The 144179-nt window shown below is 37.5% G+C and overlaps 8 protein-coding genes and 1 long non-coding RNA gene across 24 annotated transcripts in view; 7 read left to right on the top strand and 2 right to left on the bottom strand.

Moving 5' to 3' along the window:
• The window catches only part of ythdf1 (YTH N6-methyladenosine RNA binding protein F1), an 11310-nt gene extending 9602 nt beyond the window's left edge, over positions 1 to 1708 (top strand). The window contains exon 6 of one of the 2 annotated variants that reach the window (XM_079827240.1): positions 1 to 1708. This exon is cut by the window's left edge and continues 982 nt beyond it. The gene's annotated coding sequence lies outside the window, so the exon portion shown is untranslated. The other variant, XM_079827241.1, reaches the window with a different exon arrangement.
• A 1728-nt stretch (positions 1709 to 3436) lies between these two features.
• On the top strand, positions 3437 to 5538 carry LOC307133099. Its single transcript, XR_013817365.1, has 2 exons — positions 3437 to 4675; positions 5130 to 5538. It is a non-coding gene; the product is annotated as an uncharacterized lncRNA (long non-coding RNA).
• A 12247-nt stretch (positions 5539 to 17785) lies between these two features.
• On the top strand, positions 17786 to 23543 carry gid8a (GID complex subunit 8 homolog a; the record flags this gene model as incomplete). 3 transcript variants are annotated; one of them, XM_079826848.1, is made up of 5 exons in its annotated part: positions 17786 to 17840; positions 18482 to 18609; positions 18798 to 18994; positions 21830 to 22027; positions 22180 to 23543. In XM_079826848.1, the coding sequence occupies 4 exons, from the start codon at positions 18489 to 18491 to the stop codon at positions 22351 to 22353; spliced, it is 690 nt and encodes a 229-aa protein (XP_079682974.1). In that variant the 3' UTR covers positions 22354 to 23543. The 3 variants fall into 3 exon arrangements, with proteins under 3 accessions (XP_079682974.1, XP_079682975.1, XP_079682973.1); XM_079826849.1 differs by lacking the exon at positions 17786 to 17840 and adding an exon at positions 17854 to 18314 and having other exon boundaries at positions 22180 to 23390; XM_079826847.1 differs by lacking the exon at positions 17786 to 17840 and having other exon boundaries at positions 18447 to 18609; positions 22180 to 23103.
• Positions 23311 to 33668, top strand: slc17a9a (solute carrier family 17 member 9a). The gene is made up of 13 exons (XM_079826846.1): positions 23311 to 23543; positions 26943 to 27140; positions 27223 to 27362; positions 29663 to 29762; positions 29934 to 30058; positions 30422 to 30521; positions 30828 to 30924; positions 31077 to 31164; positions 31504 to 31538; positions 32528 to 32643; positions 32747 to 32802; positions 32918 to 32947; positions 33234 to 33668. The coding sequence occupies exons 1-13, from the start codon at positions 23407 to 23409 to the stop codon at positions 33395 to 33397; spliced, it is 1386 nt and encodes a 461-aa protein (XP_079682972.1). The 5' UTR covers positions 23311 to 23406; the 3' UTR covers positions 33398 to 33668.
• Positions 33669 to 34451: 783 nt separating this feature from the next.
• On the top strand, positions 34452 to 49040 carry dnajc5aa (DnaJ (Hsp40) homolog, subfamily C, member 5aa). 2 transcript variants are annotated; one of them, XM_079827860.1, is made up of 5 exons: positions 34452 to 34614; positions 43644 to 43775; positions 44868 to 45081; positions 45503 to 45674; positions 45793 to 49040. In XM_079827860.1, the coding sequence occupies exons 2-5, from the start codon at positions 43666 to 43668 to the stop codon at positions 45903 to 45905; spliced, it is 609 nt and encodes a 202-aa protein (XP_079683986.1). In that variant the 5' UTR covers positions 34452 to 34614; positions 43644 to 43665; the 3' UTR covers positions 45906 to 49040. The 2 variants fall into 2 exon arrangements, with proteins under 2 accessions (XP_079683986.1, XP_079683987.1); XM_079827861.1 differs by having other exon boundaries at positions 34485 to 34614; positions 45503 to 45689; positions 45793 to 48939.
• Positions 49041 to 49571: 531 nt separating this feature from the next.
• Positions 49572 to 62684, top strand: tpd52l2a (tpd52 like 2a). 12 transcript variants are annotated; one of them, XR_013817325.1, is made up of 10 exons: positions 49572 to 49751; positions 50196 to 50293; positions 54674 to 54822; positions 55126 to 55185; positions 56283 to 56330; positions 58453 to 58554; positions 60230 to 60318; positions 60570 to 60614; positions 61070 to 61118; positions 61309 to 62501. XR_013817325.1 is itself a non-coding variant. In XM_079827352.1 (10 exons), exons 1-10 carry the CDS (start codon positions 49733 to 49735, stop codon positions 61375 to 61377), a joined length of 663 nt encoding a protein of 220 aa, XP_079683478.1. In that variant the 5' UTR covers positions 49572 to 49732; the 3' UTR covers positions 61378 to 62509. The 12 variants fall into 12 exon arrangements, 10 of the variants coding, with proteins under 10 accessions (XP_079683478.1, XP_079683483.1, XP_079683481.1 ...); XM_079827352.1 differs by having other exon boundaries at positions 60230 to 60253; positions 61309 to 62509; XR_013817324.1 differs by lacking the exon at positions 60570 to 60614 and having other exon boundaries at positions 61309 to 62509.
• Positions 62685 to 62879: 195 nt separating this feature from the next.
• On the top strand, positions 62880 to 65319 carry ppdpfa (pancreatic progenitor cell differentiation and proliferation factor a). The gene is made up of 5 exons (XM_079827351.1): positions 62880 to 63227; positions 64249 to 64354; positions 64502 to 64579; positions 64726 to 64822; positions 64912 to 65319. Exons 2-5 carry the CDS (start codon positions 64300 to 64302, stop codon positions 65033 to 65035), a joined length of 354 nt encoding a protein of 117 aa, XP_079683477.1. The 5' UTR covers positions 62880 to 63227; positions 64249 to 64299; the 3' UTR covers positions 65036 to 65319.
• An 8259-nt stretch (positions 65320 to 73578) lies between these two features.
• Positions 73579 to 80110, bottom strand: ptk6a (PTK6 protein tyrosine kinase 6a). Its single transcript, XM_079827251.1, has 8 exons — positions 79478 to 80110; positions 78566 to 78687; positions 78096 to 78262; positions 77166 to 77334; positions 76615 to 76773; positions 74645 to 74826; positions 74400 to 74553; positions 73579 to 74309 (listed from the first exon to the last, which is right to left on the bottom strand). The coding sequence occupies exons 1-8, from the start codon at positions 79828 to 79830 to the stop codon at positions 74092 to 74094; spliced, it is 1524 nt and encodes a 507-aa protein (XP_079683377.1). The 5' UTR covers positions 79831 to 80110; the 3' UTR covers positions 73579 to 74091.
• Positions 80111 to 87911: 7801 nt separating this feature from the next.
• On the bottom strand, positions 87912 to 129483 carry nol4la (nucleolar protein 4-like a). The gene is made up of 11 exons (XM_079827272.1): positions 128238 to 129483; positions 110942 to 111094; positions 106151 to 106262; positions 104389 to 104498; positions 98504 to 98657; positions 94841 to 95142; positions 94538 to 94729; positions 93554 to 93742; positions 92757 to 92876; positions 92424 to 92613; positions 87912 to 90118 (listed from the first exon to the last, which is right to left on the bottom strand). Exons 1-11 carry the CDS (start codon positions 128577 to 128579, stop codon positions 89898 to 89900), a joined length of 2085 nt encoding a protein of 694 aa, XP_079683398.1. The 5' UTR covers positions 128580 to 129483; the 3' UTR covers positions 87912 to 89897.
• Positions 129484 to 144179: the final 14696 nt, after the last annotated feature.

The following is a 144179-nucleotide window of genomic DNA, read 5'->3' as shown; positions in this document are numbered from 1 at the left end:
TGCTCAGACTCTGTTCCCATACATGCTTAATGTTTAAAGAGCAGAAATGTAACTACTTACTGTTCCAATCCCGCCCAGCAGAGGTCGCCGTTTCTTTAAGCCAATCTGAGAGATGTAGCAATTCACTGCTTTTTATTTGAAGTCACTTTAGATGCATCACCTCTTCTTCAATTTTTTTAAAACATTTTTTGTTCCTTGTCCTTTCTTAACAGATTTCATTTTATTGCTTTTTTTTCCTCCCCCATGTCCTCAGTATATTGCTAAGCTTTAACGTAGGATCATATAATTATAACAATAACGAAGAACGCCTCAAAACGTGTAACCTGAAAATTAATGTTACTGATTTACTGTTAAAAGTAAGAAAAAACAAAAAAAGAGTATATGGTTTCTGTGCGTGATTTTTTTAGGACCTGCTTGCTGTTTTGTGTGTTTGTGTGTGGGAGAGCGGACTTGAACCGTGTGAGGGTTTCAGATTTCTATAGTCATATAACAAAAGATTCATGAAAATATATGAAATACTAAAAATATTAAAAAAAAGAGTTACAAGACAAACATTTAAAGTCACCCCTGAAATGAATATGCATTGTATTGGAAGGTCACTATCTATCACGTTCTTAGATTTGATCATGCTCATTATTAAAATAATACTATATGGTGTAATTGGTGTTCTTTTTACTGCCTTTTGTTGGACAGACTGTCTTTTGTTACTCTACTAATTGTTTTTACACAAAGATGCACAAAACAAAGAGTTTAACCTGCTCTTACCCACCTGAAGGGATTTAACGTTAAGAAGAAATCTCCTTTGATGAACACGGGATAAACGTGTTGAACTTTAAGATGATGGACATATATTTGCTATGTGTTTATTTTTCGAATCTCAAAATAACCCAGGATATATATATTTATGTCAATGTCACTTCTGAAAAATGTAAAATAAGCTTAGAAATAGAGCTAATTATAACAAATGTAGAAATACTGTATTTCCCTCATGGTCTCAACCCAATGCTTTATAAATGTTTGTTTTGCCCAAATTTTAAAATGGTTCCTCTTTGTCATCAAAATTCTAAGGTTGTGTTACTGGTCGTTTTCAGTGCGACAAATATTTGACACACTCCAACTTTGCCTCGTCTCAGACCATGAATTGCTCAGTTGAAGGGAGCAAGCAGTGTTTATCAAGCATTGTGCTGTAAGCCTTACAGTAAAGGTTGAATGTTGTAAAATTGGTAGCCCATTTTATTCATGTGCACATCTGGTACTTGCTTAGAGTGCTGAATTCAAGTAAATAGGCTATGGGAGTATACTGTGGTCAAACTCTTGGGCATGTTTGGCACATGCATAGCTATATGATTTCCTTAAGATCATATAATGTTAAAATAGGTGTTGAATTTATCACTGAAACAGAGTAAAATGATCTCATTCCTTCAGAATCTCTCAATTGATTGGCTGCCATATTGTTCTACTCATCCAGTACTTCCATATAGTTGCAAGAAGAGGATGATTATGTGGAGTTTTGGGCCAGAAATATAAACTTGAAGCAAAATTTCTAGACAGCCGACAAATTTGCATGAAATAATGGTTTATTGACAGGCAAGCAGAAAAGCGTTGAAGGAAGTGACAGGTCTTGTTATGGAAGATGCTCTGTGAATATAAAACAGTGAACACAATTTGAAAACAATAAATCCTGTACTAAATGTTACACAATGCTTTTAAGTTGATGTTTTGCAGTTTTTTTTAATCTAATCATCCCAGTATTTCAAAGAGGCCTGTGTGTTTTTTAAAAAATTACAAATTCATGACCAAATGTGATCACGTATGATAATGCAGGTAGTAATGTCAGATTAGCCATTCCTTTTTCAGGCTAGAATATTGACCAGCATCATTGACTTCGGTTTTGCGGCATTTTCTGAGTTGCAATGGGAACCAAATGCCTGTATCTGGTCTTCTGAACATTTGTGTCCGTGGTTCCTTCGAGTAACGTCTACATCAGCAAATCCCTATCAAATTAAGCATCTGTTAATTAAACTGTCTTAAATCTATTTAATTATTATTATTTGAAAATTACCCCATAGCCTATAGACTAGTGTAGTGGTAATAGGCTTAGTGAAATTCAAAATAAAACAGTAATGTATTTTGAATAAGAATTTCACATTCCTGTCAGCTCCCAAAATTAATATTCCTATCATGCGCCTGCAACCCAAGTGGCCTCAGTTCCTGTTCGGCTCTGTGACTTTACGAGAATAACCGCGCAGTCTTCACTCCGGATCTGCGCATCACTCGTGCTGCTGCTCATTTTCTAAACGAGACAGAGTTGCCGTTTTAAGACCCCTCTCTTGGCATTCACCGCGTGCCTTAATTGTATGGATATTAAATCAAGGTCCGCCGTGAACACGCAGAGTGGCGGGCCCATGTCACCACCCTCCATGACGCGCGCACACCAGAGCAGGCTCCTCTTCAAAGAGTACCGCAAAGAGGGATGGCGTAATGCGTTTTGACAACACGCCGAAGACAAAACGTCAAAAAAATTTATCACTATACTGTTTTCTATTTCAATTTCGAGTGAAACACAGTCCAATTAGGCTATATATTGCACAGACCAGGCAAATCAGTGGCCTATATTCACTCCCTTTAAGAGCTGCTCTGGGAGTCTGTAGGTGATTCTGCAGCCTCAATTCAAGCAGCCATGGCTATTGTCCTCCTTCTTTTGAGGCTCTGGGATTTTTGTGCCTCAGTGGCAGTACGGTTAGGAATTAAAAAAAGAATGGCAATGCCCCAAATAAAGCACATAATGAATTAATCGGTGTCGCATAAACCGAGGAATTGCATTTCAGGCGACAGAATGAAAGCAATGAAGGTAGCATCCGTCCGAAGGGCGCGCATTGTTATGATTCTCACTCGTTTTGCTGACCTCTGCAGTAGTGCGTCCCTCAGACTACATCAAGTGTAAACAACACACTTTTAAAATCTCAAAATACACAATCGACTGTTTTTCAAAAAGCTGTCAACCAACCTTATTCAAAATAATACCACCGCCAAAACAAGCAAAATGACTGAAACATCACTACAGTGTCCGTAAACACGATGCTCCATTTTCTCCGTCGAGCATCTTTTGAGCTGCCGCCGTATCCCTCCTGCATCCCGCAACGAGGTCACGTCCCTCGTTCATCGCTGAAACACGCTGGTTGTATCCAGGTTTTAATCGTAATCGACTTCTGCTGCAGTGTTCAAGGGTCTCGTTTGCGTCTTAGTTGCGCTGATCCCTTCTGGAGAGATTAGTGCTTCCTCGCGTCCCCGCGCGCTCGCCCTCCTCTGCTGATAGGACTCAAGCGCGAGAGGATTACATCGGGACATGGTGACGTCATGACCCGCACAGAAGGCCCCCTCCTCTCCCGTTAACCAAATCCCCATCAGTACGATGCCCTTGAAAACCAGTGAGGCTGACATTCGGAGGACTGAGCCATTTGCGCCCTTTAAATTCAGCTGAGTTGCTGTAGTAGCTACTCCAAATTGTTCTAACCACTGCTGCTTTTAGTAGGCTAGCCTATAAAGCATTCTAAACTATTTCTGTCATAGCCAGTTCATGGTTTATCTCTTGCTTCATATAGCCTAGCTACTTTTGTCTGATTTATTTCCAGACATTACAGAGGAAGCCAGGATTAGGTATAGTATTAATTATTATTGTTCATACATAGTATTAACTGTAGGCTATATGCAACCACTGTCTCAAACCTGCAGTGCACACAAGGGCTGAGCTTTTATAGGGAAGGATGTAGGCCTATGCTTATGCTGCCTTCACATGCTATCGGAAATTTCCTACTTCCCACTTCTGAAGTCGTGATTACGAGCTCATCACATTCAAATTTTGACTTGAGAGGTCCAATTTTTAACTAAACTAGTAGGCTATTTACGATAATTCCGATAGCACGTAAAGGCAGCATTAAGCAGAATAAGTAACTAAAGTCTAAACTATGCCTACGTAAGCTAAATATTAGAATAATTTTTAAAGAAAGAAACATTTATAATGAGATTTGTGTTCAAATTTTTCAATGGTTTCAATAGACCCTTTTCAAAGACTGATGATGCGTTACTTTTAATGGTCATCAATATAAAAAAAATCCGTATATCCTGCTATTTGTTTCCCTCTTTTTGAAAGTTGTGAAATCACTATTGTGGTGTATTTCTTTTGCTATTTGAGCAAATGGGTAGGCCTACCCAAAAATATATATTTAACAGCTGTGTCCCAATTCGGGGGCTGCATCCTTCAAAGGCCGCATTTGAAGGCCGATTGCGTCACCGCAGCGCGACGAAGGCTGTCTCAATTCGAAGGAGCCTTCAAATGCAGCCTGCCGTCCCTGTTGCCAAGTCCCCGTTTTTTCAGCCGAATTAGACCACTTTTAAGTTGTTGCCGCGGGTGAAAAATTATTTCCGCGGGTTTGTTTCTACCCCATAAGTACGATTTCGCCGCTCCAACACCCCCAAACGTACAACTGCAGTGGAGAATTCGGCCGCTCGATGGAGAAAATCGCATTGGGAGTTTTGGACTACTTTTGTTGCAGAGACCTGGCAACCCTACCCACCGTCTTTCTCCCCGGCCGCGAAGGATAGAACCAACCAGAACAAGTGGATCCTTCGCAGTGTATTCCTCTGCCCATCCCGCGGCCGAGGAACACTTATACATGTAAGTAGCCTGTTGTGTTTTAATTTACTAAAATAACCAACGAAACGTTTTAAAAGCCGGTGGTCTTTATTTCTGTGTTACCACGGCACAGCTTTATTCGTTAGGTGATCTGATGTAATATTTCGTTTTGTTATGGATCAAGTTACTTTTAGCAGCTTTATTAAAATGAGGCAGCAAATTAGTATTTATTTACCAGGCCGGAAAAATCGAGAATATAGAATTTGAGTATCTATAAATATGATTTCTGGAGTATTTTGTATGTTTGTAGGCTACTGATGCATCATATTTTTAATTTTTCTTAAGATTGCACCCCTGCCTTGCAGGTAAAAAAAGTAAACTTATTACAACTTAAAAAATAAATAAAAAGTATGCAAGTTAATAGACACATCTTTTCTGAAATGTATTGTGCTGTTGTGTTTGTTGTTGACAGACATGTTTATTTTCTCTGCCTTAGGATTGAAAGTGTCCTGGGACAGGTGAGGGAGTGGGAAACTTGGCCATGGTTTGTCTTCATGATTGAGGTGTTGGGACAACCCCACTGTCCTCATTGCCTCCATCCCTGAGGACACACCAGGGCCAAGTTCAGCAGTGGATGACCAAGATGAGGAGCAACTCCAGCCAAGAGGAGACGAGACGAGAGGATGAGCTGATGGAGAGACTGAGGGAGGACAGGAAGTTTCAGCGAGAGACAGAGGACAGCAGGGAGAGAATGGACTGATTGTTTTCTCTTCTTGAGAGATTGTTGAGAACTAAAATTTTGGTTTTGTAAATTAAAATGTGTAAATGAAATATTACCGTTCTACACATTATTTTTGTTATGCAAGTTATAATTTGTTAATAAAATAAATAATTCTGTACATTTATTTTTGTCATGTCAATTAATTTGTAAATGAAAAAATAAATTGTTCTATACATTTTTATTTACAGTACTTTTTACAACTATTTACATAAGTTATGTTTAAGATTAGAAAAACTAAATACATTTTAAAATTAACTGTACATAACAGATGGAAGAAAATGTTTTTCTGTAGTCTTTTATTGAGCTGGGCTTTATTGACCCTGGTGAAGCCTCTGTCAGCGGGACATCATCTGGATCAGTGCATTTTCCACTGTCTGCCAACAGGTTTGCAGTGCTGACTTATTCGACGGCTGCCATGTCGCTAAGATGTTTTCAGAAAGAGGGAAGAATAAATTAAATTAACTCACATCCTCAAAGCAAACAACAAAATATTTTAACATGCATAACTGTTCTATGAGCTGAACTCTGCAGGACAGCGGCCCTCCAAGACCAACGGTGCCTATCCCTGATCTATAAGACATATTTCTAGTGTATTTTATTTTTAGATTCTTTTTTAAACGATAACTTATATCAAAATGTAATATCCATGTGTTAAAAGTCAGTTTTTCATAAAACCACAATATTTGCCTCTGAGATGAAGTTGAATAAAAATCTGAGGTACTTCACAATTATACTCAAATACAGAGTAAATGTATTTCGTTACATTATTTGTAATATTTAGCAACTGTTGACAGCTGACGTTGAAGAGAACTGAAATGAACATTTATACTGGACTTTAAAGTTATATTCAACTGCCTAAAAACAAAACAGCTAAAGATGTTTACCTCGGCCCATTTATGTGCATAATAAAGAGTATAAACTATATAAAATCATATGTTGGTAACATATTAGTCAACGTTTTATTTTTATCAGTAGATACATTAGATTACTGGAGTAAATTGAAACCCAATACTTGCATTTAAAAGTGTAATCTGGCAATTTCTCTTAAAAAATCTGACGTCGCGGCGCGCAATGAATTCTGGGTTAGGCAAGGCTGCGAAGCATCCATCCAACTATCCTTCATTTCATGGGAAAAGAAGGACGCATTTGCAGGCCATATTTTGAAGGAGCCTTCGAAGGACCTACGAATTGGGACGGCCTTCGTCGCGCTGCGGTGACGCAATCCGCTATACCTTCCACTGTAAACGAGTCTCGGTGCGTCCTTTGAAGGCTGCGTCGGCCGCGCACTTCAAAGGACACGGCCTTCAAAGGACGCAGCCCTTGAATTGGGACACAGCTAACGTATTCTCTCATTCACCTCTATAAAAGTCCACCCAACTGTGACGACTTCCGCCTCTGAGAAACCCGGAAATGTGAAAAGGGTCTATTCAATTGGGGCATCTCTCGCGCATCAATTTTGAGGCGCCCCTAGCGATATACCGCCAACTATCCTAAACTCTAAAGTAGCCTAAATCTATAGTAAAGTGATAAAATAAAATAAAAAACGCTTTTTGTCAACGATCTGTTCGATAGCCTGTAGGAAAGTGCGCAAGCGGTGCTGTTGAAAGCGACTTCCAAAGCATTTTTGTTTTTTTCAATTTGGCAATCTTAATTTTGTGGTTAATGTTTTAAACGCTGTAAAGAAGGTAGGCTGCCATTTAAGTCTTAATAGGAGACAAATCCCAATGTTACCCCTGGTTGCAGTCCAAATACATCTGCTCTTGAATTAGGCTAAAGCACCACACCAGATTATTTAATCGCACGAGTTTCCACAAATGATAGTAAACATTTGTGAATCGTAAACAAATTTATCGATCTAATTTCTCCAAATGAGAGCAAGTAGGAGGAAAGGAAGATTTGAATATTTAGGAAGTGTGGAACTGGAAGCCCATGACCACGTGCAATTTCATGGACCTGACAGTTGCAGTAGGCTATAATCCACCATTTTAAATTCCCCTCATTTCCAATCCGCCTCAATTCGACGTAAATGTGTAAAATCCAAGAATAGATGTTCAACCGGGAAAACGGTTATTTATTCTTAACCAGAAGCGCTATTTTGGGCCTACTTCCTTCTCCGTCGAGCAAGGGAGGAGTTTTGTCTTTGCATTACAATAACGACCGGACCATTCATCGTGTGCGTCCCTGCTCTTCAACGGCCTGTCCACCCCACGCCGCGACCGGGGCCTCTCCATCATAAGACGCCACAGCAAATGCAAGCCAGTGCTGGAGGGAGGCAAGCTTAGCGGCTTTGTCATTGACGAGGAGTCAATATAATGTCGATGAATAAGAGCTGAGAAAGCCCATTGAGTTTAAGTAACTGCCTGCACCTGCTTCTACTGTCATGTATATCTAACCCTGCTGTCGAGGTCAAAGACGCCCCATTTTCTTTAAGGGATTATTAAAAGACGTTTATATTGTTATACTCAGTGGCGGAGCCAGAGGGGTGTCCAGGGTGGCACTGGACACCCCGGGCATCTTGGTGCCACCCAAAAATTTAGATCGCTATTTCCATTTCACATCTAAGCATGTATTTTGACGTGCGGCTGCGCGGCACGTTCATGTATTAACGTTGAATATTAAGAGAATATTAACGTTAGTTGGCAAACAGATGATTAATAGCCTAATAAAAGGAGTTGTTCACAATCCTGCACCGCCATTTTTCTATTAAACGTCACTGTGTGTCTTAAAACGTTGTTAATGTTTAATGACTTTCTGTAAGAGTGTGTAGGCCTAGCTTTGAAGTAGAATTGTTCTTTCTGTGTAAAGTCTGTGTTTATGGAATTATATAGTTTGCGCTTTTTTGTTTCCGGTTGTGCAGTTTTTACAGAAAAACACACCGATGCCACTTTTTTCATTCTTGAAGTGAATTTGTTTTGCATTTGCGCCTTGAACATGAGAACGCGACGCGTCTGGTGCGCGGCATATGGCGTGAACACAGAGAGCACTGCATGCTCTCTTGCGGTTGAACGGATAAATCGCGTAAAGGTATGCCAAAAATAGCAAGTATCATAGTAAACACAGTCGGCTATGTCTTAACCGAATTAATTGACGTATAAAATCGGATGCATGTCTATATTGGATTCAACATTGTGCATCGATTGGCCATTAAAGTTAAACAAAGAACAAAATAAAATAAAAAATAACATCCTGGGCCCGTATTCATAAAGATTCTAAGAGTCCTCTCAGAAAACTCCTAATTTAGCTTAAAAACTTTTACGTAGGAGTCTTAGCTTAAGAGCTATTCGGGACCGATCTAAGAGCAACTCTGAGCAAGGAAAATACAAAAACTTTTATCTTAGTGAAGAGGTGGGGCTGACCCCGTTGCTACGTATGACCATAGACTGAAAAAAAAGACTGTGATTGGTTGGTTGTCCAAAAAGGGGAAAAAATGAGCGCATTTAAGTATAGGGTCTATTCTAAGCCTTCACTTCGAAATTACAAGCGCAAATTATCCTACTTTACCGTTCTCTCTCACTCACACACACACATTATATATATGTACACTGAAAAAAATTATTATGGCCCGATTAAATGAAGCATAATTAATTTGTGCTCGTTTAAATAATTTAAATGTAGTTTTTTTATTTTAATTTGAAAAAATTAATTAGTTTTATGGGAATTGCATGTGTTTTTGTTTAAATTGAGATCAAATATCAAAAAAAAAAATTGTAAATTCAACAAATATTTTTTTTCAGTGTATATAAATCCTTTTATTATTTTTACCATGCTGTTAATTTCCTATAAGGTATTTGATTGGCTTAGAAATATAAACATTGTTCCACTCTTTCCAATTTCACTGATTGCTGGCATGTCTATTTAATTATTTGAAAGTTGGGTTTAATGCAACAAACATGATCCCTGCACGATCTAATCTATAGCGTCTTATTAAGTCACTGTCAGTGTCATCCATCTTCTGCAACACATTTCTTCTCCCTCTACGTCTTTCTGCATTTTCTCCGCTGCTAAAGAAACTCTTAAGCCTCTTAAAAGTCCTCGTCCGTGCTCCTAACAAATTTGACCTTAAGACCTCTTTTAAGGGTTAAGATGTTTTCTGAATTACTTTTTTCTTTACTAGGATTTTTTAGTTAATTTTAAGAGTAAACGCCCACATTTCTAAGAATTTTCTTAGAATTTTGTCACTAGGAGCTACTCTTTGCATTAAGATTCTTTGTGAATACGGGCCCTGGGCCCGTATTCATAAAGATTCTAAGAGTCCTCTCAGAAAACTCCTAATTTAGCTTAAAAACTTTTACTTAGGAGTCTTAGCTTAAGAGCTATTCGGGACCGATCTGAGAGCAACTCTGAGCAAAGAAAATACAAAAACTTTTATCTTAGCGAAGAGGCGGGGCTGACCCCGTTGCTACGTATGACACTGTCTTTTGAAGACTGTGATTGGTTGGTTGTCCAAAAAGGGGAAAAAAGGAGCGCTTTTAAGTATAGGGTCTATTCTAAGCCTTCACTTTGAATTTACAAGCGCAAATTGTCCTATTTTACCGTTCTCTCTCACCCACACACACACACACACACACACACACACACACAATATATATATAAATGTACACTGAAAAATTTAATTAAGCATAATTAATTTGTGCTCGTTTAAATTATTTACATTTATTTTTTTTATTTTAATTTTAAAAAATGAATTGGTTTTATGGGAATTGCATGTGTTTTTGTTTAAATTGAGATCAAATAAATTGATTGCGACCACTTACGATAAAATTTTTTAGTAAATTCAACAAATCATTTTTTTCAGTGTATATAAATCCTTTTATTATTTACCATGCTGTTAATTTCCTATAAGGTATTTGATTGGCTTAGAATTATAATCATTGTTCCATTCTTTCCAATTACACTGATTGCTGGTCTATTTAATTGGTGGTTTGAAAGTTGGTTTTAATGCAACAAACATGATCCCTGCACGATCTAATCTATTGTGTCTTATTAAGTCAATGTTATCCATCGTCTGCAACACATTTCTTCTCCCTCTTCGTCTTTCTGCCATTTTCTCCGCTGCTAAAGAAACTCTTAAGCCTCTTAAAAGTCCTTGTCCGTGCTCCTAACAAATTTGACCTTAAGACCTCTTTTAAGGGTTAAGATGCTTTCTGAATTACTTTTTTCTTTACTATAGGATTTTTTAGTTAATTTTAAGAGTAAACGCCCACATTTCTAAGAATTTTCTTAGAATTTTGTCACTAGGAGCTACTCTTTGCATTAAGATTCTTTATGAATACGGCCCCTGATCTTTACCGAATAACTTTTAATTTTATAACTTTAGCTAGTTTTAACATTAATTTATATTTAATTCATACAGTGAAGATAATGCAATGTTATTTTATGTTTGATTATCCAATGTCTGTACCTGAATATTGTTAGACCTGAACCTTCAAGCACTTACTGTTCTCCCTTTATGGCTGACTGTTCACTTGTATTCAATAATGTTTTAAATTTATGTACTAGTTTTTGCTGCGGAATATCCGTTGGAATCAAGAATTTCTACAATTGTGGTTGCTTATTTATTAGAATACAATGTTCCATCGGTCAAAACAAAATAACAAATAAGTATTACACATGATATTCTTTCATGGTCTATGGACCCCCTAAACTACACTCTAAAAAAAAAGGTGGTTCTTCGTCGTAATCATAGAGGAACCACTTTTGGTGCCATATAGCACCATATCTTAACATGTTCTGTATATGATAGTGGTGCTATATAGCACCTTAGTGGTGCTATAGCACCTTAGCAAAAGAAGAACCACTGAAGCACCAAAATTTGTGCTATATACACTTAAAAAGGTTCCCCATATGATTACGAGCCAAGAACCAATTTTAGTGCCATATAGAACCTTTTTTTTAGAGTGTTGGCCACCCCATGTATAAAAGTCTAGTTCCGCCACTGGTTATACTGTAGGCTACTGTGTTTAATTCAATGAGTCAATTTTGGCGACAAAAACTATTTTGGCGACTATTATTGGCTTAACATGAAACTGCATAGGCCTACTAAAACAATTATTCACAAACAATTCGCAAAACAACACAAATGTAAGAGGCAACTTTCAAAATGTCAAACCATTGTTTTGGCCACATAGCAGTATAAAAATACACAATATATTTGGATAAGCATAGGTTATGTTAATTCAAAAAGGGGTGAAAAGAAAATTAAATAAATGAAACAAATATTAAAATGGATGTGCATACAACCAATTAAAGGATCCACTGGAGGAAAAAATCACTTTCTGTTCTCCATTTTCTTCTCTTTTTTACTTTTTTTCTCTCTCACTTTCTACCTTCTTTTCTGTCTTATTTTCACCCTGTTCGATCATTTTCTGCAACTTCCCTCTATTCCTGTCAATCTTCCTTTTCTGCACCCTCTTTAACTTCCACTCTCTCTCTCTCTTCCTCCTACCCTCCTTCTCTCTTCCTCCCACGTGTTTCTACATCACTCTCTTCAGTATGAGATCCACTCTGCCCTACATGTCTCAGCTGATTGGACCAGCTGCTCAACTCAAGTTCACCATAGCAACTATGATTCAGTCGCCCAGCAACGGGCTTTACTTTCACCCCACTTCCTACTCAGGGACCCCCGTCTCCCCACAGCCAACCGTCCAGTGTGTGAATCTGCGAATGAGTGATAAAGTGTGACTCTCTTACCTGGCATCTGTGGTTTCACAGGGTGGATCACAGCAGTGGGCAGGATCCATGTGAGGAAAGATGTGCTCCAGATAAGAAACTCAAATTGTTTATGGTTTTTATGATTTGTTTGTGATTTTGGAATGGTTACATTTTACATTTCGTATGACATGCATTATATTAAAGTAAACATATTGGCCCCAATTTTTTCTTGTATTAAATTACGTTTATCATAAGATGATACATTTCTCAGCACAATTCAAATTTTACTGACATATTTAATATTTAATTTGATTGAGTGTTTATTTGGAGAAAAAAAAAAAGCCTTTACATCTTTACATATATATGATCATTTCTGCCACCCCTTCCCCTCCTCCTCCATTATTTAGTCAAGATTATTTAATTCAAAATAGGAATTTGAATAAGGCAAAACAGTAGGCACTTTGAGGTTAAAGGTCAGGTTAAAGGGTGTGTTCGTGTCTGTGTGCAGACAAATGTGTGTGCTTTAATTTCCATATTACTATCAGACACTCCATTGGTGCATCTCCTTTATTGTGTCCTAAATCCCTCCTTTCCACTGGTAAAAATGATGTGTTGGATTTACTTAAAATATATATGCACCATTTTTGCATCACGCTTTTTAAGTAAACCCAACTTGGAATAATTTTACTTAAAGGGGCTATATGCAACTTTTTCCCCAAAATAAACGTAACAATAGCCTTTTTATTTTACCATTTATGACTCAAACATCTCCTGATGAGCATACTGACACCTTGTCCGCTCACAGTGGGTGCATCTATAAGCCTGTATCCTATTTTTCCTATTTTCTGGCGGGTCGTTTTTTTCCCGCGCTGTCTGCGGATGTGACGTCACCACCGCTGCGAGAGCGAGCAGAAAATAAGAGCAGTTCTGTTTTTTGGCCACAGGTGTCAGTCGCGAGTTTAAATTTCAGAAAAACGCATATAGCCCCTTTAAAATTAACAAGAAAACCTTTGTTATATGTACTTAAATATTTGAGTTCACTCAACATTCTTTACTTAAAAATATATGTAACATGCAAGTATGTGCAAGTTGTGTTAACTTAACATTACTTAGTAGATTCTATCGTGTTACATATATCTTTAAGTAAAGAATGTTGAGTGAACTCAAATATTTAAGTACATATAACAAAGGTTTTCTCGTTAATTTTAAGTCAAATTATTCCAAGTTGGGTTTACTTAAAAAGCGTGATGCAAAAATGGTGCATAAATATTTTAAGTAAATCCAACACATCATTTTTACCAGTGTGTTGTATTATGTTTGACATAGGATTAGAGTCCTTATCTATGAGGTCATGTGATATATTTCTGGTCATGTGTCATTTACAGAATTATGTGCTGATCAAATGTATTTGCAATCACTACAATAAGGAATTGGGGCTACATGAGTTCAACTTTAGTTCACCCAAAACATATAAAGGCCTTTAAAATGTATAGGCTATATATAATGTTTTTGGCATGAGTATGGTCCAGCATTGCCAATATATAATCCAAAAAAGTCCTTTCAGTTTGTCATTATTTTACAGAATCGTGTTTGCATTTAAATGATTAGAATAAACAAATTAGGCCATCAACCCTTATTAAACAGATGTGTTTCTCCTTATCACAAAATACTTGATTGCATTGCATCAACCCCCTCCACACGCACAGGATTCCTCCTGTAGGTGACTGTAAGTCTAATTTCTAATCATGCTCATTTGCATTAGTAAATGATGACTAATTAATCAGACTTGTTTGGGCATTTCTCGAGTGTAGGAGGAATATTGTTCATTATTGACTGACGTAAAAGTAGACTGTTTATACAAAATGGGGGGATTGTTCCTGAAATAAATCATGCGTTAATCCCCATTACCGTATTGTCATGATCAAAAACAGTGTTTGTGTATGGCCCAGTTTCTTTCTGACTTTTTGAGGGAGATTTTTTTTTGGAAATGTCTGCTCTTGCATGCATAGATACCCAGTAGTAATTTGGCGTGATGACCCAGTTTCTAAAAGCAAAGCCAGTATTTTCCATATCTCACAAAGTCAGTTACAGAATATCAACAATATCAAATTTTCTATTTGAAAGCTATTTGACCAGTTGGCATAACCATTTTATATAGGCTAAGAAAAGCTAAGAAACCATCAGGGCAAAATATTTTAAGCCATGTTATAGCTACCTTTAAATAGATTTGCTTTTATTCTGGCATAGCTCTTAGCCGAAATTATGCACAGTTTTGAATATGGACTATTAAAAGCAAAATGCCACATCAAGTAATATTTTGATTGTTATCATGGCTGTTTTGATGCAATAAGCCTCCTATGTGATAAAAACAGCACCTGCCTGTTTGTTTGTGTGGCGGGACGCGCAGATTTGATTGGACAGACTGTTAATCCTTCAAAAGTTTCGACAGGTCAAATAGGCGTTACTAATGCGACAAACTCTAGCGACAAAGGACGTTGGACGTGGAAGACTAGTAATAGCCTACTCATATTTGCGATCAGAATGAACATCAGGAGAATGTATCCAATGGCAGTTGGTGAACAAGACCGTGAACTGCCGTTCTACACTTCCATGAGCTGCACGCCCTACGGCCAGAGCCTCGGTGAAGGAGTTCCCACGCATCCCTCCGATGAATTAACCACGGGCCATCGCGTAATCGAAGAGACAGCATCATCGGAGACGGACAGAAAAAGTTTTCAGTGTCTGGAAAATGGGGTTCTAGGAAACTCGGTGTCGAACAGAGGGACAAACAAAAAGCAAAGACCGCGGCTACTCGTCAATGCGCGCGAACGGAAGCGCATGCACGATCTTAACGATGCGCTGGATGACCTGCGAGCTGTCATACCATACACGCCGAATCAAAACGTGAAAAAACTATCCAAGATAGCGACGCTGCTCCTGGCCAAGAACCACATCCTGATGCAAGCTCTGGCTTTGAAGGAGATGCGGAGGATATTTGAGCAGCTGAACGTGACACAGAATATTGGGACACCACATATAGGCCTAGTGTCGCATTAAGTCTTTATGCCAGCGTGTTATTTTTTTTTCCACTATATGCCTATGTAATTATGAGTAATCTGATCTACAATAATCCAAATAAAAGCATTTCATTAGGCCATATAAGAACAATAAAATCAAGTTCTTGCTTATATAGGAGGCTATTGTAACATGAACATCACTACACTTAAAAACACTGTATAAAATACTTTATAAATGGTCGTTTTTATCATTTTTCTGTCAAATTTGATACAATTTCTGTCACCTATGTTTTAGTAGCCTACTGTTGTGGAATTATGCTTTTGTAAGTCCTCAAAATAAATGGATTTTTTTGTCAAGACAAGCTTGTGATTTTTGAAAATAAAATAAAAGAGTTTTATATTTGAAAAGTAGTCCTTTTTATTGAATTAAATGATTTTGAAACGGCAAATGAAGTCACTAACATGCAAACACTGGTCAGGATAAGCATGCAGCTGGACATCATTTGGACATTTAGCAAAATTATACATGAAGCAAAATTAAAAACAGGATGTTTTTTTATTATAATAATACTAATGATAGCATAAAATACAGGTTACAACAACTATTAAAAAAATATTGTAAAGCCTAATACACTCTCAGAAAAAAAGGTACAAAAGCTGTCACTGGGGTGGTTGCTTTTTCAAAAGGTATTTTATATCTAAAGGGTGCATATTAGTAAAAAAGAACAAAAGTGTACCTTTTGAAAAGGTACAGCCCCACACCGTAAAATCTAATTATTAGACTTATACTTAAAAAAAGCATGCAAACCGATTGCTTTAAAAGTAGAAAGTGAAGGGAAAGGAATACAATTTTGTGCTAGCAAATGCTTAGTTAGTATAGTTCACTTACCCAAGAGTTCTAGTAAAAAAAGAACTGTAGAGTACTTGATCTTTTACTTTAGATTTACTCTTGACTTAGTATAGCTACCATTGTTGTTACCAGTTGTGCTGAATGTTGAAGTGTGTGACTCAAGCATGGTCCACTGCAAGATTATTGTTACAAATATATGGATTATATCAATCCAATTAAAAGTTTTACAGGTGTTAATGACGTAAGTGTTAGCAATGCAATTATAATTATATATCATTATACGACCTAAAGGTAAGTATTACATAGATTAATTTTAAAAGGTGACCTTACTGACTAAATCATTAACTAGTTAATTATTCAGTCAGAAGCTATAGGTCAACTTTTAAAAGCAACCTATTTATTACTTCTCTTCCTTTGAAACCAAATAACTGTGATTTCCTGTTGCATCGCTGCATCAATAGAGAGTTAGCCTATAATAATATGAATATTCCAAGTGCTCAACCAAAGGGAACACTGATTTTACAGTGCCGTGACAGCTTTTGTATATAGGCTACCTTTTTCTGGGAGTGCCTAAACCATTTTAAGTTTTACAAAATACTTTTTCCCCCGTTCTTTGAAAATGGTGCTAAAAAAGAACCAATTAAAGCAGTAATCTAACGTCAAGTTTTATTTTTATCTACATAGCCAACTCAAGAACTCTAAAAATATTTTTTGAAAATAAGTTCTTTGTTGAACCTTTAAGGGGACACAAATACACATTCATAAGCTTTATGTTTTTTAATGAAATACAGGGTTTAAAATGATTGTAACATAAGAATAAACTCTAAATCACTTTTGATGTTTACAGAATGCCACCGTCTTTGATTAATAATATGTTTGATTTGATTAACTAACTAAATAAAATCATACACCATAAAAATATGAAACATTTTTATTGCATCACCTGTTTTGTCTGAAAAATAACATATGTGGTTCAACCTGAGAGCACACACAGAAAAAAACAACACATTTTCATTGGCTCATTCCGTCTGGTCATCGTACGGCAGAAATTAATACCAGCTGTTATCATTTTAATGTTATGAGGAGGGAAATAAACAATAGATTATTGTATGTACAGACAACAAAAATCTCCCCCTCCTTCTCCCCCTTCTCTACACTCTTAACAGGGGGATTTCTCATCTGGACCGCATAACAAAGGTGATAGCCCCATCTAATCTCTGAGACATAATTAATTATTTTTCTGGCATTACTGTATATTTTGGTTTTGCAATAACAGTATTGTGTTAGATATTAAGAGGATTGGGCATTCAAGCTTGTTTTTTGAAAAGTTAAAGAGTACAAGGTAAACCATCAAATGTTGTTGCCATTGTTTCTCTTCATGAACAAAACAATGAAATTGCTGGTCCAGTCAATAAAGTTAGTCAATAAAAATATAGATAATTATTGCTGGGTCCAGTTATGGCAGTTTGATTAAACATTAAAAAAAAGAAACAGATTCACAGATTATTTTTTCACAGTAAGATCTATAGCCTAACGTGCATTTAAAAATAGATAATGTGAATTTTCAGTTCATGCTGTATTTAAGAAAATAATTTTAGTCAACAGACAATTTTACATTTTAAAACTCTGAAATATTAAATAGGCTAGTTCAAATAGTTATTTTTTTCTTAAATAGATTCAGAACAATATTTTTTTATCTCAGATATTATGTTCCGTAAATCAAAAATAAAACTATGTTCAGTCCATGATCACTGTTCATATGATCTGGCAACCTTACCAGCTTTGCCACAGCAACCGTGACGTCAGTATTCTGACCAATCACTGACCTCCCCTCAAGTCTCGTTAAGAGCTCTGCTCAGTTATCGCGTGATCTGCGCTGAGGCCCACCGCTATTTATAATCGTAAACAGTAAGTATTTTATGACCATTCTTCATATTTTGCGAAAAACAAGTAACATGAATGAACAATGGTTAAAATTAATATAATTTAGTATTATTTTATTTTCACGCGTAGTCACTGGCAACAGTTATTGTAAGAAAATGGCTGAACAAGCCCGTTTGCAAGTCACACGCGCTGCTGTGTTTCATGCTGTCGGGGCTTGTTTATTGTAGTTCCCAGATAAAAGCGAAAATTATTTAATATGTGACTTTCTATCCCCTAATTGCGAGTTTTTCAAAATATATATAACCTGTCAGGTGCATATCTATCACTATTACAAAATATTTTACGGCGCGTACGCTGTTTGCTGGCCAGTGAGCCGCTGGCTTCTCTGTTGTGCTGTCTAGGAGCAGAAACACCGCGAAAATATGAACATGCACAGCGCAGTTCATTCATTTACCGTCAAACTCCAACATCGTCATTTTGGAGCACTTAAAAGCGAAAGTAGGTTTCACTTTTTTGATATCATGGACAGCCAGACCCCGCGTGCACTAATCGTGAATCAAAACAACTTTTCTGACAATTACATTTAAAAGTGATGGCACGTGCACTTTTATATTGAATGTGTGCAAAATGATGTTTGTTGTTTTTGCATGTCATGTCTACCACAGCACATCCATGATGAGTTATTCAGAAAAGACTGAGGATATTACAAAGGAGGAATGGATGGATAAACTGAATAATGTACACATACAGAGGGCGGATATGAACAGGCTTATCATGAACTATCTAGTAACAGGTATGTCCGTATTATTTTATAGTATAATACGGTGCTTGATTTAAGCCAAAAACACAGATATTTGTAAATTAAAATAAATATTTTAGCTCTAACCTGTGCATTACATTATGATTTTGTATTTACTGTTTTTATTTTAATTTGAAATCAAATGCATAAACTGCCCCTCCGATCATGTTTCTATTCCACAGAGGGATTTAAAGAGGCTGCAGAGAAGTTCCGTATGGAATCCGGGATTGAGCCGAACGTGGATCTGGACTCTCTTGATGAGAGGATAAAGATCAGGGAAATGGTTCTGAAAGGCCAGATCCAGGAAGCCATTGCTCTCATTAACAGCCTCCACCCCGAGCTGCTTGACACCAATCGATACCTCTACTTTCACCTTCAGGTAAACATCTGACCTCATATGGACATGCTGGGAGGGAGATATCCAGCAGTGTTGTAGAGGAACCAAGCCAATGCAAACCGTGACAACATCCATAGACATGTTGTATTTACACAAGCAAATGTATTAAAGGCACAATATGCAAAATGTTTGTATTAAAATATCCAAAAACCACTAGAACAATGTTATATATTTTGTTGACTTGTGTACTTGCAATATACCAAATGTTTCCAAGAATGTTTAAATCCAGAGAAATAAGCAATTTTAACCAGGACACGGATCGTGTCCGTGCGTCGCCTATCAATGACTACGTTTACATGGACAGCAGTAATCTAACTATTGACCTTATTCTGAATAAGACAATATTCTGATTAAGGTGTTTACATGAGTTGCTTTTAGAATATTCCGTTCATGTTCCCGTTTTACATGTTATTGAACATCGCTCGATTATTGGCACGGCATTACGTCCCCATGCCACGCTACGCTGTCCGACGTCCAATCATAGCGCGACTTTGGCAGGTCTGTTAAAATTCAATGGACTTAGGCAACCCCTGTTACTTTACCTGCGGGTGTCACTGTTGGACAGTGTTACTTTATAAAATGAGTGATTACTTCTTAATGTATTTTTTTTTTTATATATATATATATATATATATCTCTTCAAAAAACTGAAAGAGACAATATATAATATTACAAAAATAAAACAACGTAAAATATTATATAATATTTTACGTTGTTTTATTTTTGTAATATTATATATTGTCTCTTTCAGTTTTTTGAAGAGACACTGCCCTTCTTGCCTCCTTCTTGACAGCCTACATTTTGAATAATAGCTTTGATTAATGATGAAAGGTTTCAAAATCGTGATTGTTTTTTCTGCCGTCTAGCCTTAGGCGTTCACTGAATGACCCATATGGCTTGCGAGCCTAGAGGTTCCCGACCGCTGTTGTAAGCTGACAGTTTGGTCACAATTATGAATATGGGATTACAGATACAAACTTATTGTATTTTACTTTTACAATGAACAGAATTATTACAAAATTTCAGACTGACAGATACGTAAAGGATAAACGGGAATTTTCCAACATTTGAGCGCTTTGTTACTGTGTTTCTAGTGTTGTTATATTAATTATAATTCAAATTCTGTTTTATTGTCCTGTTGGGGTAACAGCTTAGGACCCAGGACCAGTAGTGAAAAAATGAAGACCAATTAAAGAAAAATGTACTGAAGAATAGTTTGCAGCTTCAAGTCTCACAAGGAGTTTGTAGGCCGCGCTCCCTCTACCCGCCTATCGTACATACAATTTCTGAACAGTTATACTGTTTTCAAGGTCTAACCACGTCATTACTGCCATGTGGGTTATTCTGATTGGCTCAGAGAAAATGGACAGTCTTGGTAAATTTCCACACATTGTCAGTTAATCAGATTCACGTGCACAGATATCACTTGTTGGTGCTTTCACCCCAGAGTTAGGCACGTGGTGACCTTCCAGATTCTGGAGCAGGCGCCAGCGTGCCCAGAAAACACGTCCACTCATCTCTTAGGATGCCCGTAATCCACATCCAATACTGATCTTTAACACAGAATACTCGCACATACACAGATAAACAGTCTCTCCAAGGTCGGTTGGTTGAGCTCTGGTCCAAACCAGAGAAAGTTTTCCAAAACACTGATTACATGCTTTTCTCTCAGTGAGAGACAGACAGGCCTATTCTTTATTGTTTCAGTAAAAGGAAATATAAAATAAATGAAAGACAAATCCATATTTCATCTCTGGAAGCCGTCACCACTCAGAGACCAAATACAAACGTTAGAAAATATAAAGGAAGAAACTGTCATTGGTCCTCTTGATTTAAGCAAAATCATAACTGGAAAGAATCATTGAAGTCATAATAATTATATAGGAGGATAAATATTGATTGAGGCTTTGATTATAAATTTAATTAGGATAGTAATTGAAGCGGCAGTGGATCTCAGAATCCAACCTTTCAGTCCACAAAATTATTGATGATTGTTGAGAGGGGCACTTTTGATTAATTTTTAAAAAGGGCAGGGGCTTGAGTCCCCAAAGCCTTCCCCTCTGCACTTGCTTGGTGTGCATGTGTCCTCTCACATAATGCGGCGAAACTCCTACATAACGTTAATAGTTAGATTAAGGTGTCTACATGTCTGTAATGCTCTTCGATAATGCGACTAAAATAGGCATACTCCACATGTCTTAATTCGATTTGTGTTTACTTCGAGTATGACTTTAACCGGATTAAGGTCATTAGAAATCGCTGTTTGGTTGCTTCTTAATCAGAGTATTGTGTTAATCAGGTTAATATCGGAGTATTGTTGTCCATGTAAATGTACTCATTGACATCATACCCGCGTTACCCTCGATTTTTATTTTGTAGTAACCATGGAAACACAAAAGACACTTTAATATATTACGTGTTTTATTAGACAGGTGAGCAACTGTTTGGATGCATTCATCGACAGAAAACTAATCATTGTTATACAACTCAGTCTTATTGTTTAAATCTCGTTTTCATGATTTACCACGAGTACCATGCCATGCCTAATATCGATCTAGCTTATTGCTGTGTGCAACAAGTGTCTCAAAGTAGCTGCAGAGCGAACGCACAGAGTAGCATTATAACATACAGTAACTTTCAACACACTCAATTATATCTAAAATGATAAAACAGCGCTGCGTTACCCCACGTACGCATGAGCGGAAGAAGTAGAAGCGGTCATCGGTGACATAATAAAAGCTATATATTTTCTGAAAAGAAAATCCTAACTCAACCTTGACTGTAAAACTGTTATTTTTCTCTTGTAAACTCCTGTAGCAGCAGCATCTGATTGAGCTCATCCGTTTGCGGGAGACTGAGGCAGCGCTGGAGTTTGCGCAGTCACAGCTGGCCGAACAGGGAGAGGAGAGCAGAGAATGTCTGACTGAGATGGAGCGGACCCTGGCACTGCTCGCCTTTGACAACCCTGAAGAATCGCCGTTTGGAGACCTGCTCAACATGATGCAGAGGCAGAAGGTATGTGTGTTTGTTTGGTTGGACATAACCATCACAGTGGGTTAGTGCTCGTTTTAGTGAAAGTCGATTCTCCTTTTTTTATGTACACTATCTAGTGTAAATTCTGCTCTTGTTCCTCCCTCCTTAATGCTGGGTTCTGTCTCCCTCTATAGGTGTGGAGCGAGGTGAACCAGGCTGTTCTAGACTATGAGAACAGAGAATCTACTCCAAAATTAGCAAAGCTGCTGAAGCTTTTACTGTGGGCTCAGAATGAACTGGACCAGAAAAAAGTGAAATACTCAAGAATGACAGATCTTAGCAAGGGCACCATTGAGGACCCCAAGTAGAGACTGTAATTCACATGGACACATTTGAATTTTTTTGGTCCTATTTATGAACAGTCAGTGACTGGATGGCAAATATAAATCTCTCTCTCTCTCTCTCTCGCTCTCTCTCTCTCTCTATATATATATAATGCTTTTTTCTTGATGCCTCTATAAAAAGTAACTTAAGCAACAGTATACGATTTTATTTCAAACAACACTATACTGATTAAAAACAGTAAAACTAGATGTTTTATTTTAATCTACCATTTACTACGCTGGTAGCCTATTTTCTGAAGAACATGGAATATTCCTATGTTAATGTTGTTTGGTGTTATTTTTCATCAGTCTGTCATGTCATCTGTGTTGCTTTTTCCCCCGCTTCATTTTTTCTTCCCTGGTTTCACATAGAATACTGTGTCCTCATGCTTGTTTTTGGCTATTTTTGAGGGAAATAGCTCCTGGTTGGTCATCAGATTGAATTTTGGTTGCACTGCAAACCGATTATAACTACTTTTATCATGGATCCAACAACTTAATTTGTTGTTTTATTTATGAGCAGCTACAGATGGTGGTAATTTTGAGCAAGTAAATGTTTTTGACTTCCATGATATAAGCTATTTTAATTACAAAGCAACAAAAGTTTGTCTTTACAAACTTCAAGCATTTGCCTTATGTTCATGATTTTTTTTCTCTAATTTTGTCTCATTTTTGTTCACATTTTGTACTGCTTGTTTGGAAAAGTTGATTTCACAGTAAACTTGTTTTAGCTATACTTAAGTTTTTCATTATTCACATTTATAAGGTCGAATCTCCAGTTTCCACTGCGATCTTTTAGTACAGAATAACGATGCCTGATTAGATTGATGGCAGTTGTACATGAATGACCACATTCCTACAGTCTTTCCGATCCATTCAGTATCAGGATGAGTTGCTCCTCGAAACATTTGATGTAGGTGTGGCGCGTTCGTCTCCGCCTCTTATGCGTTACAGACGCGCCATAAATATGCAATTGTAAACTTTCCTGCTCGGTACAGAACCGGTGCTCAGTGGCCGGGTTTTACTCACTTGGATTTAATGGCGACTGAGCAAGAAGCGGACCGTTTCATCCCACCTGTGGACTCTGCGAAAACACCTATCAGCAATGTGTGCTACACGTCCGGGTTAAATATAACGCAAATTAACGACAAGACAACAACGACAGTATGGCCAAGGTATGATGAAGGAAACTTGTTTATGAACGGAGAATAAAAAAACTTTACCAAACAACATTATGTATTTGTGCGTTAGTGGCATATCGCATTATGTTCTCGTATGATCACTTGTCAATAGAGAATTCACATACATCGCTTCTCCTCCATCCTCCTTCCTGGTAGTTTCGCTTCCTGGCAACGGTTGCATAGAAATAGTCTATTTTGTCTCTGCGGTCCCCTGAAGAAGTTTTTGGTGGATGAGTCCTAATTGAGTCAGCTTTTTACTGTATTTTAAATATTTGTTTGATAAAATCCAAATAAGCTTTATAGGAAAGGGTTTAAACGATGTTCATGTTCATTCCATTTCTGTTCGTCAAATCAATGTCTGAAATTGTTTGAATCAGTTTGTCTCAGTTTTTGAATCTTTTAATGCTCATACAAATATTTTAACGTGCAGGCATTTGCTGCAAATAAAAGTAGTTGAAAGTAAGAGGATGTTTCTCTTTTTATTTTATTGAAAATAACAAACATAAAAACTCGGTATCAGGCGTGAAGGCTTTGAATGAGCAGGACATTCATCTTCCACTCCCTCTGGAGTATTATGAATAGGCTACATTTTACAAAACAAAAAAAGGTATTCAGAACTAAGGATCAGCATTAGTTTTTGTTTATTAGATAGGGTGAATGTTTTACAGTAGGCTATGTGTTTTGTATTGTGTGGATCATGCCAGAAATGACATAGATGACAGAAAATCGCATCTCAGCACTTTTGATGAATAGCTACACTAATTTCAATTTAGTAGCCTAATATCAACATTTGTGAGATTTAGTTAGTTGAAACAGTTTTGAGGTTAATTGATCTTTTAGTGTCTATTTGTTAATAAGAGATTTGTGGACACATCAATGTTTTTAGATTTGTGGGGTAAAAGTTATAGTTTTTATTTTGAAGAACAAAGATAAAATTAGATCATTGGGTAAGATTAGATGACACCCCAGAATTGGCACAGAAGGCCCTGGGTGGATAATATGTAGGCTACACTGAATTAACATATTTCTGCAGTCATCAAAATTCTTATAGCCTATACACTCTAAAAAAAAAATGGTGCTATATGGCACTAAAAGTGGTTCTTGGCTCGTAATCATAGGGGAACTACTTTTGGTGATTAGCACCATAATGTTAAAAGGTTCTGTATATGGTAGCGGTGCTATAGCACCTCAGTCATCCCAAAGAACTGCTGAAGAACCACTGAAGCACCAAGATTTGGTGCTATACAGCACTTCCCCTATGATTACGAGCCAAAGAACCACTTTTAGGGCTATATAGCACCCTTTTATATATATATATATATATATATATATATATATATATATATATATATATATATATATATATATATATATATATATATATATATATATATATATATATAGAGTATATATATATAATACTGAGATAACATTTATTAGTTAGTATTTATCAAATCAACATATTTCAAAATTATTACTTTATTGTAACATATATCATAACATTGTTATATTAGTGCAATCAGTATTAAAACATTAATATTGTAACCAATGTTCCCTCTAATTTCTTTTCTCGCTGAGCAAAACTTTTCTCAATTGGGCGGACATTTTGGTCACCTGAGCAAAAACATTCTTTACCTGTACAGCGATGTAAACACACACAAAAAAGTGGTTTCATCATGCAGTTATAACTTTTAGCTTTAATGTGGCATTTCTGTTTCATTTAACCATTGATGTAACAGTGATATATTAAATAAGTCACTAAATTAAGCACATTTACAGTGCTGTTAACTGTAGTCTTCTTTACCAAGAAATACTATTAAAATCTCCCCCAGGACAGTTTAATTCTTTCTAATATAATATAATATGAAAATAATTAAGGGGTTACACTGAGATGGTTCTTAATGTGTATTTGTACAGTCATTTATTGGCGACAGGCAAAAAACCATCTATATTAAATGTTTGTTTATTGCTTATGAATTTCCAAGATTTTCTATATCAGGGGTTTTCAAACATTTTAATGGCAAGGATCCCTAAACAATCCCCTTGTGAGATCCATTCTTTATTAGGCTTACACTATAATACAATTATAATAGCCTATAATATAATATAAAAACTAATGGAAGTATTTAAACTGATAGTATATTATATCAGTTTAAATGCTTCAATTTATAAAAAAAAAAAAAAAAAAAAACTACCTGAAGTAATTTAATAGATCTATGTTCAAGGGAACGTGAACTCTTTTATAGTTAGCTAAACATCACTGAAACCCAAACCACACACACATCTATTTAAGCTGATGTCTGTTACTTTGGCGTTTAGAGTTTGCATGCTACACTTGTGGTGGGTGTAACTGTAAATGTCTGTTTTGTTACCGTGCTGTGTCCATCATCTGTTATTTCCACCACTCAATCAAGCCACTCTTCTTTTAAACATGATGAGGTTTTATTCCACGTCTTTTGCGTTTCTTGTTTCCTCTCATTTTGAGCTATTTGGACCGCAAACACGACATGCAGCTTATAGGGAACATTGATTGTAACTTATTTGTAACATTAGAATTTTTAATTTAGTGCATTATTCACTGTAATTTTGTCATTGCGACATTTTAGTGCAACCTTCTCTAACAACTGCAATTGGATAGTTCATTGTATGTATACCTAAATGCACAACATGTTTGCTCATTTTATGACCACATTCAACAAAACCATGTGACACTGCTCATATTTCATTGAGCAAACCTTCTTGACGGTCCCAATTGTGACCGATGGGATTGAATTGGGTTAAATAGGGTTATTATTCAGTATTTCCATGAATTAGATGTACATTTCAGACATCTTTGCTTTCATTAAAACCTATAGGTTCGTAGAGCGAAATCACAGAATCATTTTTATCTTTCAGATGAATCTCTTTTACTGGGATTCTGCTTTCTTTGTCATTGGTTATTCAATTATTCAACTAAATTACATGTGAAATAGAATAGTTGATTTAGTATCTTATTTTTATTTGTATTATTTTTTCTCTTTTTTTCCTGTAATAACACATTGGCTGATGCATCATCGTCCTGCACATGCTAAACGTATATCTAAATATGTTACTATTTAAAAGCTTTCCTGTAGCTCAAACAGTAGAGCATGGCGCTAGCAACGCCAAGGTCATGGTCAAGCAAGAACTGACCAAATGTAAAATGTGTATCTTGAATGCAATGTAAGTCGCGTCTGCCAAATGGGGGGACATCTTCCCCCATGTTTCCCTAAGTATCCAATGCCATTAATTGAATAACTACCTAATTATTAACATTTGTAACTCTGTTTTCAGAGTGAGACACCTATGTGCTGTTATGTGGGCCACCAGATTGAGATTGAGACTGTTGTAATTGTAATGTCCCACCCTCTGCAGGCCAATGGCCCGGACGTGGACACTGATGCTGCTGTTGGTCACATGCTTTCTCTACTGGTCACGGATGGCCATGCCCATCTGTGCCGTCACCATGGCGAAAGAATTTGGATGGAGCAAGACTGAGACTGGCATGGTGCTGGGTGCTTTTTTCTGGGGTTACTGTTTTACTCAGGTACTTGGTGGTCATGCCAGTGATAGGTGAGTTTTTTGTGTGCAGCCCACAGGTCATAGATCAGTTTTGGAGAGTGGTTGATGATGACGATGTACATTGTTTTTACAGGATAGGAGGAGAGAGAGTATTGCTGCTGTCCACCTCCTCCTGGGCCGTGATGACAGCTATCACCCCACTTCTGGCCAACATTGGACCCCGACCTCTTTTTACCATGACAGTGACCAGGTTTTTATTGGGTGTAATGCAAGGTGAGAGCACTGTGAGAGAGTTAGGGAGTCAAATTGTGAAAAGAATGAGGGGAAAATAGATAATCAAAAAGGGAAAAGAAAAATCATCTACATGTTTGAACTAGACATTTCTGCCAGTATGTCTGTGAGATTGGATGCTGGGGGCATTGGCTGTGCAATTACTAGGCTGGGTCTAAGATAGTTTAATCAGAATCAGCTCACCCTGACTAATTTCAGTAGTTAATTTTGCACAACACACATTTTTTACATTCACTCATATTTCATCTGAGGCTTATGGAGACCCATTTCCGCCACTTATATATATATATATATATATATATATATATATATATATATATATATATATATATATATATATATATATGTGTGTATGTGTGTGTGTGTGTGTGTGTGTGTGTGAAATAAGTACATTGCATTATTGCATACTATATGTATATATATATACAGTGAGGAAAATAAGTATTTGAACACCCTGCTATTTTGCAAGTTCTCCCACTTAGAAATCATGGAGGGGTCTGAAATTGTCATCGTAGGTGCATGTCCACTGTGAGAGACATAATCTAAAAAAAAAAATCCAGAAATCACAATGTATGATTTTTTAACTATTTATTTGTATGATACAGCTGCAAATAAGTATTTGAACACCTGTATATTCTGACCCTCAAAGACCTGTTAGTCTGCCTTTAAAATGTCCACCTCCACTCCATTTATTATCCTAAATTAGATGCACCTGTTTGAGGTCGTTAGCTGCATAAAGACACCTGTCCACCCCATACAATCAGTAAGAATCCAACTACTAACATGGCCAAGACCAAAGAGCTGTCCAAAGACACTAGAGACAAAATTGTACACCTCCACAAGGCTGGAAAGGGCTACGGGGAAATTGCCAAGCAGCTTGGTGAAAAAAGGTCCACTGTTGGAGCAATCATTCGAAAATGGAAGAAGCTAAACATGACTGTCAATCTCCCTCGGACTGGGGCTCCATGCAAGATCTCACCTCGTGGGGTCTCAAAGATCCTAAGAAAGGTGAGAAATCAGCCCAGAACTACACGGGAGGAGCTGGTCAATGACCTGAAAAGAGCTGGGACCACCGTTTCCAAGGTTACTGTTGGTAATACACTAAGACGTCATGGTTTGAAATCATGCATGGCACGGAAGGTTCCCCTGCTTAAACCAGCACATGTCCAGGCCTGTCTTAAGTTTGCCAATGACCATTTGGATGATCCAGATGGGAGAAAGTCATGTGGTCAGATGAGACCAAAATAGAACTTTTTGGTCATAATTCCACTAAACGTGTTTGGAGGAAGAAGAATGATGAGGACCATCCCAAGAACACCATCCCTACTGTGAAGCATGGGGGTGGTAGCATCATGCTTTTGGGGTGTTTTTCTGCACATGGGACAGGGCGACTGCACTGTATTAAGGAGAGGATGACCGGGGCCATGTATTGCGAGATTTTGGGGAACAACCTCCTTCTCTCAGTTAGAGCATTGAAGATGGGTCGAGGCTGGGTCTTCCAACATGACAATGACCCGAAGCACACAGCCAGGATAACCAAGGAGTGGCTCTGTAAGAAGCATATCAAGGTTCTGGCGTCTCCAGACCTAAACCCAATAGAGAATCTTTGGAGGGAGCTCAAACTCCATGTTTCTCAGTGACAGGCCAGAAACCTGACTGATCTAGAGAAGATCTGTGTGGAGGAGTGGGCCAAAATCCCTCCTGCAGTGTGTGCAAACCTGGTGAAAAACTACAGGAAACGTTTGACCTCTGTAATTGCAAACAAAGGCTACTGTCCCAAATATAAACAGATTTTTCTCAGGTGTTCAAATACTTATTTGCAGCTGTATCATACAAATATAATATATATGTATATGTAAATTCAATGTAATTATCTAATTTTCTTTTTAATAGATTTGCACTGTTTTGCTTTGTCATTATGGTGTATGGAGTGTAGATGGATGTGGGGAAAAAGTAGGACAAAGTTAATTGACAAAAAATTATAATCATAAATGTATATTACGACATAAAATAATTATATATTATTACTTTAATATACTAATTTCAACTTTTATCTCCCAATTATTCATTATTGCATTGTGATTTATTTAATGTCATAATTATGATTTTTTTTTGTCCTATTTGTAATTTATCATGTTTTTTTTTTCTTATGTGGCAGAAATGGGCTTCCATAACCCCTTAAAAACACTTCAAGAAATTCAAAATGACCCTACCTTTTGCTGAATGTCACAGAGTAATTCTCAGTAGCACATGATTGTGAGTTATGCTATCTCTGTTTTTAGGGATTCACTACCCTTCTCTTGTCAGTGTCTGTGCTCAGCGAGTGAAAGAGGGAGAGAGAGGGTTTTTGATGAGCACTCTGGCTTGTGGGTGCTACCTTGGGTGAGAATGATACCCGGTTATTCTTGAAGCGTATATATTGAAGTGTAAAATAAGTGCTATATTTTTTCGAAGTGTAAAATGAAACTGATTCTTGATCATTACTATTTTATGCAAGCACCTCTGTAATTACATACCGTAAGTGTTCCATACTCTTGATGGTTTCCCTCTCAGGATGGTGCTCGTCGGAGGTGTGGGTTCCCTGATGCTGGACTGGTTTGGATGGGAGAGTGTGTTTTATGGAGCTGGCCTCCTTGCTTTTTTCTGGACCTTTTGTGTATGGAAATTCCTTATCCAAGGTATATGATCCTTTACATGTTTAAATTAAGTAGAATTGTTCTTGAGATTTTGTACTCTTTCTTGATTGGTGAGTGCTCTTTTATTGCTTTAAAGGTCAGAATTGGTATAATTAGGGATGTTGCAGTGGAAACAGAAACAATGAGTATTTGTGTTTGCCATAGCAACTGTGTGGATAGAGTAATTGGACCCTTTTTGCCAGTGTTATTTCACAACACCCTGTAAACTCACCATGCATGCAGCACAATGAAATTAGAGTATTCTGAAGTTCCTGCTATATCTTAATCATTTTACGCTGCTCTTCAGGAATGGTGTTTGTAACATCTTACATTTTTAAATGTGTCAGTTTGTTTTTTTTGTCACAGGTCCAGTTTTCTCCCTTGACGCGCTGTGGATCAGCAATAATTGCATGCCTGAATCCTCTAGAATCAACTGGCTGCATCTCCTCAGAGAGCCTAGTGTCTGGTGAGGTTCACAACATAAACATTTGTCCCTCATTTTACACTCTAATTTAACTCATCGTTATGTTCGTTTTTTGTGTGTCACTTTCCTGAAAAAGGTTTTTGATGGAAGTGGAGATATTAATAAATAAATAAAAACAGATGCTTAGAGTTTCCGGGGCTTCCCCTCATGATGACACATTTTTAGGGCACTCATATTGTCATTTGAGAAAATGTTAAATGTCGTTTTTTACAAACTTAAAGCAACATTTGAGTTTATATATACATACATAGATATTAACATTTGCATGTGTTTATATGTGTGTTTTAGGGCCATGATCATTTCTCATCTATGCTTTAGTAGCACCTATTACACCCTCATGTCATGGCTACCAACGTTTTTCAAAGACATGTTTCCTCATGCCAAGGTACCCCGACCATTCCACATTAGTCAGTGTGACGTTTTTTTCCCCTTCTTATTTGTATTTACACTCTCAGTTTGCTTTCCAATGCTGAGGTTTTCCTGTTTTGGTTTAATGTTGTCATTTGATAAAGCGTTCTCTATTTTGTTTTCTAACAGGATTGGGTGTTTAATGTGATCCCTTGGTTTGTGGCGTTGCCCAGTTCACTGTTTGGAGGCGCTATCTCTGATCATCTCATTAGGAAAGGTGAACAAAATCTACACTCTCTCATGACAATTTGTAACTATAAATTTTAGTGAATTGGTGCTTAATTCGTATAAATTTGTACGGTCTCCTTTGAATATTTTCTCATGATCTATTTGCGCCCCAGTGACGGTTAAGTTTAGTGATGGTCCTTCTTGCTTCCTTTTTTCTAAAATCTAATTGTCTGAATTCATATGAAATTTATACAAAATTAGGTTGCATTTTTACATGAGATCGGGTTGACAGAACATCCTGTCAGTTTCTGGTTGACCCCGATGTTTCTGTAAGTAATCATAATGAAATATCTTGGCGTAATTAGTCACTTTTATGTCTTTATGTCAGGCTGTGGGACATCAACTGTAAGGAAATTGATGCAGGTAACACAATATATACTATACTATATACTATACCATAATACGATGGGCTTTACTTTGCCATGATATACTGCACAATCACAAAAATTCCATCGCGAACTTGCATTGGTCAAAACTGGTCACATTTTCAAAACTCTTCAGACATTCAGCGAAACAGAGGTCTTATCTATATCAAACTGTGTCATTTTTTCATTGCTTTCACACAAAATGCATTTAATAACCACGTTTTCCAAAATCCATGAACCCTTTTGTCATTCATACTTCAGCATCTGCAAAACACGATATATATGCAGCACATTCATCTAAGACTTTTTAGAACATTATCCCCTAATATTCTTATAAAGTTTTTAGCAGGAAGTTTCCCAGCGGGTGATGTTATCATGAAACATTTTTAGAATGTTTTTTAGAGAATATTATCCTTCCTTTTAGGAAAACATTCTGGGAACAAAAATAAAACTTCCCGCTGAAAACATTACTAGAACAAAAAACAAAAAAAACAAATACTGCAATTTTTTTTTGACAAATAAATATAAAAAAATATAGAAAACAAACAAACAAATTACATATGCTGTAATACAGTCAGTAAAATGAAAAGATGTTATTCTAATCCTATAATAAAAATACTGATTTATGTGCCAAATCATTCAATCTTCAAATATAAAAGTTCATTATTTATGTTGGTGTTTTTTAAGTCAGTGTGTTATGAGTGACAATGTATGCTTTCTTAATGAGAATTCAGTGTTATGGTGGAACGAGTTTATGGTTTGAGACATATATGAAGTGTTTTGTAGGTCTGAGGGAGTTTTGGAGGTGAGATTAACTGCTTGGCCAAGATTCATGTAGACTGTATGAAGAGTTTTGGAAAAAGTGGCTTCGGTATTGACCGATGCTTGTTAGCAACTGAAAAAAACTGTAACATAATTCATATATTGCATCAAAATGTGTGATCTTTATTGTGTTTGTGTGTGTCTGTTTGAAACATGCTTGTGTAGTTCTGTGCTATGGGAGCAGCCAGTGTGTTCATCTTCCTTCTCTGTAAGACGAGCAGTTTTGTCCAGGCTGTTGCTTGTGTGTCTCTGGCTGTTGGCCTGTCTACCTTTAATAATAGGTTAGAATGGACTGTCATATAAAAAACCTGATCTTACAACAACAGAATTATATACAGTGTGGTATATTGTTCATGTGTGTGTGTGTGTGTGTTTTATGTGAAGTGGGGTGTCCGTGAATGTGCATGACCTGGCACCATCGTGCGCTGGAGCCCTGTTTGGTGAGTTTTATTTATTATAAAAATATATTTATTTTATTTATATATTTTAGGTCTGTTAGTTAAAACACAATGTTATGTTTTAAGTGTTTTAAATATGTTGCTCTATTTCTTACAGGCGTTATGAACACATGTGCTGCTTTTGCTGGTGGGTTACAATGCATTTATTTGTAATGAAACCAATTACATTACATGTAAACAGACTGTACAGTCCAATGGATATTAATGTGCTCATATAGGAGTATTCAAATAGTTTAAAATCTTAGTTATAAATACTGTTTGTCAGTGTACACTATCTGAATTCTATTTTGAATATTAGAAAAAATGTAAGAAAATTATGTAAATTCTCATTCACATCCTGCCTCATTTGCATTGTCAATTGCAATGCCTTCCTTTTTGCCCATATCACACGCTCTTTGTACTGTATTTCACAGGTTTGCTGATGGTGTACATGTCTGGCTACATCATTGAGATCACAGGTTCCTGGGAGACTGTGTTCTCCATCCTGGCTCTGGTGAACATCATTGGTGTCACCATTTTCATTGCGCTGGGTGCTGCAAAGAGAGTTGATCAAATGGATCAGCCTCAGATCATTTAAATATCACGTTGAAAACAAATTCAACCTCTTGAAGGCATTTTGGGGTTTCCTTATTTTTCATTTGTAGCAAATGTATTGGAAACTCTTCAACTCTAAAGACTGTACAATAACTTTCTGTCATTATTTATTAATGTATATGTATGTTAAATATTTGGCAGAGCTTGTTGGAAATTATACAGTGAAACAATGTTTTCTATAAGATATTTATCTGAAATGTAAATTTAATAAATAAAAGAAATTAGAAGAATAAAAAACACAGTGTGTAATTTTGACAATTGTCATTCCACTAAATTGGTTAGAATGATTAAACCATCGCAGCAAACTATCCTAAACTCTTAACGCACCAACACACCTACATCACACAATTTCCAAAACGGTTACATTTTCATGCTCAAAACCACACATTGTAAACTAAACTCCAACACTCATTTTCAAAATACAATAATTCACTAACACAATACACTATGTCTACCAAAACCAAAACACTTGTTCTCTTATGTTCTCTGCGTAACTTCAATCAGCTGTTTCTCAGTAACAATGAAATAAAATACAGGAGATATAGATATAACTTTAGCCTATAAGGTTAGGTTTAGAACATGGTGTTATCTCTTCTGACATACAGTGATAAAGCATTGGTAAATTTGGCAGGAAAAATCCATTGTTTTGGTCTTGGTTGAGCTTGTGTGTAAAAGAAGTTCAAGCATTTTACATTTGTGTTAACTGTATGCATTTTGTGTAAAAGCAACACGAAATGTGCTAATTGTATAGCCTACACAGACCGAGAGTTTAGGAAAATTGTTAAAAATATTGAATAACTGTAATGATTCGGTGCAAGTTCTCTCATTCACCAGAAGGTGGCGACAGAGGACAAATAAACAGCATGATTCATGAAAATCACAACAATGAAACATAAAGGGTCAGTACCAACCATTAGTTACCTGTATTCATAGGTAAACACACATGACATTATGTAATATCAGGGTTATGATATTTTGAGCCATATCCTTTCATCTAGTGAAACGGGCCTAGTTGCACAGGGGGTGATGCGCACCATGCGCACGCCGTTGTGATGATGTCACGGGTGGGCGGAGCCGAGCGAGATCTGCTGCGTCTGGTACACTACGTGATCGCGCGGTTCCCGGGGATGCAACCACACATTTAACATCGGTTTCTTTAACGCACTGAAATTAAATCACGACGCCGGGGCCGACGAAGCGGTAAGCGTTGCATGCGTTGAAGCCTCGTTACACCTTAAGAAATACCACATTCTGCCTGCTTTCTTGATTTATCAGTGGGCTTGGGTGCATTGGTCTTATGTGTTCTAACGGGAGCGCGAGCTAACAGGCCAGATAATATGGATGCTGGAGCGCAAAGCAAACCAAATCACCGGGGGCCTTTCTGGTGATGCAGAAGCGCAGCAAGTCAGAGATTAGCTGTAAATGATTTCCGTTTGTTGAAGTAATCTATTTCACGAATCTATTAACACAGTACATCGCAATCCGCATTTTGTAGAGTAGCCTATAAAAATGGTCTCATTGCCGGTTGTGGCTTAGATTCACATCAGCAAATTGCCCATCCTCAGCTTTATATTTTGAATGAATGAATCATATGTGTATTTTCTCTTGTTGACATCGTATTTGAATAGAGATTCCATGACGCGGAGAGTAGTGCGACATTTCTTTCACGCAGACCCAATAGCGCAGTTACGGTAGGGATGCGAATCGTCCTGCGTTTGTGATTTTGATTCCGGTTCCTTTTACTTTTATTTTAGTAGCTAACGTTACTTCTGAGGAAAAAAAAATAAAAAATTTGGAGTAGAAAAAAAAGAAATGCAGTTCGTATCGCATTTATTAAATGTTGTCATTGCCAAATGATAAAAATCATTTCAGATTCCCATAGAAATAACATGTGATTCCTTCAAAAAGGTATGTGCGCACATTTAAATGTTTCCCTGCACCATTATCTGTAAAGAAAAAAAATCTGGTAACAATTAATTAATTGATAAATGTACTTATTTTACAAAATACAACTTGACTACACGTTTCCATCTGAACAACCAGTTATAAGATTCAGATAAGTTTCATGAGCCTTAAGTGCACAGAACACAGTACCGGTTTTCTGATAAAGTCAGCATGAAACAGAAGTCGCTATTGTCTTTACTTCCCTATTGTGATGTATAGACTTGGTCGGCATTACTGGGAACGCCCACAAAATGTCATATCCGCCATATGCCGTGGGGGAAAACAAGCCATTAGCATGAAGACACATAGACCTTGTTAGACGCTTTATCTTTACTCTTTGTTATGATTAAGATTTATTTTTGCTTGGTGCAGTCCCGAAAAGTTGCCATGTGGCGTTCTGCACCTCTGGTTAGTTAAAAAACCCTGATCTGAAGTTTTATACTGCCAAATAAACAGACGGAGCCGTTCGTCAATTCCGAAAGCCTGTGCAATACGTCCATTACAGTTAAACATTTGCACTACACGATGCTGGTATTATTGTAAAGATTAAAAAAGGTTTCATTAATTGCAATGGCAAAACTTTGTTGAACTAAACGCCAATAAAAGTCATACTTGTCACGTACGGGACTCGTTAAAGCAGTTTTTCACGATGAGCGATCACATAGCCACATAATGCGTGAGGTTATTAATGTACAAAACATTCAAAAGTCTTCTTCATTTCATGATGGAAAGGGCTGGGCTCATGCTTGTGCTTCAGTCACATTATATGTACCACACTTGTATATTTTCTCGTCAAAATGCATGCTGCTCCCACAAATATTACACAACATAATTGCTATGTCACTTCATAAATCACCCAGTCTTTTGATGAAGACGGTTGCTATAAAAAAGTAAATAAAAAAACTTCGCTATTGTCAGTAATTCTAATAATATTGGGACACTGACAACATATTGTCAACTCTAAATATCAATTTCATAGCATAAGACACGTTTTATAATCATTTTAAAACACTAAATGTATGTAATACATACTTTTAATCCATTAAATTCAGGAACACTGAATTAACGTCTTTCATCAAAAGACTGGGTGATTTATGAAGTAGGCATGTCGTACCTATATGGGGGTCGGCGGAGCAGCATGTATTTTGATGAGAAAATGACTCCTCTTTACATTGTGGGGAATGGACTGTTTTCCCCCACATCACGCCCCCAGCTATGACACAACACAAACTAAGTCTATAGCCGAGTGAAACGGCTTCTCGAAAATGTAGGGTGCCACTTGATTTTGTCCATTGGGAATTGATGGATGGTTGTGGTTTGCTATTGCTGTGATCTAATGTGAGGCCCTGTTTACACCTGGTATTGAGATGTGTTCTGGTTGATCAGATCACAAGTAGACGAGGAAGACACATACCCGTTTCAATCTGGTGTTTTAACCCGTCTCTTTTGTCCACTATCAACCACTCTTGTCCTGATTTATTTGAGGGGAGGGTCTATGGGCAGGTAAATTTAAATGTTTTTTTTTTTTTTTTTCAGATCTTTCGATCTAAGGCCGTGTGTCCACCAAAACGTTTTTTTCACGTGGCTGGTGTATTTTTCCAATTGTTTTCAATGGAAGCGCCGCGTTTTTAGAATGGCATGAGCGTAACGAGGCGCTGAGTTTCTATTTCACTATCAAGTGCTGAGTGCTCAGTGTTTTTTACCGGTCGCCGTGAGTTGAAGAATGTTCAACTTTGAGTACAATGCAGCGCTCATCACTTGTCACTTTTTACCCAGCCGTCCAATCACAGTGGAGGAGGGGCGGGACAAATACAACACCGACCAACCTACAATTGTCAACAGATAACAAGAAGAAGCAATATAATGGAACAAAATCATTTAAAACGAGCCAGAGCAAATACTTTACATTGTATCCACATTTTTATATAGAATCAATACATAAACAAACTATTTGTGAAATGAGATACTAGTAACACTTGCACGGATATTCCGTATCATAGCAAGCTAAGTGTCTCAACCATAGACTGTAATAAGTCTCAACTGAAAAAAACGCTGCCTCTCTAGAGTGCCTATCGTTTTCAGCTGGCTAAAAACGCTTTGGTGGACACAGCCTAAAGGACAAAGTAAGCTTGCGCAATTTACATATAAACACGCTGGAGACGACTTGAAAACATTCGGAGAGCATCAGCTTTCGTTTCTTCTTTGATAGCCGCAAAACCACGGCGAACTAAGTGTGTGTTAGAAATCAGGAATGGTGAGAGAACATTGTGCTTGGTACGTTTTTCGTCATCAAACCAAACTTCCAGCCTACATTTAAATCCTGTCTGTCTAGCATGCTACCCATAAAGTGTGCGCGTTAGGTCAGTAGGCGGTCTTTTGTGGCTGTTCGACCACATGAGTGGCGTCTACACTACGAAAGCAATCTGGACAAAAACGTTTTCGACTACCTCTGGACGTGGTAGAAAGTGAAACTTTTTAGACCCTGTTTACCCCTGTATTTAGCGTCGTCCACTTGTGTTCCGATTGTCCAAAACGCATTTTAATATTAGGTGTAAACAGGGCTTGAGTGACAGGTTGTCCCGCCCTCACACCAGTAAACCCATCATCAGAGACCAGACGTGATTGCACGAGGGAGGGGAAGTTATTTTGATGAAAGATTATGAAGGCACACACAAAAAAAAGCTGTGCATGGATAAATCATTTATAATAAATACTGCATCATTCCGAAAAAACCCCCAACTAAATGTCAATTTTGCTTTCATGGTGACTTTAATTTGAAATCTGACATGATTGCTAAAATAGTGAGTCAATTTACTATCAGCTTCAACCGATTCATAATGTTTTCGGTTCATGAGAGACTTCCGTTCGGGAATCGCACTACACTAGTAGCGCTATACCCGATATATAACTCAAAAACTTGATTTACTCTCTTGAGTCTGTTCTTTTAATGAATCAGACTCATAGACTGTAAAAAAATATGGACGTAGTGTCCGTGACGTCACCCATAGGATTCTGATGAGCCGTTCTGAAGCGCAATGGTGGCCGTTGCCATCTTGGCAGCGCGTCATCGTGCGTCACTCCCGGATAACAGAAAATGGGCAAAAAGGCGGGACGTGGGCGGAGCTTAAGTGACGCGATGACTAACAGACAGCAGATAAATGGCTATCCACCAGTCACTCGAAGTGGCCACGCCCTTAATTATGCAGAATTTTAAGGCTTTATATAATGTAAACGAATGAGCTATAAAAAAATTCACCCCCCTCACAGTTGTCATTAAGGGCAAAATGAGCCGTTTAGACCAAAAGCACAATTTGTACCAGACTGTAAACATGTTTTATTCTGCTCTAAAGTTGACCATTTTAACATGGGGCTCAATGAGATTCTGCTCCCTTCTGGATCCTGTCCCTAGCGGCCAGTCGATGAATTGCAGTTTGAGGCACTTCCGTATTGGCTTCAAGAGAAACTGCGGGAGGTTGCCGCTTGATCAGACTGCACGTTTGAGAACCACAAACAAAATTCTACCCACAGCCTATTGGCTGTGTCCTAAAATCTTGTGAGCTGTCTACTTAGACACCATTGTTTAGGGATCATGGGTGGGTCTACCTGAAAATTTCACAGAACAATGCTAAATGCAGTTAGGCCCTTTCTTCAGTTCCTGAATCCTCATGATGACGCGTACCTTTTGTTTGTCACTATGTATTTTTTAGCATCATTTTATCATATATAGACGCATTTCATTAACATCTGTATCAAACACAACCTACAATAAACATTGTATGAATATAAGATACCGCTATGCCAAATGTAAAGTAGGATATATGGTAGGCCTATTCATTAGAAATCTTTGTAGTCTTTTCTCTTTGATTTCTAACTACTAATCTTACCTTCAAAAATGTGCCCAAGTCCCATTCGGGAGCCCGGAATGCTTGTCTCAATTATTGGGGTCTGGCAGTGCTGAGTAAACTATCTGAGATACTACAGTCAGCTGAGGAAAACTCAGTGTGCACAAGATTGATTGGACACAACCCAGACCTCTCCAGTCATGATGAGACCAGCAAGCACGCGGAGAGACAGATTAACACTTGCTTTATTCTCCAACTGATATGAAACAATGTCAGTCTTTGTATTTGATGCTTTAGTTCACCATAATACGACTGTACTCTACAGTCGACACATGACGGTATGAATTTGACTGATTCACAGGGCAACACTTGTGAAAATCTGTCATCACCCTGCTGGGTTGTGAATATGACATCTGCTGGAAACTGAACCCTGTGATATTCTGTGGTATCGATTTCTCTTTCTCGGGACCAATGCGAGAGAATCAGCTGACAGGAAAAGTGCGAGTCAGCTAGTGAATCATGAGTAATGCTTCTGATTGCTAGTAGAGAGGGCTAGTTATGTCAACATTACAGTAGGAAAGGTAAGGATTAGTTCAAGAGCACTGTATCTGTGTGCAATTGAGCAAGTTGTCATTAGAAACATCTTCATTGTGTTATCTGTTCTCGTGTCAATAGCCTGACCATCATGCCATGACAGATAGAGAGAAGAAGCGTAACAATTCAGACGAAAACAAGCAGTGTTTTGTTGTTTGCCCCGTTAAAACCTTTATGCCGTCTTTAAAAAATCCATCTGCTCTGTTTTTTTTTCTCTAGGTTGAAGTATTGATTTGAAATCCATTTAAACTACTAATTATCTTGAGTGGTTTTAGTGTTGAAACCTCAAACTATGATCTGGAGAATATCGGAAATGTTCTCTCTGCAGGCTGTTCATCTGATAATGCGTTTTTTGTGTCCTCTGATGTTTTAAAGGCACGGTACATATTTAGCAATTCCAAGGGTTTCTAAATGGTTGATAAAATGAGAGCAGACATCTGAATGAGATGTTTGTTGGGTGGTATTATCTAAACAACAAAACACTTGGGGATGGGGAAAAACTTGCCACATCATTGGCATATTAATATAAAACAATATATATATTCTTCTCAAATCATAGATCTGTAAAATTCACTTGTAGTCTGTCTTATGTTTACATAAATGTCTGTTATGAAAGAACTTCACTCTATGCCTGGTCTGTTTGAGAGTATTCCAACTTTGTGGCATCAAAAATCCATTTTCGTTATTTCAGTGTTTCAGCAAATCGAAATTATGCCAGTTTACATGCACACATATCAAGCAAAATAATATATACAGTTGCAATCAAAATTATTCAACCCCCCCCAGAGACTGTAATCATTTACAAATGTAAGCTTTTCTAAAGATACAGATAAAAATAATTAAAAAAGCATTATAAAAGTTTAGTGGCAAGTTAAAAGTGATGGCAATATACACTGCCAGGCCAAAAAAAAAGGTCTGGACTCAGAGGTGCCAATTCATGTGTGAAAATGATTCTTCATGTTCCCTCCCAAACATTAATTCACATTTTGAGCCTGATGAATCTTGACATTGTCATCCTGGAATATGGCCATGATGTGTCTTCCTACATGGTTGTTCAAGAAATGAAAAGTGACACACTTCAATTAGAGTAAAAAGAATTGTTGCCAAACATATAACATGGTAGAAACATACTAATCACTGAAATAATGATCCAATCAACTCTTAAGTTATTTGTCTATTTAAATCCAAACAGCTAATTTTTTTGGTTCGGCAGTGTATAATGTAATGCTTTTGAGTTGTAGGATTTTTTTTGTAATGCATCTATGCCATAATTATTCAACCCCCATTCAACACTGCTGTTTTAAAGTCTGTGCCATATTTGTAGAGTATGTTACAAAATTGTGTTAAAACACAATTGAATTTGCTTGTGCTGTTACACATACATGTACTAAGGCTGCATAGCAAATGGCCAAGTCAAGATTGTTTTTATTACATTAGAAAGTCTATGGCTACAAGAAGTTTTCCAAAACACTAAAGGTTCCTAAAAACACAGATCGGCAGCCTTATAAGTTTAAAATGTGTTGTACCAGAGATCCTTTGAGGGTGTAAAAGAAAAAGCACAATATCATTAAGGGTAATAAAATGTTTGATCAGAGCAACTGAGAAAAACCCTCAATTTACTGCCAAAGACTTGCAAGATGACCTCATGCATTTCATCAAACATTTCAATGCTGAGAGTAAAAGAAAAACAGTAGACAAGCATGGCCTTCATGTTGGGACATCTTGCCGAATGTCACTCTTGACCAAGAAGCATTTGTTTATCCCTTTGTTGACCATTTTCTTCCAGGTCAAGGGGGTTGAACTTTGCTATATATATATATTTCATTATTTCTCTATATATACATTTTATATATTATATATAATGTATAGAAAATATAATAATTCATAAAAAAAAAAAAAAAAAAAAAAATATATATATATATATATATATATATATATATATATATATATATATATATATATATATATATATATATATATATATATATATATATAATATACATATATATATACACAGTATATACATATATAATATATATATATATATGTGTATATGTATATGTATATGTATGTTAAACAAATTATCTTAAAGGGTTAGTTCAACCAAAAATGAAAATTCCGCCATTAATTACTCCCCCTCATGTCTTTCCAAATCATCTTCGGAACAGAAATTAAGATATTTTTGATGAAATCTGAGAGCTTTCTGACCCCACATAAACTGCAACGTTATTACCACTTTCAAGGCTCAGAAAGGTAGTAAAGACATTTTTAAAATAGTCCATGTGACTACAGTGGTTCAACCTTAATGTTATGAAAAAACACAAAAGTAATGACTTTATTGACAATTTCTTCTCTTCCATGTCAGTCTCCTATGCTGTTCACATCGTAAACAGTGCAGCGCATCTGTTATACATCAGAACGCCGGCTCATTATTGGCCAATTTTCATTTTTGGGTGAACTAATCCTTTAATTGCCACTGTGATATTCCAGATTAAATGTTTTCTGATGTGTTGCCTAATGTGAAAAGGCGATCTCTGTGTAGAAGAGTAGACATGTTTGTGGTTGAAGCAGCCTAATCTACTATCACTACTGTAATTTGACAACAACATCTTATTTAAAGCAGAACTGCTCTCTAATACTAGGAACAAGGGACCTTATGCAGTCCAGGGAGAGTTTTGTGCATATGCCATGCCATCTGATTTAATTTAGACCGCAGATTGACCAACTACATGAAACATATTGCATGTCGCACTGAATGGTAAATTACTCACACTAGAATATGGATTGTATAATAAATAAAGGGAACTTAAAGGGATAGTTCACCCAAAAATGAAAATCAATTTACTCACCCTCAAGTCATCCTAGGTGTATATGACATTCTTCTTTCAGATGAATAAAATCGGAGTTATATTACAAAAGTCCAGGCTAATCCAAGCATTAGAATTGGAGTAATAGTTGCTCTGTTTTTGAAGTCCATAAAAAGTGCATCTGCCAAATAACATGCTCCACACAGCTCTGGGGTGTTAATAAAGGCCTTCTGAAGCGAATCGATGCGTTTGTGTACGAAAAATATCCATATTTAAAACTTTATAAAGTAAACTTTCGGCTGACCGCCTTCCCTGTTCAATTTATGGAAAAATTGTTGAAAGTTCCTCTGCCGATCGAAAGACTAACGCGACCAGGTAGGCTCGTCATGACGTCACGTATGCATCTTGAGTTTCACTTTCAACATTCAACACTTTTCCACAGAAAGCGGTCGGCCGAAAGTTTACTTGATAAAGTTTTAAAAAAAATTTTACTTACACAAACGTGTCGATTCGCTTCAGAAGGCCTTTATTAACACCCCAGAGCTGTGTGGAGCATGTTATTTGACGGACAGATGCACTTCAAAAACAGAGCCACTATTACTCCAATTCTAATGCTTGGATTAGCCAGGACTTTTGTAATATAATTCTGATTTTATTTGTCTGAAAGAAGAATGTCGTATACACCTAGGATGACTTGAGGGTGAGTAAATTATGGGCTAATTTTCATTTTTGGGTGAACCATCCCTTTAAGTAAATTTATGGTGATTGATTAATAAAAAGCAAGAAGAGTGCAAGAAAAGATCAGTAGATGACCTAAGCAAATCATGAGGATCCATAATTATTTTTTATTTATGGTAACAATGGTTATGATGAAGGTCATTTGGAATTAGGTCAGGGTCCTCGGATGTAGATATTACATTATAAAGATCCCTGTGGTTTAAATTAAACACTTAAATATTTGTGCTTTGTATTTTTCTTAAGAATATTTTTAAGAGTTTGTAATATTAATGTTTATTTATAAATTATGTTTATGTGTGTTCAGATTGTCGAGGACCTGATTCACCATGGCTGAGCAGCAGAGGCAACGTACTCTCTCTACTTCTGGAGAATCACTCTATCATGTTCTGGGTGTGGAAAAAGTGGCCACTGTCGATGACATCAAGAAGTCATACAGGTGAGTTTGAAAAGCTCCGGCCCTTCCCCAGCATCCCTGTACAGCCTTCTGTTCTGCTTCGTTTCACTTTTACTTGCCGTGGTTTAAATCAGATGTTTAATCGGATAAATGCAGCACACAGCAATGTGGAACTGCAGCTCAATAAAACTAAGTGCATTCAGGGACCATTTCCCATGCACAGTTTTAGCCTACTCTAGGAGTATACGAAAGTAATGATCTCATTATGAAGTGTTTTTTAAAGAGACATCACAGTGTGAGATTCATTGCTATCACTCAATGATGATTCTCAATACCAATTTATAACAGAAAAAAATTATGATAAACTACTGTATATTAAAAAGTTAAATATTAACTTGAATGAAAAAATGGCATATAATTAAAAAAAAATTTACCCAGTAAACATTGCTTTACTAATAAGGGATAAATAAATGAATTAAGTTGTTCTCATTTATTTAATTTTTCTAATTTATAATTTTGTTGGACTGCATCAATATCTGAATATTGATACAAATAAAAACGTTCCAGTCTTTTTGAGAGGAGTCCAAATTTGTGATATAAAAAAAAAACTTTAATTTAAAGTCTCAGTTACACCAAAAAATAAATAAATAAATATATATATATATATACACATCTATTTACACATGTATTTATACATATTTACATGTATGTATGTATATTAGATGTTGATTTATACAATAAAACAAATTAAGTAATTCTCACTTAATTTATTTTATTTGTTTTTTAGTAATGACAGGTTTGTTGGGCAACATTTAAGTCATTTATATTGATACAAATAAAAAATATTTTGGTTACACTTTATATTAAGGCGACAGTTACATGTTACATAATTACAAGTAACTAATGCTAAACCAAACCATAACCCTAACCGTAACTCTATAGCAAGTACATGTAGTTAATTATTGTTACTCAGTACTTATTTGAGTAAGTACAGCGTAACTACGTCACCTTAAAATAAAGTGTAACAACTGATCTCTATATAGATCAGTGAGTGTGACCCATTTTTTCATTATGTCCAAGTACCAAAATCTAAATGCATGCAATATAGTTTGTGTCTTTTTTTATCTTTTAAAGAAAACTGGCGTTGAAATATCACCCTGACAAGAATCCTGATAACCCAGAGGCATCTGATAAGTTTAAAGAGATAAACAATGCCCATGCCATCCTTAACGACCCAACAAAGAGAAACATCTACGATAAGTATGGCTCTCTGGGACTTTATGTGGCTGAACAGTTTGGAGAAGAGAATGTCAACACTTACTTCGTTCTGTCCAGCTGGTGGGCCAAGGTAAGAGTGGCATTTCAATAAAAACATAATGACATCATCAGTAGTGCAGGAAAGAAACAGACATACACAACCGTTCAAAAGTTTGGGGTCAGTTAGGTTTTAAGGAGGCATTAATTTGATAAAAAATACAGTAAAACTTTTATAATGTAAAACTTTGAATACATTTTTTTATATATATTTTCAAATGTAATTTATTCCTTTGATGATGAAGCTTATTTTTTCAGCATTCTTTGATGAAGAACAGCATTTATTCAAAATAGAAATCGTTTGTAATATTATAAATGTCTTTACTGTAGCTTTTGATCAATTTAACGCATCCTTGCTGAATAAAAGTTTCAAATTCTTTCAGAAAAGAACAAATCTTTGAACGGTAGTGTAATTCACTCTAATTTGTTGTGTTGCTCTCTGTCTCCCCCTACAGGCTCTGTTTATCTTCTGCGGCCTGGCTACAGGCTGCTACTTCTGCTGTTGCCTGTGCTGTTGTTGTAACTGCTGCTGTGGGAAGTGTAAACCGCGGCCACCTGAAGGACAGGAACAGGAATTCTATGTCTCCCCTGAGGACTTGGAGGCCCAACTGCAGTCCGATGAGAGAGGTTTGATATGTTCATGTGTGTTATATGCCCACAACATGCAGCATGTAAACAGCTATTCCTGTTGTCCTCAAGAACTTTATGTTGAAACCATTTTGTCCCTATTGAAATCTTTCCACAGAGGCAGGTGGAGGTGAGCCTATTGTGATGCAGCCCTCGTCTGCCACAGAAACCACCCAGCTAACGTCCGACGGTTACCACTCTACTTACCACACTGACACCGGCTTCAACTAAAAGCCTCACCCTCGTCACCTCCACCCCGTGGCTTGTCTCTCGCCACTCTGTGCCATTTAGCCGAGGAGAAAAAAATGAATGGAAAGAATCCTTCAACTACAACTAAAAAAGCCTGTTTTTGAGAGGGAGGAAAGCCAGCTATGGAGCTGAATTCTTTTGCGTATCCTGTCCCTTATTCACGCACCACTTCCATCACCCACACCAGAGTGGCACACATCCGCCTCACCGTACCGTAACTTAAAAAGCGAGCTTAAGAAAAAAAGATAAAAAGATCCCGTCGTTTACCCTGATCTCTTTGTTGCCTTTGACCTCCGATCTTGCCTTCCACTCGTTCCCTCGCTCCTCCAACCAGAATTGCTCGTCGTCCTGTGGCATGCACTGTTCCTTGACTTTGTTAAATGAATTTTTCGCAGTTTTTGGTATATTTATTGACATGAAATGTTTGTTCCCATTTATAAGTACTTGAGTGTGGTATAAAGTTGACTCCGTGAACTTGCCATAGGTGTTCGAAGACTAGTGCGGCTGCACTGAGAAACAGCAGGAATATATTTCGCTCTTAAAATCTCGAATATTCTCTTCGCATACCTCTCCAATCCTCCTGGTTTACCCAGAGTTTGAATCTTTCGTGTCCCTCCCTGTAGGCCATTTTATCTGCTATGTGTCACGAATTTGAGTTTCATTTTGAAATGAACCACATTCTACGTTAATTGGGTTCTTTGGATTGCTTCGCTTTGTTTCATTACAGCTTTACTTTTTTGAGAGAGAGAGATACAAATGATGCAATTGATAATATGCCATTCCTTCTTAGTAGTTTGCTCATTTACATCTGGGTGTTTGTGTTTCTGTGTTGTTCTGTGGACTATTTGCAACAAGCTGAGCCAAAATTAGGACTCTTCGCTAAATGTGAAATGGATTTAACTGTCATCTCTGTGTAGTTTGTAGGTTGTTCATTGATGTGGGAACTCAGCTTTGGTCGTAGTGTTAAGCTCAATTTGGCCCAGTTGTGTCTCTTTTCTCTCGTCAAAAGGGAATCGCGAGCGCAAACTGACATAAACTCCCGTAGTGTCATATCTCGAGTGTGTACGTAAGGTGGAAACTAAAACAGATGACATTTTTTTATAGATATACAATCTACACACATAGCGTGTATGTACAATATATGTATATTTTGGGCATTTTTATATTTTAGTTGTTGGCGCATATAGTCAAGATAACTATTCTTGCCTCTTGTGGTCACTTGAGACTCTCTATGCCAAGATATACTGTATATTGTGAGAGAAATGCTTGTTTTTTGCAGTCATTAATTCCTGAGCGGTAGCCATTTAAGCTGTTTGTTTCTCGGATTATTTATTGAAGTGGTAAAGCTCTTTTTAACACTACTAGCACCTAGATACACGTTCAAAGTTATATTTTACATAAATAATATAAAGCCTGCTTTTAAGACAATTCTCTAATGTGTCCAGATTTAGAACAATGATGAAAATTATTTTGTTTAGGCATTTTTATTAAAATTAACATAAGTAATTAAAGATGGTAAAATAATAAATATTTAACTTTTTTATAATTAAAGTAATAATTTTTCACTGCAGTTAAAAGGATATAGTGAAATATACTCAATTGTCATGAAAATAATACATAAAATCTTAATTGTCTTAAAAACAGGCTTTTTTCTTTGTGCGAAATGTATTGTTTTTTGGACATGGCAAATTCTTCCACTTTCTAAGGGCAGAGTCCACAACGAAGCAAATGCAAGACGTGTTTTTTCCCCCGTGATAAATGAAGACAATATGCGTTTTAAAATCGTCTCGAAATATCAAACATGTTTGATATCCCCCGACTGCATGGAATCAAAATTTAAAGCTAGTCTGTGACCATCAAACATTACACGATTTTCTTTGAAATATGTCAACTTAAATCTGCAGACTGGCTCTGACTCTCGGCAACTAGCGTCAACATGTCCAGGATGTAAATCAGTGCAAATATCTGGGGAAAAAGTTGTGTTTAGATGAGCTGCTAAGGTTGGATACTTATAAACACTTTAGCATTTATTTGATAGATTTCCCTCTGAGCAGTCTCAGAGATGTGGCATTATCCCTCAAAAGATTAAACTATTAAACTAAACCATTAAACAATTTTTGTATCATATAGCCTGTTATGTAATAAGATCCTGAACCTTCATTGTGTTGCTCTTGGTTACGTTTACTCTATGTATTTTTAGTGAAATTGTGAATTAGATGGTGGTGTGGTGGTCACCAACAGCTGAAAGGATTTGAGACAGTATATCTGAAAGTGCTTTAATAACCTCCTTATACCAAACCTCCTATTACAAACACTAAGATGACCATCGATGCCATATAACTTTTTATTTTATTATTATTACTCAAACATGCCTGCTTACATGGGCAGGTCTGAATTGTGTTTGTCATCTGTCTGTTCTCATTTTTCCTTCTCTAACTTGAGCCTAATACAAATGTCACCAGCCATGTTTATCCACATTTTGTAGTTACTCTTCAAAGGCCAATGATTTTTCATTGAATTGTTTACATTTCGTTATTGAGTACAATGCTATCTTCGATCACTATCTGCTCTTTCTCCTCTCTCTCTTACTCTGTTTCTCATTCCCTCGTTCCAATGCTCTAGGTGGTTTTTAATGGATGTTAGCCTCTGTGGTCTTTTTCCCTGTGCATTTATCTGTATCAGAACTACAATTGTATAAACGGTATGGCTTATTCATTAAAATGTTGAATTTTAAGTTGAATGAACCGTGCTTAAAGGAGAAAAAAATAAAATATACTGGAGTAAAACTGTCAAGAAATTGTTGCATATTATGTCTTCAGAAAGAAGAGAAAATGTTTAGTGTAATTATAGTGAAATGGTAATTTGATGCATTTTTTATTTTTATTTATGATCTTATTTTGTCATGTTTATAATGAATTGTCCTTGTTTCAAATGGTATGTTAAATGAATTTGACTCTAAAACTATGCTACTCATAGTTCTATAGTGAAGGTCTCTTGTACATACACTGAATTATTAAAAATAATAATACTAGACCTTTATGTTGTAGCATGGTTATTGTATGACTAAAAAATAAAAACATTTATTTGCTGGTGTAAAATAAATGTTTATGAACATTTGATGTGGCTAAGAGTAGTCTTCTTAAAATAAAGTAAAATGACTTGAGTAAAACAAAATACTAGAAAAATGAAAATGAGTGAATAGTGAAATGAGAAAATATGATGGATAATGTGGAGTTAAGTGAGAATAACCCCATCCTTTTTATGTAGGATGTTTAGAAATAAAAGGCTGAATAAAGAACTTTTTAAATAAAAAAGAAAATAATATTTAATAAACTTTGTTTTCATTTATAAATATAAATCCTGTAAAAAACAAAAAAAAAAGCCCTTCAATTATCATTGGGGTGCGTTGCTACATTTATGAATGAAGTATTTACTAAACTTAATATGTCTAATTAGAATATGCAATAAACACGTATCTTTTACACAATATATTGTATATTCAGTTGAGAGTAACAGTGGCCGGAACCAAATCAAAATGTACAGAAAGTGCCTGAAAAGCACGTAAAAAATAATCTAAGTTAAAAGATATAAAAGTCAGGTCCTAAAAAGCGCAACGCAGGGTATGCTGACGTCATATCCGCGCTCCGCCGGAAGCTCAAGTCCGTCGCTGGTTAGACCTGCTAAAGCCTCTTGTGTATGTCGCTCAAGTCAGGGAGGGTCAACTCTCTTTTTCCATCCATCCCAAAATATACGCGGTGACATTTGTTTAGACGCTGGTAAACCTGATCGAAGATCATATTTAATCAGAAATGGACTCTTCTGAACACGGTAAGTGTCGTCTGTGTGCGAGTTTTCTGTGTTTGAGCAGGTGCACTAAAGATGCGTGTCTACTGAGTGGGTGGCGCTAATAAAAAGTGAAAAATAATACCTATTTATGAGGTTATAAAGAGAGTATTGTATAGGAAAACGCTAAATATTAATGAAAGGCTTCATTTAATATCGTGTTTTGCTGGTTTAATTGTAGGTTTTTATTGCATGCTCTAAAACTGTCGGTACATTACATGCCAGGTCTGGTCGACCTGACAGCTGGTCATGTAGTGTTGACCTAGCTAGAGATACTAAAAAGAAACTGTCTGGATAAAAACCTTCATGCCACCCCTGTTGTACACACACACACACACACACACACACACACACACACACACTGATTTTGTGGCTCTCAGTACATCAGCTCTTTTGGCTTGAATCCCTGCATTTTCATTTTGTCTGTAGGCTCTTCAGTGACATCTCCAGGTGTAGCCGTTGGAGGGACTCTACCTCCAGGCCTGACAGAAGAGGAGGCAGAAGAGATACAGGTGGAACTCACCAAGGTACCGCAGACTTTATCCACCACCCTTTATGCCAAGAGTTAACCCTCACACTTGCAGCACAATTACTGCTAAGATTATATTACATTTTGTGTCTTCTTAAAAGGAGAGTTCACCAAATTGGTTCTCTCATCACCCACTCACCCTTCTGTTGTTCCAAACCTATAAACAAGACAAACAGAAATTAAGATAATTTTTAATGAAATTTGAATGATTTCTGCCCCTCCATTGAAAGTCTCTCTATTCACCCACAATGGTTAAAAACGTTCATAAAGAAAATGAATAAATCGAAGTGTTTAATCCAAGTTTACTGATGAGACATGATCGCTTTAAATTATTTAATTTCTGCTTTTATTTTATTCAAACATTGAGCGGCGCACATGCAGAGAGCAATTAAATATGATAAACAGAAGCTCAAATGGCATGCAAGAATGAACTTCGTTAGTTCTTGCACAAAGCGAGCATACTGTTTAAACTCTGTTAACCCGATTTTAGCGCTCTAAATTAAATTTATTCATTATATAAAGTGATCATATCTTTTCAGATTAAGAAGACTTGGATTAAACCACTAGATTCACTGAAAAATGTAAATGTCATTTTTTATTTATCCTCATGTCGTTTCACACCAATATGACTTTCTTCTGTTCAACACAAGAGGTGATAATGGCCAATGGATAATGGATAATGGAATGTTCTAGGGCTGTACCAGAATATTCAAATAATCATTGGGTGGGTTAGTATTCGATTTTCAATTTTGGGATTTGAATATTCGTTTTTGTTTGTTTTTTTCACATACCTGCAATCCCCCTCGAAATGGTTCTCATTCACGTTTGAATATGTTTACAATGTAAAATTGCGAAATACAATGCTTTTTTTTTTTTTTTTTTTACAATTATCTCCTAGCCTTGCCATTTTAATAGGATTGACAGTTGAATAGAACCTCGTTATACTTAAACATATTTGCTTCTTCCTAGGCTAGTTTCCCTGCAACTGAGTATTCTCTGTCTTGATGCAGCACAAGTTCTGCATATTTGGTTGTAACTAACGACACAAAAAAAAAAATCATTGAGGTTTAATTGGTGATTTTCTGATTATGCATTTTGACAGTTTCAAGCATCTATTTTGTGCACACAACATGGATACAACAGCTAAATATGTCAACAGTTTGGATGCTAGAGTAGCAATTTGTAAAACCTATTTGGCTGAAATGTATACCTGAAGATCTTTATAAGGGTGGTTTCCCACAGTGGTTCAGAGGCTGCAGGATTGCAGAATGACTACAGAAATATTATCAGACTGTATAAAACTGTACATTTCTATTACATCTATTACCACCCACTGCTACTTATAGCAGCAACGGAAATGAGCGCAGTTATAATAACAAAATATGTGGGAGAGCATTGCTATATATAGTAGGGGTGTAATGTAATGGGGGTGTAATGAAGCGGTTTTGAAGTCACGGTTCGGTACGAGTTCGGTACAGCAGTTTTACCAAATTGATTTTAATTTATTTTTATTCAACAAAAAAATTGTGTCTGTCCTTAAATTAATTCAATTATAACTAAAAGTTTCTTAAAGGATAATGCTGTAAACTATATAGGGAGCCCTTACTTACACATTGCCATTAAAGATTAACAACAGCCCACACTATTAGCATAAATTCAGTTGCTATTTATTTTTAGCTCAAGTTTCACATAAGGCAGTTTTTGCATTAACTTATAAATCTAATTAAATTTTTTTTTCTCCAATTCGTTGTTGAAATATAATAATTTATACACAGTGGCCGTCATTTTCATGACAGATTTATTTAAACATACATTAAATAAACAAGACATCACTAACAGGCTAAGTAGAATATAATGAATATATAGGCTAATAAAGTTAATATATTTAGCGAAAGAGTTTATCTCTCTAGTGAACTAACAGCTGTGGACACTGAATGCCTGCCTGAGGTAAATGTGATGCTACGTGACATTGTTTACAAGCTGTTTTGTCTTTCCACCATTGAAACACCGATTGAGCGATTACATGACATATGATACATTTCAGTAAGTTGTAATTTATCCTCAACATACCTTAAGAGATGTTATTTTATGTCTATTCTTTAGGAAGAGATGATCGTGTTCACGGGCGCTGCCGCTTGAAGTTGAACTGACGCGTCTATACAGCGCCTATACAGTCACGTCACATTAAAGAGCGTCAAAACGGCATTTATCATTTGAATTTCATGATAAAATGGATTGAATACTTAATATGTTCGTGTGGGAACTCTGATTGAAGTGTGTTCCGCAATTAAAACAAGCCGACTGTTAAAGAATGCACTCGGAAACCGTTCGGAACAGGCGTGCACCAAACCGAAAGCCCTGTACCGAAACGGTTCAATACGAATACGTGTACCGTTACAATTATATTTTATTGCAATAGGTAGCACACTAATCTTAATACTAAATCAATTATTTAGCACATTGTAACAGTTCGTAGTTATGGGAAGGAGGCGGGACCCGGCAAACGTTCAACAAACTTTAATCAATAAATAAACTAACTGAAAGTAAAAACGGCAGCCTGCCGCACACACACACACACATAGTAAAACATAAACAAAACGGAACATAAAGTCCAGGGGCCCGTTCTTCGTACGTCGCTAACTCAGTTAGCTGGATTTGATTGTTGACGATTTGGCATGATCTTGGATTGTTTGGTTCTTCGAAGCTCATCCTGGACTTGCTGTCATAGTAACAGGTCCGTAAGCTTAAACCTGCTTGTGAGCAGGCTTATTTCATGTAAACAGGATTAGATTGCATCTTGAGGTGATACTTAAAATCTGTCCCAGCCACTGCTACTTTATTACAAGAGTGCATTACTGAACCAGGGGCAATGATAATAATTTTAAATAATAATATAAAAATGTTATATTGTATATGTATATGAGAATGTATAACGTTGTGTATAATACTATAGACACAGCCACTTGATTGAGCGATTTATTTGTGATGGAATAGTTACTTTATATAATTTTGTTTTTATTGGTTTACACACATGTTGTACAGTTACTCTGAGCCGTGCATTAAGTGATCACGGATATTATGGGAGTGGCTTGATGCAGTGCAAGAGAGGATAATTTTATCTTGACCCATAAGAAACTGTCACGTTACAAATCTGCTTCAAATTAAATTACAACATTGAAATAAAAATGTAAAGGGTGTACAAATACTGTATAAAATCGTGAATATAAATAATTTGTAATCATGTTTAAAAAAATAAAAAAAAAAACATTTATCATTTATCTATTATAACTTTTATGTTGGTTTGGTCGTTTGGCTGTTTCCTTATAAAGGTTCAGAAATTCGTGGGTTTTTTTTGTGTAATTTGTCAAGTTTTTTGCCAGGTGGCTTTTTAATTATATGATATCATTACGTTGCTGTCTTGACGCCAGCCAATCGCTGCATTGCTGATCGTGGTTTCGAGTATCGATCCATCTGCCCTCTTCAGGGAAAAAAAGAATGCTCAGTAATCTTAGATCATTTAATCCAGATATTTTAATCCAATCCGCAAATTCGTTTGAAGAACCAAATTAGCCAGAGATCAGTTATCACGATTAAAAGATCTGGGATCTGTCAAATCATCTTAGATGTATTAAGCGAGGTACGAAGAACGGGCCCCAGGCCTTGTCCTCTCTCGTCCTTCTCTGTCGTCGCTCCTCCTTTTATGCGTTCCAAGCTCGTCCGTGAGACACGAGACCGGTGTGTCACGCAGCTGGTGCTCATTATCACTCACCACCGGCCTCGCCCCGTTCTCACGACCCCTCGGCCTCGCTGCTTGCCACATACATCATTTGTAATGGAAAGGGTTTAATGATAGTTCAAGGTCAAGTTAATATTTATTGTCTCCCTTAGGAGAAATTTGTTTTAGATTAGAGAAATGCTGCAACATCAACACACAACACGTATAACATACAACATTAACAACCATTCTAATCCTATAATCCTGCATCATAAATACTATACGACTATACATACCATTTAAATAATTAATTACCTAAAAAAAAAAAAAAAAAAAAAACCCTCAGTTGCCTGTTCCAGTTATTGCAGTTATTTAACATCCTGCTGCAGTTGCCCGTCAATTAATTTAACAGACAATGGAACAAATGAGTATTTGTATCGGTTATGTATGAGATGATCCTGTGTATATGTGGTGTGTTATCTGAGAGAGGCTATAGAAAAGAAATGAGAAGAGAGAAAGAGACAGTCTAGGTGAAGAGCCCCAAGACTAGAGCTAAAGAGAGAGAAGGCCCCTAGAAAAAGAAGAGTTACAACCTTCCTTGACCATGTGACTGGAACAAAATGAGACATTCAAACTAACCAATAAACTTGAATTTGTCGATAGGTTGACGATGAGATTCAGACACTGAGACAGGTTCTCATGGCAAAGGAGAGGCACGCCGCTGAGCTGAAGCGCAGGCTTGGCATCAGTCCCCTCTCTGAAATCAAACAGAACATCACCAAAGGCTGGCATGACGTTCAGTGCTCCAATGCGTGAGTACTTTCTGTCTGTTAAACCTCTCCATTCTGTTTGAAGATCACCTTGACATCCGTCTTCTCTAATCTCATGCTATGTTTTTATGTGCTGTCTAAATCTCTTAACTGTGCCCACTGATGGGACAAAATTATCATCTGAACATATAATGTATATTAATATAAATATACATTGTATAATATCTCCCTATTTTCTTGAAGCTAATTGTTGGTGTTCTTTCACTAGCATCTCAGCTTAAACCGTTTGTAAAAATAAAAATAAATAAATAAAAAAAGTTAATGTTTCTATATTTCTGCTTCTAGTTATATGAGAACCTCTCAAACTCTTGGAGACTTGAATCGTAGAGTTGCCTCATCTAATTTGTGAGTTTTCTCTCTTTTGCCTGTAGTTTCTTGGTCTTGTGATTCTGTTTGCTAGGTGTGGACCTTTCCATTTCCGTTTCATTTGTATCCTTTGTTCCTCTTTCAAGTAAATTAATGTTTCAGTGTACCCTTTCCATAAGGGAGTCTGTCAGCTCTCTCTCTCTCAAAAAAAGAACGATTTTGTCGTAATAATTTACGACAGTATAAATCTCATCTCATAATCAAAAGAAGTACAGTAGCTTCAGTTCACATATCAAGCTATACGTTTTATTAGTTCTGATTATATTACTTGAACAATGAAGCTGGCTAGCTTCTCATGATCTGTGAAGTGAGAGACAAATATAACAAAATAAGACGCTACTAAAAAACTAAAAAAAACTACTACTACTACTAAAAAAAAAATTACGCTACTAAAAGGTTATTTTGTCCTCTTTTTTTGTAACATTGAGGAAGGTTCCTCAATGTTACAAGCCAAAAGCACAAAATAACCTTTCAGTTTTATTATATTTGTCTCTTGTTTCCTATTTAAGCCAAGCTCAACTGGCCTTTTTGTCTGGATTTAGCCTTTGTGGTTACACCTGTGCCGTTGGGTCTTTGGACATTTGAAAATGAATGAACCGAAGTTCCCTCCCACCCAGTTTTATATGCAGATATATTCTGCCCAAGACAGGATATCAGAGCTCTATTAAGGTGCATAAATCAAATAAAGATGGCAGAATATTTTGCCATTAGTGATCAGTAATGTGTAATTTATGTATACACAGAAATAGCTCCTATATAGTGTTAGGGAGTGTTTTAAGACATCTAAGCCAAAGAGAAGTCAGACCTGTTTTAGGAGTTTTTCAACATTACTGGGTGGTGACCTGCATTCAGATCCGTGTGTGTAACTTCTGTTAATGTTAATGTTTAAAGTTTAGGCTTGTGTTCTGGACTAGGTCCAGTGTCATTCACTTCTTAGCCCTTTGTCATCAGTTTGAGGGCTAATGTCAAAATCCTTTAACATCCATAAGTTTTTTTCAGTGTGCACAATTCACAGAATTTAAACAGGACTTTTGTATGTTGTTATATGTTAGTAATGTGGAACTTTGTGTTTGTAGATACCTTACGGCCTCAGCCACACTTGAGGACATTGGACGTTCTGATGCGTGAGTTTGATTAATATTATATTTAAAAATAATGTTCAAAATGTGCTTGCATTTTATGTGGGATTTTTTTTTCATCCACGTTTCAATCTGCTATATAATGTAATATGTATGTAAAATTGTTCATTAAAATGTTACATTTAAATTTAATGTTAAAGCATATAACTCTGAATAATAATGTAAACATCATAAAGTATGTTTATACATTAATATTATTTTTTATGCATTGTTATTATAGTCCTATAAAGCAGGACTCAACAATGCTTCAACCCTAAAAATAGGTTAAAATCCTTTCTCTTCAGATTGAGAGACTTTAATCTTGTAACTGCACTGATGTCACTGATGTTTAAAGGGTTACTTCAGCGATTACCATTAAGCTTTGTATCAGTAGAAACTCTGTAGTATATTCTAATTATCGTACTCCCCCCCCCCCCCCCCCTTTTCTCAGTCTAGAAGGCACCAAATTCAAAAATAACTTCACATTTCTACTGCATAAATTATCCAGTTTAAATACACATTCATCTTCCCAGCACTGAAGTACAGAAACCGAACAAAAATGTTCTCAGTGACATTAGTGCAAAGTTTCCTAAGCGTCATGTGTGACCGACTAGACCCCTCTGATGTCAAAGAGATCGGACCATCAATCAGAAAGGACTGAAGGGCATACAATCTTTACTCTGATACAAAGCATCAGGCCTTAGAATAATTTTAATAAAGCATATTCTTTACGTTGAGATCTTCCTCACAGGCACAGTGATCTCAATAAATGATGTCAAACCTTTGTCTTTTGAGTTACCAACTCAGATCTATAGCCACTACACTAACCTCCTTCTCATTCGATGATCTGCTATACTGTCTCTCAGACCTTGAGGCTGCATGTTGTGCGGTTTGAGAAGGGTGCCGTGATTGTGCTCGGGCATGTGCTGAGAAAGCTGACTTGGAGAAGACATGATGGGATTTTCCCCAAGCAAATTGGCTAAGCCTTACCTAAGGTCATTAGAGGACTGTTTGAGGGAGCCTGTGTGGCTGTGTACTTGTTTGCTTTAGAGATTACATGTGAGAGACTGAAAGAATTGTGTGAAAAAGTGGACAGATGCTGCTAATGTATATGCACGTGCGTCTGTTTGTGAATGGTGCATTTGTCTGTGCATATGAGAGTCTGCACAATTGTGTGGGGTGTGTAATCAGGATGACGATGTGTGTTTGAGCCAGGTGCAGATTCTGTGCAGGAAGATTCAGGCAGCAGCATCTGGTGCAAAAAGATGGACAGACCTAATGTACCCAAATATAAAGATTCTGTCCTTATTTATTCACCCTTATGTCATTCAAAACCATATGCTGTTATTGTTTTCTGTGGTTAAAATAAAAATAATAAAAACTAAATAATGCACTATTCCAAGTCTTTACACTACTATTACGTTTGGGGTCAGTACTTTTATTTTTATTTTTAAGAAATGAATAATTTTGTTCAGCAAGGATACAATAAATTGATCAAAAGTGACATTAAAGGCGTTTATAATGTTACAAAATAATTGTTTTTCAAATGTATGCTGTTCTTTTGAACTTTCTGTTCATCAACAAATCCTGAAAAAAATGTATCACTGTTTACAAAAAAATATCAAGCAGCACAACTGTTTTCAACATTGAATATTAGAATGATTTCTGAAGGATCATCTGACACTGAAGACTGGAGTAATGGCTGCTGAAAATTCAGCTTTGCCATCGCACGAATAGATTACATTTTAAAATGTAATCAATATATTTTTCAGTTTTGTTTTTTTTAATCAAATAAATCCAGCAATGCATGAGTAGAAGATGCTTTTTAAAAAAAAATGTGCAGACCCCAAACCTGTGTATATAGTGCACACAGACTACTTTTATGATGCTTTTTTTCATAACTCTCATTTTCAGATTTGAGGTTTACTTTAAACCTTTAGTTTCATGCCTTTATTATCCATCTAAAAATGTTGACGCGTTCTTGATGCATTCACCTCTAAAGAGATGTTTTATGTTGCTTTCTTGGTTTTAAGTTGCCTCTGTCTAAACTCTCAGCTACTGTATTTCAATGCCAACTGATGTGTTCAAAATATGTCTGGTAAAATGTTTCTCTCTCTCTTCTCTGTAGCTATAAGAGGACTCAGGAGACTCTGTCTCAGGCAGGTCAGATGACATCATCTGCGTTCTCCACAATGGGCTCCGCCATTAGAAACCGATTTGGAGAGATGAGGTGAACTCTATAGTGCATACCTTCTCTCGTCACTGTTTTTCTTCCTCCTTCTACTAATCTACCATCTCTTTTCACAAACTTTTCATCATCCTTTTCATCCTCCTCTGTGATTTTTCGTATGATGGTTGTTTTCCTATATATGTTTGAAGCTGGTCTTGTGCCTTCATCTTTCAAAAAGGTATTCTAAAGAGAATAGAGCCGAGATCCTTTTTTTCAAGTCTCGACATATGTCCCTTTTACTTTCTCCGATAAAACTTCAAGACTGCATGGGTGGAAACTTTAAAAGCATATCACCTCTAAGTCGAAGTTTGAATACTATTCTGCCGTTATGTGACATTTGAGTGAACCGGATATTCAGCTAGAAGAATTGTAGGGTGAGGCTTCAGTTGGTCAGTCTTATTAAATTGTCAAATGTGTTCTCTGTGTGACACAAGTAGCTGAAAAATTATTTATTTTAAATGACACGCACTGATGAATCAAGCACAATAAGACTATGAAAAAAGAAAATGAGGTAAGTTATGTCAATACATATTTGTCTTCATGGCAGACTTTAGACTTCTAGCCAACAGTCACTGACTGTAGCTGCAATAATATGGCATGTGTGTGATGGGAAATCTCCAGATGGCTACAGTTCTGTGATGTTTAGCATTGAACAGCTTGTTTTTAACACTGTATCAAGGAACAGAGCGTATCAAAATGTTCTGCTCTGGTTTGACAAAAATAAACCGGTTGTATATTTGCTTAGCTTCTTAAATCATGTGATTATGCTTCCTGTGTGTATACCAGGGGTGGCGAACTCCGGTCCTGGAGAGCCTCAGTCCTGCAGAGTTCAGCTCCAACCCTGATAAAACTCACCAGCCTGTAGCTTTCTAGTAACCCTTCAGACCATGATCAGCTTGTTCAGGTGTGTTTGATTAGGGTTGAAGCAAAATATGCAGGACTGTGGCTCTCCAGGACCAACGTTCGCCACCCCTGGTGTATACCCTTGTTTTTGCTTCCCTGACTAAAATCCGTTACGTATATACTCTGCCATTCAAATGTTTGGGGTCGGTAAGATTTTTGAATTTTGAGTCTCTTATGCTCAAAAAGGCTGTATTTATTTGACAAAAAATACAGTAAAAAAAAAAGAAGTAATATTGTGAAATACTATTATATTTTAAAATGTACTTTGTTATGGCCAAGCTGAATTTTCGGCATCATTACTCCACTCTTCAGTGTTACATAAGCTTCAGAAATCATTGTAAAATGCTGATTTGGTGCTCAAGATACGTTTCTTATTATCAATGTTGAAAACAGTTGCTTAATATTTTTGTGGAAACTGATAAATTTTTTTCAGCATTCTTTTATTAATTGAAAGTTCAAAAGAAAGGAATTTATTTAAAATAGAGATATTTTGTAACAAAAATGTCTTTACTGTCACTTTTGTTCAGTTTAATGCATTCTTGCTGAATAGGGTTACATAAAAATAAAAATAAATACTGATCCCAATGTCATGAATGGCAGTGTAGAACAACGTCAACTAATATCCTATTCTACATCCTGTACTTGTTTCTAGCCTTTATTTTTCTCTCTCCTGCCCTAAATATCATCAATATTATGGTCTGATAGAGTTTTGAAGTGGTTCTTTTGTTTATTGCTGTGTTTTTCTCCACAACGCTGCGTACGGGCTGCTCAGGGCTCTGCCGTACTCTAACTCTGGGTAAGAGCTATACGAGAGCCTGCAAAGGTGGCAGCCGTCTATGAAGATTTCTAGAACATTCTATGGTACCTGTGAAGCTATAGATGTATCTGAATCTATCTTTATCACTGTCCCTGAAGTCTTCGTTTCGCATATGACCTTAAATTATTAGAGCTATGATAGAGATGTTAGATATAATATTATAATGTCTAAAGTTTGTTCTGAGTTTTTCATTGTGCTATACAATCTCTCCCTTTCTCTCTGCTCTGTGCTTGGCTAACGTTGTCTGCTCGGCTAACTCTCCCTGCTCGCTCTGTCTGCAACCTGCTCTCCACAGTAGCAACTTTTCCATGCGTCACTCTTTAAGTATGCCAGCTATGAGGTAAATTACCAACACTTTTCTTGCCTATTTCCCTCTGCATATTAATAACTGTTTGAATGTTCTGTCTTTCACCATATGTACAAATCTTTTTATTCAGCTCTTTTTTTTTAATATTTTTTATTATTTGTATTATTATTATTTTTTTATTTTAAGAAATAGTCTAATACATATATAGCTCAACACTGTGAGCACACCAGTTTAAGAGTATTGCACATTTAAGATGCAGCTCTCGTTTTCTGCATGGAAAGCAAATGCTTTTTCACTTTGTGTTTATGCCCTGTCAGCACTGCTTCACCTAAATGGGTAGAAAAGGTCTCCTTTTTTTCCCCTTTGTAAGCCTTAAAGGTCTTCGTTTGTGTCCACATTTTAGGTTGCATGTAAAAAAAATATATCTTTTTTTAAAAACTCAAGCTAGTATTGATTGGTTATCATAACTTCTTTAAATATATCTTTAGGAACTCACCAAGCTTTAAATCCTTCGAGGACAAAGTGGATAACATGAAGGTTAGAGCTGTTTTTTTTTTTTTTTTTTTTCTATTAAAGGTTTTCAATTTAGTTTAGATTTTAGTTCTTGCTTAACTTAGCACAGCTTGGCCAGTTTCTGTTGCTGATAATGACTATAATGTATTTTCATATTTTGTCTATGTTGTTATTACTCTGTCTATCATGTGTTTTCCTGTTATGTCTCCTAAAGTACAAAGTAATGGGGCGCTCAAATGGGGAGAGCGACCATTCACCAACCAGCAACAACGCACCTTTCTGAGCAGGAAGCACATCCTCATGACCGAGAACTGACCTCTGTGATCCCTCTTAAACGCTGTACCCAAATACACTCCGGTTTCTCCACAGCTACATTAACTTCAAATGAATGTACAGACAGAAAATTATGCTTTATGAAACAAAGATGACAACAAGCAATTACTTGAACATCTGAAGACTGCCAGCCTCGCAATTGCATTGAAGTCAAACCAAACATCTCAAATTAGCATATTGAAAAACTGGTGAACCCTTTTTGGGGCTGTTGGGTTTTCTTCTGTTCAATTACCTTTAAATGTATCGTAATATTTTATTTTGTCAAACGACAGGGCTTCTCTGACACTTCAGCAGTAAATGGTCTTTTATGATCAGCATGAAGACTGTTTGCACAACTCACCTTTAGAATGTCCTAAAACACTGTTGCCACCGTTTATGATTGTTACATGCTTCCTACATTGAATATTGCACTGGTTATTACCCTGCTTGTTACTCAGGGCAAAAGGTGCTAAAGCTTTCCTTGCTACTAGACGCGAGCACCAGATGTGTATCATCTCTGAAGGTGTGTACTAAATTATTCACATCTATTTTCTTGTCTTGTCTGTGAGTTTTTCCCCAGTTTTCAAAATCGATACTGCAACTGTTCTAGCAAAGAGGTTACGAGATTCAATCTACACATATCTCTCCTGATTCTTGGTTGCCTGTATTTTAGATTGTGGTGTCTTGCATAGAGTTAGCCTTTCCCCTTTCTTTTTCAGAGTAGATTACTGTAACAGTGAACAAAAGCATTTGGTGTGAAGATGGGTTTTTTAATAAATTATTGAATTACTAATCAGATGTCAGTCTAATATACACAAGTAAGATAATTAAATTATTGATTATAATATTTAATCCAAATATAGTGGTGGGCAAAAGGTCAATTTCACTGTGAGGTGATGAAACCCCCATTTTTTTTTGGTCGGTTTATTATTTTTCTTTTGATTCTTTGATCATTCAGCTAGTGCTGATGGGAGGACTGTCCATGCAATGATCTGTAAAAGAATGTTACCATACTGACATAACTACTGGATACGTGTTTGATGCTTTGTGGCTGTAACTTACTACACGCATCAGGGTTTATTAAAGACAATGAAGTAAACGAGAATGTTGTGGTTTGATCCTTGAATGAGCACACTCGCATTCAGAACCTTATTTTTCATGCTGTCTCGCTTAATGGTCAATAATTATAACAGACAACAGGTGGCGACAAATGTTTTCGTCGTCCACCTTCGCCATATTTATTTGTGCTGTCTGCATTAAAATTGTATTCAAAGTTGTAACAAAACGATTGGCACGTGAGGGTGGTGTTTTTAACCGTTTTGGATGTCTTTTTTTCTTTCTGCTAGTATATGACCCTTCACAGGAGATTTGTCATGACGGATTTATATCTTTAGAAAGCTTCTTGTGCAACAAATTAAGAAGGCACGTGAACGTGATGGACGCTTATCTGCCCTTGTCTTCATATTTGGACAGGACACCCCATCCCCCGTATTCGTTTCTGTGAAAACATTATTTGACCTGTCAATCTCGTGCCAGCGACCAGGCCACGCCATTACATCATCATGACAGCGAGCAAGCCACGCTCTCGGCGTCCCTATAACTTTGAGTCAGCTGCCAAGCCACGCCCTCGTTTTATCGTCACTCGGTTGATAAATAGACCGTGCTCCCTTCGTGCTGAATAAATCGGAGCAGAGGAGCGAAAGACCTTGGAGGGTCTAACCCAAAAAAGCAAACTACAAATGGGCCCCGTCGCCTAGCGTTTACCTAACCAAGCCTTGCTTTTGGTGTATTACCAACACCAACACTCACCAAAAATCAAAGGTAAGGGAATGTTTGTGGTTGCAAATAGAATATGTATTTTTTTTCTTTTTTTTTTGGACAGGCAAAGCATTATTTATTTAATTTTTGTTTACAATTAAACTGTATTATTTCCGAGCTGATGCAAATGAATAAACGTACGAAAGCGTCCGAAATTGTTTTTTTTTTAAACAATTTAGATTATCTTGTTGCAACTGGTAAACCCTACATCTTGACATTGCCTTCTGTAAGTTAACTTAGCCTATTTTAGTGTTTTGCACTTCTTCTTTAACAGTTTATTTGTTTAGCCTTTAGTGGGCTACATGTCAGCTTTTCAAAGCACTGGTGTGACCTGTTATATGTAGCACAGAAGGGTATTAACCTGGTCACGTGGCGAATCCCTCTTCTTTTATTATTACTGTAGTGTTAAACTCTAAATCAGGAGATGCATTTATCTTGTATGCATGACTTTTAAAATAAAAATATAACCCACAAGTCCATATATTTTAGTTTTTTGATTAGTCTCCCTTTAAAATGCTAGTAGGACAACTGGGCACTTTTAATAACCAAGTCTCAAGAAATATGAGCTGTTCTGCATGCATGTTGCACAGTCATCATAGCTGTTCTGCAAAGCAAGTGGATCTCTGAATATGGAAATATGATTCTTGAAGTAACAGCTGTTAAATATCGTAGTAACACTGATAGGAGGGGATGAAGGTGTAATTTCAATGGAACATTCTCTCCTTTCAAATGTTAAAACTACTTTGAATGCACTGATTAATACGCACGTCTTACCAATACCATTAATCAGCTGGAAGAAAAATGTTGGCAACACCTTGTGTGTGTGAGAGATCCTGACAGGGTTCAAACCTCTTTAAATCTTTGAGTGTGCGGAGTTCCTGCACAGATTGTTTGAGCTTCTGCCTACCTGAGATATTTTCCTATCTGCCCTCGTATTTCAAAGTCCACATTGTTGTGGTGTCATGCAGCTGCCGTCCTCAGACACATTAGTTCTCATCTATCTGTAAATCTTTTTTTCAAACAGGTCTTCCATCTTTCCATCTTCCACGCAGTTGACACACAGCGGACGGGGAAAATGGCAGCAATTCCATCAAGCGGTTCCCTTATCGCCACCCATGATTACTACCGAAGTGAGTTTAATATTCTTTTTACATTATAATCAAGAACATTTAATGCATATAGCCTATTAGTTTAGTGTGTGTGTGTGTGTATATATATATATATATATATATATATATATATATATATTAGTGCTAATTTGTTTGTTCATGTTGAAGGGCGCATTGGATCTACATCTAGCAACAGTTCCTGTGGCAGTTCGGAGTACTCTGGGGAGGTCATTCCACACCCACCAGGTATATCACCTGAAACACATCTTAATACCCTAAAATCCTCATAAAAAATGTACATATAGTCAGTCATTATATAGTACATATATTGTATATGTAGTCAGCTTTCATTGTAAATGAATAGAAAAGCTCAATATCCAATTCCATGGCAGGTCTGGCACGACAGGACTCTGGCCACTGGTGGTCCAGTTTCTTCTTTGGGAAGCAGAATCAAATGGGGTCGCCCAATGGAGTTGAATCCCAGCAGAAGTGAGTTTAAGAACGGTTTTGTGTTTGGCTTGACTCCGCTCCTGGTCCTGGTTTTCATGCAAGGTGTTCTTTTTGATTTTGTCTGGCAGGGCTGGCACCTACACAGTGACAAATGGTCAGGTGACCTGCGTTGCCCGAGAGTTTGTGAAGAAGAGACAAATCAGTGAGAGCAGTGACTCCGGGAAGGAGACTGAATCCCCCCTCTCCCCATAAACCACCCTTGGACCCAATTCCATTCCCTTCACCCCTCACCCAGGAGTCACCGCAGGCAGAAGCAGGCGACGGAGGCTCCATTTTTTTATTTTTAGTAAAAACTGGCTGCTTTTTATGTCATTATATATAGTGCTCTTTTTTTATCTATGACCAAATAAAAGTTGTAAAAATAAATGGGGAAAAAATGCTTTCCATTTGACTTGAGTATTTAAGTGTACGTCGCTGTATCACTGGGTGCACTTTGCAATGATATTGTATTTGCTATAAATAAATGACTAACTGCAGCCCAAAGTATGGTGTGAGTATGGTGTTCCTCCTGCATTCTGTCATTACGTAGTATATTATTATAATGATCAAATCCAGTTCCATTAGCATGGATTATGGTGACTCACTATTAGGCTATCAATGTCCTTTCAAACACGGATCAGCACTAAACAGTCTCTGTTCACTGACTTTGCTATTCTATAGAGAAGGAGCTGTTAATCAACAGCCTGTGCGCAAGATGTTTGGAATTAAGCAGGATTTGGTGCGATTAAAACACACGTGCTAAGACAGGACACACTAATACAGTTTATATAACACCACACCTGCTGCCATTGGATGCATCTATTGTATATGTGGCAACAAGAAACCAAAGCTGGTTCTTCCATCTGGCAGAATAAACTAGCTTAATAAGAAACCAGCTAAGCAACACTAGGTGCAACATGGTCATCTGCACAGCATCAAAGATTTAATGGCAAATAAAAGGATGGTATTTATGCACACTTCTAATGTTAATTTCTCCCTATATCTGTTGCTAATCATAGAAATGTGGCATAGATTTAAAGATTTTTTTGTATTTTTTTATACTGTTGTCTGAGGTCAACTTGTGACGTTTGTATGGTTTTTACATTCAAAAGCATCATAATGAATAAGTAATAGGCTATTTTCTGCCCTGGTTTTGAGGCTCTCTCAAGAAACGCTCTGTTTTTATGGGCGTGTCGCACTGAAGACATGGAAGTAAATGCCCACGGCTAGGATTGGATAAGGTTTGCATATTTAATGAGCTTCAGCTCCCCCATGGTCAGTGGGAAACGGCAACCGGAATGAATCGCCCACAGGGCTCGCAAAATGTCTTTATCAAACAAACACAATGATTCATCTCACATCCAACCGTGATTGATTGGAATGGTTTTTTTTTTTTATTAACATTACTTGGCCCGCCCGATCGATGATATATAACCGCGAACCGTACATACACACACACACACACACACACAAATGTCAAGTCAAGAGAACAACGCACATCAAGAAAGGAATGTTATTTCACTATTTAATTACGTTTTGGTAGCCCGTCTGGAAAACACATAGCCCCAGGACGTTGCGTAAGGTGACCAGATTTCTGAAATGGAAACGGGGACATTTCCCATTTGAGTGGTCAAAATATCACAAAAAAATCTAATTTGTTATTATCTATTAATACATCTATTAATACAACTATTCCAGTTGTATATTGTGTATATAACTGTGTATGTGACAAATAAAACTCTTGAATCTCTTGAATCTTGACAATATATTTTTTGAATGCTTTTTTGTTGTTGTCATTGTTGTTGTGGGCTCCCTATATTATTATTAACATTTATAATTATTATGATTTAGTTTGGTCTGGTTGTAATACAATTCAACACACCCGCAAAAACAAAACAAAAAAACCAATCAAACAGTGAAAACAGTTAATACTGTAGGCTAAATCACAAGCCGTTCAAAACAATATTATAACGTGACTTAAAACACATTACAAAAATAAAACAACATGCATTTATGATGTAATACTTTGATTTTCACAAGTTTATACTGTATGAATAACTTTTTTTAAAACTTCAAATTAGGGCTGCACGATTACGACAAAAATCATAATTGTCGATTATTCCCTTGCGATTATTAATTGCGATTATTCTATAGCATTAAGCCTCAAAAGTCAAATATACATTGGTTTGGTTTCTTTAAATAAAAAAAAAGTAAAAATATGCATGGTATTATAATGTTATACTAAAAATAAAAACAATGGGGAAAGAAAGAAAAAAAATACTTTCTTTCCTGTAGAAAGAAAAAAAAAATACACATATTAAGTACAGAATAATATAAGTGGACTTTTTCTTGTAATTGCGATTAAAATTTTTTTGAACAATTACATAATTGTGGCATCCATATTTGTTTTCACGATTACAAATTTGATTAATTGTGCAGCCATACTTCAAATGTTTTTGTTTGTGCTTGAAAATAACTCTTACTTTACATCTTTAATTGGTCTTGTTATTTTGCATTTTAGGCTTATTTTAAGCACGTGTTTAAGTATATTCTGCACATGTATTTGTTGGAAGTGTAATTGTTCAGTTTTTTTTATAGTTCAGATTTGTGGTAATCAGCTTTGTGACTGCGGAACTTTTGGGGACAAAACAATCCCGCACCTGTTGAGGCTCTGTTATAAACCACATGCAAAAAGTATTACTTTAATTTAACATGATTAGTTAGTGTATTACTACCTTGAAAGCGATAACAATGTTTCTTGTGGTAATCTCGGTTACGTTCTTCATGAAGTAGCGTCACACGCGCGACCAAGTAGAGTCAGCATATCTCACAGCGCCATCTACTGGTGAAAATAATAACTACACGATTGCTTCTATTACCAGCAGCTGCTGCATGTTGGGCTTTTTTGCAATGTATATGCGGGTTGTTTTGAACGAGCTGTAAAACAGGGACATGGACAGAACACCAAAAACCGGGACTGTCCCCGGAAAACGGGGACGTCTGGTCACCCTAGCTCTTTGCGAGCACTGGCCCTTAAACATGTCCGAGTCTGATCCCGAATCGCAATGAACCAATAACACCACAAATAAAGGATTCTTCAGCCTGCAGCGTGCTAAGGTATGTTGCATATTCTAAAATCGGTTGTTTGCTGGGCCTGGTGTCAATAAAAGCTTTTCTTTGACTAACAAGGACGTTTTCAGCTCTGAAACTTACAGGATATTCTTATATTAGCCCACTATGACCTTTTATATATCAAAAGCTCAAGGGAAAGTTGATTTCTCAATTCATGACCCCTTTAAAAAGCAGATTATTAGTCGAAAACAAAACGGTTGTTTTTAGTAACCATGACCTAATTCACTATTTAAACAGTTATCTAAATAGTTTGATAGGTCAGTTCTAAATTAGAGGATCATTTACCAGCCTACTTTAGCTCACTGATTCTTGAGATAAGGGACAAATCATGTCCTAAACACAAAAGCCCTATTTATGGTAAAAAGTAAGAATATCAACAAAATATTAAACTTAAAAAGTTACATCTAAAGGAAATTTGTATACTCGGGCATTCATTGCTTATACTTTTAAATGATTACTTTAGTATTATTTTAAAAGCACACTCTATAATTGGAAACTCTTTACCCTGTCCTCAGCAAGAGGTCACAATGTAAAACTGCCAAACAAGGTGTTTAAAATAAAAAATACAGTTACATTAAAAAGCAGAAATCTTTAAGATATCAAACAATAAAAAAGTAAATCTTGATTTATATTTTCCATTTAAAAATGGCTATCAAAGTTGTGTCCTCACTTTGCGTCATCTCCATCCGGATTTTTTAATAATTCTGAATAAATCAGGCAGTGTCATACAGCTTCAAGTCTATAGACCACTTACTATTTCCTGCTCATTGTGGATCTCACAGTAGGACATAGTCCTGAAAGTTATATATTTTTTCATATTTTAAACAAACAATATTGAAGTCTCTGCGGTCACAGCTTTATCATGTCAAATGTCGCATGTCCGTCATCGCAGTGTAACAGTTTTTGTAAATAGTTGTGGGAGAAATCTTGCCATTTTTGATATGGTTTTTAAGGCAGAGACAACTGAGGAAAAACTGAGCTCCATCAGACGTTTACTCCGTCAGGTTTTATGTCTGATGGTTGACAAGTGCTCTTAAAAAGTCTGTATAATGTGATTTAATATGTTTTTGCATTTATGGAGAATTCTTCTAATGCTGTTTCATGACTCTTTTTATATATACTGTATATTTGGGCCCAGCTGGACCTTTGTTAACATCGTCAGTATTTGTCAACTCCATCAATATTTAACACCGTGAGGCGTCAGGTGAAGGTTTTTATTAATTTTGAAAGAAATATCTTATTCTTTGTTCAATTTATTGTGTAATTTTTTTTAAAACATCAATGAAACTACATGATACTGTCTTATTTACCTAAGACCATTAGTGATATATGTTTAATATTAAAAGGAGGGAGGATAATTAAGGAATTTATGAACTCCTCTGTTCATAATAGTGTGGAAAAAAACAAACAGAAAATGTGTTTTATGACTTAGCTTCTTTACTGAACACTAATATTGTATAACTGAAGACGTTACACTGTTTTTGGATAGATTAAATAAAATTAGCATGCTTTTTAGTGTGTCTGATGGAGTTGACACAAATTAAGCTATGAAGTGAATAAATATTATTTTTTAGAAAAATATTTAGAAATAAGCCTGTTACATGATTCATTATCTGATACATTTGTCCACAAAAATATAAATTTTTAATAATCCAGTAACATTAATCGTTCGTTTAAAGTTATCTGTTTAATAATATTATCCAATCGTTTGCACACGTTAGACGTTAGAGTGATTGCAAAATAATAAAACGTATTGTTCCCTTAAAGGGAAAGTTCACCCAAAAATGAAATTTTTTATGTTTATCTGCTTACCCACAGGGCATCCAAGATGTAGGTGTCTTTGTTTCTTCAGTAGAACACAAATGAAGATTTTTAACTCCAACAGTTTCAGTGTGATAGTTGTATAATGCATGTTAATGGGGATATTTTAGAGTATGAGAGCAATGAGAGTAAAAACACATAGGCATACGAATCCTTATTAAACCATGCGGCTCGTGGTGACACATTGATGTCTTAAGCCACGAAACGATCAGTTTCTGCGAGGAACCGAACAGTATTTATGTTATTTTTTCACCTCTTATCCGACGAATGTCATCTAGTATTCCCAGCGCCATAACTTCCGGCGAATAAGGTCAAATACTAGCGCGATCAAAGATATATATACATAGCTGCCTCATTCGACCGATCCGCGCAGGCACTAATGAGGAGTCTATGTATATATCTATGATTGCGGCGGTATTTTGCATGTATTTTGACCTTATTCGCCGGAAGTGATGGCGTGGGACGGCTGATGCAGAGCCATAGAAAAAAATGAAACACATTTTTAAATATGGATATTTTTCTTACACAAACGCATCAATTCGCTCCAGAGGGCCTTTATTAACACCACGGAGCCGCGTGGAGCACGTTATTTGACGGACAGATGCATTTTTTATGGACTTCAAAAACAGAGCAACTATTACTGTAGTTAAAACCAATATTTTTTTTTGTTACACATTTAACATTATGGCCTTTGGTCTGTAATATTTTAGGGCCGTAGACTTTCCTCACTGATGCCACAGTTGTTTCTAAAAAGAGACAAGAGCTAAAAACAGCACACAGTCTCACGATCTCCCTGCGAGCTTCACGAGCGAGTCAAGGTTACACTGTACAAAGGTGAACATGTGCACACAGACACGTTTGTGAACAGACAAGTTCTTGGAAGTGTTTCAAGCTGTTCGCTATTCCCAGAGTGTTTGAAAAGGAACAGAGTTTCCAGTTAGCATGCATGCAGCATTCCCAATCCCAAATGTAATTCTGTTTATTATTTCAGCCTTTCTTTTTTTTTTTATTATTATTAACAGTTTATTGCTAATACAAGTGTTTATTCTGATAACAGGATATGACGTTTGTCCTCTATTATTTTATACTCGTTTGCTTACTGCCCTTGTTTTTACCTTCATGAATAAAAGCACGTCTCATGTGGGCAAAATATCACCAAGTCCCTAAACATAACCAGAATATTTGCATTGCAAATATTTTTTGGCTATTTGTGATTAAAATCTGACAAAATATAATTGTGTATCAACTGATATTCATATTTTCCCCACCTTTTTATGGGCAGTATTGTTGTCTAATTTTTTTTAAACTCCAGTATCTCTAACTTTATTCTGCATTTCTGGTTTTCAAAAATCTTCTGACATTACTGTGGCTGCAGTTTTTGTGGAGAAAAGGACTTCTGTGGTGCTTATTTTTGCCACTCGTATTGAACTTAACTTAACAAACATGTTACAATAAATGGCACAATACTCGCCTATTGTTTGACAAAAAGATGTCTTGGGCTTGATGCAAGTTCCACAGGCAGTGACAGGCAACCAAACAGTGCTTCCTGTTGTGACACTGCTTTGTGAAACAGGGCTGCAGTGGTGTTTCAACACTCACTCAAAGCCGAGATGAAAAAAAATGAAAAGCAGGTGAATTACTTAAAAGAATAAATACAGAAGTAGATTGTGAAAGCATATAAGGCCTAGGACATAAGGCTCTTTAACACATAGGTCTCTTTTCTGATTTGTAGCCCTGCCACTGAAATCTGAATTATTGGGTGTCTGCTTGCAGAGTACAAGAAGTGTCCAAAATCCTGCAGTCATTATGCTTACGTGACCTTCCTGAACATCCTGTAATTTTTCCGATTAGACTTGCCAGGCAAGTCCAGGGTGTCCTCAATTCTATTTCTGCTCACCATGCACCCACAACATGAACACGTTGTGGCAACATTCATGTTACTGAGTTTGAATGATTCATTAATCAACTATGCCCTAGTTTTGTCCGGTTATATTTAATTAATGAAAACTACTCATGAACAGGCAACACTGTGCCAACTAAACCTGCAGTGGAAAGTTTTCAGAGGTTGTGAAATGACCTGCGTCCACAGGAACTGGACAGACTCGTTCTGTTCTGGATGTTGTGATTATATCTATACAAGAGCTTGTCTTCAGCGGAGAGATTTAAATGGGTCATATTATGAGAAATCAAATCTTCATTGTACCATGAAAACATCCTGTAACTTTCAAAACTAAAAAACTCTCACCCTGTCACCAGTGTTGGGGAAAGTTACTTTTAAAAGTAATGCGCTACTCCCAAAAAAAAAAACGTCCCTTTTTTTCTGGGAAGTAATGTGTTAGGTTGCTTTTGCATTACATTTTTTCACCTTGGCTGGGCCAGTAAAAAAGTTTGGTCAGTTTATTTTAGGGTCCAATTCTCACTATTAAAGGGTTAGTTCACCCAAAAATGAAAATAATGTCATTTATTACTCACCCTCATGCTGTTCCACACCCGTAAGACCTCCGTTCATCTTCGGAACACAAATTAAGACATTTTTGTTGAAATCCGAAGGCTCAGTGAGGCCTCCATAGGGAGCAAAGCAATTTACACTCTCAAGATCCATTATGTACTAAAAACATATTTAAATCAGTCCATGTGAGTACAGTGGTTCAATATTAATATTTTAAAGTGACGCAGACGATAATATTTTTGGTGCGCCAAAAAAAAAGAAATAACGACTTATATAGTTATAACGGATTTCAAAACACTGCTGCATGAAGCTTCGGAGCGCATCGAATCAGCAAGTCGATTTAGTGGTAAGTCACGTGATTTCCGCAGTTTGACACGCGATCCGAATCATGATTCGACTCGCTAATTCATAAGGGTTCGAATCTTCATAAATCAGTGTTTTGAAATCGGTTATCACTATATAAGTCGTTGTTTAGTTTTTTTTTGGCGCACCAAAAATATTATCGTCGCTTTATAATATTAATATTGAACCAGGCCTCACTGAGCCTTCAGATTTCAACAAAAATATCTTCAGTTGTGTTCCGAAGATGAACGGAGGTCGGAACGGGTGTGGAACGGCATGAGGGTGAGGAATAAATTACATTATTTTCATTTTTGGGTGAACTAACCCTTTAACTATGACTTTTGCCTCAATAAACTCCTAATTACTGCTTATTAAAGGGATAGTTCACCCAAAAATGAAAATTCTGTCATCTTTTACTCACCCTCATGATGTTCCAAACCTGTATGAGTTTCTTTGTTCTGCTGAACACAAAAGAAGGTATTTTGAAGAATGTTTGTAACCAAGCAGATAGAGCAACCATTGACTACCATTGTAGGGAAAAAAATACTATGGTAGTCAATGGTTGCTCTATCTGCTTGGTTACAAACATTCTTCAAAAATGTTTCTTTTGTGTTCAGCAGAACAAAGAAACTCATACAGGTTTGGAACAACTTGAGGGTGAGTAGATGATAGAATTTTCATTTTTGGGTGAACTATCCCTTTAATTGGGTAGGATTACGGGATGTAGAATATGGTCATGCAGAATAAGGCATTAATATGTGCTTTATAAGTACTAATAAACAGCCAATATCCTATTAATATGCATGCTAATAAGCAACTAGTTAATAGTGAGAACTAAAGTGTTACTACAAGTTCTTTTTTTGACAAATGTAAAGGCCCTTTCACACCTAAAGTGAAACGAATAAGCCTAAGGCTGTACAGTAGAAGGCACAGCTCAAACCTTTAAACTTTTCTGCCATTCTGGATTGCAGAAGAATAGGATGCAGGAGAAGAAAGTTCAACACTCATACGTGATGTTTATCTAAAGTCATTTTTACTAATGTCATTTTTACATTGGTTAAAAAAAAGTGTGATTAAATACGTAAGGCATATTTGTGTTATTTACCTGTATAATTACTGCAGGTTTGCTGTTTTTATTCATTTTGAGGAATACTGAAGCTGTTTTTGTTCAAGTAAGGTGATTAAATGCATGCTCACATAGAACTACAATAAGGATCACACAACGCCTCTGCACTTACTCGTGATTTCTCTCAACATGAGGACAGGAGCGGTGTCAGTCAATACATGAAAAAGTTATACTTATTTGAAAAAGTATTGCGGTTATGTAGACATCTATGTCGATTTGAGGAAAGGCTTGATTAAATTAAATGAGAATAATTCCTCATGAAATTAGAAAATAAGTTAAAGTGCATGAATACTGTAAAAAGAAGCAAAGCAATGGGTGAAAGAGTGTTTAGAAATCTGGAGTGATGCAGGAAAATGAATTGCCGGCACAGTCCCACTCATTTGCCTTTGGATGGCACTGTTAACTGATGCCTCCTGCTGGATCTGATGTGTCATAGCTGCTGTCCGTGTTACTCAAGTTCTCCAGGAGCTTTTTAAGTTCATTGAAATCCGGTCTTTCGTCAGGTGAGTCTCTCCAACACCTCATCATTATGTCGTAGATGTGCAATGGGCACTTATTGGGCGCAGGCATTCTGTACCCCGTGGAGAGCATATTGTATACCTCTTGATTTGAGAAAGCTGTAAAAATATACAGAGAAAAAAAAAAGGTGAACTCTCAACCTGGCTCAGATCTACAAGAAAGAGAAGATACATAAGTGGTGTACATACCTGGATATGGGACTCCACCATGGGTGAACATTTCATATAGGAGGACTCCAAATGACCAAACATCAGATTTGTTGGAGAACCTTCCATGGCTGATGGCTTCAGGAGCAGACCACTTATATGGTATCTTTTGATCTATAGATGAGTAAATTGGCTCCTGTGAAACAAAAGCCAAACATATTTTAAAAGCAAATTTTAAGAAGAAATATTTAACTGATGTTTTTGATGAACTAGAAGGTAATCCTCGCCTTTACGATTCGAGCTAGGCCAAAGTCGGCCACTTTACAGATGTAGTTGGCTCCCACTAGAACATTTCGGGCTGCCAGGTCCCTGTGTATGCTCTTCTGCTCCTCAAGGTACGCCATCCCATCAGCCACCTGGCTCGCCATTTCTGTTAGTGCCTGAGCTTCTAGGTCCCGCCCCTCCTCACCTATAAAAGGGAAAATTGAAGGAATCAAGTCTGTCTGCTTTAAGACTGTTGGCAAGACTTTGTGCAGTGTTGGGGAAAGTTTACTTTTGAAAAAAAAATAATGCATTACAATATTTTGTTACTCCCCCAAAAAGTAACTAATTGCGTTACGTTTTATGGAAAGTAATGCTTTATGTTACTTTTTCATTACTTTTTCTTTTTTAATAACAAACAAAACTAATGTGGATCACAGAAGAATAGGACACAGGAGAAGAAAGTTTAACACTCTTACTTCAGCAATAAAAACAAAAAATGAAATTTTTGCTTATTAGTATGGTTGAGTTGGATCATCGAAGGCCAGCAGCAAAGACATTGGTTAATAAAGTGAGATTAAATACATAAAGTATATTTATGCAATTTAACTTATTTAATTATTGCAGGTTTGCATAATCTGAGTTTGCATTTGACTTATTTTTTAATTTTTATTCATGTTGAGGAATATTGAATCTGTCTTTGTGCAAGTGAGATGAGTAAATTCGAGCACACATTTAGTATCATGTTCACACAGCGCACACAACGCTTCTGCGCTTATGCTGCCTTTACGTGCTATCGGAATTATCGTAAATACGAGTTTCCTAGGGAAAAACTGCACATGAACGCCCTCTGATGTCGTGTTTACCACTGGGAAGTTCGGAAACAATTCTGATACCCAAATTCCGAGATGGGCGTGCCATAAAATTTAAACACAGAACTACTGCTGTGACAGGTATGATTTATTAGTCCCCCCCCCCAAAACAGCTAGATCGTCTCGTCATTAATTTGTGCATATTTACATATAGGAGTAATCATTTGATGCGTATTGTATCTTTATACACAGCGAAAACAGCCTGCATTTGACCGAAATGATACAGAATCAGCAGAGAGCGACTATCTTGATAGCATCGTAAATGTTTATGGTTGTCAGTGCATGTGACACTACATATAATTTTGGTTTTAATAAGATTTTCCCAATAAATAGGCAAGAATAAACCTGGTGTCCTGCACGATTCCTGTTCATTCCGACAACAAAGCACTCAAGCTCGTAATCACGACTTCTGAAATGGGAAGTAGGACATTTTCGATAGCACGTGAAGGCAGCATTACTCACGATTTCTCTCAACATGGGGACAGGAGAGCAGCCAGTCAATACGTGGGAAAAGAAAGTAATTTTGAGTTACTTGTTAAAAAACCCCCCAGCAAATTTAATTTGTATTTGTTTGCTCCAAGAGCATCTACTACATTCAGAAGAGGGATAGAGATATTGATTTCAGCAGTCAGAGAAAAGATGTCAAATTTGTCATCATTCCCTCAGCCAATGTATTTGAAACACCCTTGTTAATTGATTCACATTTTGTCATTTACTGCCAAGGTAATATTGCACAAAGCTGATAACACAGTTGATAACTGTGAAAACATGTAATCAGTCTGTGAAAACGCGGCATTATAAGCAAAAACGAAATATAATCATTTGGATTTATAGTCTTTTATGTTATTTTTCAGTAAACTTAATCTCAGCTTTAAAATGACTTTAGACAATTTTTTGGAATAGCCAATCATCTCTTCCTCTTTATGAACGGGTTATCATTTTTGGTTTTTGGTTACTTTTTCATTCAATTCATGAACCTTAAAATGTGTTTTTAGTCGAAGCGACTCAAAATGATGGAGCAGGTCATCAACATTATTGAGAGAGTACAGTAAAAATGGAAAGTTGATGTCTAAAAACGTTCAGATTAACTGAGCTGACATATGAGAGTAAAAGAGGTTTTTAACCTCGGAGGAAACTGAGCAGGTTGCCTTTTTCCATAAGCTCGGTTATGATGTAGAAAGGGGTGGAGCTTGTGCAGACGGCAAAGAGTGTGATGAGATGTCTGTGCCTGAGCTTTTTTAATATCTGAGTCTCCATCAGGAAATCCCTGTGGTTGAGAGACCCTAGAGGAGAAGGAGAAACAGAAAACCACATCAGATGTAAAGATCAGCAGGGGAGGGAGCGCTATATACATCTGTCAAAATGTGGAATTTACTCCCTCAGGGGAATTTTTTCCTTATAGAAAGACAAGCCTCAACAGAGTTTTAGAACTGTTCTTCGAGCATTCATGGTGTGCTGCTAACTCTACTGGCTAAAGTTTATCAGGGCAGTAGCCTGTTCTTATATTCCTACAGCTCTCACAGTCAGAGAGAACAAGAACCACTACATTTCTCGAATTCACACATCTCACATATCAGGAACAGGAAAAAACCACACAAATAGGTAAAGAGGAAGTAGTACATTCCAGTTAAATATCCTCTAGATTTAGCATTTACTGTACATGCGCCAACCCTACCATTGTTTTTGAGGATTTTGACGGCCACGTTGACCATGCCTTTCCATTTTCCACGGTAAACATCAGCAAAGTATCCTTTACCGAGCTCCTCTTCCAGAGTAAACTCTTCCTTAGGTAACTCCCAATCATCTACTGTTTGATGGGAAAGATCCTGTGGTTTTGGTTCTGGCTGTTAGCAAAACAGAGAGAAACTCTGTGAGGAAAAGTACACAGTAATACAGACTTTGTTACATTTACATATTGTATATTCGGCGTGTGGTAATCTGCTATAAATCTGAAATACAGGAATCACTGTATATAGGCAGTGTGTGAAGTATCAGGGCTGCAAGGACTCGTTATTTCATCTTATGTTATTAAATGAGCGGGCAAAAGCTTTTTTATTTTTAAAGGACAATTTGCCTTAAATTAGTATTTGTTAATTGACAGAAATCATGCTTTCACACAGACCATGTAACAGATGTTTTCTTGTGGTAGATCTCTTTCTATCTTAGTTCCTCTTAAATAGCATGTATTAAATGTTGCAATGAAAAGTACGAATCAGACACGCCCACTATTCACTTGCTTAAAGAAACCCCAAAATTATTTTACACACCCTCATGCCATTCCAAATCTGGGAACTGGAGCCTTCCAAGTTTCAAAAATGTATACAAAAAGCATTGTACTGAGAAAGAATCATTGAATGACCAAAATATCCTCACAAAAAGACTAAAGAAGACTGCACAAGTTGTGTGGCTCACTTCTGTTTGTACTTTTTTTCTCATTTTGAAACTTAGAAGCCACAGCCAAAGTGTGGCCAGTTATTATTCAAAATGTCACCTTTTGGAGAATACTGAAGGAAGAAAGTCATACAGATTTGAAATGGCATGAGTAAATAACGACAGAGTAATTACATGAATGACTTTCTGCATTGTACTTTTCTTTTTTCCTCACCCGTGCGCAGGGACGTGTGAGGCGCGTACCAGACCTCAGGGAATTGCTCCTGTAGTGCTCCACCAGCGTCTCCAGGTTCTGAAACATTTGACTCTGATCCAAATAGAAACTTCCATTCTGATTCTGATGGACCTTAATGTGTTTCACTTCCCCGTCACTGATTACCACTGGCAGAAAGATGCAGACAGTAGAGCAGAACTGTTTAGATATTTTCTGATTTTCACCTGGCATGAATGAAGCAAATAGGTGCGAAGAACACACAGAGAAATTCTTGCACTTTCAGCAAGTCTATATATGCCTGGATTGACTACATTTCTACTGTAACAAAAACAAATGCCTCTGAGATTAATTTACTACACTATAACAATGACATGTTACTTGTATAGACTAATATCATAGGCAGAACCTGATGTAAAATGCAGTTGAGTTTCAAATCAAGTTTAATACACATAACAATCACTTTGACGTACCTGATAATACACACCCTATGTGATCTTTTTCACTTTGTCGCAACAGGAAAGCACCAACTCCATTGCCTGGAGCCATAAGCAAATTCTGGGTCTCAAAACGGTTCAGTGTCCCAAAATACCAACTAAAAAAGAGCACAGTGTTTCAAATCATATGCATATGCACCAGAGTTTGGACAGGACTGGATTTGTCTTGGATGCATGATACATATGGCAATAATAATTTGACTATTTTCATTCAGTTTCCTATGGGAGCTTTTTTGCCACGCAATAAAAAATTTATGACTTTTTATCTAATAATTTTTTTTTTTTTTTATCTCACAATTGAGTTTTTTATCCCCTCAAAATTGCACGTTTAAATCTCACATGTCAGATTTTTTTTTTAAACTCACAAATCTGACTTTTTTTAAAAACACAATTCAGTTTAGATAGGCCTATCAACTTTGCGAGATGTGCGAGAAATAAACTTCCATACTTTCCTCTCAACAGTGAGAAAGAGTAGCTGAAGAAATAGGAGTTGAGCTCGAACTGAGAGATTACAGAACAAGCCCTGTTGCTTCCGTTCCTCTCGAAGACGTTACCTCAGACCGCAGTATCGTGCGTTACTTGGTGTGTTGCTTCATTTTCAGTGGCTCGAATTTGGTTAGTTTTCGTTAGAAATAAAAATCACTTAATTTTTCAAATTTATAATTGATGTAGCCCTGCAGATATATTCTATAATTAGGCCTACCCAATTATTCACACATCCAACGTGATTTTTTTCACTATAATAATAAGTATTATTTAATATTGATCATATTATTATTAGGCATACTTTTTTAATATTGTCATTCGTTTTCACAGTTCTTGTCCACGCTCAGAGTTCTTGGACTCACGATTTTCTGTTTACAAAACATTGTAAGTTAGTCTACTTACGGTTGCTCTTTTACAGTTTGTCTTCTCGCCAGGTAATTTTGAGGAACGACGCCCTCGGCTGTCACCGTTCCGTTTCCGTCCAGTTTAACGGCTGTCCACCAGTCACCCTCGCGCTTGCAAATTCGGAACTGCTCTCCCTCCTGGAAGGACAGTTCCTCGTCCGCACGAGCCTTAAAGGGCCACAGCGCCGTGTATATCTCACCGTCGGGCACAGACGCGGATGAACGGGGCGGATTTTGTGTCTTAAATTGGCCGGTATTTGGAGGTTCTTCAACTTCAGTCTTAGACGACTTGAAAAGTCTCTCGCAGAGCGCCCCCAAACCGGGGCACGAACAGCACCCGTTCTGGAACATTTCATTTGAATGTGAAAGAGGTTCCGGACTGAAGAGACGTGGAAGCTGGATCCTCCACCGGCAAGTGTCTAAACTCGAGTGAGAGAGCTGGGAGGAGCACACAGGTTGCGTCTCAGCATTTCTGACAGCTGAGCTCCTGTACCCAAGAATGCTGTTTAGGTGTAGCACAATGAGTTTTGAGACACGACCAGTCAGGTACGAAACTCCTCAGAGAGCGACACACCACTTGCACTGCGTGTTTTGAGACACGACCAGTCAGGTACGAAACTCCTCAGAGAGCGACACACCACTTGCACTGCGTGTTTTGAGACACGACCAGTCAGGTACGAAACTCCTCAGAGAGCGACACACCCCTTGCATTGGGTATAGGCTGTTCTAACAGATGAAATGTGCAGTAGCCATGTGCTCTGCATGAAACGATATGCTGATTGTTCGAAATACAATTGTATTATATTAATACATAATTTTTTAATAACAATTAACTAGATTAATCACATATTTTCTGTGAATCGCCATTAAAAACAATTAATATTTAAATATATTTTATCATGTTATAATTTCAAATTAATCTCCAAATTAATGTAGAAACAACATAAAGATGGAATATTTTAAATACTTGTTCAATGGCATCAGTTTCACTGATACTAATACCAGTAGCGTACGGTGGGGTTTCAGTCAGGGCCTTCACTAACGATCAACACACACCCCACGCCGCCGGCATAATACCACACACACCGGGATAGATACAAAATACAATAATGCACTGTATGCACTACTGTAATGTAAAAGTGCTCGTTGGGAAGGGGGCAAGCAACATATAAGGACACGCGAGACAAAAAGGCAATTTAACTATTTATTGATACCACTGCACTCACGTGTTACCGTTTAGGCAACTGGGAGGTATTCCAGAATGCAGGTTATGTGACATACCTGGGTATGTTTAAGGATAAGTAAGCGGATAACCTCAACTTTCAGTTCCAAAAACGGAGGTAACTTTCAGGGTAAGTAGCCATAGCAACTCACTCTCTGAACATAACCTGCTCTTCCAGGGTTAGTTTGCTTAAGAGGTATTCAGATGCATGTTATATAATTAATATAGTTATATTATTATGACTAAATTTGTTTCAGTTAATATACAATATTATATATTCATTCTAAAGAATAAGAATTAAAAAAAATATATATAACAAGGTAATGTTTAAATGTTAATTCAATTAAAATATATGTATTATTTATTTTATTGTCATCTCACACATTCAATTAATTAGCATCAAACAAAAAATATAATCCTTATTCTCTGTATATTAGAGCTGCAACTAACGATTATTTTTTCTGTCGACTAATCTAACGATTATTTTTTTCGATTAGTCGACTAATCTAACGATTATTTTTCCGGATTAATTTTATGATTCTTTTTCACTGATTATTGTATTTCAAAGAGGGTAGTGAATTTGTATATTATTTTAACATGAAATCAATGAATGATGACAATATTAATTGTATTTCAGGAAGGGTAGTGTACATAGTATGCCATTTTATAATGAAATATATGAACACAAGAAGCTTTTTAAACATAATATATAATGATACTATTCATCATAAAATGTATACAGAGTAGGCCTAATTAGGAAAAGTTGTTTACTATAGTAGTTGAGTGTGATTTACTTATTGATTTGTGTCAATAGTAAACGAAAATGCACTTATATTTATCTGCAAAAGGTTCACATACAGGAGCTTTCAGCATAGTGTTACTGTATAACTAGTCGTCTATTTTGAAGATACATGTGCATAAACAACGACTAAAGCTGCCAGAAGTTTTTGCCCAACCTTCAAAGACACATTTAAATGATTAAAGCTAGAGGCATATCTTAACTGTAATGTTACTTTAATCATGTAAACTACCTATATACAGCAAGTTATTATGCATATGTGTTTGGGACAGAGCGGAACCAGGTCGCATTAACAGCAGATATATGCAGCCCATAATAAATAAAAGCACGAGACGTATTGGGGTCGGAGAAGAACCCCGGAAAATGTGACCGTCTGTTGCAATACACGCGTGGCGCGTTCAGCTGCGCGAGAGAACACTGGAAGGGTTGCCAGGTTTACACAACAAAACCCACCCATTCGTTACTCAAAACTAGCCCAAAACAAGCTCAATCGCGTTTCGGGGAGGTTCTCTGGTAAACATCGCGTTCGGGGGGTTAAATATGTGTGTTTTTTTGCTTCAACCCGCGGACATGAGACACAGCCCGCGGCAACAGTGTAGAAGTAGCCCAATTCCGCGGAAAAAAGCGGACTTGGCAACACTGACAGGCAGTGTGTGAAAGCTCCCGCTCTCGCGCGCACAGCTTCTGCTCTGCCACCGCGTGCAGTGTGAAACCGGCGTTACAGAGCGAACAAAGCACAGTTTTATTCGGCTTCTGTTTAAAGTACTCCCACACTTTTGAATGTCGCGGTCTGGCTTTATATGATAAATGATCATTTTCACTATGCCCGGGAGCAGAAGCTGCCATTATTCTAGATCTTCTGTTCCATTCTAGAACGTAAATAATGTGCCGCCGACGCGTCGACGCATTTCACGCACGTCGACGTATTTCCGTAGTCGACGTCATCGACGACGTCGACGCGTCGTTGCAGCCCTACTGTATATACAATTTACTTTTAATACACATTACTTAATAAATGAAGATATTGAAAATAATGATTGCATAACCACCAAATAGGTGGCGATGTGCACTAAGTAGGTTATATAAATCACCATTAAACAAAAGAAGAAGGAAGTAGAATGGTGCACTTTTTCCAACGGGGTAATCCAGCACTCGTTTTTGGAACCAGCATACCTCGAGTAAGCAAGGCTTGGGTTAATCAACCGGGAGTTCAAGGTATACAGTATGTGATGGTAAGTTAACCTTGCTTACTCAAGGTATGCTGGTTCCAAAAACGAATCCTGGAGTAAGTTCCGACAACTCAGAGTATGCTCCCAGTTAAAACACAAGACATTCTCAACAGAGCAAGGAATTGATGATTCACCATGGAAACAGACGCTAAGAAAAAGTGAGCCATTCTACTTCCTTCTTCTTCTTTTGAATGAACATTTAAACATTACCTAGTTGTAACAGTGCTTTAGAATCAATATATAATATTGTATATTATATAACTGTAACTATATAACAAATGTAGTTATATTAATATAACTATTAATTATATAACATGCATCTGAATACCTCTTAAGCAAACTAACCCTGGAACATAATCTGCTCCGAAGCAGGTTATGTTCAGAGAGTGAGTTGCTATGGCTACTTACATACCCTGAAAGTTACCTCCGTTTTTGGAACCGAAAGTTGAGGTTATCCGCTTACTTACTCTTAAACATGCAGGTATGTCAGGTATGCTTCTGGAATACCCCCCTGGCAACTGAACAACCTTGGAATAATATATTGACGTAATTATTCACATAACAAGGTTTGGGCCTTACAAATTACGGGAGATTCCCGGGAGAAATAAGAAAACGGGAGGGGGGTGGGAGATGGGTGTGAAATACAGGAGACTCCAAGGAAAAATGGGAGTGTTGACAGGTGACTCCAGTGGTTCAACCTTAATTTAATGAAGCGACGAGAATAATTTTTGTGGTCTAAAACAAACAAAAATAATGACTTATTAAACAATTTCGTTCTGGCCTACATTGTATCCCGCGCATGCGTCGTGGTGCTCACGTGAACAACATCGGCCGCCGTAAAGAGCACTGCACTATTTACAGAAATGAATAAATATATGAAAATTATTTCGATCAACGCATGCCGTATTCACATAAACTTTTGCCTAAGCCTTAAACGGGCTCATGTAGGAATATATGATCAAAATAAATTATTGTGGAACGGTTAGTTGAAGTGCTTGTGAGTTGGGGATTAATGCTGAAATTGAACATGCGCAAATATACGTATTTATTATGATTTATTCTTATCAAAGAAGCAAATTACACTAGAGCTGCACAAAGGGTTTGTGCTATTTTTGATCAGAATCAGAATACGAAGCAGTCACGTGGTTGTGTGTGAAAACCAAGCGGCAACCTCCCCCAGTTTCTCTTGAAGCCAATACGGAAGTGACTTAAACTGCAATTCATTGACTGGCCACTAGGGACAGGCTCCAGAAGGGAGTAGAATCTCATTGAGCCCCATGTTAAAATGCCCAACTTTACAGCAGAATAAAACATGTTTACAGCCTGGTACAAATTATGGTTTTGGTCTATACGGCTAATTTTGCCCTTCATAACAACTGTGAGGGGGTGAACTTTTTTTATAACTCATTTGTCTACATTATATAAAGCCTTAAAGTTCTGCATAATTAAGGGCGTGGCCACTTTGAGTGACAGGTGGATAGCCATTTATCTGCTGTCTGTTAGTCATCGCGTCACCTCAGCTCCACCCACGTCACACCTTTTTGCCCAGTTTCTGTTATCCGGGAGTGGCGCGCGATGACACGCTGACAAAATGGCAACGGCCAGCTCATCCCTACTTTACGCTTCAAAACTGCTCTTCGGAGAATCCTATGGGTGACGTCACGGACACTACGTCCATATTTTTTTACAGTCTATGGTGAAAACGAAGCTTCGGACGTCACAGGTCACGTGGTTATGGCAAAACGAATCAAGCGCCGATAAAGTGCTTCAATGTGAGATGTTTCGGGTTTTTTTATACAAGCTTTGAAGCTGCGGTGCCAAACGTCACATCACTACACAAAAGTATTTCCGTCGCTTCATAAAATTAAGGTTGAACCACTGGAGTCACATGGACTATTTCTGGACCATGAAAGTGTTAATTAAATAGCTGTCTATGGAGGGGCCTGAGAGCTCTCGGATTTCATCAAAAATATCTTTATTTGTGTTCCGAGGAGGAACGAAAGTCTTATGGGTTTAAAATGACATGAGGGTGAGTAATTAATGACAGAATTTTAATTTTTGGGTGAATTATCCCTTTAAGGGACCCCCAAAAGGGCCAAAAAATTACCTTGGCTAAACATTAAAACTACAATACTAGCAACATAATATATAATAAACTTTTTTTTTTTTTTTTTTTACAAATTGTTCCGCTGCCTCTCCCAATTTCATAAGAAGCTACTCCAAATTAGATTTGCGTCTGAAAAAACACAGCTACTCTGTTGACAAATCAAAGTAGGCGGGCTTTATGTTCACAGAAGCTGCTGAAAGGTGATCGTGAATTCCAGTGCGAAATACAATTTCTAGTTTGTATTGTATGGATCACTCATTGCAACATTTGTGAGGACCCCCCAAGAAATGACACAATTCGAACACTGAATATGCTACATTTCCTACATTTTCCGACAACAGACTTAGTTAGGAAAAAGACATTTAGGTATGTTACTTACATTTTTTGGTTCAAGATCCAAAATGATATTAATTATACAATAGCCTACACCTGCTCATTGCCACTGACTGTGCACTGATTTCTCTAATAAAGTGTATAAAGGCCCAATTTAGGAAATAAATAGTGATCATGACTACTGAAAGAAAGGCAGACTACAGTGCGACTTCAGTTCACAGATTTTATTCAGACAGCTCTGGAGGAAAGAGCAACTCAGGTTGCAGGTGCTTTCTCTGACCACAGCGATGACACCACATCGAAAATTTTAAAATGTCTTAGAATGAGTCTCTCGGCAAAGTGATATGTAAAAGGCAGGAAAATCACCCACCTGTGCTTTTCAAACTTTTTCTCGTTTTTTTTTCTTCTTTTTTTTTTTACATTAAACAAACAGAAATTAATTTTACCTGCCATAATCTCCATCTTTTAGGCGCTTCACATTTATATATATATATATTTATGTTTATCAACACTTTTCTAAAGAATTCAAATATTCAGCCACATGTACTGGATTCACTTTTAAATCACAATAAATATATAAAAAACAAACTAAACACATACATAGCAAATCCAATATAATTGGGTTGATATTGGAGAGAGGGAGGACTCGTCAGCCAAGACGTACAGACCTGGTTAAAAAAGAAACACAGATCCAAAGGGTTCCTGAGGTTTGCATGTTCCCCCGTACGTAAGAACAGTGTAAGGGGAATGGCTTTCCGACTCACTGAGAGGCTTCTGACTGAGGTCAAAGAGCACAGGTCAGTTGGTTTATGAGTTGGGTGGATCTACCCTGTCCCAAACGTGATGCCCATATTCTATATTCCCAATAAAAACAAAATTGAAAAAATGACATGACAACAAGAGTTTTGTCTTTTGCTTTTTCTCTAGAACAAGCATAAATCACTAAGGGAACTACTGTAAAGGGGGCATTTTACTCCCACATTCATGGAGAAGAAAGTTAGTGGTGCCCTTTGAGCTGATGATAAGTCCCTCCTCTCTCTCGTCCTCGGCATCTACCATCAGTAGTGACAACCACGTCTAAAGGCCCTTACACAGAAGACTTTGACAAAGGAAGAAACATAAGCATAGCTAATAACTTAATATTCACACTGTTATGTTCTTCATTCTATTAAAAAAACATTTGCATGGATCATAGCAATAACTTATGGGAAAATAAATATACAGAGAATTATGCACAAAAGTGTGCAAAGGCCTTTACTGTGGTTTAAGTTCAGCATGTCCTTCAGTGTTCCCCTCCATTCTGATTCGATTTAACGTTAAAAAAAAACACGTTGTGGGGTCACGACAGGACAAGAGGTGGGGCTTTACTAGGACAAACAAAACCAACAACAACAAAAATAAAAGCAACAACAGAAAAGAAAAATCTTGAATTCTGTACATGTAAACATCACACACTTTCACTGAGTCAAAAAACCAGAAAGAAATCATACAAAGCTTCACATTGGTACAAAGAGAAACCGAGCTTCAGCCTACAGTTTCTAGTAGGTACAAGAGTAAAAACTAATAAAATACCATAATCATAATAATGTTACAAAGCACCACGAAATTAAAATATATCACAGGCAATGGTTGTTACCACATTTGATTTGATTTTAGCTGCACGGTTTAAAAAAATAAAAACTTGTGGCATTTCTTTTCTTTTCATGTGTCTCGTGTTCACCAACCTCAGATGTCCAGAGAGCTTCCAAAAACATCAAACGTCAATTATGAACAAAAAGGAACGGGAAGAAAATAGGGCAAACAAAGATCAGTAGCCGGATACATCTTTTGGACTCTGAATACACAAATATTTTTATGCCGTCACCATATAATTTGAATAAGCCCAAAAACATTTCTCTTCTTTCAACTCAAAGCCCAGTGCTGGACTGGCTCACATTTTCCTGCGTGAAGTAAAGGGAACAAATAATTACAATGCAGAGCAAATAAATACGGAATATTATGGCTTGAGAATGATCATTTAGGTGTTTTTTTAAGGCTCCATCCCATAAACATTTGACCCCTCTTGTGTGTACATTTTTCCTTTGCGGATTGTAAAGTGCTACTATGTTAACCAATTCAATAATTTATAAAGTGTAACATCTGAATATAAATTAATTCATGTTCCTGCACATATCATTTCATCCTATTTCGATGTGTAACAAGTAAGAGGTAATAAACAAGCTTTCAGCCATGTATCAAAACAAGTTGTTGGAGACAACTTAGATATTTTATCTCTTCAAAATTTGTGATTTGGATGTCATATTCAGTCCCTTAGAGACCAATTTGAGATGTGTGTTTGTACATTTGGAATGTTGAGACTTGCAACACTGTTTCCCTTCAGACTGTCAGTGTCGTACAATGTTGGTTTTTTTGTGTGTTTTTTTTTTAAGTAACAAAAAGATACTTGTGGAATAAAAAGTAATACAAAACAACAAATAAAGCACAAATGGAATGGCAAGACAGCAAAAATGGGTGTTTGCAGCTAAATAGAGGAAAATGCTCTGTGTTGCAGAGTGAGGACACGGTTCAAGCTATGGCTACAAGACTTGAAACTTGAAGGCCCTGTATTGTCACCACTCTACTAAAGGCTAGAGAGTCAAGAGTGAGATCTCACACACCGCTATGCTGTTTTACGAGGGATCAAGTCACAATTGTTCAGGATTGTCTTTTGCTTTTTTTAATACAGTTTTTTGTTTGTTTTTTACGATGGCATTTGTGAACATGAGAAAATGCAGGCAGGGGGAAGAGTGAGGCTGGTGTCGCATCGTCAATGTTCTACGTACCACTTGGCTCCTGTGGATGATGCTACCTTAGTCCACCAATCACTGCCTCTCAAGCTCTCTGGTGAAATGATGTCATCATTGTTTCCCTTCTGCCGATATTAGGTCCTTTCTCTCAAACTCACTGCATATACAGTATGTGTGCCAATAGAATGTTAAGTCCCTCTGTTTTGATTGGTCCCCGTGAAGATGAAAGTGTCTTAGTCATGAGGTTAGAAAAAAAGAGCAGCATTCACAACTTAACAAAATGTGTTTGCAACGCAATGCAGCATGGGAAATGCAGTCCTTGTCCATTTTTCCCCCTAATTTTTTTTGAACAAGTCCATCAACGGCTCTCCTGTCTGGAAGGTTGATGTCACCCATGTGTTCCCGTGAGACATTTTCCTACAGTGCATTGAGGACGGAGGTTTGCCAAGGCAATCGAGCGTGTAGGAAAGGTTTTGAAGCGTTCCACTCAGCTTCATTTGCATAAAGTCCGACATTCCCAGCCAATAGAATTTCAGCATCTTCTTTTTTTTTTTTTTTCGCTCACCAATCACGGTTTCTTTTAGTAGACTTTTATGTGTGCATGTATAAGCTTGGATGAACATTTTTATATATGAGAGGAATATATATATATATGTACAAAGGACATCTGTTAAAGTGTTTATGATTGAAAACGATGCATTTTTAGACACGGACACTCTATAACGATTATCAACTACATTGCACCTTCTCCCCAAACCTCATTAGCATTGAACAGATAAAGGAGATTTTACAAAAACCCTTTTCTCTTGAATCTGTTCTATATCTAAAATGGCTAAATCTGGAGCAAAGCTGCTGTATGGATATGTCTATGGTAACAAAAGAACTGAGGAATTTTTCAAATTCAATAAGACAAGATGCCATTGACAAACAGGGATCTAATCTGATAGCAATATTTTGTGCCATAGTGTAAACTTTATGCAGGACTTGACATCATTTTGTGTTTGTTTTGGGCATCACACTTAAATGGACTACTTTTTTGTCTCAAAAGATCTGGACTCTCTGTGGTGGACTGATCGATCTCACTGTGTTTCTGCTCTGTGCAAGGCAATTGCAATGCTGCTACGAGTACAGACACCTCTTGCTTCGTGTTCTCTGATCATCTCATCATAAAACAATGTTTGACAAGTCATCTCAGCCCTCCGAAAAAGGATTAAGCCCCGATGGACTCAAAGGTAAGGGAATTTGATAAAGACACTATCATGGACATAAAGCTCTCATGGGCAATGTGTGATAGGTAGGTTTACAGGAAGAGCATAGGCGGAGTTTGGGGGTTGCCTGGGGGAATCGAGTGTCTAGAGCCAAAACTGTTTTATCTTTGCGCATTTAAATCTAAAACATACAATTGCAAATCTTTTTATTATTTAAATCATTTTGGGCAAAATGAGGACCCTACTTCTCGGGCGTAAACGTTGCTATTGTCATAAACTGTTGGCTGTGCACAAGAATCAACAATCTACTTCAAGTGCAGTGGAACGGATACATTATACATAGTTTTATTTTAATATTTTCCTTCCCCTCTGTAACTATTAATCCCATTAAGCCACCAAAAGAGTTTTTATGAGAGGTAGAATTTCATATAGGAATGATATATATTTAAATAAAAAAATTGTAGGCAAAATACAGGTTCATGGCCAGTGAGCCTGAGAAAATGATGGCTTGTAAATGTTATCAATTGTAGACCCTGTACGTGCGCTTGAGATACAGCTTATTCTGGCCCCTCCATTGCTCTCCCCCCAAGCGAAGTGAAACTCCGCCTATGGGCTTTAGGTGTATATGTATGTAAGTGCACATAGCTACATGTATCTTTCCTGTCATTGTGTGCATTTATGTGTTATGTGTGTTTATGAGGGAAAGACGGGCAGCACCAGCCTGTGTGCAGTTCTCAGTTCTGCTGTAGTATGAGGTTCTCGAGCTCATCCGCAGAGCGGAGCAGGAAGGCCGCAGACTCGCGATAACCAGCAATCAGTTGCCGCACAGCCGTGACCTCGGGCGGGCTGAGCTGGGCTGATGCCCCTCCGCCGCCTCCACCCTGACCATGACTGTTTGAACTGGAGGAGGAAGTGCTGTTGGATGCCAAAGATTTCATACTGAGATCAGTAGGCCCTGAAAGACAAAAGAAAGAAACATTTGTTAAAATCAATATCAAGTAGATCTATAGAAAAGACTACACTAGGTTTGCTTCAATACGTTTCAATAGTCAATTTCAGTTAAATGTAATGAATTTTGATATCACAGCAAAAACGAAACGTTATTTAATTGTTAAATTGAACAATTATATTTTTCTAATTAAATATTAACTTAATATAGTGTTTAATATAAATATGAAGGAAAAAACAAAGACGGTGCGCACTCTAAAAACATGCTTTTTGCTATGCTTATTAACTCTTTCCCTGTCATTGACGGAATTTTATGGCATTCCATGTTTTCACTGTTATACGGTAGGGGGCGCTATTACAAATCTTCTGAAAGAGTATAAAAAGATGCAGAAACAAGCGATATCATATGTAATCGTATGCATATATAATATATAATAATGCGATCACCAACATTAAACAGCATATAAATCAAAACTACCCAACATTACTGAATTAAATGTTGACCCAGGACAAGCTATAGGACTAGGGTGGCCATTTCCATAACACCAAAAAGGAGGACACTTTTCGGCATTTAGTAAGTGCATAGGACTCTGGTGTTCTCGCAACTACAATGCAATTTTGTCCTTCATATCGATGGTATCATGATACAGTGATTGCAATTATTTCTGTGCCATAGTTATTAAATTGATTAATAATAGATTAGCTAATCTGTGTGCTTTGTATGTGTGCATTTCTGAAATGCATAACATGTACAAATCAATTTAAATTGTAATGTAGACGCATGCATTTTCTGTGAAGCTGCTTTGAAACGATATGTATCGTGAAAAGCGCTATACAAATACATTTTAAATTTGATTCTGAAATAGCCTACTCTATTCATTGCCAGACAATTTGATCTACAATATATCTTGATGTAGACCTATGTGTAACAGAAGAGGCAACTTTTTAAAAAAAAAATAAATACATTTGCATTTATTCAAGACATTGTGATGTCTGTTTCAAAAACTGACCACTGAGATGAACCTGTTTTGCAAAGTGCACAGTCCCTGAAATCATAATATTTCTGGACTTCTGGAAATAACATAAATACAGAAATAAACAAATAATGAAAGAGAAAAATAAATAAATACACTTTTCAGTTCTTATCAAAGAAGTTCACCCTCTGAAGCAACTCAGGCAGTTCTTTGTTAAGAACTGAAATATAGATTTTGATATTTTTTCGCATTCATTATTTGTTTATTTTTGTATTTCTTTTATACAGTAGGACTGTTGATGCTTGACTGCATGATAGACTTTCTCAGATTTTGTCATCCTGAGGGGATGTTGCTTCTCGGAAAAAAATGACCTAAGGGAAGACGTAGCCTACCTGCGGCTCGTCGGTTACTTTTATGTTTTTCCCGTGCTGGCAAGTCGGTCAATGGCGGCTTTCCCTTGACTACTAACGTCCACTTCACAGCGACACAGTGTGCAAAATCCACGAAAAGCGTCTCTACTGCATTTTGATATAGATTTGTGCACTTTTATCCATTCCGGATGAATGAGGTCTGACGTTTCGGCATGTTAACGTTATGATATGACGTAGCCAGCACGTTGTGGAGGCTTGTTTAAATTTTTAACCAGTGATTTATCAGCTTTCAGCCAATCGTTTGTTTGACCAGAGATCTTACGGGATTAGACGCTATGCTGCTGCGTCCCAATAAAGATTCTAGAGCGTTTTTTTTTAGGTCGATTCAGCGCAACTCCAAAAAAGAGGACAAATGAGTGTCCGGCTTGAGGCTGTGCCGGAGGGCTTAAAATCCGGACAGTCCGGCCAAAATCCGGATGTATGGCCACCCTATATAGGAGCATATATCCAAGCATTAGGGGTGTTGATGGACTCGATTTACTCCTTCTATGTCCAATCTGGATGAAGTCCCTGACAAAAATGTGATTTTCTCAGCTCTTTGCTCAAAATGTTGCTTTTTTATGAAACATACCCACATTTAAGTGTTGATAAAAAAAAGCATGAAGCTAGAATAAAATTATTTTTGTTTAAAAACAGAGGGTTCTTGCTATATTGCATGTTTTTGGGGGGTTTTTTTTGCCATATTTTGCAGATATTCATACAACAAAATATTCTGGGGGTCGTGAAAATTTTGGCTGGCAACTTAAAAAAAAAAAACTAAATCAACTGGGTGAGTGTGATTGCATTAATTGGAATATAAATATGAACAAATTAAAATGAATTATTTTCCATTTTAGTAAACAACATTTTAAATAAATTGTAAACAATGAAGAATTTAAGAAAAAAAAAAATTCTGCATTTCACTTACCATTGGTTTGTGATGTGCCATTGTTTTGGAGGTTGTTGCCAAGTGTCCCGTATCCACGGAAACTGTAATTAAGTCCACCATTGGTGTAGAGTTGGTCCTGGGAGTAGGCCGAGGCGGCCAGTGTGAAGCCTGAGTTAGCCAGGGCAGCCGGATCTCTGGAGTTTGGCTTGTCTGCTGTAACCGACTCATCCTGAACAGGAGTGCATGGAAAGGTAAATTGTGATAAGGCAAAGAAAGACAGATAGCTCACCAAGTAATCTAAAAACCAATCAACATTCTGGAATGAATTCGATCTGATTAAAGATCTAGAGATCAATGCACACATGCACTCACATGGGCCTGATAGATGTCAAGGCGCATCCTCTTAGCAGCATTACGTGTTTCACTCTCACACGCTGCTGCAAGGATGTTCTCAGCCATGGCGGAGGTGAGGTGAGGGGGTGTGGGCCGTGTCTGACATCATTAGACAGGGCAGAAAAAGATAAATGTTATCACCTTATGCATTCACTGTTACCAATTGCTCTAGTTATGAAAAAAAAATATTCTGTATAATTTTTAGCTTTTCTCTGGAACAGAATGCATTCAAATGGATATCTGATATCTTCAAATAGATATCTTTCAAATAGGAAAAAATTACTGTGTAGCCATGCATCTCCGTGGTTTATTGTTATTGAAAACATATTTTGCATAGCTGCACTGTAAAATTAGATTTTTGGATCTGGTTGTATCTGTTCAAATACATTAAACCACTTTAAGTAAAAAAAAATCACCAGCACAATAGTTTCTGGAAATGCCTGTTTGACGACATTTAATTCCTGTGAGATGCATGAAATATGATATGAATTGGAAAAAACATTCAACCTAGTCTTTAAGAGCAGTGATTCTCAATCATATGACAGTACTACGCATTTTGGATCTGGCATACATTCAGCTCATGGGTTAAATCAGGCTCAATGCTGTGGTCCTCAAGGACAAGGGTTAAAAATTACTTCCTGTGACCCTGTCAGCCACTAGAGGGCAGTAGTACGCTATCAAAAGGGTGTGTAGCACAAACAATATGTTTGGGTATTAGCACAGAAAATTATGGCAGATGTGTGTTTGTTTGTGTGCAAATGCCCATGCTTCCATACCTCAAAGCCACCCTTCTTCATCCGGCGACAGGATTTGAGGTAGGTTCGGATACGTTTGCGAGCACGTTCTTGGAACTCTGGGAACTGGCGGCTGCAGGACTCAATGATGGCCTGGATTTTCTCTTTGGGCTGCTTTGATATTGGAACCATCCGGTCCAAGTTCTCATCCACAAACAACCGCACAAACATCTGAAAACATGAAGAAATATTAGAGCAATGCAACAAAGGAAAGAAAAGAGGGTGGGAAATAGAACATATCAATTAATTGGAAGGAAATTGTAAAGAAGATGTAAACACAAAGGGGGTAAAGAAATGGGACTGAAGAAACTTCTGGTTTAGCAATGAAATGAAAATAATAATTGGGGTTCAGCAAGCCACTGAAATACTTCCATTTTTTATAATAAAGTTTTTTCTTCATTTTAAATTATACTACCAGCATAACAATTTGAAAGAAGGGTGGAAATTGAAAAATGAATATGATTGTCAGGATGTCTGTTTTTTTGCTTTCACTGCTGCAATGATCATATTATTCAGACCAATGTTATTTATATACTTAATTTTAGTAACATTTTTTGTCATTATATTAAGTGCTTTTTCATTTTAAATATTACTATTTAAGTTTAATTTATTTTTAATCTAATATTTATATTTCATTTTACTTCTGATTTATTTCAATTAACAAAAATGGTTTTAATAGTTTTAGTTTTGATAATGAACTTGATTCAGACCAGCATGACTTGAAATAGCCCCAAATTATTGAAATAATATTTATTATCTACTTTATGTAAATAAAGATTAAACTCAAACTTTGTTTATTTCCAAGATTTTGAATCCTAGACTGTTACATTTGGTCTCAAACTCCTGGATTGTACCTCTAAACCTAGCAATGTAGGTCATAAAGCTTGAAAAGATGACTAAAATACAAAATCTAATGTAAACCATATAAAATATGAGTGAGAAAGCGGTTAAGGGAGTCAGTCTCACATTAAAAGCTTTAAGTCGTTCGGGGTCCAGGCCCTCAGCATCATTTATCTTGTCACTGTCATCATGGTCATGGTCATCGTGATCGTCGTCATCATCGTCTATGACCTGAGAGCGACCCGGGGTCATGTCTTCCCCGCACGTGCTCAGTTCCGTCTTCACAGAGTCATAGCTTCCTGAGCTGTACTGAGGCGACTGTAGAACGTACAGTATGTACTAAAGTCAAAACCTCCATCTGAATACCATTATGCTTATTAGTACCGAACATTCTTATACATACAAATTTTTATAAATGATGTCTCATACCTTGTTACTGTATTCAGTTTTGACAGGGAATTTTCTGTTATGGTCAGATGAGTAGGATCCCAGCGTCACCCCTGGCAACAGTCTGTCGCTCAGGTTTACAGGCTGCTGTCCCTCCTGTGAGGAAGAGGACGATGAAGTAGTGCTGAAGTCCAGCGGTGCAGCGGCACCATTACCGTTCACCTCTCCGTATGGAACAACCCCCTCAGATGCAGGAACTCCTCCTGTCGCCATGGCAGCACCACCAGGCGGAGTCAGTGCAGGGAGACCGTTAACTGTGCTGCCATTCTCTGAAGAAGAATCATCTGAGAGAGACACAGAATGAAATGTTTGAACGCATGTACATAAAGTCGCACACAAGTGTGTCAGTGTACGTCTAACGGGGGGAGTGTGAAGGTTTCTGTGTGAACAGGAAAGCAACATTGGGGTCAACTGTCAAACCAGTGGATGGAGGCAGAGGTGAAGAGAGAGAAAGCTGGATGAGGGGAATGAGATGGGTGTGGGGTTCTAACAGAGTGTCTGAGTGGACGGGAGGAAGTATTCGGAAAAAGAGAGCATAAAGGGGAAAAGGGGGGAATGATGAAAAAGAAAGAAACCCCTTCTTATTCACCCAGAGAGCATTACAAGAAAGAGAGGAATGTAAGACATGCTGGAAAAAAGGGAGATGAAGCAGATCATTCTGCTTTTTTATAGACTTGTTTTCAGTAAAAATATATACACTACCGTTCAAAAGTTTGGGTGGGGAAGATTTTTTTTTTTAATGTTTTTGAATGTCTCTTGTGCTCACCAAGGCTGCATTGAGTTGATCAAAAAACAGTAAAATTACTGCTTTCTATTTTAATATATACATTTTACAATGTTTTTTTCCCCCCTGATAAACAGCATAATATTTTTTTGTGGAAACTCTCCTGAAAAGTTTTCATATTTAAGGTAATTTTGCTTTTAGGTAAACTGATAAAAGTAGAACCTTATTTCTACATGGCCTTTTAAAGTACTTGTGCAATGTCACCATTTTGATTCAGTCATATTAAATAATATATTTGACTTGAACAAACCTAGTCAACTCAGATATTCGCACAGAGTACATTTAGGTTATTTTTTTAGATGTCCAATCAGACATAGACAGACACTGTGTGGACAATGAGATTGGTCTAAATGAAAAATATAGTATGTCAAGAACTAATGACATGAACACAGAAAAGGACGGCTCCTCTCTGAAGGCTGGGTGTAATAGAGTGGGTTAAATCATCATCCTCTTGCCCTGTGTGTCTCTAAACAACACAATAGTCTGCCATGAGTCAAGGGAGGGATCCATTAGTGCATGGTTACATTTATATAGAGTACAGGATGGGAAAAAGCCTCATTATTTCGCAAAACACAAGCAGTGGATCATAAATACACCCCATAACAACCACGCCATACAGTGGCAGATATAAATTACAAAGCAGATTTGAGTAAACAAGGGCAGTACCGGTAGCCATACAAAACTGTGTCTTTGGGAGAACACATATGATAACGGCAGGAAATGAAAGCTATATCAAATTAATAAACCAGTCCCAGACAGTCTGGATGTGTTTGCACCACCTAAACAGCCTTTTCAAGAGTCAAATTCACACTAAATAGAGAACATATGTAGTTAAGATACCATTACATTGTTAAATGAGTACAGTTTTTTTCCCTGCTGACATGGAAGCTGGGGATTGACATATCGCTGACCGCCCTTTTCCTATATATATATATATAAAAAAAACAGTAGGTAAAAATTACCCAGATGATCTACTACATTGGGCAAGATTCGGATGTATCCAATAGACATTTTACAATCCCATAAGGCAATGAGAGAGAAGTGTGAATGGCGAATGTAGATTGCCAGATTGCATTCTGCAATATTTTTTGTCACTATTTCAGGAACCTGTACATTTGTGAGTACACTAATACATCAATGTTGAAATGTTTGGGTTCAGTAAAATATTACATATTTCTGAAATTAGTCTTTTATGCTCATCAAGGCTCAAATAAATGCTTATTTGAACAAAAATACAGTAAATGTTTTTTTTAATTACTGACCACAAACATTTTAACTGTGGGTATAAATGACCTAAGAAGCTAATGTATTTGAACAAAAAGCTACAAAACTCACATTTTGATTTTATAGTGCCTCTAAGAAACTATTTCCACCTGATTTAACCATAAAAATTACATTGGTTGCTGTAACCTAATGTAGTCCGGTAGGTTGATTCAGTCATTTTACATCATATAATAATATAAATTAAATTAAATTAAATTATATAATAAATGCAAATTCTTTTGTTTTACATTTTTATTCGTTTTTTAATTGTAAATATTTTGTTTGTTTTAACATTTTTTAAAAGTTAAATGTAATTTTTTTTTATAATTTTTTTATCTGCAATAAGACAGCAATAAGTCAGACATGCTAAAACCAGGCAAGCTTACAATGTCGAGCAGAGGGGTAACCTTTATGATCACAGCTCTGACCGCCATTCCTAAAATACTATCATCCCTCTTTAGGATAATTCCCAGAGGGGCCTCTACAGCTGTCCGTCAAGGGTAAGGTGCACTGAGCATGTGCACAGTCCTTTAGTCACTTTCTCTCTTCTTATGATGGAGTAAGTGGACACGCGTGTCTGTGTATGTGGCCAAGCCGTTCCCTGCAGCCCCCTCAGAGCAAGATTACACAGGATTAGCACACAAAGAAGCGACCCAAGCTGCTTCCTCCCTATCTACCACCCAGTAAGACCCTCGACTGTCCCAGCAGCCATTTTAAAAAGCATCTCCACACATCCCCATTCCCCTCCCCCTGCCCTCATCCTCTTCTCTTCTGCCCCATTCATACACCATTCCAGCCCCCCTGCACTCAGCCGAATAAGAGACAAGACAGAGGGAGTGAGTGCTGGTGAAAGAAGGAAGTGTGTTCAATTAAAAAAAGGGGGCAGGGTCAACAACCCTGGAGTCTTGCAGTTGTTTACCCTGATCCGCAAACATGGGAGCCTTTGCCAAAGATTATTGGATACGGATAGGCTATATATTGGTTACATGAACAATAACACTGATGATAAAGATTATCTATCTATCTATCTATCTATCTATCTATCTATCTATCTATCTATCTATCTATCTATCTATCTATCTATCTATCTATCTATCTATCTATCTATCTATCTATCTATCTATCTATCTATCTATCTATCTATCTATCTATCTATCTATCTATCTATCTATCTATCTATCTATCTATCTATCTATCTATCTATCTATCTATCTATCTATCTATCTATCTATCTATCGCAGAAGCCCAGAGAATTGAGATTGACACACATTATAGAACTTGACACCCTGAAGATTTTCATATACTAACCAAAATGAAAAAAATAAGGCTGTCTCGGCATGGCTCTGCATACCCCAGACAATCCATTTAACCGGAATCTGTCCAGAGAGTAATGGAAGAGAGCGAGAGTGGCTGGAGTGCTGGGAAAAGGGCTATAATGGGCCTTCAGACACCTCCTCAACATCAGCTTTATAAGACACTTATCAGACTCTCACCAAAACAAAGTCTTCTCTGCTAAACGCTGACAGACAAGGTGGCTGTTATTTCAATGAAATGTACATGTACATAAATACAGTGTGAGTGAGTAAGAGACATCGTACCTTCTTCCTCTTTAATGCTGGGCTGTGGGGGTGTAGGCATCCTCTCTGTGTACGGGGCGGTGGGGCTGCTAGGCTCTGCGGCTGGAGCACGCTCAGTAGAGACCCACGCGGGCTCAGCCATGTCCAAATCCTCACTGCTTACCGAACTCTCATCCTGTATGTGTGTGAGAGAGAGACAGAGAGGGGGGAGGAGGAGGAAGTCAGAGAGCTCAGGATGTTCTGTGCACAAAATGAAGCTCACCCACCCCACTATCGCCTAGACATCACTAGATTCTACCATATCTTCTCCACAGCATCTCGACAAAGGCAAAGTCCTCAAACCTGTGTCAAAATAAACATTCTACAATTCCTACATTTCCTGTTTGGCGCAACCACGCTGCTATATGTAAGATTGTCAAGCAACATCTCACTTTACAAACTCTTTCTTCAGTCCGTTATCATACCAGTGTATCCTTTATTGAGGAAATTCCACATTCTGGGATGTGGGATGGAAAGGGACAAGAGGAGGAGGCTCTTAAATAATGAGTGAATACGAGGGGAGCTATTTTTAACCCTGTTGGAGCCAAAAACCCAAAAGATGCACACACAGCATGAGAAGATGTATGTATGTGTTTTCTTCACGAGTCATGTACTGGTTGAGAGTTGCAGAACAGCATTTAGTACACACAGTTCATTGCATGCACACATGCACTAAAACTAAAACTGAAATAAATATTAATTAAAGCTATAGAAATATTAAAAAACCACAAAGCAAAAGCATATAAAAATACTAAAACTTAAAGTTAACATTTAAAGTTTAACTTTTGTATATGTTTAATTAAAATATAAAAATAATAATTCAAAATAGTAATAACCAAAATAACAACTCTTTTGAAGAAAATGTCTTTAAAAATTAGTCAGTGTTGCATAACGGTCCATTCTACTCTCAGAAATAAGTTTTTCTTGGCGAAAATCACATTTCTGTTAACAATAATATGCAAATTGGAAAAAATATATGTTAAACTGTAACAGACCAAACTTTACTGTATTCACATCGTGGGTTACGCATAATGTACTGTAACGTTACTTAGTTCGAAATGCAAAAGCAAAAGAAAAGCAGTTCATTTTACCAGCGTTGAGCATCTTACAGCTCAAAATATTGTTAGATCATTGCTGATATCTTTTTTAGCATATTTTTTGCTATCAGTGTGTGATTAAAATGTTAAATTATCATCAAAGACCACATGACTTAATGTTGATTCAGCATAAAAGTGTTTTTAAATATGCACCTATGCAAAATTCTCTTTATATATTCTAATAGTTTTGTTAACATAATGTATTCATTACTTCAATGAGCTCATTGTTTCTGCCATAAATTAAAACATTGTTAGCTAACTGCGAGATTTGTATATGTATTTGTATATATTTGGACACAGTCACCTCTGGTAACAGATCACTCTAAATTGTAATGTAGAAACATGCATTTTATGTAAATCTGTGTGAAGCGATATGTATAGTGAAAAGCCCTGTACAAACAAATGTGAATTGAATTGAAATATGATCTGCATCCTCTATGCACTCTGACATAGCGTATGTGTGCCAGAATAAGTGCTGGTCCATGTTTAGCAGGCTGAAGGCATAGCGAATCACATCATGACCCTTGTCTTCACCTACGCTATAGGCGTGAACGCACCTCTCTACCTCTGCTGTTGTCATGACAATGAAGCTGCGAGAAAGTTCACTGTGACTTACAGCAGGTTCTAGAGCTTCTTGAAGTTAGCATCAACGCTTTCTTCATAGCCTCCCCAGTCCCCACACAGCCTCTCCCCAAACGTTCCAGGAAAACCCATAATACACCCTGTGCTTCCCATCTGTTTAGAACAAACCTTCTCAATGCCATAGCTAATCTTGTAGCTGCTGAGTTAAAGACTAGCAACAACCCCCACACATGTGTGACACTTCCTCATTTTAATTCCAAACAAACACCTCATTTCACTATCCAACCATCCCCTCTCTGCATTAACACACACCTGAACACAGAATTTAATTAATCTTCTTCCGAAAGACCCTCAAGCCCCTGGGCATCAAAATACGCCCTTCTCAGCAGCCCACTCATACAAATTGTATTTATTAAAACACTTTAACTTGACCTGAAAATTAAAAGTACATTCTATTTACTAATAAGCTCAATTTATTTAGCATCACATTACCAAGATTCTTTCTCTTCCCGCAAACAGACAAACAAATCTGGCCTCACTACACAATGTGTCCCTGGTTCTGTGTTTATTGTTACCATGGTAATCTGAAGAGTAGAGCAGGCTGAAAGAATGCAATCATCAGTGGTGCTCAAGAGAAGGTGAGAAATGCAGGTGTGTAGATAGAGATGTGTGTATGTGTTTGTGTGCGTGAGAGAGAGAGAAAAAGTCACTCTGATTTCACCCCCAAACTGTCACTGTGAATTGCCTCTCCATGTAAAACACACTCAGGATCACTTCCCTTTTCTGCCCTGCACTGCTAACAGGAACACATTCTGAAACAAACATCCTGGGACCCCACAGATCAGCTAATAGTCACAAAAATTAACCGGTGTAACAACAGATTTATCAAGCACTGGATTAGTTTGAGCTTGAGAGCCATGTTTTCTGAAACGTACAGTATTGTGACAGAAAGCCTATAATGTGTCCTTGTGATAGGCGTCATCATCATGATCCCAACATTTATTATCTAAAGTACAGACTGAAATCATGAAAGGTGTTCATTTGTAAAAGTGATTTCACACTGTCCTGTACAGCTGTGTGAACCAATATGTATACATATGCTAACACACACACGCACGCACACGCGCACACACACACACACACACACACACACACACACACACACACACACACACACACACACACACACACACACACACACACACACACACACACACACACACACACACACACACACACACACACACACTGTAAACATGGATCCATGTAACTCATAGAGTTAGCCTTGTGAAAAATTGGGTTCCCTCTGAGGTTTGTTTAGAGGACTGATGTGTGCGGTGCTGACTCCATTAGGTACCAAGTGGAGCATCAGTAACACAAGCAATGAGAAAGAGAAAAAAACAGGAGCAAGAAAAGATCAATGTAGACACAGGAATAAAGGTGCATGATGATGAAGAGAATGAGAAAAGTAAATAGATTTAGTCAAGTATAATCCCTAAATTAATATTAAACAAGCAGAAATTGTGCGTGCACTTTTTAAATCAGAATTTCAGTGTCCCAAAAGAACTGATGATTTCACAGATATACACTTCAAATGCTTGAGGACAGTAAGATTTGTTTTGTAAATAAATAAATAACTTCAGCAAAGATACATTAAAATTGATCAGAAGTGACAGTAACGTCTTTAAAATTGTTATAAAAAATTATATTTCAAATAAATGACGTTCTTTAAAACTTTTTATTTATCACGGTTTTAACTGTTTTTAACTTTGATAATAATAAGAAATGTTTCTTGAGCACCAAATCAGCATATTAGAATGATTTCTGAAGCAACATGTGACACTGAAGACTGGAGTGATGATGCTGAAAATTCAGATTTGCCACCACAGGAATAAATTACATTGATATATATATATATATATATATATATATATATATATATATATATATATATATATATATATATATATATATATATATATATATATATATACTTGTAATAAAATTTCACAATTTAAAAATGTTTACCATATTTCTGATCAAGTAAAAGCAGTCTTGGTGAGCATAAGAGACTTACAGACCCCAAACAGACCCCAAACTTTTGAACGGTAATGTATAAAATAATAATATATGATTCTGCTCCATGGGGAGATCTAGTTTACTTGTAAAACCTTGGTGTCACTAACCTTGCATACATTGACAAATCCAGTGATTATTTTATCCTCAATAGCGTTCATTGTCAGCCTGGTACCTTTGTTTCCTGGCAGACTAACAAAAAAAATCCTGTGTGCCCCCACTCCAGAAGTTGCGTAAATCCAGCCAATTAAAATTGAGCATGCCAGATGGAGAAAGTGCAATATGCATCTGACATCACTGAACAACAGACGGCCTGTTGGTGTGCTGTCTGAAGGTAATACCACTCTAAACATAACCTACCCTCATAATCTGAGAGAAATGATTTGTTGATAAGAACGTTGTTTGAGCCCCTACCCTAGCCCTAATCCTAACTTCAGCCCTGAAATCTGATTGGTTGATAGGAATGTTGATCCCAGAACACATTCTATAGTTGGGTGAATTACATTAAGCAAGAGGCAATACAACAGACACACTCCAAACAATCTTCAACCTAAGCAGTCTGATTGCACCTGACATGCAGACGAATAATGGTACTGCAAGTTTTTGCGTCTCATTTTTACCTTTACTTATTTTACATATTTCCATCTTATTTTGAACATGAAGAACAGATCGCTTAAACAAATAAAGCAATTCTGTTCTCATAATAGGTCTAATAATTTTAGGTTTATAGAAGGGTAGCTAGATAAAGTCACATGTTGGCCAGCAAAATTCATGTTTTTTCCCCTGTTCTTTGTGACCAACAAATCATCCAACTCCATGCAACTAATTGTATAGCTTATTTTCATTTTATAGAGTGTGGTACAACAGCGCCCCCTATCCACAGTTCTGTAGGATACCTACTACCATATATGTGACCCGGGACCACAAAAACAGTCATAAGGGTACATTTTTATTTATTTATAAAAAAAATGGATTTATTCATGAAAGCTGAAAGCTGAATAAATACTATTTGAAAAACTGGAATCTGAGGGTGCAAAAAAGTCTAAATATTGAGAAAATTGCCTTTAAAGTTGTCCAAATAAAGTTCTTAGCAATGCATATTAATACTAATAATAATTTTTATATATATATTTATGGTAAGAAATTTACAAAATATCTTCATGGAACATGATCGTTACTTAATATCCGTTACATAATTTTGACCCATACAATGTATTGTTGGCTATTGCCACAATATACCCGTGCAACTTATGACCGGTTTTGTGGTCCAGGGTCACATATAAAGGTTTCTCCAGCTCGGTGGATGTTTCTAACCTAAGCTGGGACGAGGGCAATGCAGCATATCACAGATACACACTTACAAAACGGCCTTTAAACTTTCCTCTGGGTGTTTCACACTTTGCATGTAATCTTAGAAAGCTTTCCTAACTACAATGCCATTTACACTATGTCTTTCTTCTGAGGTGCAGACAAGAGTTGAAAAAAAAAAATTCTGATAGCTTAAGTGAGCTGTAAATGCATTTGACCCAGTGATGTATCCTGGTGCATCTTAATCTTTCTGTTATGAGCATATTCTACAGTGAGAATATTCTCTAAATATGTGATCTTTTGTTTCAGCTATACAATTATATTCATGTACTATTTTAGTCCAGTGCTATAAGGAACTGTCTTTCATAAGGATGGGGGTTGTGTGTTTATCATCACCCCATTTATATAGCACAGTGACCCACAGACACATTCAGCTATTGCTATTCCAGGCATCCACATATACTGTTGCTGAGGCAACCATGTCTATAAGAGTTTACCTTGACAACCACACATTGCACCACAAGGCCTTGACGCAGTTCCTTTGAGCTGAGTGACTTTTACATTCAATTCTTTGCCCAGATACTAAGGAATATTTAGCACCCATCTCTAAAACTCAGGTTTAGGGGCAGATCAGCAAACACACAGACCGGTAACGACATGTCAATAGTGAATTATTTTAAACTCAATATATGTATTAAAAAAATAAATAAAAAAAACCCTGACAACATTGATGTATAAAACAACGCTTTCTTTCTCTCTTCAGTGCTCTTGTATCTTTCACTCTTTTGCTTGGTTTCTACCAACCTGCTCATTAGTGTTCATGCACTGTAGTTTCATCTGTTTTAGATAGGTGGCAGTGAGAGGCATGTTGTAATCGATGAGGTCTGGGACCAGGGAAGTGGGACGGTCATTCTCTGTGGGTGAAAAACAACAAAAGAAAGTACATTTCAATTTTTACTTTCACATTTTAGATTTTTTTTTTTACATTTCAGAATTAATATACAGACTACTGTTCAAAAGTTTGTGGTTGGAATTTTTAATAGATTTAAAATATATATATTTGGTTATCCTCACCAAAGCAGCATTTATTTAAATAAACATACAGTAAAAACAGTAATATTATGAAAAAATATTACATCTATTTATCTTGCTCAAGAAATATTTCTTATTATTATCATAGTTGAAAACTATGATTGCTGCTTAATATTAATAATATTTTACACGGTTCTTTACTGAAATAGAAATCTTTTGTGTCATTTTTTAAATATATTTTATGCATCCTAGCTGAATAGAAGTATCACTTTCTTTAAAAAAAATCTTACTGACAACAAAATTGAACAGTAGTGTAACTATATAAGTGTATAAATAATTTATCTTCAAAGAGCTTATAAAATGTGTAGCTAATTCATAAGACTTTCAAACATGTCCTATTTGTAATTATTAATTTGAAAGCCAATGTAGTTCACTCTATCCCGTTCTCAATAGTGTGCACGACTCAGTTCAGTCCCCTAGAAGGCGCTCTTGAGACAGCGCTCCAACAGACCCAGCTAAAACCCCCTCTGGTCTTTGTTAAAATCAAACACAATAAACGCAGACAGGCTTTTGTTTGGACACAGATCTTCTGACTCTATACAGAGCCGCAATATAGTATGAACAGTTCAATAGCATTTCTTTATTCTATAAACTGCTTTGGAGAGCAGGGATGACTCTACCCTTCAGAACCCCTGCAGGCAGAAGCTGATCAGCTCATTCACTATTCAAAGTTTGTTTAACATTCATTCTTCACAAATGCACAAAATTCGGTTGCGCATTTGCAAATCGTGTTTTGTGAATATGAATTAGGTAATGAGTTTGGGAATTGCTCTTTGCAAATATATAAAACATTTTTGCAAATGTGAATTAGCTTACAAATTTGTGAATCATTTGTTTAAATTATGAAACTATTTTAGCTAGCTACAGAAATCAAGATTATCGGTGGCAGTGTGAATTAGTCACATCAGTCTGTGACTAATGCAGACCAACGTCACGACGTGTGCGCAGATAGCTGACTTACATAGAGTATAATATATTTCCTCAGGGAAAGGTATTTATTGCTGACACTTTATGACAATAATGAAGTTGTGATTGTAACAGCTCTACTGTCTCTGATGCAAATATCCAGAGAGAAGGCATATATGAAGGTCATCACATGAGAGTCTGCTATGTCTTGAAGGATTGTGTGCATATTTCCTTTAGCATTATTTTTCCTTCTTTTTTTGTTAATCAGATGTTTATTGTGGGAAGCGCGTGGGTCGGATTATCCATGCATTAATTACAAGGGGCCCCGTAAAAGCGCAGAATTTGAGCCTTGCCTCTGTGGCTCATCAAAAACAGTGTGACTTTAATGAACATTTCGGAATCCTAATCTTTCCTAATTACCGCTAAAGGGTGATGCGCTCCCAAAACTTTAATTAATGATAAAATTAACAAAAACAACCAATTTACTTTTTTTGCATATTCATGTGTATGGTGCAAAATCATTAAAAATTGCAAATCTAGACATGAAAGTGCAAGAATGGTGCCTGACCTTTGAACTCAGCCGTGCTGGGGTTGATGTGCATCCTTTTCTGGCATTCTCCACAACTCATCAAGAAACGAGTCACCGCCTCCCGTGGAAGAAATGCGTAGGTCTCTGCAATCTGACAACCAAAGGAGAAAATATAACGGAGTAAGCAAATATTTTAGGAGAGATTAAACAGAGAAGCACAAACAAGGGAGTGTAACAACAAAAATAGTTTACTGTAGTTTACCAAAAGGGTGTGCATGCAACATGAAGGCTGTTCACTTAGTTGGGTTCAGAAGTAGGGTGTAGGGAGCAAGGCAGCACAGTAGGTTTTGGAACAGAGCTATTAATTTTCCTATTAATGACAACATAACTGCAACACAAAAGGTATTTGCTATATAAACTCATCTCTAACAATTTCTACTTTGAAACACCTCCCTTTTCTTCTTTCCCCTTCTCTGTATTTTCTATATTTTCATCCCTGTCCCCTTCCCTCCTCTCTCTTTTGCTCTTGTGTTCTTCTCCTGGAGGCTTTCTGTGAGCGACCTTCACACAGAGAGGGTGATCGAGCAGTAGCAATGGCAGGCCCTCCACCCTCCCCCCTTAGGTGGCACAGAGGGAAAAGGCCAACCAGGGAAAACCGCACCTCCCAGACTGCCCCCTCCTCGCAGGCTGGTCTCTGTGGGCTGCTTGTGCTATGAGACCTGACAGCAGGGCTCTCCAGGGCACTGGCTGAGAAGAGGAGGTGAACGTTGCCCCAAGGACATTGTGAAGCCCCTGCCACCCCCGCACACACATACAAACAGCTTTTTGCATCTTCAGTATTGGGGGTGCTCCCTTCGCCTTTGTGTGTTTGAAATAATGAACGCGACTTTCCCTCATCTTCAAAGGAATAAGCTGAGGTCCAGTAGGACAGAGAACATTGTTAATGCACAAGAATGTAATTTTATAATAAAAAGACCAACAAAAAAAGCATAGAATCTCAGGGAGTGGTGTCATGGGTGCCCCTTCAGTGGTCTCAATCTCAATACGGCATCATTGCAATCCCATCAGGCTACCACTAGAGGGCAGTATGCAGATAGCAGCAGGACATGAAAGGGTAGTGGGTCAGGACAGGAAGGGTGATCTTGAATAAGATTCCTTTTTAGTTACAGTAGTTATGACTGGAGTCGATTTATATACGTATGAGCAAATGAATAAGAGGTGAAAAAGTGAGCACAGATACCTTCATTCTATTCAATGATATTATAAATAGTAATGATAACTAGTGTAACTAGCAACGAGAACTAACCATCATTTTACAGTGATTAATAATGCAGTTATTATTATTATTCACCCCTCCCAAAATATTATACGAATTACAATAAAGAACAATATATAATTATTTGTATTATTATTTTAGATTATTTTGCAAAATATAATCAAAATAATTATTAATTAATATAGCATATTATTTTGCAATAATAATATTACTGGAAAACAAAATAACATTATTATCATTAGTCACCACTCCAAATTAAAATAAATAAATAATAATAATAATTATTATTATTATTATTTGTATTTTATAATATTTGATTATAATATACAATCTAAATAATTGATAATTTTTCAACAATTTCAATAATTCATTATTATTATTATATGAATCACCCCAAAACGACTGTTTTATATTAGATGGTATTGTTATATTGCTATACAATAGATATCATCTGCAATAACTATTTCTGTCACTCTGTCACTGGTGTGGACTTCATTGCAGACCTGGCACACATCACCATGTGTCATTATGCCAAAAGTATGGACTCTGATCAGGACCTGAAAGGCTCAGGTGGCATTTGGGACAGGGCCATGGATTTAAAAATGTAGGTTTCTGTACATCACCAATCAGAGTCAGTCGCAGTTAACTATACAGCCAATGGAAGTCAGTTCAACCTGAGCAAATGAAGCCAATCAGCTGATTTCTGAAGGTCACAACCAATCGGTGAGACCTTAGAGTGCTGTGATCTTTGCTTGTTTGATAGTCCAGCAGTTTTAGAGTGGTTCAATGTGTGCCAAATGTCAAAAACATGGCTATCAGACAGTTAATTACTTTAATTAGGTGATTAGCGCAGAGCTTAGTGGGGGCTGGAACCCGACACCTGCTTTTACACACCAAGGAATCACAGCACAAGAGAGCATAATAAAGCATACTCTGTGCACACTTACACATCCCCTATCTACTTCTATAAGAATATATGTTAAGTCTAGTTTCTGTGTTCTACTTTAATTGGATCCGATTCTAACTGCTGCATTAGGTTGTACTTCGCATCGTCCTCCCCCCTCCATTATCAAATAATAAGCAACATAATAACTCAATAACATGCTGAATGATTTTGCTCAGAAACATAATAGTCTGCTTGTAATTACACACTACATAGAGAAAGTATGCAGCACAAGAATAAAGGTATGTGCTATAACATCCCTGTCACACACACACACACACACACACACACACACACACACACACACACACACACACACACACACACACACACACACACACACACACACACACACACACACACACACACACACACACACACACACACACACACACACACACACACACACACACACACACACAGACAGTTTGTTTAGGACATTGCATAGACTTCCACTGATTCTATATCAGGTAAATAATATTTTCTATTGCCTTACCTAACCCCTTCCCCTAAATTAATCACAGAAACCTGTGTCAAACACTAGATTATAAAAAAGCCTTTTTAAGGATCAGTAAAATGTCCTCACTAGTTAGTTTTCATAATATTTCACTATAAATGTGAGGACATTTGGTCCTCACAAGTATAGACTAACCTGTACACACACACAGACATAGTCCCCTTTACACCTAAGAATGGTAGTTGAGAAAGCACTCATTATTATGAGCACCAGTAGAAAATAAATTGGACAGAGTTATTTTGAAGTGAAGCAAAAATTGTCACAGTGGGCTTTTTTTCTCCACTAAATATCATACAGAAACTCTGTCTGACACTCTTAAGTTTTCGAGACCTCTCAGACAGTCAGAGAAAGAGAAAATATGGCAGATATACTGAAGACAAAGGGTTTGCAGGGCTGATTGCAGGTTGCAGTTTGGGCAACTTAAAATACAGCTCAATCCAAAATGAAATCCACTGTCTGTGGCTATGACAAAGCTCTAGTCCTACCATGGGGGGGAAGAGAGAAATCTTTAATACAAAATAAATTGCTTTCCTAGACAGTAATATGTTTAAAAAGAGACTGAATTAATAATTCTCCTGCTTCTCAGATTGTTCTCCTGAAAAATGAGAATCTCACATGCATCTCTGAGTTTCACAAAAGATCTCAGCAAAATTACACAAACTGTGCACTGATTTCCCAAGTCTACTATCAAAGTCCAATATTTCAATATAAACAAGATTTTAATATTTCCCAAAAACAAATTATATGAGCTATCCTGTCAATGAATTGTACAGCTCTACACTCTGTCTTGACAGTTGTCTCATTTTGTATGTTTAATTCTCCTGAGGAGTTTTGAGCATTGCTCTTTACTTGGTTAAATTTACTTAAATGAAACTGAGAACTAGGGCTGCACAATTTAGGGAAAGAATCGAATTGCAATTTTCTGGAAAAAAAAGAAAAAGATTATGATTTAAAATGCGATTAAAACAAACAAAAAATCTCCTTGTTTCCTATGCTTGTTTTTAGGGCTGCACAATATGGCCAATATTACAGCATATTATCAATATGACTGAAATAATAATAACAATTCCTTTTCTAAATAGAAAAACATTAAACAAAATATTGTAATATATCGATATTTGTAAAATAAAAAATGTAAGATCAAATAAGAGTATTTATATAATAATAATTATTTTCTAATATTTAAAGCTGTCCTAATTTCGTAATTTCCAAATGTTAAGCAATCAAGGATTCATTTTGGCGGAAAAACTCAGGGAGCTTATCTTCTGTTGACAAAAGCATGCGCTCATCTCAGTACAAGTTTTGGGAAGTTGGTTGATGCATGTTCAGGACATGCAGAGGTGAGTTTGTGTGAAGCAGAAAACACTGAGAACACTGTATCATGAGCAGCTCGCGTGTAAAAGAAGAGCCTCGTTTCACTCTGAAACACTGAGGGCATATAATTACTTAAATCTCAGCCATTGCGGTTTTAATTCGATTAATCGTGCAGCCCTACTGAGAACTACAGAAGTCCTGAGTCACGAAAGGGCAAACTCTGAGCAATACAATTTCCCTCTGGGCTTGGCGAGCCGGGCAGCTTTATATAAGTCCCATGATGCAATACTTGTCACTTGGGTCTTGTCATGTTTGACAGCTTGAGAGGTAGTGATGTTGACTTACATCGGTGGGTCAGACGGGTTCAGGTTTGAAAAGATTTTCGATTGCGTTGGATTGCTTTTCACAAACGTGGGTGGGTGCGAGTCAGAAAAAGCTGGCCAGTACATCACTAGTATGCATTTGCTGTTATTGCATTAAAAAACATAAAAGTAAATCCACAAAACATCCTTGTTGATTTATAGTCTGTAATAGCTCAACAGTGCGACAGGTGTTTCAAAATGGCTGCTGTTGCCTCAGCAACAGCCTTGACTTATTATAGTTATTCAGATGTTCTACTTTAGAGTTGCTTGTGTGGTCGTTAAAATAAATAGAGCGAGGACAGTTTTGCACATTGCTGCATATGAAGCCTATGCTGCATGTACTTTTTTATAGCAAGAGAAAGGGTTTCGCTTATGTGTGTCTTGACTATATTTTATGCACTGAATGATTGTGTCTCACCGCCTTATAGGTCTTTTTCTGGCCGGCATGTTTAGGTGCTCTACCAGGATCCACACCCATCTCAACGTGCATGGCATAGATGATATCAAAAAAATCCTCCACTACAGCAACCCGCTTCAAAGAGCTGTCCTGGGCCGCCCCTCCATCTGAACACTGCAGAGAGACAGAGAGAAATGGTGATTATAAAACAACATTCAAAAATTCAGACTTCAGGCAAAAGTGGCCCCAATCAGATTTCTTTTTTCATTTCTTTTAATAAAACCACATGGAATCAGATCAGTTCGATTCTGATTTGGGCCACTTCCATAAGTGGTCCAAAATCATATACAGTCATATTAGAATTCATGCAACTTTTACATCACTTTAGATCAACATTCGTCGTAAGATTTTACATATCAGTAGTTTTGGTCAAATATAAGACAGCTTTGAAAGCAGCTGGACGGACAGTGGGACCTTAGAACTCATAAGTATTACGGTGACGGCTCTATAAAAGCAAACCTTGAGGGAAAGCTATTGAAGAAAAACTGCTTTCTTTCTTCTAATCCTCATCGTTGTCCTCATTATTGGCTGTGCATGAATTTGGTTTCCGTGGCACATCGCCTTATAAATGATCGTGTAAATGCAGACAGATGCATGGCGTCTTTGTTGTGGGTCAGTTCAATTCGATTCACTCTCGAATCTGATTTTGACCACATTTAAAATAAAAAAAAATGAACAGATCTGAGTAATAATCAGAATTTAGCACTAAGGCTTGCAGTATGAATATCGCCTATTGGACCTCATACTTCATTGGGCTTTTCACAACTACTGCATGCTATTACTGGGTATTATTATTTAGGTTTCAAAATTTCCCACTGTACATCTAGAAACCCTGGGTTAATGTTCTTATTTGCATATTCATGAGTCAGTAACACTGATTGGACAAATAACAGCTCTGTATAAAAACAAATAACACGTTCTCTTCTTCACTCCAGTTGCATTTGCTCGACATTTTTTGCTTTTGTCTCAAACACCGCCACTAAACAGCATGCGAAGGCCTCTGACAGCAGCAATGACACAGCAACCAGATGAACTCTGCATGCACCAGTCTGCAGACTGGCATCTTTATGGGCACAATTCTTTACAGCTCATACATTATTTGAGCTTCTGAGTTGCATTCTCCACATTTATGCTGATCTCAGTCAACTAAACAGCTCCTTGATGAGCGCTGCGCTACAGGGCTTTATGAGTATTGCCCTGGGGTTATTGTGATGGCTATGTAAGGCTAAGAGAGTCTCTTTTTGTGTAGTGTAATATTCAGACGTTCATTGATCTGAATCTAATATTGAGTCCTTCACAGCTCAGGAGGTTTCTTACTGAATATCTCCACTGTTAGATTTGTGTGTGAGAGAAATACAATGTGGTTTTTTGAACACTTTGCTGCAGCTTTTTTTAAAATAACTGCTTTCTTTACCACAAACACAAACACAACAAGCCCCACCTCTAACCACCGCCACCTTCAACCCTGCTTTCCATAAAGCTGACCCTGTCGCTATGGCAACTGGCAGTGATCTCGGGCAGGTGTGCAGGGCAGCAGGTCATGTGACACCTGCCGGAATTCTGATCACTAAGACAACCTTCTTATTCTTCCAGTCCCACACGGGCCCAACCGTCACCTGTTCTTTATTGCTTTCACACCTTTTTCTCTCATTATTTCTTTCTCAGCTTTACTTCAGTCTTTTTTTCCAAGTAACTGTGGCTTATTTCTTTTAAAGGTGAAATGTGTAATTGTTGTGCCACTAGCATCAACGATATGGATTTTCAAGAACTATTGTTTTCAAACAGGTTTCCAAAACACTCCACCAGTCTTTCATTGGACAAAAAAAGTAGCCACGCCCCAAAATCACATCATTGGTTAAACCACACTAGCTATGTCAGGATGAAGTTCCACAGAGATACAGTACACTTTTTGGGGGTGTTATTTACTTATAGCTTACTTATAGTTGTCCCTGATTATTAAACTGTGATATTGTAATATTAAACTGGATTTTATATTGTTTCTTTTATTTTAACAGTGAAAATTACGCTCTCAAAACCTAACATTATTTGTCACTAATATCACAAACATCTCTACTAGACTTTTTGTGACATTTTTGTGTTTTCTATAATGCATAAACAAAGTTAGCTTGTATTGTTTCCATCAGCAGGTGTTGTGTAAAAAAGGAAGTAGCCGTCACTCTCCTTCCTCTTCATATAATTTGTTTCTCTCTCTCTCTCTCTCCCTCATTCTTTAACTGCACATTTCTACGTTGATTCCCAGACAGGCTAACGTTTTTCTTTCCTATTTTCTCCACTTGTTTTCCTTTCTCCGTCACCTTTTCCCTAAGACATCTTTCTTTTTCTCTCTCTCTCTCTGCCTTTTTTCTCCTGTCCCGCTCCATCTTCCCTCTCTCCCTCTTTCTCTCGCTCCCCCTTTCCCAAGTGCCAGGTAATGAAGGTTGCCATGGCAACTAAAACCAGCGCACAGAGCAGGATCGCTTTAATCCGGCCCTCTCCAGCCATCCGACTTGTGCATGCATTCCCCCCTCTCTTCATAATTATAAGTCTTATTATGCCACGATCACTCAAACATGCACCAACCTGGTTTTCAAGATCTCGGTCACGAGGGGACTATGCCACACCTAAGGAGAAACCCTCTTGATCTCTGTCAACCAGAGAATATTCTAGAAATGGTCCCTCTAGGACGCAGGACACAGACTCTAGGACCAGACGCAGACTCCTCCAATACCTTAGAGAAGAAAGCCTCGGTTATAGCCGTGGGGGGAGGACTGTGTGTGTTTGACTCTCTCTGTCCTACAAACATCTCCATCTCAGCTCGATTGCTTCATTCCGGTTGCTTTCACACATGCACTCATAGACACAAACATTTCCTCCCCCCCCCATATCCCCAATCTGAGGGCACATCACAGTCTGAGACACCAGTGTGTGGGTGACTAAAGTAGGCCAGCAGGATCAGGGCGATCTGCTCGCCTCTACCCAAGGCCTAACTTAGGCCATACCTGACACACAGTGACGCATACTGTACCCATATAGACCCAAATATGGGCCAGTTCAGTAAATCACTGTGTGCAATAATAACAACATATCACAATGAAATCAGTGGGTCATCAAAAAAGAAATCCCAATGCGAAGCAGGTGATCTGATTCAACCCTAAAGTGGTTTATTTTGCAATGATGACAAACAGTTCATTATTCTATTTAATACACAGCTAAATAAACTAATAAATGGATATGAAATATTGTATTCCATTGACTGTACTCAGCACAATAACAGTAAAGTTGAATCTAACGTCATTTAAGTAGAAATTGTATTATGCGAGAAAATAGACTGCAAAATAAAATGAAAGACAATAGCTGACTATTTATTTACTGTTAACTTTTAGGAAAAGGAACAGTCCCCCCAAAACATTTTTTTGAGTTGATTTACTCCCCCTCATGTCGTTTCCAATCCATGTGCAAATGTAAGTGAACAACTTGATCCCTTCATGAAGGGCCCTTCCACAAGGCCGTTAGCAAAGGGTACATGTGATGGTCACTTCGAGGGTGTAATTTTATCATTTATGGTCAAGTGACCCAGCGAATACTTGTGATTCATTTTAAAGCTAGATGGCGGAAGAGTTCGAGTTAACTTACAAACAGAGCAATTCAAGTTGTTTTGTTTTGTTTGTGATATATTTCACACATTTTTATTAGGGTTAGGGTCCAAAGAGGAGATGGCAAATTTTAAAGTTCAGAGCAGAGAAATACACACATATATATAATGCATATTTATTTTTTTATATAAAATGTATATTTATTTGCAACAGCTATGTTAACAGCAATAATACGAAATTTGTTTTTATCTGTCGTAAGAACAGCTAATCAGCTGATGCGTTGTCATGGGAACATCCCAGATGAAGATAATGAGGAAATTAAGTTGTCTTTCATTGCTCCCTTCGCCAAGTGTGCTCCAAACGGCTACATAATGGCACGCAAGTGCCCTGCTCCCTCCAAAGCCCCCACTTCAAGGCTCTTCCCTTCGAAGGGAGTAGGGCATAGGGATGCTCACTACCGTTTGGAATTCTCCCCATATAGAAATGGTCACCTGCTTTTTCTACTACTTCAATACTTCAGCACAAAAAGATGCATTTCTGCCACCTAGTGGCCTGGAGTGTACACTGTGTTGGATGATGCACAAGAGCAACTGAAGCTACCCCGTTTTTACTGTAAAACTGCTGTACTGTAAAAATCTATTTAGGCAATCTGTTGACTGCAACAATGATGAATTCTGAAGTTTAGAAGTCAAAATGATTTACTGCAGGATACAATTATTGACCAATCAGAGAGAAAAAATTTATATATATCACAGAATGCTTGGTTGTAAAAATGTCTAATTTGAAAGTGCCAGACTGTTACTAATTTGATAAACGGTAACCAATTGCGACTGCAGATAGTATGACTCACACAGTGAATGTTTTATTAACCCTGATGAGGTGATCACACTCCTCACTCACTCTTCCTCAAAGCACAAAAGCGCAGTGTTTAGTTTCTCAGGTTGAGCTGACTGTTTGTTCCCAACGTGGAGCAACAGCGTGTGTGTTTAATCATTAAACCACTGTAGAGCTGAACTGGCATGTGTGTGAGATGCTGCTTTCTGGGCCTGAAAGTGCACGGTTTCATCATCCTCTCATCATTTTAAAGAAGCGCTGTGAATTGTCAGCAGCAGCAATCAGCATTTCCCCTTCTAAAACTCTATCTGTCTCTTTCTCTTTTTTTGAGACCCTGCAAGCCTTGGCTTTTTCCAGATGTGGCATATTTTTCAATCTCCCTCTCCTCGTCTCTATCCCTCCTATTCTCTTTCTCTCTGCTTTTCTCTCTCTTTCTTTCCCTCTCTCACCCGTCCCGCTCCAAACAGCTCTGTTGCTAGGAGACTGGAGGGGCTGATTCGGCAAGCGGCCACCCCGACCCCCCACCCCCTCTGGCAGTCGCACACACACAGATAGAGAGTCTCTGAACATTCGTACACACACAGGGGCAGTGAAGGGAGGGGGCAAGAGAAAGGAGGCAGCTGGGTCACACTTGCGCACACATACACGTATGCATGGGCCAACGGAGATAGAAGAGCCCTAGCAAGTATTTATATGTGAAAAGGGTAAAGAAGACCTGATAGACTAGAGCAATGTAACTGAACATGACCGATTCGCCAGTAAACGGGACACGATACGCATACATATAAGATGCTTTTAAAAATAAAACACTCAGTAGCTTGAACCATATAGCTTGAGTAGCCAGTGGGACATTACCGTGGTGTCACCACATTAATCTAGTTTTTCCTCACTGCTGCCCCACACATAAGCTTTATCAGTGTTCAGATAAACTAAAGCAATAATAAACTATAAAAAATAAAATAAAAGCATTGTAAATGAACTAACGCAGATGTATCAAGTAATAAAATATCAGTCTCTTGTGGGGTCAAGAATGATTTTTATTCTAGTATAATACTACTATACTTTTTATTGCTAAACTCACTCAAATGTTATGGTGCCATAAGTGAATAATTTCCATTAGTGTTACTATTGGGTTGTCTAACGTGTGTTTTTTTGTGTATTGCTAGGAGGTTGCAAGAGAGCGTTGTTATGTGGTTGCTAACCTGTTCTGAGTGTTTTTACTGTGTTGCTAGTAGTTTTTAGTGTATTGGTAAGTTTTTTTTTTTAAGAGATTGCCTTCAGTGTGTTTATTTCTTATTGTTTCTTGCCCCTTTTATCCTCCACTTGGGGAAAACATGAGTTAGATTGTTTCGAAAAGTAATATCACACCTATTCTGCACAAGTTGAGATATTATTTATTGCTATCGGTGCAGGACGACTTATGTCCAAAGTTAAATTCTAACCCGCCCTGCCCATATGAGCAATAGTTATAGTGCTGCTAGCCTTAGCGAACATCACTAATAATATTACAGTGAGAGTGAATTGAGTGTTGTCTGCTTTCAGACACCTAGACACTTAATATTATATTTATGAATTACTTTGTTTGTTAAAGCTGCTATAACAAATTACAGTGATATAGTGCTTGAGGGAAAATGGGGGAAATATTTGTAATACAGTGGAAGAGCCAGAAATATGTGTGTGTGTGTGTGTGTGTGTGTGTGTGTGTGTGTGTGTGTGTGTGTGTGTGTGTGTGTGTGTGTGTGTGTGTGTGTGTGTGTGTGTGTGTGCACGTGTGAGAGAGGAACTGTTTCAACAATGGAGGTGATTCAGATTAGCTTGCTGCAAATCTGATAACAGGTCACCTCTTAAAGTCCCATCTCCACCCTGTGAGGCCAGCAAAAGGCATGGACCTAAAATCGTAGAGACCCGTATTCTCAGCGGGAGGTGGCAGATTTAGAAGATGGTTACAGGGCAGGGGTGCGGCATGTGAATCTTTGTGCACGAAGGTCAAGGAAAGATGAAGTGTAATCCCTCCGTTCCTTTCCTCTCCTCTCATCTTTTCAATCCTCTGACACCCCCCCACACACACACCCACATACACACCCATTCTCTCCACCTTCCTGCCACTGTACGTTCATGATGCTCTTCTATTAAATCCATATTACACTTTTCTCTCTCTCCTTTCACTCTTTCTTCATTCCTAACCCTCACTCTCATTCAGCCAGTCGCTTATTTCTCCCCTCCTCTCTCTCTCTGACAGGGTGTGACGGACACTTTCAGCTCCTCGAACGGGCGCAGCTCTTCCCTTAACCCTGCACCCACATTATCCAGACACAAGTGATCATTAACTGTCATCTGCATTAGTCTGTCACTACAAAGCTTTGGTCTCTATCGTGTTCCCTTAAAAGGATTTTTTTGTGTATATGATGTGCAGTTCCTTGTGTGTGGTAGTCAATCAGGATATCAGACATTGCTGCAAAAGTCAACATGAAATCAAAATGGACCCAGTTTTAGTAGTGCTTACTCAAAAATAATTCACATTAAAAAATGAAATGGGTTTGAGAATGGCAATTCACTAAACATCCAACTAGTGTATTAAACAAGAAAAGTTGGTGTGGGTGCACAAAAAAAAAAACAGAACTGAGTTATCCAATATATTGAAATTTATTCAAAATATTCTGCAATATTTAAATAAAATCATTGGAGCCAAGATGAAGGAAGAATAAGTGTATTCACATAAAATATAATACACAAATATTACAATAAATATAAAAGTATTTTATTTATTTTGTTTTGTTTCGGTATTGCAAACAAAGTCAAATTTATTTTCAGTTTTTGTATTTTTGGACGAGTATGGCCAGTATGTTTGGTTTCGGACAAAATTTTAATTTCTATCGCTAGACCTGATGATCTAAACAAAAATTCAAGATTAGTAGACACAGTCGTAGTCGATAGCCTCGTGGGCAGCTTTCTGACACATAGTGTGGTTGCGCTCGGGGTGAGTTTGAGTCCCCCCATCCCATCCCCCTCACTCTCCCAATTTGCTTCCTGTCTTCTCTCCGTACTATAGGCATACATGTCAAAAGTAAATCTAAAAAAAGATAAAGCATTCTAAGAATCGATCATCGAAAAACCCCATATCAACCAACCACTAATCTGAAATCTCAAGCTCTACAGTGGTTACGGTCCTTTATAAGGCTAAAAACAGTGAAAATAAAACACTTGTTTGCATGTGGGTATAAACGTGCTCTGTTCATGCTCTGAGGTGTCTGCTGGGTCATGTGACCCTGGTGTCATGGTGTAATTGCGTGTTGGGGAGGGGGGTGCAGACAGTGAGACAACCGGACAGGATCACAACGCTAATGAGAGACTGCAGCAGTTAATTACAAAGGAGAGAGAGAGAGAGAGAGCGAGAAAGAGTGGCACAGAGGGTAGGGAGGGTGAATATGAGGAGGGGGAGATGGAGTGAGACACTCTTTTGTCCCAAAGCTGCATCCTCCCAGAATAGAGATGGAGAAAGCTTTTATTCGCTCGCACACATCCTCCCAAATCCGCTCAGGGAGGCAGCGTGTACCCGGACTGTGTCTGTGTGTGGTTATCTGTGTAGGTGTGCAAGTGTGTGTCTGTAGGAGCTCTCTCTCTCTTTCTCTCTCTGGTAGGGGGAGGCCCAGGAGCCAGTTAAAAATGGTGTTAATTTCTTCTCCTATGGGAGAGGAGAACGGTCTCTCCATGGCAACAGAGAGAAGGAGCCGAGGGGAGGAACACCAGAGCAGCACCATCCGCGAGGACCGCGACCCTCTCTCATCACACACACAAGCACATGCGGTGCACACTAAAACAAACACACACACTGGCCATGTACATATACATGCACCCTAAATGCACAAAACTGCTTTTCGCATTTTTACATTCCTCCATTCCTACTTATTCAGACCCAAGGGTTCCGACAAAATGGACTGATTCTACTTTTGTGAATCCCAAAATCTCAAAGACAACAGGATAAAAGATGGGAAATAGTAAGAGGAGAGGAGGGAGGATACAAGATCAGATCACCTACATTTGAATCAAACATCCATTTCAAGCAGGAGGCTTCTCACTTCTAAGAGACTGAAGTGGGTCAATCAAGCGGTGTGTGTCTGTGTGTGTGTGTGTGTGTGTGTGTCTGGTAGCACAATCAGAACAGTTCTTAGTAAATCTATATGGTAACATGGTAAAAAGTTTTGTCCTCTGATATGATTTCTGGCAGCTAACAATGCAAACTTTTAGTTAAATCAATCATTAGTTTGTATAAGAAGCAGCAGATGGACTTCATTTAGCAACTTTTAACTTGTTCAAAAGTTTAGGAACAGCAAGTTTGTTTTTCTTTTGAACTTTCTATTCATCAACAAATCGAAAATATGGACCCTTTTTACAGACTGTGATGACATGTTTAAAAGGTCACCAGCATCATAAATCCTGCAAAGTTTTTGTATTTTGTTTTTCATACTTTGTATGATATTACCTTTGCATCAAATTACAAAACTGCTGCTGTGAGGGTGCTTCTAATACAGCGGCTATCTCTCTCACTCTCTATTTTTTCCTCTTTTTGAAAGTTGTGAAAACACTATTGTGTAGTTTTCTTTTGCTATTTGAGCAAATTGGACCACAAAAAAGATATATTAATTGTAGTCTCTCATTCACCGCTATAGAAGTTTACCTAACTATGACAACTTCCGGTTCTGAGAAACCCGGAAATGTGAAAAGAGTCAAATAAACTGTTTTCAACGTAGATGATAATAATAAGAAATCTTTCTTGTGCACTAAACCAGCATATTAGAATGATTTCTGGAGGATCGTGTGACATATTTTTTGTAACAGCAATTTTTGTAATCATATTTACGGCTTTTACTGTATTTTTGATCAAATAAATGCATCCTTCGTGACTTTTAAGTTTAATAAAAGTCTCTTTCTTTGAGTTATTGCGTTTTTTTCACATTAAACTTTAAGCAGAACAACTGATTAAAGGACTTTTGGGTCAGTGCTAATGAAGTATGTGATATAGAGAGAGTCTTTGTGTCGGTGGACATTGTGGCTGTCTTGTATGTTGCGTGTGGACAGCAGCACAGTGCACTCTGTGGGCTTTTCATGTCGTAACCTGCTATTGCAAATGCATCATGCAAAACTGTTAGCATTCATGCAAATGACTGGTAGATAAAAGGCCACTGTTGAGGCACAGAGTGTCTCTGGGTTTGGAGGGGTGGGGAGGGGAGGGGAGCTGAGGGAAGGTCTGTTTAGATCCCTTTTTCTCCAAGGCTCTCTGCAGATATACGCTCGCTAATTAATCACTTATCATAATGAGATTTTTGCCTGATTTTTTCCTCAGTGATATGCTAATAATGGAATCGAAAAGTGGTTTGCTACAGTTTAAGTCCTCGTCTTCATGCATTTGAGCGTGGATATGTGTACTGTTGTCAGCAGTCATTTGAGTGGATATTTGTGTGTTTTTGAGAGAAGCAACTCCTTCAGGACAGAGGACAGTGTCTCCTGATCCCTGCAGGCTGGACAACAGCGTCTCTTGAGAGTGTTTCTCTGCACAGATCAGCCTTCTGCTGACCTGGAGTACTGAGCAAGAGAGGGTAGACACTAAAAAACACACATACACTGATGAAAATAGCTGACTGCAATGTTGCATTGGAGAATGTGTCAGTTCTTAAGCTTTTTTCCCCTTACTGTCTCTTATTCTCTTATTAACAGTTATTAGAGAAAAGCTTTTAACTATATTTACAGGTTGTGTTTTTACAAAAATTCTGTAATGTATTGGGGCTGGGCATTGACAAAATTTCATGATTCGATTCATTTTTGATTCACAAGCTTGCAATGTAATTCAATTACGATCTCGATTCATTTTACACATCACCTATAGTACATGTTAATTTTTCTCAAGGAATGTGTTTTCATGACAGATTTATTAAAACGTATACTAAATATTACATAAAAATGTAATAAATATGTTATATAATGCATATATTTATCAAAATGCTCGCTAACTAACTATGGAGCTATAGTCATTAAATGGCATTTCTGAGGTAAATATACCAAGTTCTGTCATGAAACTCTAGATGGCGCAGACTGATGGATCCTTAATGCAGCCTGACGATATTTACATGTTAACTATGCCACAAGCTGATTGGTTCATGTTGCATCTGCAGCCAATGAGCTTGCTGCTCAACATTTGAATTCCTCTGAATTCCACCTGTTTCTGCTACAGGTAATTTTATACATGCTATTTGTACTGAAGCAGTATGTCTTACATGCTCAACAGCAGTGTATCGTGTGCATGTATTGGCGGTAGCATGTTCCTGCACTTGCTCTGCAGCAGCAGGATTGTAGCGGATCTATTCCACCAAGGCCAAATACATTAACATTGTCATATCAATTACCATGCTAAAAATCTTCAGAGAGTTGTAACGATGGAAATATTGTAACATAACATACTGTTATCAAGCTGTTTTATTGATGCCATTCCACAGTGAAAACACTGATTAAGCGACTACATGAGACATGATACATTTCAGTATGTTTCTTTCAACATACCTTTTGATGTACAGCCATGTTTATTTTGTGCTATAAGTTGAAAAGAAGAAAAGAGGAAGAGCTGATTGGTTCACTTGTGCTCCATGCTGCCGCTTCGCTTGAACTGAGGCACTACAACACTCTAAAAAAAATGGTGCTATATGGCACTAAAAGTGGTTCTTGGCTCGTAATCATAGGGGAACCACTTTTGGTGCTATATAGCACCATGTCTAAACAGGTTCTGTATATGGTAGTGGTGCTATGTAGCACCTCAGTCATCCCAAAGAACCGGTGAAGAACCACTGAAGCACCAAGATTTGGTGCTATACAGCATTTAAAGTGGTTCCCCTATGATTACGAGCCAAAGAACCACTTTTAGTGCTATAGCACCATTTTTTTAAGAGTGAATGATCTGTCATGCCACGTCAAGGAGCTCCAAAGCATTTCATAATAAAATTGACATAACTAAGCTAAGACTTTGTTTCATATCAAAACCAAAAAAGCACAAAAATTCAACTTGTGTTTAAGAATCAATGTCGGTTCATCAAAAAATGAGATTCGATTAAAATCGAGAAATTTATTTATTTTAAACTCAGCCCTATAATGTATCTACCATCTTGCTTTTCTTAAAATGTACCCAGTTAACATATTACTCAGCAACTCTGGGTGCAAAATCATGAACAAATTCATGCGCATTTAATTTCATCTCGGCCATGCAAAATGTACACATTTCTCTTTTTCTTTCAATTTTATCCTTAAAATTCACTCATCTGATATCATATTAGGTAACAAGTATGATGCAAGACGCCTAAGGTTTTCAGAAACACCTGTACGCTTTTGTAGCATCTCTATCGTCCCTCAGTAAATATGATGGATTGAGTGAGTCTGGAACGCTTGACCAGGAGATTTCCCCCAGCTCAGAGTCAGAATATGCTCATGGTTGTCTTGCCACAGGCCCATACTGCAGAGCACTGGCTAAACCTTCACTCTGTCACACACACATACACGGCAATGAGGATATTTCTGTTTCCGTTGGCATAGCAACAGAAAGCAATCATTTCCCTCACTTAAAATCTTGCAGCATCCTTTCTTCTCCTTTGCCCCCTTAATAAGAAAAAAATCTTTAAAAAGTCTCTCTCACGCTGGACTCTTCATCAGTTTCTGAAAATCAACAGAGACATAAATGAAGGGAAAAAACGTGTGTGCAGGTGGTAGGAGAGCAATGTGAAGTCCTACAGTGGGCTGTAGTATATCTGTTATTGTCAGCATTTGGTGCAAATGCAGTAGACTGTGAGATGTGTTTTAAAGGAGGTTTTACAATAAACATTTATTGATGAACTAGGGCTAGTGTGAGAGAGTTTTGAAATGGTTGATGTGCCATTACTAAGTTGTTGGTGACTAGACGAGGCATTATCAAATAAGAATGAACAAGCATCAAATAACAAATAACTAAAATGTTTTGTGCATTATGCAGCTGTTGTCAAAAGCATCTGTATGAATTTATAGCTTGAATATAATGATAGTTGTTAGTATAATTGGTAAAACTTTACAATAAGGTTTCATTAGTTAACATTAGTTAACTACATTAGTTATCATTTATAATAACTTTATATTTTATATATTGTTACATTTTCTTTATAAAAAAAAACTCAAAATAGTTCATTAGGTTTTTAGTTGACTAGTATTGCTATTTAAAAAATCTAATAAATGATTTGTAGTAAATTTGGTATTTTATTAAAAAAGAAAATTTTACATAAATATAGCATTTGGTAACACTTTATTTTAAGGTGACGTAGCTACACATTACTACATGTACTTACTATATTAATAACAGTAAATTATGCATAGTTACAATTAACTAACCTTAAACCAAACCCAACTGTAACTCAATAGTAAGTACATGTAGTTAACTAACATTAACCAGTACTTATTTGAGTAATTACAACACAACTACGTCACCTAAAAATAAAGTGTAACCCAGCATTTATTATTTAGAAATTTAATTTACTGTAACTTTTTAACAATATAATCCATCCTTGCTGAATAAAAACATCCTTTCAACAAAAAAATCGTACCGACAAAACTTTTCAATGGTAGTGTATATGCACATTAAATATGTTACTAAAACTAAAATTTCTAAATTCTTGTGACAGGGTCTGTGAAACTGTTGGCAGGGCAAGTAAAAACATGAATGAATAACCTGACAGTGCAAGCAGACAAATCTTTAATTCTGAGCACCTGTAAATCTAGTTGCAACGATATGATATTGTGTGTTTTACTGCGTGTTTTGCTCCCAATGTTAGCCACAGGACATAACAGGTGATAAATGAAGTTACTCCCCTAACTAGAAAGAGAGCAACAAAGAGAAAGAGCAGAAAGAGATCAAGAGAGAGAATATTAAAGCAACATAGAGAAAGAGTTTGACAGACAGAGAGCAGAGCGAGCTTGTGATGCCCTGCAGCTGAATTGAGCACTACACTCATGAAACAAAGTCTACAGTGGGCCTGTGACACAACAAATACATATTTAATAGCTTTATGAATGATATGTGTGATGACAGAATAGCACGGGTTGTTCAAATTATATGCTATTAGTGGCTTTTTCGCTTCTCTTTTTCTCTCCTTCGTCCACAGTGATAGTGTAACTCTCGTAAAACCACACAGGATAAACAGCCCCTGCTCTATCAGGTCCCCCTCCTTCTCGCCCCCACACACTGAAACTTGGCACACCCATGGAGTAGCTGCATCAGAGAGGCCCTCCGCCACTCTTCTGCATCCCACACTGCACTGGGGCTCCAACCCACACCATGGCACCCTGCAGCCCTGCCACCCAGGGGAAGGTAAAAGGGAAGACACTGCTCACATGGGGGGTGAGGGGTGGGGAGGCGGTTCACTCTGGGTTAAGTCAATTTTGTGTTTATTGCTGATGATAAAGAGAGAAGACTGAGAGAGTGTGTCTGATAAGCGACGTAGTCTCCCGTACACTGTTTCTTGACACAAAAATAGAAGCAGGAAATAAAAGTACACATACTAACCTCAATGAACATGTCAGTTCTATGTCAAATATCCTCTAGCTGTATTTTCAAAAACTAACTTTTACATGATGAAAACAATCAGCCACATGTATAGTATTGAAGCACGGAGATATTGTGCCACTTTCTCTGTATCCTATTACTGTAAAAAGGTCCCCATTGCCTCCGTTCCTCTTATTATTCTGCTCTGTTTTGTTTGTTCTTCTTTCTTTCTTTGTTGTCTAATTTGCGTACATAGAGCAGGTTGGGAAGGATCCCCCACTGTTCCGGTCCTTAATGAGATAATAAAGCTGATGTGAACACGCTTAGTGGTACGTGTGGATGGTTGCGCTTCCTTGTCCTTGGACACATTGTGTCATGCTGATTGGTCAAGAGCATGGCAGGGTGGGTATGAAATTAAGTGACCCCAGTTGCTTGGATTCATTGACCTTTATACTGAAAGCTGTCATGTTTCATATTTTAGTTACTGATAAAATATGTTATATATTTACTGATAAAATACTAATTTGGAGGTCATAGTGTAAAATAGCTTAGAAATAACAAGCAGTATATATATATATATATATATATATATATATATATATATATATATATATATATATATATATATATATATATATATATATATATATATATATATATATATATATATATATATATATATATATACACACACACACACACTTATATAGGATTATCTGGCCTTTATTATATAGGGTTATCTGGCCTATATATATATATATATATATATATATATATATATATATATATATATATATATATATATATATACACACACACACACACTTATATAGGGTTATCTGGCTTGTATTATATAGGGTTATATGGCCTATATATATATATATATATATATATATATATATATATATATATATATATATATATATATATATATATATATATATATATATATATATATATAGCCATAGGCCGGATAACCTCCTCCATATGACAGAACTGGTCATCTGTGTGACTGACAGATCATATGTGAGATGTAGTGTATATGTCATGCAGTGACAGGAGGCTGTATTAGGATGCACAGAGGCTCCACAGAGGGACAGAATGACTGATGAAGGGTAAAACCAACACGGTATTAGGGAGCTGTTAAATAATGATAGTGAAAGCCAGTGTATACCGACCTCAGATCAGCCACATGTCCTCAGAGAAAGAGAGAGAAAGTGGTGGGTGGAGAAATGTGTGTGCATTCTGGGGGGAGGGCTGTATTTCCCAACAAGTAATTCATATGTGTAATCATGAACTTCACGTTCACATTTGACTTGCACATTCATTCCATTACAGGAGCAATTTATGGATAGAGGATCTGTAATTGCCACAGGCTCACTGGACGTCCTTTGGGTAGTTAAACCCACACATCTGTGTGAAGGGTTAACTGTGGCGGGAGACATTACTATGTTCAGAGTTCTGCCTCATTTCTTCTTAACACAGTCTTATAAATTAAAAGCACGCTGGGAGCTGCCTGTTAGGAGCTGTCAAATGGTTGCATAGCAATTATCTGCTAACGAGGATTAATCGACGCTAATTTAGCTTTGGTTATTTAAAAAAAAAAAATTATATGTTTTTTTTATTTTTACAAAGTGATCTAAAGGCTCACTTGGTGGCTCCTGTCTGCATGATTACCGATCCTTGTTGTGTTTTTAAATGCGCAGTCAGTCAACTGGGATTTTATGTGAATAGTGAAAACGGATTGAACAGCCATTAAAATACATTAAAAACAGTCTCTTGTCACCATTGTTCCTAATTTGAGTGCTTATTTTTCTCAAGCTGAGGTGTGCCAGTCTCTGGGGAGTCAGTCCCTCTTGGATGGCAGACAAAGGTCTGTTGGTGGGACCCCTTGAGGGCAATACTCAAAATGGTGTCTGTTCATGACACTCTGAATGGCATAATGCACCAGTGGTAGTCGAGGACCTCCTAGTGTTCAAGAAAACAGTCACTTGCATGTATAGCCTATCTCAGCCTTTACAGTACATTAAATTTAGTCTTTTTTTATATTATTATTTCATAAAGAACACAAACCACTTATGTAATGATAGGTCGTGATAATCATTCATGTCTATTAAACTATTATTAAAACTATCATTGGCCAGACCGGGGCTTTAAATAAGATTCGTGACCAAATGCCTTTATGCATCGGAAAAACTAAATAGCAACATCCTCGCGCATCCTTGGGGTGCAGAATTTGTGTCCATTCCTAGGGCATCAAATTGATTCTAAATGAAATTTTGCTCTGGTTGTCTTTCTAATGATGGATTCTGTCATGGTCCTGGGATGTGTGGAAAAAACGCGAGCATTGTAGAGAACAGGTAGGTTACCAGAGCAACGGGTGCCAACCGTCCGCTCCGCCCTCATCCGGTACAGAACAATGCAAGCGCTCTCCCTCTCCAGAATGAAAACGCACGAGCACGGTCGTGAAATAGTTGCGAATTTGACCTTATTCTTGCTCCAAGTACGCTGTTTTTATTAAGTGGTTAATATGTGTTAAATATCGCTCTAAATGACACATTGATAGGCGAGCGCGCGAGTGTCGGTGCCTGAGATGCCCACAGGAGGATGGTGCGCGAGACCCTCAAGTGGTCCACGAGAGCAGCTGAAGTACCTCAAACACTGATTTACCCGAAAATATCGATTAATTTACATCAACATAGCTGCGTTTTAACGTTCACCATGTCGTTAGCCCCTCGGGAAAACTCTCGCGCCCCTCTGTGCCCAGGCATCCCCAGCAATTGGGTACACGAGCTCGCCACACTCGCGCTCCCGCCTCGCATCGAATCGCCCAGTGACAAAACCCAAAGTGAATAAAATCAAGTTGTCTCAATCAACATTATCATGATTTGCTGGGATGGAAAAACGGGCCACGTTGTGATTTTCTGTGACATCCCGATCCCGTCAGCAGGACAACGTCATGCCAATTCGTCAGATACCATTACTACACCGCCGTTATTGCTAAGAGGGACCGGCGTTGCTATGGCAGCCAGCTCTCAGAGTAAGGCTGTTCTGCCCGGTTGGGGTGAGGGATGAATATGCTCGGTCAACCCGAGGTGTAAGATTGGAAAGTTGCGCACAGCAATGTGGGTAGCGCGTAGGTGGTATCAAACGAGCGCTGTCCCGAAGCATATTGAGAGGTCTAAAGCATCGGCAGAAGCATATTGAGAGTTGAAGTCCCACAATCACACATACACACACAGACACAATTCACTCACATATTATCAAGTAGAAAAAAGCACTTTACCGTAGACTTGACAGGGACGTACAGGACGGGTTTCCCCGATGTCTCTTTCTTGTTGTGCTCGCCCAAGATGTTGCAGCCGACCTGAAAGCCTTTGGACTTCACCCAGAATTTGAATTTGGCGTTAATGTGGCTGTTGTCGACATAGACACCGTCGGACTCCTCGTTCTGTAGCAGGGTCTGCATGATTTTGTTGTATTTTCGGCGCGTGACGGTCTTTGTTTTACCCGAGTCTCCGTAAGTCCGGAGACACCAGTCCTGAAATTCGCTGAACATCTCTGCCTCCAGCACGACGGGACTTCGGCTTCTTTTTGTTAAATCCGCGCATGGTTTCTTAGTTGCCATTCCTTCCTCTTTGTGAGCCGCGTGCCCCTATTCGAACGATCAAATGCAACTACAACGCCTGAAAATGATAGTAGACTCCCCCTCCTCTCCCTGTCCCGCAACGAGGATGGATCGCTTCGACACCGGTGCTGGAGGTCCACCTCCGCTAAACAAGACGAAAAAAAGTCGTATTGTGTGTGCCTGTTTCGGTCAGCCGCACACCTGTTTGCAGAGACGCCTCGCTTACTGTCCCAAACCGCAACGGCAAATGTCACTTGCACACATCATCCGCTGAGGAACTGAGAGAGGGGGCCGTCCTACCAAGCGGGTATCTCCCACCTGTGCGTAAACGGCTCGAGGACCAGTACAAGTGGGAAAAACCCCGAGGGTCGATACGTAAACGTAAAAAAATACGCAAACCTTCCTGGCTCCAGGAAGGGATAAAAAGAGCTCGGCGTAGGCTAACAGACTTTAACGGCCCACTTTTTAAACGACCGGCGCGAGCGTTCTAATTCGGGATGTGGCACAAGCCTGTTGATGTCATACTGGCGTGAGAATGCTTAGCAAAAACGAATTGTCCTAATTATTTTAATACTGATGTTTCAAACAAAAACGCTATGCGGATTGAAATAGACTGCCTTCACGAGCCGCCGTGATGCGCTAGGACTGTCCCACTCTTTCCACCTGTTTGAATCGGACCTGCGCGTGCACTGCTGAAGCCACACTAGAGATCGTCCCAAATTGACATTTCTCGTTTATAATCTTCAAGATGTAATAGCTGGAGGCAGTTTTGTGACAGAAACGTCCGCCGTGGCTCACAAAAAAATAAAAAGCAGCCGTAATGAATTAGGCTATGTTTTCTTTCTTTCTATCTTTTTTTCTTTCTTCAGGAAGTAGACGGTAGGCTACAGCGCGTGGACGCAGTGGTTACAAAGCCGACAGGCAGTAGCTAGTGTCGCGATAAAGAGAACATTTTCCTATTCAGACAAAAGATTAAAAGGACCGACTTGATATTAATCAACATAAGTGAAAACATTCCTATTGGGTATATTGAAATATATAAAATAAACGGAATATACATCAAACACCAATAAGGTTTAAATATGTTTAATTGTTCTCTTGTAAAATGATAGTGATTACGAAACAACAATAGCAATACCAATTGGTAACCCTTTTCTTCATTTTTCGAGTGATTTAGGTGTATTTTTAATGTTATGCCTATCCATTGATGATCTTCTCAGTCTAACAATTACACAATAATAATCAAACTGCTATAAAATCCACTTTTTCATTTATAATTATGCACTTGATACAGGGAATGTGCATGGAAAAATGACCAGAAAACAATTACAAAGGTGTTTTTTTCTCTATTTACATTGTGTTCAGTAAATCATATAGTTTAAAATGATTGATTCATTTCAGGTAAATTGAGACATTGTCAAAGTAACCTTGTAATTAACTCCTGGGCACCTGTCAGCACTTTGCACAATTGTGAATATTAATATGGATTGATATTTGTGATAATTTCCCATGTTTTTCAATAAAACAATAACTAGTGAAATCTAATATCCAAGTAAAACATTGTAATGATAGTCAGACAGGTCGAAGAATCTCTGCTGAATGCTGTGGCTATTAGGATATATAATTTTTCTTTTTTTACTGCCATGTGTGGTCAAGCATGGTTAAGTGTCCTCTGATGTCAGGTTCCATGTGTGTATTTGGTCTGTTCATTTCTAATACACTCAGTGACAGGATGCTCATGTTTGGTCATGTATGTGTACATATTAGTTGCATTGTGTTTGTGCGTGTGAGTGCTGGTATGTGAGCATCCTCTTTTTCTCTGTGCAGTCAGTAGTGTGAGTGCTCCGGGGCTGTGTCGAGGACCATGCTGGGACTGCTGGTGATGTCGGCTGCTGTTGCTATGACAGCAGCTCAGCTCCAGCAGCTGAAGAAGCAGAACAGGCCGCCTGTATCTGCCCCATCCAGACTGCATTGCCTCACTCCAGAATCTTCTCTCAGTCCTAGAACCTGTTCAGAGTTCTAAAAGGTTTCCAAGGGGCTGGAATCACTTCAGCATTTCAGAATCCTCCCAGAGCTCTGGAGTTCTGTCAAAAAAAGGTCTGGGATGCAATGGATGAAGCTGACAGGAATGTGTCCCTTTGATGTTCTCTGATTCTTAAAGGGGTATTCCACCTTGTTTAAATACCATGTTCATTTCAGCTATTGACAGTCAGCAATCGACTAGTCCGTTCCAATAAAACATTTGACTGACAGCACTAACTCCTCTTTGATTGACACCCTGCATATCTGTCCCAGATGTGGACCCCTTTAGTTAGAAAATATATTAACAAACCAATTAACATCACAAGCAAAGGCTAAATTTAGATGAAATTGATTTCTGAGGAAAATGTATTTAATCAATCTTTTTTTTATTTAGTCATTAGTGAGAGTAAACTCATTATTTTACCTTTCTCAAAAGAAATATATTATTTTTAGACAGAAAGAAATGTGCAGAGGTGTTTATAAGAAAATCTTTTTTCATTGGTCTTGCAACAGTAATGCGTGCGAAATGATACACAATGTTAGAATATAGCAACGTGTGGGCACATATTAAACTAATTACAAGATCTTGAACACCTTGAAGTGCCATGAAGGAGACATAAATGTTAAAGTTTGCTAATTAGTAACTATATAAAGGCAATTATGAAAAAGATAGCTAATTTAGAGTGATTTAGTAAGATAATGGACATTTAAATTAGACATTTAAATTATAAAATAATTTAAGTAAGATATTTTCACAACATTTTTATTTGATTGTGTTTTATAATCAGTATATGGAGGTATTTTACATGGATTTATCAAAGTAAATTGTTATTATTATTTGTATTTATTGCTTATAGGGCATGACTTTTTCATAGAAATATAATAAACACACAGACACAAAATACATAGATAAAAATGAACATGAACAAGGGACAACCAAAAGATTTTCATTTTGGTGAAATCTTTGTTTTACCCTTTTTCCTCATGTCATGAGTTAAAAAAAAGACTGGTTGACAGGTACCATATGGACTTCTTTAGGTAAACGTTGACAGGCTTTGATAAAGCTTTGATTGCATACTTTGAGCTTATATTTGAAGTCAGTGTCGAAAATATATACATTTTGGTCTTTAAATAAGACAATTAAAATGTAATATAAACAAAGTTAAAATATTAACAAAAAGAAACCCAGTTAGATTTATGTTTTGTTGTTGATCCTTCAAATATATTGAAATACATTTCCATGTGTTTTGGGAAGTAATTTCCCCCTTAAAATGAAATTATTTTGGTAGCCTATTTTTTTTAAATAATAAGCTCAAATTAAGCATGCATAACTGTAACCATACTGGTGTTCACCTCTGAACATCATCTGCTGCAATGTGCTATTCAGGTGTGAATGTTCAACTGAGGACATTTCTCTTAGTTTCATCATTTTGACCAAACTCTGGACAGAGACGTGCGAATTCCAGGTCCGGTCCGTGATTGGTCTGTTTTGGGCCAGAGCATTCTTTCTGAGTTAGCAGATCAGCTCACATGACTAATCGCTGACAGGCAGGGAGGTTAAAAGCAGAGCTTACCCTAACATTTCTACATCATGCCTTCTGGCTATGATTAAACGTACTGGCACTGAAGCGAACACTCTTTATTTTTGTCCTTTTGCGTGTTCTTCTAAGAGTTTATGTTTCTGTGTCATTCCCTTTCTGTGTTTCTCTCTTCGTTTTGGCCACACACACAGTGCGCACCACCACCCTTTGGCTTCAGCATGCCAGGTTTCTGTTACAGCAACAAAGGGTGTATCTCACTCCCATTGAGAGCGTGTGTGTGCAGAAGTGAATGGGAAGAAGGGATTACGGTGCCAGTGCAGAGGAGGCTGCCGTTTTGTATGTGTGCACACTGCTGCTTATATTTGCCGGCTCAGGGTGGGTGTAACTAAAGCTGCGCATTAGCTCAGAACTTAGCTTAGGAAAAAAAAAACAGTCACCCTTTTTCTTTTAATCTCCCCCTCTCTTCCCTTCATTTCTCTCTCTTAAAACATCTTCACTCCTTTTTGTCCTCCTTTACCTCTTTTTCTTCCTTGCCGTCGGTCGTATCAGTTTTCTCTCTTTCCACAGCATCCTTCTGCACTCGTCCAGAGTATCCAGTTATGTCTGTGTGAATATAGATTTACATAATAAATATAACAAGCTAGTATGGAAACAGCAAGAAAATAAGTTGACGTTGACCAGGGTGACTTCTGGTGCGTCATGTGATTATAATGACAGTATGTGTGCAGCACAAAATCTTTCTTCTGTCCCTTCTAAGACCTTTTGACTTTTTTGACCTTTGCCCCTTTAGATTGGTGCCGGAACACCCTGCGGCCCGAATTACATCAGGATCAGCTGGTGGGATGCAAAGGAGGAGGGTGTGCGTGTGTTTGCGTAGGGAGGGGGTTTATCATTTCACAATGTTAATAAGCCCCTTGCTTCATAATTAAACCCCCCTTAATACTCTCCCCTTCCCCCTTTGCAGGAGGACAATGATGAACCTTCAGCGATCATCTCCATAACCCTGTCATTTAGAACTGGAGGAGGGAGGGAGGCCAGGGAGAAGCAATCTCTCCCCCTTTCTGGTCCCTCAAAGGGTCACATGACTCATCTCAGCCCTATGCCGCCCAGCCTGGCTCTCTAACTGTGGTGATTAGTGTCAAGCAGGCGATGTAGTCTCATCCTGCTTCTGAGATGTTTAGTGGGATGCACTCTGACTTTGTGTATAAATTAAGGGGAAGCCTTGGAGACTTCTGTCATCATTTACTCGCCCTGCTAGCCCTGTTTCTGTATGAAGATATTTTGAAAATACTAATAGAAAATACTAATACTAATAATGGCAGTAAAGACTACTAATAGTCTTTACTGCCAATTCCCTTTCATTGTATGAACAAGAACAGCTGAAACCTTCCGAATATCTTTCTTTGTGTTCCATAGGAGGGAGAAAATAAAGTTTGTTACAACATTATGACAGAATTGTATTTTTGGATGAACTATACCTTTAATATAACTTGAAGTCCTCGCTCCGTTCATCATATCTGATGCCTTATCTGCTTCTCTCGAGAAAAAAAAGAACATCTTACCGATCTAAGGGGACCTGAAAGAATGAAAGATTGAGAAAGGAAAGCAGAGAGATAGGGACGGAATGTGGGGGCAGTGCTGAATCAGATGAAGTTTAAATGCTGACGACGAACATTAATATTTCCCAGTTGATGACTGATGAGGAGTTGACTGATGATCTATTCACTGCTGCCACCTTAAGTTCAACCATGGAACTGCACGTATAATGCAGTATGCTTTTGTCTAAAAGCAGCTGAAATAGATTATTTCAATCCGTTTATTCTATACATTTATAGGGGATGGCAACACTTTCAGAGTAATGAGTAAATCAAACATTTTTATTTATTTATTAAAGACAGTCCATCAGAAAAGCACAGAATAACTCTCCTGTGCTCTAATCTGAACAATTAACAACCCTATTCAAAGTCAGTACCGTAATATGACTTTAAATCTGTGCTTTTTTCAATTCGGGTCCTGGAGGACCCACAACATGGCACATTTTGGACATTTTGTTCTGTGTTGAGGGTTCTCCACGATCAATCTTGAAAGACTCTTCTAAATAACTATGAATGGCTGTTTCCAGCTGTCTCTCTCACTCAATCTTTGTCTCTCTACCTCTGTCCTTCTATGCAGATAAGCCATGAATTCTTCAGCAGGTGTTAAATTGCTTGTACAGGGAGGTGGTCGGCCTGTTTGTCATCCAAACTGAGGAAGAAGTGAGGGGGAGGGAGCGAGCACATGAATGCACGCACGCACGCAAGCAAACAAACACACACAGACAGCCTCGTGGGACATCAGCGTAGGGTGGGCCAAGGCCTGGGCGTGCAGGCTGGGGGGCAGTGGGGAATGTCAGGACAGGAGAGCCAAGAGGCTGTTGGGAAACGACAGAATGGGCATGGTCACCATGGCAACGCAATTGGCCCAAGCAGTTCGAGGCAACCGGTAACCAAGTAACAGGAAATGAGCAGTGAAAGGGGGAGAGGCAGAGACAGAAGATAGAGAAGGAGGGAGGTCTTTGCTAATGGGACAGGCTTGAACTCTTGATGGACACTGATGTTCATTTACAAAGGTGCATATCTGTGTAAATATGTATGTTTACACAACTGTCTGCATCCTAAAGTCACAGCAGCTTCTACCTGTGAGGGGCACCATATGTGAAGACGGGCTGACTGACAGTCTCTGCACTACACCATTATAACCAACTGTGACAGCTGACACATTGGGTTAGAAGCAGAGACAGAAAAAGGTGTAAAGCCCATAAGCATAAATATAATTAGATAGATAGATAGATAGATAGATAGATAGATAGATAGATAGATAGATAGATAGATAGATAGATAGATAGATAGATAGATAGATAGATAGATAGATAGATAGATAGATAGATAGATAGATAGATAGATAGACTATAGTTTTTGTAGCCTACATTTTATAATTTATACATTTATTGTTTTGTAGTATATAGTTTTATAGTCAAGAAGAAAAAAAATTACTCAAAAAATAACTTACTCAAAAAAAAGTCTAATTTATTTTAATTTAATTTGAAATGTAATTGTATTAGACATTTTTGACTTTTTAAACTTTCAATGTAGTTTCTCTAACTTGTTGAAAACAGTTATTTAAGTCTTGTCTTGTCGTCTTGACAACATGCTGGGCTTTAGCGGCAAATATAGTTCTGAACATCCACTCGCTAAGCAATATATGAATCATATACGACTTGTGTTAATTAAGACTGACTTCAGTTAATTAAGATGAAGCAAATATGCAAAAAGGACTTCTTTCTTCTGCAGGAGTAACAAGGCCCTCCATCTCACAAATTTCCTTATACTAGTAGTCACATAAACGACATGGGAGACGTCTAATGAAACTACTAGAACCAACAATAAATGGATGAAATCCAACAAACTGTAACACATGCTTCATTTATTCATGGGTAGCAGGATAGCAGATAGCACTGGAACAGCTTTGTAGTGCACCAAAATTATTGATGTATCATCAAAGATCTTATCCTGTGTTCCTTATGAAGTGACCAACAATAGACTCATTCCAAATCTTTCCATCAATTTTTTTTAAATTCTAGAAAATTCTGCATCCCATAAAACGGCATCTTGGTGTTCAAATGTTATAGCCTGATAACAGTATTGATACATTATACTATTTATTGACATGCATCATCTGACTGTGAATATCTGTATGTAATGCTAAACTGTAAAAAAAGGGTTTGATGCTAGACATCATAAAATATTCTTTTGGAGAATTTTGAGACCTGAACCTGGTTTAGTTACCTGTACCAGCTTGTTAGTAAAAATGAAGGTTTGTTTGACAAGGCATTGTCTAAGCCCTCTTTAGTTCTCCTTATTTATCCCCTGGTTTCACAGACAAGGCCCCTTAGCCTAGTCCTAGACTAAAATGCATGTTTGAGCTGTTTTAACAGAAAACAACTTGCACTGACATGTACTTAAATGTCCTAATTTAACTAAGGCCTAATCCTGACTTAATCTAAGCCCTGTCTGTGAAACCAGGCATATAAGTTTGAATTGTTTTGCAGATCTCATAAAGCATTTCTACCAGGCTACATGTTTTAAGTTAGCAAATAATGTTAAAGACACTAACAAGTCATTTTAATCAGGGCAGGGCTCAGGGCTGCCTATCAGAAGGTTGTTGGTTCAAGCCAAGAGTGAGATCAAGGTCCTTAACCTCAGGTTTCTTTGTGGGGACTGACCCTGCAGACTATTGCAAGTCACTTGAAAAGTCGCTACATTACTGTTTTCTACCTTCTTAAAATTATTCTCTTTATAGACTTACTATAATTGGAGTTCATATCATAGGCCTGTGTTAAACATACTTTAAATGTGTCAGCTTGTGTATGCATGCCTGTTTGAGTGTGTGTGCATGCCTGTTTACTTAAGAGAAGCTTCATGTGGAGCAGAGAGGTTTCCATGGCAACTCAAGGTCAGCCTTGGTGATGTGTGTGTGTGTGTGTGTGTGTGTGTGTGTGTGTGTGTGTGTGTGTGTGTGTGTGTGTGTGTGTGTGTGTGTGTGTGTGTGTGTGTGTGTGTGTGTGTGTGTGTGTGTGTGTTTGACTCCTGGGGGTGCAGCAGAGTATCGTGGCCGGAGCACAGCAGGGATCCTGCAGAGAAAGTGTTCGAAATTGCTGCTGAAATTTTTTACTAGTAATGATTAATAATAATAATAATAATACATATTATTGTTAATGATAATTATCATAAATGACAATATAATAATAATAATAATAACATACTTTATTATTTTATTTTAATATATTTATTATTATTATTATTATGAGGTTACATTAAGGTTGTGTAGCTACAATAATCAACTGAAACGGACAAATGGCTACATTTGAATAAGCTCTAATAACAGTTGTTGTAATTACCATACATTTCCAATAGAGGGCGCTCTGTGTATATATTAACGAGGCATTCTATACACTGTGCTTTTGAAGCACGTTTTTCAAGCAGGTGGAGTTGTTCTGTGAGGGGAAGTAAGTGGCTACACAATGGCCATGTGTTTGCCACATGGTCTTAGAGAAAAATAATTGGATTTGGATTTCAAATTATGAAGCACAAGGTCTAAAAACTGAACAGTAAGAAGAGATAACAGTAGTGAGATGTATATGTGGCCTGCATGTTCAGGGTTATCTAAATAGATTCCATGGTCTGTGTTACTGTGACCAATACTTAAAACCTTGTGGTGACCCCACTGAAGAATAACACAATGACTGCACAGCCAAAGTGTTTATGACCCTCTTGCCTCCACTCACCCCCTCCCACAAACTCAGTCACATATTAACACATACCTCTGCTTTAACTAGAAGCTGCACTTGTTTAGTAGCCTACTGCAATATATGTGACACAAATAATGACATGGGTATGACATAGGTATTACAAAAAGAGGGTGAAATATGAGGACGTTACCCATGTCCTCACTTTTCAAAATGCTTATAAATCATACAGAATGAGGTTTTTTTCACAGAAAGTAAACTGTGCAGTTTCCTGTAATGGGTAGGTTTAGGGGCAGGGGCAGTGTGTGTGTGTGTGTGTGTGTGTGTGTGTGTGTGCGTGTGTGTGTGCGTGTGTGTGTGTGTGTGTGTGTGTGTGTGTGTAAAAACACCAAGTGTCAGAAATTATCTTTATGAAATAACTGATTTTAATTTTTAAAAACCTCTATGATGGCATAGTTTTTGTTAAAACATATAGGCTAAAGCATGTTGTCAATTTACCATTAAGTACTTTTGATTTGACATTGAATAAACATTAAACAATAAATATTTTCCATGCATTTTTTTAGTTGTAAATACACAAAATCAGGTCTAGGCTTAAAATATTTATCAAATGTTACATTTACAAAAAGGAAAATAATTCTAAAGTAATGCTACAATTTTATATATATAAAACGTTGTGTTAAAAAGATTTTAAAATAATAAAATCCAATATCAAACTAAAATATCCAAATATAATAAATAAACACATAATAAACAATAATAAACACAAAGTGATTTAATTTCGTGTCACCTTTTAGATTTTATACACGTGTCCAGAGCAATTTACAACACTCCAATGACCTTTAGTGCATGCTTTGCAATTCCTTCACTCATCCCCGTCAGTCAAACCCAAAATCAATCAAGATGATTGGATAGAAAAGTCTCACAGTGAGGAGAGACAAACAAAGGCAGCACTCAAGCTGTGGCTGTGTCTGATTGGCTGTGACAAGTGTAGCTTGACCCCCTGTGGTGGCTGTGAGTTCCCTTATCCTGGGAACTTGTGATGAGTTTGATCGCACCTGTCAGGACCTGACCTCTAATATTGTTTTCTGTCTTTTCCCTGTCTCAGCTGCTTACCACTCTCATTCATTCACCTTCGTCTTTCTCTCAGAGATTTTATCTCAACCTTTCCCTTTAAAAACACACCCTAAAGAACACAGACTTTCTCAGCTGACATTTTGAAAGCTTTTGAAACCTAAAACTACCCAAAATATATCCACAGTACAACCTACAATTTTAGCTGTTTAATTAATTACGCGGCTTTAAGCAACCCAAATGGCTTTCTGCCCTGAAAAATAAATCATTAATAAAAATGGCCCCATCCTGCTGCAATCATGACTCCATGCAAGACTTTAAGCTGCAGTCCGTAACTGAAGATTTAATGAGAATGTACACCATTAATGCATTTTCCAAACCGTGTCTTTGTCTTACCCTGAATCATTATGGTACACTTATAAGAAGTGTTTATATTGGGACTATTTCAGACCAGACTGGTAGGAACCGCTGCGGAGGAGCACAGTCCCTGCGTGACTCGCCATAGACATAAACAGAGAGAAGTTGTCAGGGTTCTGTCACTTCTGTCTAGTTTATTCATGGTTTTGTGACAGAGCCCTGACACTCCTGTATTATTTGTCTTGTCTTGTCTTGTGTGAGCGCGCAGCTTTGAGCATGCTCGAGCTGCGTGCTCTTCTGTCCTTGTGTTTTGTGTGCGGGGCGTTGTGTTCGGATCCCAGCACTTCGGTCAAGTTTGGGTTTCAGTTTTGTGTTGGGATTCGGACATTCATGCTCCGTGTTTGTTTTTTGTCACGAGCGGACGGAATGAGCATTTGCTCGTTCTCGTGCGCTCTGTCTTGTCATGTGAGCGTTTGCTCTTCTTTCTGTGTGTTGTGTTCTGTGTAGCACACGGTTCATATTTACATCGGCCGTGTGCTTTCATGTTATGTTTTGTGTTGTGTAGCACGTGGTTGGTGTGTTTCACTGGCTGCGTGCTTTCATGTTCATGTTTTGTGTGAACATGCAGCTGATGAGTTTTCATTAGCTGCATGTTCATGTCACGTTTGGTGTGAGCACATGTCAAGTGTTTCTTTGTGCCATGTGCTCATGTCTATTGTCTAACCCCGCCTACCTTGTTTCCTGATTATTGATTCATTTGCCCCACCTGTCTTCCCTCGTTACCCTCTTTTGTTTGTTCCCTATTTAATTTCCTTGTGTTTGCAGTCCAGTGCGGAATCGTCGTCGTATTAACCTCATGTTTCCCTAATCCCTGCAAGTCAAGTCGTGCCTAGCCAAGCCAAGCCAAGTCAAGTCAAGTCAAGTCAAGTCAAGTCAAGTCAAGTCAAGTCAAGTCAAGCCAAGTCTGTTCTTCCCCCTCGGGGTAGTTTTGTTTTGTCTTGTTTTATTTTATTATTATCATTAAAAAGCCCATATTCATCTGCATCTTTGAGTCCTCGCCTCATCCCTACAACAACCCTGACAGAAGTAGCTCCGACTGCAATGTTCTTCCGCAAGATGCATGCTGCTCGGTTAGTTAACCGCTAGAGCGCCAAAAATTACAGACTGCAGCTTTAACTTATCTATGTTTAAGACATTTGCAAGACCAACTTTATGACTGAATGTGCCATCACATTTATCTTTGTTCAGGAATTTTCTTTAAAGGAACACTCCAGGAAAAAAAGAAAAAACTAATTTTTCGTCCATATGGCTAGGAACTATGCTCTCATCCCTGCATAATAATCAAGGAACTTTGCTGCCGTACCATGGGTGCAGCAGGCGCAATGATATTACGATATTAATATCATTGTTATCATAATATCAAGTTCCTTGATTTTTACGCAGAAATGAGAGTATAGTTCCTAGCCATATTGGCCAAGAAAATCGCAACTTTTCATTTTCCGTCGGTCTTAGTACACGATGTAACTACAGAAGAGTCAAGTTTTAAATAGGAAAAATATCGAAACTCTTCGGTCATCTATGCTAAGCTATGCTAAAAGTGCTACCCCCAAACCCGGATATAGGCTGAATGGATTCGAAAATGGTAAAACTCAACTGTTTCACCTCTAAGGGAATTGGAAAATGAGCCTATTTTCAAAAAAAAAAAGTGGAGTGTTCCTTTAATAGAAATCTAGACTGGGTAAACCCAGCCTGATCTGCTGGCGATTTGATTTCACCCTGCAACTCAGTCTGGAAACCTGTACATTCATTTCTACTGCTTCTGTTACACTTTTGCAGGAACCAATCACAGACTGGCTTATCCACCTGGCGCGCTATTGGCAGGTTTAACACGATGACGGATAGAGAAGCGATGGGTCGTTGCCCGTTGATCACGCCTCTTGTGGTCTGATTGGTTGAAGGACTATCCAATTGCATACAGAGTAATTTAAATGTATCTAATTTATCACGCCTCTTGTGGTCTGATTGGTTGAACGACTATCCAATTGACCTATCAGTAAGCCCCGCCCCCCTTAGTTACTGCTAACTCAGACAAACAAACGGAGTTGCTAACAGACTTACAATGACAGCTGTCAGTGTGAAAACCTTATCCCAATTGTTTTTGGACACAGAATGTAACGTATACCCTGTCTGAATGATGGCCATACTTTACTGATGGTTTATGAAGTTTATTACATAATTTTTCACTCAAAAAAAAAAAAAAATCACCGTAAGAGTTGAACAAACAAAGCAGAAGTGCGCATTAACGTCTCATTCACAAACTCTCTCCGTTGCATTTCATTAACATACACAGCAAATTATACAAAAACACTCATTCAACTACTAACAGTAAACAAACATATACAGACCGTATGCCTTTTCAGGGGTGCTAATAAACTGTAAACTTTGTATCCGAAAACAACTCCGATAAACTGCGAATGCGAGCTCACCCTTTCACTACCCGTAGACTATAATACCCATCAAAAATAGGAGTCCTCCTTAGTAAGACAGATAATGTAGACCTTAAACATATCTAAACTCACAGAAATTAAAAATTATATAAAAAAATTCTGTGGCACAGAAGGACCACCTCTCGTCGAGGAGCATTCAAGAGGGACTTAAATATATAAAAGATTTAAAAATAAATGTGGGAGATTCATTTGGAAGCTAGGATTTACAGATCACAATGCTAACGGGAGAAGCCCCATGTTACGGTCGTCACGATCGCTACACTGTACATCAACACTGTTCATGTACCGCAGGGTAAGATTAAATTAATGTACATTTAACCAGTTTAATATGGAGAGGTACTGAAATGCAGACCTTCGTTAATGTGTTTTTGACCTACGCTGTTAACGTTACATGACGTGAGAACAGTTCGTTATTTCGGTTTGTATGTTACCAGGGAATCACTAACTTTAATCGTAACTTAATGAGAGTGTGACCACCAGAAAATCCTCTCAGGATACCTGGAATCAGTGTTACAGTACCCCAGGCACATCGTTTTGCCATTTTTGTAGCATAAACACCATCAAACGGCTGAGAGCTTCGGATTTTCCAATGCATCTCTATGGCGCTGAAACCTAAAGATGTCCGAGTTCCGGTCCCAGCGCAACTGATACTCAACTGCTATTGGCTCATCTGCGTTCGAGGGGCGGGGCTTACCGATAGGTCAATTGCATAAAGAGTCATTTAATTTATGCTCGTTTATCACGCCTCTTGTGCAGTAGAAAATACATAGCAGACTCCCCAGATCAATGTTCAATCTTAAATTGAGTTTGATCTGGTGATAGTCAGACAAATAGAAATCCACATGATCGGGAATTTGGTCTAAGAACAAACTATTTTGCACATAGATTTCGTCATGGGTTCAAGTTGGCCATGTTGACCAACAGAAAGTTGCTTGGTTTGAAAGTGACTTGAGCTGTGCTTCATCACTATTGACAATAAACAATGGACATTTTTTGCCTGCGCCACCTTGAGTCAACAAATCTTTTCAATATGTTTTCTACAATTTATATATTCTATCTGATGCATTCAGTTGCAGCTATTTCTCAAGCAAAACTTATCTTTTCTGAATTAGGTAAGAACCAGACTGGCTCTCTTTCCTGTCACTTACAGGGTGTTGCCCCCTTGATAAATAACACAAAGCCTACCTTGACCCCGGTGACCCTGCTTGTGGTAGACCAGGCATGACTAGCTCTGAGTGAGATAGGATTTGCCATCTCAATAGCGAGGTGAGTGATGTGACGAGCTGTCTGGGTTCTTGGGTTCATCTGTGGCTGAAGGCGAGAGTGGAGCATTTGTGTTAGGAAGCATTTTTTCAATCTATTTTTAAAGCAAGTGAATATGTATTGTGTACTGTGATGTGACATACTTAAACTAGTTAAAACATTTTAACAAACATTTTACAGTATAAACTCATTTTAACAGACTATAAAATATATTTACTTTGAAAAATACATTTGCCACTCCACTAATTAAAATCAACTTCTGAATCTAAACATCTAAGCTATACACTTGAGACTTTTTAAAGAATTGTCATGTCATTTCTTTGACAGAACTCAAATTGAGATATTTTGAAGGTACTTTCCATTCAATTATAATAAATGGGTTAAAGGTTTCAAGCTTAAATCCGGATGCAAAACCTTCATAAAAAGGTTATATTTGTACTCTTGATGTTCGGTAAGAGTTCCTAGCTCTCCTCGTTCATGAGAGAATTAAGTGCAATGTCTGATTCGTGAGTAAATTATTCTTTTAAGTCAGTCTTTTTAATGAATCAGAACTGGTCTAAATGATTCCTTAACTAATTGGACTGATCCTGTATCACACAATTGTCTTAGTAGCATGTTTTTGTAGTAGAGTCCTTTTTGGTGCTTTGAAGCTTTACTATGGCAAAAGAAAGACAATGAAGTCTTCTGAATATTTCCTTGTGTGTTCTATAGAACATTTATTTATTTATTTATTTATTTGTATACAAATAAAAGAAAGCCACGCAGGTTGGAGAAATGTGAGGATGAGTAGGCTAAGGACATTAATTTCACTATATACTGCTTTAAAGCATAGGAGACAAACTAGGAGACAAATAATCACAAGAGAAACAGTCTCAAACACAAGTCAATTGGTCACTTTCTTAAGCGTGCCAAAGAATACATTGTGAAATATGCATGGGAGTGATTTATGTGTGGGTATAAGTTAGGTAGTGAAACCGTTATTTTCAGTTTCAGAAAGCAGACATCTGGAGGGGACAGGAAGGAGAAAAGATAAAGACTACTGTTTTTTGTAGAGCAGAAAGCGTGATAGGGATCGCTGGCTACCTCTTTCACTTCTGATAAGGAATTCACTTAAGTTTAAGCTTCCGTGGTACGCTGGACAGTCAACTTCAATAATTTAACAAAAACATATCACACGGTCTACCTTTGCCCTTCTCCTGTTCTCCTCTTTATTGTGATAAGCTGACAAAAATGTACTTTAGATTATTAAAATGTTCTTCTCACTAAGAAAAAAAAATATTTTAAGAACTGATCTTTGGGGAACCCAGAGTAGTTCATAACTGTGAAAACCCTCTTTTGGAACCTTTAGGTATGGTGTAGTAACAGATGAAAGATGACATGAGATTCTCTCTCTCTTCTACGTTTCTTTAGTTTACTAATTAGAGAAGTGGTTAGTAGAGAAGAATCTCTACTCATTGCAATTCCAACCAACACACTTTAAGCATAATCACCAAATGGAACTACAAAAATAATAATTGTTTTCAAACAGGTTTCCTAGTCTCTACCATTGGTC

Source organism: Gobio gobio (assembly GCF_949357685.1).
Source record: "Gobio gobio genome assembly, chromosome: 10".
Taxonomy (NCBI): Eukaryota; Metazoa; Chordata; class Actinopteri; order Cypriniformes; family Gobionidae; genus Gobio; species Gobio gobio.
This window is presented reverse-complemented; position numbering and strand designations above follow the sequence as displayed.

Excerpts from the sequence above, each read along its gene's own strand:
- slc17a9a (XM_079826846.1), top strand. The coding sequence starts at position 23,407 with ATGGCGACTGAGCAAGAAGCGGACCGTTTCATCCCACCTGTGGACTCT. Across the intron at positions 30,522-30,827 it reads CTCAGAGAGCCTAGTGTCTG|GGCCATGATCATTTCTCATC; the intron begins GTGAGGTTCACA and ends TGTGTGTTTTAG. Across the intron at positions 30,925-31,076 it reads ACATGTTTCCTCATGCCAAG|GATTGGGTGTTTAATGTGAT; the intron begins GTACCCCGACCA and ends GTTTTCTAACAG.
- dnajc5aa (XM_079827860.1), top strand. The coding sequence starts at position 43,666 with ATGGCTGAGCAGCAGAGGCAACGTACTCTCTCTACTTCTGGAGAATCA. Across the intron at positions 45,082-45,502 it reads TGTCCAGCTGGTGGGCCAAG|GCTCTGTTTATCTTCTGCGG; the intron begins GTAAGAGTGGCA and ends CTCCCCCTACAG. Across the intron at positions 45,675-45,792 it reads ACTGCAGTCCGATGAGAGAG|AGGCAGGTGGAGGTGAGCCT; the intron begins GTTTGATATGTT and ends ATCTTTCCACAG.
- tpd52l2a (XM_079827352.1), top strand. Across the intron at positions 56,331-58,452 it reads GACATTGGACGTTCTGATGC|CTATAAGAGGACTCAGGAGA; the intron begins GTGAGTTTGATT and ends TCTTCTCTGTAG. Across the intron at positions 60,615-61,069 it reads TTAAGTATGCCAGCTATGAG|GAACTCACCAAGCTTTAAAT; the intron begins GTAAATTACCAA and ends ATATATCTTTAG.
- ppdpfa (XM_079827351.1), top strand. The coding sequence starts at position 64,300 with ATGGCAGCAATTCCATCAAGCGGTTCCCTTATCGCCACCCATGATTAC. Across the intron at positions 64,580-64,725 it reads GGTCATTCCACACCCACCAG|GTCTGGCACGACAGGACTCT; the intron begins GTATATCACCTG and ends ATTCCATGGCAG. Across the intron at positions 64,823-64,911 it reads GGAGTTGAATCCCAGCAGAA|GGCTGGCACCTACACAGTGA; the intron begins GTGAGTTTAAGA and ends TTTGTCTGGCAG.
- ptk6a (XM_079827251.1), bottom strand. The coding sequence starts at position 79,830 with ATGTTCCAGAACGGGTGCTGTTCGTGCCCCGGTTTGGGGGCGCTCTGC. Across the intron at positions 78,688-79,477 it reads CAAACTGTAAAAGAGCAACC|TTGGTATTTTGGGACACTGA; the intron begins GTAAGTAGACTA and ends GCTCTTTTTTAG. Across the intron at positions 74,827-76,614 it reads CCTGCTCAGTTTCCTCCGAG|GTGAGGAGGGGCGGGACCTA; the intron begins GTTAAAAACCTC and ends TCCCTTTTATAG.
- nol4la (XM_079827272.1), bottom strand. The coding sequence starts at position 128,579 with ATGGCAACTAAGAAACCATGCGCGGATTTAACAAAAAGAAGCCGAAGT. Across the intron at positions 106,263-110,941 it reads AGAAAAAGACCTATAAGGCG|ATTGCAGAGACCTACGCATT; the intron begins GTGAGACACAAT and ends TTTGGTTGTCAG. Across the intron at positions 92,614-92,756 it reads TTGACATCTATCAGGCCCAT|GATGAGTCGGTTACAGCAGA; the intron begins GTGAGTGCATGT and ends ACTCCTGTTCAG.